This window comes from Eschscholzia californica, unplaced genomic scaffold (assembly GCF_041429995.1).
Source record: "Eschscholzia californica isolate CP2 unplaced genomic scaffold, dmEscCali1.0.p SCAF_1, whole genome shotgun sequence".
NCBI classification, from domain to species: domain Eukaryota; kingdom Viridiplantae; phylum Streptophyta; class Magnoliopsida; order Ranunculales; family Papaveraceae; genus Eschscholzia; species Eschscholzia californica.
The window spans coordinates 11,860,051-12,002,026 of NW_028238198.1; the positions used below are offsets into that span (position 1 = coordinate 11,860,051).

Here is a 141,976-nt window from a genome sequence, read left to right on the forward strand (position 1 = left end):
GTGGGAGAAGGGGAAGCTGATGCAAGGGCACCCGGAGTGGACGCTTTTTGCCGTGGCCTAACGGCCACGTAGGCCAATCGGCCATAATGATTAGATTTAGGAAAGTCCCAGTTTTAGTGTGATTCGTATTGAATCTAGGTTTAGGAAGTTACAGCATTTCAGTATTTCCATTATTCAGGAAAGTCTAGTTTGAGTATATCTATTTAGGAAGTTGCAGCATTTCAGTATTTCCATTATTCAGGAAAGTCCAGTTTGAGTCTAACTAGGAAAGTATGATATCCTATAAAAGGAGGTCTAGTCTGTCTTTTATTTTCATGTTGAAGAGAAAAACCAATTGAGTTTAATCAAGTTTATAGTTATTTATTCGTTCTTTTATCGTTTTTCGTTTACTTTTATTATCTTCTTTTAATTCCGCTGCGTTCTACATCACAATACCTTGGAACCACTTGGACTATCAACTGTTGACAGCATATTTATGTTGTCTTTGTGAATTTCTGACATTATCCTGGTTGAGATTTATGCTCTTGTAAAAATTGACTTGTTTGGTTCTCTTTCTTAACCATTTACATATAAGCTAATAACTTGATAATGGAATGTATTTAGGAAATCATCATTTTGATCAATAATGGATCATTTACAATTTCTCTTCCATAAAATTGAAGTTGGAAATATAAATTATTCATACACATAAACGATGTAGACTATTTCAACAAAAAAAAAAAAAATAAACGATGTAGACTATCACAACCAATTTAAATTTGGTAGAAGCATCTACTATATTTCTCGCTTCATTTAGCCCAAAGGAACAACACAATATAATATTCTAAAACAGTTACGTAAGAACATGGTAAAACTTTAACTATTTCCATCTTTTAAGAAAAACATTAAAAATCAAGACAATCAGTGAAGAAAATTGAACCTACTTCTTTAGAATATGGTTTTGAAGATCGGTTAAAATATGAAAATTTACAGAGAAACATCTGCTAATTAGAATGCGACACTTGGACACGATGTTCATAATAGGCCATGCTTTGTCTATCACGTGGCATATTTTGATATGGTACGACATGATCTACTTATGATACCGCATAAAAGATAAACAGGTATGTTCCTTGATAGGGACCCAGACTTATTAAAGACATGTCCCATATGGTCCTCAACGCAGGCCCCGACTAATTTTTTCTGAATGGCAGGATATGATCTTAACATCTGAAGAATTGAAAGTTATATGCACGAGAGATATCTCTAGAGACAGAGAGAGAGAGAGAAAGGACTAGAGGCAGAAAGGCCATTTCTTAAGTCCTTTGGAGTTTGATAGCAATGAAAGAGATATAATATGCCATGTGACTGGTTACCTACTACTTCCAACTAACCCCTCGTTAATTAATACAAAAATCCCTTTGGTAGGCTCACAGTGAAGATAGCAGAGAAGATGACAGGGAGATTTAGGATTTTGGGGGTTGTTGGTAAATCTAATAGGTAAGAAGGTCCTTTCTTGGAGTTGATATACAATTGGGGACCTCTTTTTAAAAAAAAGATTGTAAATAACAAAATGTATAGCACACTTTTGTAAATAGTGTGTAAATTGCTCCTAAGTTGTCAGTAAATTCCCGTGGCCAAATTATTTCCCCTAGTAATAAGTCGAAGTTCAACTTCCTTCACTAATTTTAGTAAATTTATTACGTTAAACAGAAAAGAAGTATGTTCTCACATTTTCTCTTAAAAAACATAATAGGAAAACCTAAATGTGTTCTTTTTACATCTTTAACAGATGTCCTCCCGGAGGGGATTTTCAATTCACGAGATTTAGTCTCTAATTTGGTTTTAATTTCAGTTTTTCTGTCTTTCTCCTTTTTAAGATCATGGAAACACCAAGTCAAGCCTTTCTAACCCAGTTTGCTAAACTTTCTACTGGGGAACAACCACCGGCAACAATAGAAGTAGAAGAAGATCAAACTCTTGAAATTTCGCTAAACACAAGTGGAGTAATATGGGTCCAAAGTTCGAAAAAAGTGGATCTCGGTCAATTAGTGATGCGATTAACTCGGGTTATTCATGGTCCGAACAAGTTCTTACTCACAGAGATTAAAGAAAACGTTTTTCTTATGAAATTCATGACGGCTACAGAAATGCAGATCGCTCTTGAGAGTTCACCGTGGGTCATACAAGAAGAACTTATCATCCTACAACCTTGTCGGCCAGATATCCCACAAGGAGAACAACTTTTTGAGACGGTTAATCTCTGGACACAATTTCATGGAATCCCAATGGGTCATCTCACTAGTTCAACAATAAATCGATTGGCAGGAGCTTTAGGAAATTTTCAACCAACTACTGCGAGTGATGCTATTAAATGGAGTCTTTTTGGAAGGGTTAAAATCGAATATCCTCTTAAGAAGCCTCTTCCACCAACTATTTACTTAAAACTATCTCCATCTAAATTAATTCTACTTGAAATTCGTATTGAAAAACTTCTTAGGTTCTGTGTTTCATGTGGATTACTAGGACATACTATAAAGTTTTGTCCGACTGTTCTGGCTTTTACTGACCTCCTCAAATATGATGTTTCTGAGGAACAACGTTCACGTGGGTTAAAGGCAATTGCACCCAAGTACTCGGATGCTTATAAGGTCCCTGTATCGGCTAGAATTCAGGGACGAGTATTGGGTTCGACTGGCCTAGAAAACCCCACCACCCTCTCCATTGGAGAACAGTCATCTGACTCAAATGTGGGGAACACTGATTTCAATGAGAAGAATTTTCTATCCGAACTAATTTTGGTGATATGTTGTCTAGCCTTGCACAGATCAAAAGAAGCAAAGTTCAAACCCAAACAGGGGTAACGGCAGTAAAGTACAGACCCATGGGACATATTCTGTATATATGGTCCCCCTAGAGTTCAAGACAGACCCCCTTTTTGGTCTGAATTACTGTCGACCATCCAGAATACGTTTAACCATTCTGTTGTATTGGAGATAAGAACGCTCTTTCCTCCCGATCAGAAAAATGGGGAGGATCTGATAATATCCCCTTCATGACTAATTTTCAAAACTTTATCTGTGAAGCAGGTTTAATGGATTTGGGATTCAACGGCCCTGGATATACGTGGACAAACAGTAAAGCAGCTCATCATTTAACGAGAGAAAGACTAGACAGAGTTTTATGCAATGCGAATTGGTTACTTAAATTTCCAGAAGCGGGAGTGTTTCATTTACCGAGATATAATAGCGATCACGTTCCATTACTAGTCAAGCTTTCTGTAGGAGGACAAGTTACAACTTTGCTCTCAAAATTTGAGATGTTCTGGACCAAGCATACAGAGTATCAAAACACTTTCCAATCAGCGTCGGAAAACAGTACAGGAGATTTCCAGGAAAAATTGGGGAAGACAAAATCATCCATTCAAATTTGGAGCAAAAGAGCTTTTGGAATTTTGAAAAATAGACTAGCCATTTTGAGGAAGAGACTAAACGACATACAATCAGTTCAACCAACAGAGGAATCATCAGCAATTGAGAGTAATATCGAGTAACAAATCCTCCATTTAGAGGAATTACATTGTACAAAGGCGGAACAACGTTCCAGGTCTAAATGGGCAAAGAACGGGGATAGAAACACCAAGGCTTTCCATTTGGCTATGACAATGAGAAGGAAAAAAACAGAGTGCATCAACTTCAACTAAATGACGGTCACACTATCAATACAGAGGAAGAAATCTCGCAAGAATTCATAACATATTTTCAGAATTTATTTAGGGTGGAACCAGTAACTCCACCCCCAACCGAGATACTAAATGCATACAAGGTGATATCAATCGAACAATTGGGCTACATCTCAAGGGTTCCTACAAATGAAGAAATAAAAGCGGTGGTTATGGATATGGGGCCTATGAAGAGTCCTGGACCGGACGGACTGCCCACCTTTTTCTTCCAACACAGTTGGGATACATATGATCTGAGCTTATTGAATACATAAAAGCAGCCTTCCAAACAGGTTTTCCTTCTCTAAATTCCACTACCATCACTTTAATTTCCAAAAAGAGGAACCTGAATATGGCCTCAGATTATAGGCCAATATCCCTTTGCAACTCGGTGTATAAATTCATCACAAAATTAATAGCGAATAGGATCAGACCTTACTTAGAGAATTGTATTATGTGGACCCAGAACGCCTTTGTCACCAACAGACAGATCATGGATAACATAGTTGTGACTGAAGAATTACTTCTCTCTATGGATAATTCTAGAGCTAAAAAAGGGGCTTTCTCTCTTAAGATGGATATGGCCAAAGCGTACGATCGTGTTAATTGGGACTTTCTCAAACCAGTCCTTATGGCCTCCGGCATTAGTGGTAACATTCTTAGTCTGATTATGTCCTGTGTTACTACAACCAGATTTAGTATCCAAATTAATGGGAAATTAGAGGGTGATTTCAAGGCCTCTAGAGGCCTTAGACAGGGATGTCCCCTATCACCTTACCTTTTTATCCTAACCTCTCAATCAGTCTCCCTCTTAATTTCTTATTATGAGCATAATAAAAACTTTCCAGGATACCAAATTAATCAGGTATGCCCTAGCGCTACACATCTTTTATTCGCGGACGACTTGATTATATTTGGGACAGCTAACATTCAAAACCTGGATTTAGTTTTACAAAATGATGGAACAATATTCTAATTTCTCTGGCCAGCAAGTCAATTTTGATAAATCTTCCTTGTACTTTAGCAAAGGTGACCTTCATAATATAATTACGCAATTCGTCAATCGTCTTAATGTTCCCCTTATGACAGATAATGCTAAGTACCTTGGAGCTCTTATTAGGAATCAGGAACTACCAATGGCTGCTAGAGAAATTTCAGAAGTCATTAGCAGGATGGAAACAGAAGCTCACCACTCAAGCTGGCAGAACAGTCTTGATAAAATCAACTCTGGGGCCGTACTGCATGAAGGAGTTGAAGGAGATGTCCTTCGACCAAGGTGACAATGCGAACAAATTGTCGGATAGGACAATTGATGTGGAAGATCATCAAGTCCGATTGATTTAGGGATCGTAGAGTTGTAGCTAGAGACCAACTACGATCGTCGAATTACGAAGTAATTCGCGGCTAACTTCGATCGGATCCTACAACGGGTTACACATAAGAGTGACAAATTGATCTAGGATATGACTAGTGGGAGTGAGATATAATCATGGGAGTGTCCCATAAACATATCTCATAGGCCTAAAAAGGAATTAGGCAAAGATAGTACAAAAAGGCCAAAAACAGGGTTTTTGGGCCTAGACCGGTTCGGGTACTTCTAGGACTCGGATTGGGCTGAATTTTGGAGGATTAGTTGCTGATATAATAAACATTATATCTGCCAATTTTCGTGGTGTTTGGGCACCTCCTCCTTAGGGAATTGAGAAAATACCAATAGTTGCTATTTTCGACTATTTCCCTAAATCTTATTCTAAAGGGTGTTTTAGGAAACCTAAAAGGAGGTGGATTCTTATTAGGGTTCTATATAAACACTCTTAGGGCAGAGAATAAGGTGTGGAATTTCTCTCTAAGCTTTCTTACTCTACCACATCAAGTAGAGAGGAGAAAGTGAGCTAATTCCCATTACTATCGATCTAGTCAAAGAAGAAGGTGTTCTTCTATCCAACCACCATTGGTGTGCTAGCTATACAACAAGGTGGGAGATCAAATTGATTGCTCGTGTCCCAAGTAGAGGAGCTACACTTGAAGCTCTTGGTCTTCTTCAATCAATTCAACTAGTTCGAGGGAAAAGCGATTAAGGTAATCTACTATCTCCATTAGATTAATTACTAGTTTTGCATGTGATCCTGGGAATACTAGTGTAGACATTAGATGTCATATTTCCGCTATAAACACTAGTAGAAGGGTATAAATCCCAACAGTGGCGTCAGAGCCTCTTGCCATTAACTAGTTTTTGCTAAGAATCGAACTAATTAATATGCTTAATAGTTTGAAAATTGAGTTTATAAAAGTATTTTAAAAGATGTTTTTTAAAGTATTTTAAACTCATAATTTGATGGGATTCAATAAATTTTCAAATTGAGAATCAAATTGATGATTAAAAGTGTTTTAAAAGACTCAATTTCATTGAATTTCAAACTAATCCATGCTTGATTATGTTGATAGTTATATTTAAAAAGGTTTTAAACATAAAATTTGATTAATTATGAATTGGATACAAAGATTTTTCAAATTGATTTCAAAATTGTTCTTTGAAAAATTTCAAAAACCTAGATTTTGATCCAAAATTGGGTTGATTAAGAGTTGTTTTTTAAATTTTGGAAACTTTTGAAAAACAAAGATTTGGAATTTTTAGAAGTGTTCTAAAAAGAGTAGTTTTGAGTTTGGGAAACTCTCAAAACAAATTTGGAAAAATTTAAAAAGTTTCTAAAAGTTTTGAAAAATTTTAGAAGTGTTCTAAAAGGAATTTCAAAAATTTAAGAAAAGTTTTAAAATTGGAAAATAGCAACTTAAAGTTGCATAAGGAAATTTTTTTTTTTTCTTTTTGGAAACTAGGGTTTTGAAAAACCCTAGTGTCCGGCCAGGAAGCTTCCTGGCCGGACCAGAAGCTCCTGGATGCGTCCTCTGGACGCGTCCAGAGCAGCTGCTGAGACGCGTCTTGAAGACGCGACCAGCAGCTGCGACAGAAGCTTCTGGACGCGTCTTGAAGACGCGTCCAGAGCAGCTACTAAGGACGCGCCCAGGTCGCGTCTTGAAGACGCGTCCAGGTCGCGTCTAAGACGCGACCAGCAGCTGCGAAGGAGCTCCTGGACGCGTCTGGGAGGTTCTGGGTGTCTCGGACTAGTCTGAGACACCTAGTGCTGGTCCGGTCTAGTACCAGACACGTCTAGGACGCGTCTGGTACATGGACTAGCGTCCTGGCTCCGGCCAGGACGAGACCAGGCCTTGATAGGCCTCGGCCAGGACATGCCGGTCCTATGGGCCGTGCTATGTCCGGACCTTGTCCGAGCCCTTTTTGGGCTTGGGCCGGGACTTGTCTAGGACTTGTCCCGGGCTTTTTCGAGGCTTTTCGGACCACGAAAAGGGATCATCATTCGAGTGGGAGTTTTTGCCAAAAAAAATTATTTTCCGATTCCAACCAAATAATTCCAAAATCAATCTGGGCCATCCAATAGCCCAAAACGGATTTCTCTTTAAATTGATTTATGAAATCATTAAGAATCGAACCAATATTTTTTCCGAAATTGACCCGGGCTTTCTCGAGCCCAAAAACGGAGTTTTTCTTAAAGATGATTTTAGAAATCATAAAAGATAAAACCGGAAAGCACCACTAGTAGAATTCTTCGAATTTAGACTTAAGGTCCGTAATGTGACATGTGATGTCAACAAAAGTATCTCCCAAGATAATCATGCATATATAATTCTTAGCCTTGATATATTATATGATTGCATGTGATGTGAATGCGGGAAACTAGTATGGCCATAGATTTATTTCTTTATTCTTGTTTTAAGCACGGATGGGTGCATGCTTTGTAATTAATTTTAATTTCAAGTTTATACGATCTGCGAATCGTTAGAGTCTTGTAATTAGAGTTTAGGGTCTATGAGTCCATTGAAGAAACTCGAGGATGAAATCCAAAGGCGAGTGGGAGAAATCAATGGAGGTTCAAAGATGGCGATCTAAGACGAACCAAAAGGCGAAACAAGAAGAAAACCAAGGGAGATTAGATCTTCTAGGTTAGGGGCCATACTAGGATCCATGTCTGCTTGATTTACTTTCTCGCGCGCATTTACTTACTTATTTACGCTTTATGTCGTGGATGTTAGTTAGGCTAAATAGTTCACTATAACAAACGCCAGACTAGCGTAAAAGTCCCCAAAAGTAATATTGAGTAATCGCCTATCCAGATTAAGACACTCGTTGCGCCCTTGTTCGAGGAAGGTGGGTCGGCCTTCGCAGAGAGTCTTGGATACTCGAGGCAAAAGGATAGATTAGTCATTCATTAATGAAATCTATCAACCAAGAGTCATAAGGTATGATCAGTGAAGTAGTTCACTCACCCGGAACGACGGAGTCAAAGGGTAGGGCCTTCGTCCGCTTTACTTCGAAGAACTGGGGTCTTGGAATCACTTATTCAATCGGGGACGATTTTTATTGAATAATGTGGGAAAACTAATGTTTTTCAAAACGATAACGAGTTTTAAAACTTTGCCATTTCTTTATGTAGTTTTAAGATGACACAAACGATTTCAACATTGAATCACACCTAAGGGAGATGCTGATCCACTTCCTAGAATGGAAGAATGAATCCGAGAATAATTCTCAGATTCAAAAGGAAGGTCACTAGAATACCCAATCCCAATGTTGACTCATACAAGAGAAGGTCAAAAGCCATTTGCAAGCAATCGTATAACATTATCTTTGGAAGAATAATGAATGCTAGCACAACCATTAAGACAAACTGAGGAAGAATTTCCCACAGAAGTCATAAATGGAGAGGTACGAGACCTCCAAGGCAATCTGAAAGTCATCCTAACGGAAGACAACAGAATACATCTATCACCCAATTCAATATTGATTGAACAAAGATAGAAAAGACCTTAGATGAGTCACTCAGGTTGTTACAAACAAACTGAGCAGAACATACGGGAATATCCAGTCTAAGAAAGGTTCTTGAGATTTGGTACAAAGAATCTAAGAAATAAATTCAAAAGGGCAAAAGGATCAGTCAAGTGAGACAAACATTTGATCAAAGAAAAGCAGCTACCGAGTACATGATCAAGAGTATTTCTCATTACTGTGAATGTTTCTGAACAATGGCTAGACCATTTAAAAGGAAACTACCTTTAGCACCTGGAGGACAAAAGGAATGGAATTATGAATTCCGATTCCGTATCCTTGTTAACAAAGTTAAAAACAAGTATCGTAAAATTCCTTCATCAGGTATTTAAGACCAGATGAGCGGCTCAGTGGGAGCTCAAGGAAATCACATACTTGACTAAAAGAAGTAAAGATCCAAGAGGGAGCAGAAGCAGTAATGCTAGGGATACTGAAAGGGATCGAAGTCTTCTTTTAGACACTGATCTAGCTTAGAACTTAATAGTGATTATTTTGTTCTTCTAGAAACGTCTGATGTTTTAAACCAGTGATAAAATTAACTGAAGGTTAACATTGATAATGGCTAAAATCAAGAGATTCAAACTCATTAAACTTCAGCATTGTCAATTGGGTCTTAAGGACTAATTGACAAAGTCACCCTTTTCAAAAGGCATAAAGACTAGTAATCTATTAGGACTCATACGGTGTTATGCAGACCTATAAGTTTACTTGCAGAAGCTAACGAGAGAAACTTCAAATACGTACTCTGACAACTTCATGAAGTATGGAAACGTACAAATCATAAAGTATAAGTCAGAATGTTTGAAAGGTTCAAACAAAGTACAAACCGAAGTAAAGAATCACTTTGACAAGATAGTGAAAACTTGAGTCAAACACTTGATAACCATCAAAGGAGTTGAGAAACAGTTTTCCAACTCTGCTCCATGGAACACATCCGACGGATGGTGGATTCAGTGGGAGCAATCGAACATTGCTATGCATAATTCGATCAAAGATGGGTTTAAGCCAGTCTTCCGAATATTTTGAGACATATTCTATAAACGATTGTTTTCACACTTACCAAAATTCCGTCTAAAGCTAAATTTGTAAAAGCATTACAAAACTAGCTAATATCTGACGCAATTTCTTTTTTAAAAAGAAATTTGGGCTTCTTCCATAACCAATCAAGAGAACAAAGTGTTTGTTGCTCATGATAGTATTCTTCTAATAATTAGCACACCTAGTAGTCTGGGAGAAAACACTAATTATTACAAGAATAAGTGGGAGAAAAGTACAAGTCGATTTAATTCGATCATGAGAAAAATCATGGAGGGTCATGAAGAACAATCATGAAACTTGTACAAGTCGATTAAATTCGACCAAGAGCAACAAACTGCGACTCCTTGGAAAAGGAAAGGTTAAAGATATAATCTTATAAACCCACCGCACAAAAGCGAATGTCATTCGCCGGAGAACTCTCAAAACAAGTGAAAGTGTCTCTAAAGGAATATCTCAAAGTAGTTGAGAAAATTCCAAATTGTTGTTCAAAAGCCCAAAAAGGTCAAATCTCAAAGACACAGAAAATAAAGGTTATTTCTGAAGAGATAAAAGACCTGCGCAGAAACGGAAACTGACTCTAGATTTTGGCTAGAAGCCAAAATCATCGTGGAATCCATATCTCGTCAAGACATGAAGCTTGATAATTTAAGTCAACAAAAGACCTAAATTGGTTTTCCAAAATAGAAAACTGAGAAGGATGGAAACATTCGTGTTTCCCGAAACGAGACAAGAAGAATAAAGATTCTTCCAATCAAGTTATGTCCACAAGCATGCTTCAGAAATCTATCGACAGATTAAAAGCACGCAAGAGTTAGAATCTTCGATTCAAAAGGCAATCAGAGAAATTTGATTCCTGGAGAATGAAGAAAATCTTGAATCACGAGTTTCAAGAAGGTAAGTGGGAGTAAACAAACCTTCCGGGTCCGTATGCAGAGTACATACAAAAGATTGAGTACGACATAAGGTGTTGTATAACAGTAACGAACTGACTCAATAAAAGACCACACACAAAAGGATAAAATGCCATTTTGGGCATCTGAAGATCTATAAGAATAGATCAAAAGGATGATAGGATTAGAGAGACTCAGTACGCTGAGATGCTTGAGATCCGAAACAGAAAATCTAAGACTCGAAAAGTCTAAAAGAATTTCGACCCAAAAACTCATGACAGAGGGCGTTGCAAAACTCGGAGTCTAAAAGACACCGATGAGCTAGCACGCATGAGAGAGACATTTATGTTCGAAAACATAAAGTCAATCATGTTGGACATGATTAGCATTTAAACATCCGAATTCGGATTGGAAAATCGAAACACTACTTAGTACATCCTAGAAGGCTAAAGGATGAAGTAGTACAAAATTGAACATGTCATCGTAGCAAACTTCCAGACATGGAAGGAAAGTAGGCTAAAAGTGTTTTAAGCCGGGAACTGTTGCAAATACTACACAAAGAATTAAAGGCCTTAACCCTAGTAAAGATTACTAGATATTATCAAGGTTGAAGATAGTAATCTTCAAATTAATTGATAATAAGCAAAGTTTAAAACCGACTACCACGGTAGTCAAACTAAACTGTCACCTTAGACATAGTATGAGATTCATACACAGTCTAAGGCATGAGGTATAATTTTAAACCTCGACAAGTAAAACTGAGTGGGTAAAAGGAGTTTTACGGAAGAGGCTCAGATTTACAACTCTCGTTATCAGAAATAATAAGAATTATTTCACCAGTCGTCTAAACTTGGTTTAGTGTTTAAACGACAGTCCATCGATAATAAAACGTTCCGAATAGGTTTGTCAGATACGTGATCTGATGAATGAAACCCTATTAAGTGAACTTGGAATAATTATTATCAAAAATCCCTGGTCCAGGTCATTGCATGGACAACAATGACTCACGAAGACTAGCACGGGAGTCGATGGGATAGCGCAGTTTCATGGGCTATATGAATAGTATATTCTATTCGACTACGTGGGTGTGTAAAAGGTTTATACACTGGATAACCCTCAAATGAGAAGTACATCATTCGTGATGAACGTCAATACTTCTCATAAAGACAATTGGAGAGATTCCTCAAAACATGAGTGCTCCACTCATCTTATGTAAGGAATGCCCGACTTTGGTTCCGTTAAACGCCGCGCTGTAAAAGGAGGTTATAAAGACGGATACTGGGAAGGACAGGATAGACATGAAGTTAAGTGGGAGCGCAACAATGGATTGTGTCACCCTAATCACATTAGGTACAAAGTGTCTCAAGGCCACTTGATGAGTAGCAACTGAAAATGCGTGGCCGCGCTCAAACGGATTAAAGTTAATCGTTTGTCTTTTACAGTTGTACTCGGATATCAAGAAAGTCTGAATGACGTGACGTATCAGATGGGATACTAAATTGACACGGGAATCGAGGCATTGCACTTGTTCTAAGTCCAAGTGGGAGTCTGAAGGAGTTGAAGGAGATGTCCTTCGACCAAGGTGACAATGCGAACAAATTGTCGGATAGGACAATTGATGTGGAAGATCATCAAGTCCGATTGATTTAGGGATCGTAGAGTTGTAGCTAGAGACCAACTACGATCGTCGAATTACGAAGTAATTCGCGGCTAACTTCGATCGGATCCTACAACGGGTTACACATAAGAGTGACAAATTGATCTAGTATATGACTAGTGGGAGTGAGATATAATCATGGGAGTGTCCCATAAACATATCTCATAGGCCTAAAAAGGAATTTGGCAAAGATAGTACAAAAAGGCCAAAAACAGGGTTTTTGGGCCTAGACCGGTTCGGGTACTTCTAGGACTCAGATTGGGCTGAATTTTGGAGGGTTAGTTTCTGATATAATAAACATTATATCTGCCAATTTTCGTGGTGTTTGGGCACCTCCTCTTTAGGGAATTGAGAAAATACCAATAGTTGTTATTTTCGACTATTTCCCTAAATCTTATTCTAAATGGTGTTTTAGGAAACCTAAAAGGAGGTGAATTCTTATTAGGGTTCTATATAAACACTCTTAGGGCAGAGAATAAGGTGTGGAATTTCTCTCTAAGCTTTCTTACTCTACCACATCAAGTAGAGAGGAGAAAGTGAGCTAATTCCCATTACTATCGATCTAGTCAAAGAAGAAGGTGTTCTTCTATCCAACCACCATTGGTGTGCTAGCTATACAACAAGGTGGGAGATAAAATTGATTGCTCGTGTCCCAAGTAGAGGAGCTACACTTGAAGCTCTTGGTCTTCTTCAATCAATTCAACTAGTTCGAGGGAAAAGCGATTAAGGTAATCTACTATCTCCATTAGATTAATTACTAGTTTTGCATGTGATCCTGGGAATACTAGTGTAGACATTAGATGTCATATTTCCGCTATAAACACTAGTAGAAGGGTATAAATCCCTACACTGCACCTATCCATTTAGCTACCAGTTGCTCCCAAAACAGGTTATTGATCAATTGGAGAAGGAGGAACGCAATTTTTAGTGGGGACACGATGCAAGGGAGAAAAAAATGCACTTAATTAGGTGGGACATTATTTGCAGTCCAAAAAATAAAAGAGGTTTAGGAATCAGATCTTTAAATCAGGTAAATGAGTCTTTAATAGCCAAGATGATATGGAGACTTTTTACTAACTCACAGGCGATTTGGGTTAAAATCATTAAGGCCAAGTACTTTAAAATGGATGACTTTTGGACTATGGATAGTCCCACAAACAAGTCACCTTTCTGGCAATCGATAACAAAGATCAAACCTATCATGAGACAAAATGTTATTTGGCGTATAGGTGACGGAACATCTATTAAAATCCAATTCGACCCATGGATCCCAAATACAATGGACCACTTACCTAGTTTGATTCAAAATCTTCCTTCTAATGTTTTTTGGGTCTCAGATCTAATCCAACCAGGAACAAATAGCTGGAACATGAACCTTCTTACTAACTATTTTGACTCTGATACGATTCAAGCCATCAGAAAGATAGTACTACCTCAAACAATTCAACAGGACACTCTCGTATGGAAGCCAAAAGAAGGAGGTAAGTTTAACACTAAATCGTATTATACACAGGTTAAAAATCTACCAATAGTATCACAGGAGCTAAATGAGTTTCCATGGAGTCAATTTTGGAAAAAAAAGACTTAAAACCAACTATCCAAAATTTTATATGGAAACTCTTACATAATGGCATTCCAACCCTGGATAATATAGGTAAGAGAGTTCATAATATACCTCAGATCTGTAGAATATGTAACACAGACGAGATTGAAACAGTTAACCACCTCTTTAGCGATTGTCCGAAATTTCAAGAGCTCCTAGTCATAACAGGAGAGACGGATTTCATCAACATGCAAAGAGACACAAACATTAGACTTGAGAACATTCTAAAAAATGAAGGTAATAATAGTGAAAAGTGGTATACTCATACTAACCTTATTTGGGAGTGGTGGAAGCTTAGAAAATGAAGTGATTTTCAGACAAACTCATGTAGATTTCCGGCGATGTTGGTGGAAAGTGAAAGAAAGCCTCAGGTATATATCCTGTACTCAAGAACCTTCATCTTCTGATCATTTTTTGAGTGCAGATAGTTGGAATCCTCCACCTCAAGCAAATATAAAGATAAACTATGATGGATCATATAAAGAGGACAGACCTACATGTTCAGCTGTAGCAAGATATTCAAACGGAGACATCATCGGCTCAAAAAAAAATAACTTTCAACCACTATCGGTGTTACACAGTGAGATGACGGGGTTCCAGACGGCGCTGGAGCTAGGAGATGAACTGAACATTGAAGGTTATATAGTATAGGGAGACTCTAGGGTTATGTGGGACTTAATCTCATCCGCAGATCCTATAATACCTTCGAGGCTTTATCATCAGATCTACGGTTTACGTGCTAGCACGAGGGAACGACACGTGACTCCGACGTTTTGCCCTAGAGGCAAACAGCCTGGCGCACAATCTGGCAGCAAATGTACTTCCCGTTTAACACGTGAAGTGATCTTCTCGAGGATAATTAGTATTACCTTTTAGTCCTTCTGTCTTTATTGCTTTTGTTTTCAAGGACTGATATTGTAATCTTGCTTTTATAATGTTATTTCTTTCTCCAAAAAAAAACAAATGTCCTCCCGAAACATGATAGGAAACCACAATTAACTCTTCTACTTAATGATATATTGAGATATCCTTGGTTGTTTTAATGAAAAATTGACATACTTTTGTGGTAAAATTTTTTTTTTTTTAATTGCGAGTGTGCCTCCGACCTTTGACCTCTAAAGTGGTAGACTAAACCTCTAACCACTCCAATCAAGGGTTGTTGGTAAACATTTGGAGAGTACCTTTGTGGTAAAAGCTTGGTTACATAAGATAGAGATCTATCGCCAGAAAAGATAAAGGGCAGTCTAAAAAGTCAAGTTCGGAGTGACCCAAAAGTCCATGTGTAAAAAGCGCAAAAGTCCATAGTTAACATTTAGTATTTTTGATTAGAAAAATAGGACTTTGGTCGACTTCGTATAATAGATTCTTAGAATTGATGTCTATATACAACAACTATGTCTTTTTCGTAGTGTAAAGGCACTCAAATTGTTCACTCGGTTTAATACCTCATTTTCACAGGTTTAATACCTCATTTTCATTTGGGGCTCATAATCGCAATATTTAGCTGTATTGTTTGGTTTGGTTAAGAATAAGATAAGTCGAGACTAACTTTGAGCACACATCCATCCTTCTTGAGCACATTTGTTCAGCAAGCGACCTTCAAGTCATCTTGGTCTGTAGAGTGTTATTCACTTTCATGCCTACTAGCTAAGGATGAACAAGCGTCACATCTCTAAGGATTAAGATCATGAACATATGCCGCTAACACATTATGGAGAGAAACCACCTCAGCGTCCGGTGTATATGTTCACGGGACATACTTGTGTGTATAAATAACGCCTATTCCGCTTAGCACATGAATGGAACTTGTCTATGCATCCGCGCATTTGCAAAAATGGAATCCATATATCAAGAAAATTTAACTGGCTTGGGTCAACGACAATGAAGTGATGGTGTGTTCGGATGACTCATGAATCCGCGGATTCATGAGTCCTTCGAATTCTGGATTCCACGATTCATGAATCCAAGTAATATTTTTTGGTTTGTTTGGCAACTAATAAGAATCCTATGATTTATTACTTCTTTAAAAAAACCTTGTTCTAGAAACTGGTTTCATTCGAGAACCCTCCATTTTCTTCAAAATTATTTTTGGGGAACCGTTTTTCAAAAAAATTCGTAAACAATTTTTTTTTTACAAAAATAGTTTTCCCGGAAAGCCGTTTTTTCCTTCAAAACAATATTCCTGAAAAAAAAATCCCCAAAATTATTTTTTTTCTAAAATCATTTTTTTCGATAATCGTGATTTCAAGAAACTTTTTTCACGAATTTTTTCCCGAAACATAATCCAGGAAAAACGGTCTCTATGAAGCAAAAAGGTGTTCAGGAAATTCAAGTCATCGAAAAAACGATTTTCGAGAAAGAAAAAATGTTTTTCGAGAAAAAAAAACCATTCTTCGATAAAAAAATGGATTTGGAGAACAAAAAAGTTTTCAAGGAAAAATTTGTTCTAGGAAAAAAAGTTATTTGGAGAAGAATCGGTTTTCGGGGGGACGGTTGTCGAAGAAATCGGGTTTTCGGGAAAAACGATTTTTGAAAAAAAAATTTGAAATAATTGTTTTCTAGAAAGAAATATATTTCTTTTTGTTGATTTTAAGTTTGAAATCTAGATTTATTAATCCAAAATCCTAACAAATCCTAAGATGTAGGGTGAGATTTAGGCGAATACAAATTTTGAAGTTAAGAATTCTTAAGATTCAAGAGTCCTAGGATTCTTGATAGCCAAATAGACAGGCTTCTTGATTCTTACAGAATCCCACTTTTAATAGGAATCCTACCTATTCCTCTCTCTCTCTCTCTCACCAAACCGTCTCTCTCTCTAAATTTTTCTCTGATCTGCGTTTTGTGGATCCGGCGAAGGGTCCTCCCTTCGCCGGATCGACCTTTTTCTTTCGTATGTAGTCAGTCTTCCTTCCTTTAATAGTTTCTAGGGTATTATTGCATCATTGGAGGATGTGAAACAATGGTTTCTTGCTACAGGAAAGAGATGAGAGATAGAGATTTTCTAGGCCTTTCCTTTGATTCATGGAGGATCTGATTTATTTCATTACAACCCGACTTTCTACCCACAAATCAGAACAATTATTCCTAGATACTCTTGTCATCTTCCTCTTTAAGCCAACATTTTCAAGTTGCATTGACGACGGTTCTCCTGTGGTGGTGGTTCTCCGGCGATGGGGGCGGTTCTCCGACGATGAAGACGGTTTTCCGGTGATGAAAACGGTTTTGCCGGTGACGACAACGACTTTCCGGTGTAGCCTACGGTGGTGATTTTAGTATTAGTATTTGTATTATTATTATTTCTTTTTGTCGACCTTTAGGGTCTTTTTATTCGCGACCTTCAGGGTTTTCTCATTCTCGACCTTTAGGGTCTTTTGTTTGAGTCAGTGTCTAGTCCAATTTCTTTCTCTTCATGAGGCACTTTGCATTTAAAGGTATGTAACTCTCATGAAGTTTTCAGAGAGAAAAATAAGAATGATGTATCATCCATGTAAACAATGTGATTTTATCACTTATTAATGGAAATGGTTCCCTTGGTTTCAAAAAAAATAAATAAATAAATAAATAAATAGGAATCCTGCCTGCAACCAAACACACAATGATATTGTATCTTGTGACCATGTTTTTAATTAAAAATGTAGAAAAAGGAATAAATTAGGAAAAACATCACTCTCAAGTAGAGTTGCTGCAAGATCACATGGAATATATGCTCCCGTCTAGTGATGCTTAAAAGGCCGGGCCGGGCCTAGCCAACCCGGGTTGAAAATTTCCCAGGCCGGGCTCAACCCGGGTTGGCTATACAAGGGCCCAGCCCGGGACTGGGTATAGACCCAGGCCTGGCCGGGCCGGGCCAGCCCGGATTTTCTATAATATATATATATATATATATTTTTTTTTTTGAAAAACCAAAATTTAAATTAAAAAAATACAAATCTATTGTTTATTTTGAATATAAAAAATTAAAACTTTAAAAAGGATTTTCTATAAATAATGACATGATTTAGAAATGACTTTTGGAAAGATTTTAGGAATAGTTATTAGTTAATAGGATATAATTTTCATAAATAAGTATAGAAAAGATTTTCAGAAAGAGTTTTTTGAATTGATTTATGAAATTACATTTTGGAAATAATAAATAGAGGGTGACTTACATAAATAAATTAATAAGTTTAGGAAAGATTGTATGAAAAGATTTTTGGGAAATGATTTTAGAAATTATATTTTGAAACTAATTAGTAGAGGATGATTTATATAAATAGAAAATGATTTACATAAATAGGTTAACAAGTTTAAGAAAGATTTTTGAAAAGATTTCGTGAAAGTGATTTTAGAAATTACGTTTTGGAAATAATATAGAGGATGATTTAAATAGATAAATTAACAAGTTAGGAAAGATTTTTCGAAAATATTTTATGGAAATGAATCTTTTAGGAACGATTTTGTTGGATAGATCTTTTCGAAAAGGAATGTTTTCAAATTATCTAAAATTTTAAAATAAGGTATGAAAAAAAAAAAAAAAAAAAAAAAAAAAAGGGGTTTGGCGGGCCGGGCCTGGCCCGTCGGGCCCAAACCATAGGCCCAGCCCGGGCCCGGAATAGAACCCGGGTTGGCCAGGCCCGTTTTCCGTACGGGCCAGGCCGGGCCGGGCCTGTACGGAACGGGCCGGTCCCGGGCCCAACCCGGGCCGGCCTGGCCTTTTTAACATCACTACTCCCGTCAGAGTGTCATGTAAAGAGAGGAGATTATTCATCACATTGGTTGACTCTTGGGTATATGAAAAAGTAATAGAAAGCAATTTCATAGTTACAAAACATTAAATTTTGTTAGTTTTCAGCTACAAAGATAGGTCTTTCAGAAAAAAAACAAGTACAAACTTAGGTGTGTCCAAAACGGAGACACAAAGGTTTGAGGAGCTACATGAGACTTTCCAAGGATGAACTTATTTGACCATAAGTTTATGTAACTCCAAAGCCTTATATATAACAATGTCTACGTAAACAGACGATATATATTGTACAAATCCACATGATGCGTTATTTTTTATTAGGTTGTGTCTCTTTTAAACCCTTGATTCTCAACAAATTGATCGATCCAAACATATATAGGCATTTTAATATCGAGATTTTCTAACGTGTTTATTTAATTATTGCATTGACGGTAACCTTTTAAGCATTCTATTTCTTTTACACTTGATAGAACGTAACTCTTTCTTGCCTACTTTGTTGTTAATTTACACCGTCAGTCTGAAAAAGTAAAGTGCACATACCCCCGTAACATTTAAAAATACTGTCCGCGCCATATGGGCACGGATTAAATCCTCGTATATATTGACATAGTGACGATCAATCTTAGGGCAATCCTGCTAAAAAATACGAGCACAGACAGATTTTGTCAAGGAGTGACATGGAAGAGAGATGTTTGTTTAGAAGGATGTATAATTAAAATTTAACAGAGATAAGACTTAAAAGATGATTGTTTAACAAACATGAAAGTTGTGGATCCCACATTAAAAAAAATTTCATTTATTCACACGTCACCTAAGATTAACAAAATTGAAGGCCCGCCAGGAATGTTGGCAAGATGTGTGTGGGAGAGAGAGATAATCAAAGGTAAGCTAGATCAACGGAGCTTTTCATTCACCAAAATATTCTTAGAGGTGTATTATATTTTTATTTTTTTTGTTGAACTTGTATTCATATATTAAATCAAAACGTTATTACAATATTTATTAACTAACATACATGGGATATTCTTCCAGCTTTTGCTTGCCTTTTTCTTTCTCGCCCATTTTGTTAGTTTGTCTGCACTTGAATTTAGGTCTCTTTTTACATACTTGAATTGCACTTCTTCAAAGTCTTTTCTTCTTTCTTTAATTTTGCGTGTATGGATTAACGATTGTCAGTTCACCACGTGCCTTTTCCGGTATAGATGTTTGATTAGATTGATATTATCGCTTTCTACTATTATCTTCTTATACTGATTCTCCTTCGCCCATTCGATACCAAGTAAGATAGCCATTGCTTCTCCTTCTTCACTGTTTCTCGCTCTCTTAGATGTTACTTGCGCTGCGATGAATTGTGATTCTGCATTATGAACTATCAAACTGATTCCCACATTGGATGTTACATTGGTATATGAAGCGTCTACATTTATCTTAATAAAATTTTCTGGCGGGGGTTGCCATTTTTCACTGTTATTCTGCCTGATTTTCTCAGATTTGGTGCTGGTTTTAGGAAAATTATCAATCATTCTGATAATTTTATTGAGATCATTTAATTCATATTGAAAGCAGTGGTCGCATCTCACTTTCCATATTATCCATAAGATGGTAGTAAAGTGAACATTATTACTAGTGTAGCATTGATTCTTTTGATTTTCCCAGGAGAAAATCCATTCAGATAAAGAAGTAATGTTCTCCGCGATGATGTTGTACTTAAACCAGATGTTTTTAGCTAATGGACAATGTAAAAGAGCATGTTCTATAGATTCAATGCTCGTGCAATTTGGACAAGTATTATCATTATTTATATATTTACCTATTCTGTCCTTCACAGGGAGTGCTTTGGTGCAGATTTTCCAGATGAACATCTTGATCCGTGGAATTGGTGGAATTGTTGGGAGAGACCAAATGAAGTTCCAGTTCTGGTTATTCGTGTTATTGATGTTAGTAGTATTACTAAGGTGCTGGTACATAGAGGCGACCGTAAATTTTCCCGTTTTAGTGAGTTTCCATCTGAGCTGATCTTTACCTTCGTTATTCAACGGGATAGACTGAATGATATTCTGAGTATGAATGTCAAAGTTCTCTCTTAAAACTTCAGTATTCCAGCTGTTGTGTGAGATCAATTGCGATACTTTAGTGAGATTAGAGTTATTTATGTTTGGAATTCTGCCATTGCTCTCTGGAGTCCAATTATCGGTCCATATATTTATATCTTCACCCGAATGCACTTCCCAAATCGCTAGATCATCAAGTAGGCTGTAGTTCTTCCTTATAGTCTTCCACGTCCAGGAGTGATGAGCTTTAGCGGGCCCAGGGGTATTAGATTTAGGAAAGTATTTGGCTTTGAGAATTTTAACCCAAGTAGCTTCAGAGTCAGTCTTGAGTCGCCACGCTAATTTAGCTAAGAGAGCCTTATTGTCCAAATCTGGCAGATGAAGCCCTAGGCCTCCTAGTTTTTTCGGAGTGCAGATATAAGACCAAGCTTTAGTGCAAATACCTTTAGACTTACCCCACCAGAAATTCCGTTGAACGGCCTTGATGCTTTTGCTAATTCCTTTAGGAATTGCGAAGCACTGTATCTGATATCGGGGTACGGCCGCCGCAATGGTTGAAATAACCACCGTGCGACCAGCTTGAGAAAGGAACGAGTGATTCCAGTTATTGAGGTTCTGATGCCACCATTACTTCAATATCAGAACATCTTCTGGAAAGTTTTAGATCCCAATTGTGAGAAGAAAAGTTGCCCGACTTCACTTTCTCGAGAGAGGCATCTTTGTCTTTGAGAATTTTCAAATAGTTTTGAATTCTTCTTTAGGTGGAATAGATCCTACCCAAGCATCCTCCCAATATGAGATTTTTGAGCCTCTGTTAATGATAACTAGGCAGCCTTCATTAACTTTCTTGGAGATGGTCTGAATTTGTTTTCATGCCACTTGCAGTAATCCCACATTCATAAATTCTTCAAATATGCAAGGTACACTAAGCGAGTATCACTTCTTGCATATTTTTTTTTTTTTTTTTGAAGTCTTCCAGCATATTATTTAGCCAATAACTTAAGGATAAAAGTACCGATATATATTCAATTGAAACTACATAAGATTTAGGGAAGACAAAACTCCACCCTCAAGACAATTGTTCTTGAGCCCAAGAAAAATGTTAGGGAACATAAAGGATGCTTAATCAACTCTATGAAGTGTATCTTTTAAAAAAAGAATACAATATAACAATTGAAACAACTAAATTGATTAATGGTAAGTCATGTGACGCCATCTTTTGTCTCACATGGCTTTATGGATTCTATCTTCTCTTCTAATCTTCAAAACTACTTTGTATTAAACACTTGTCCTTTCCTCCCTTAATACTGACTTCTAATAAGGTCACGAGATAAATATTATTTCTTTGTTTTGTTTCTAAACTTTAGTCAATCTTTGCCCAAAGTTACCTCTCTTCATATTATTAAGTCAAATGCCCAATATGATTCAGGCATCCTGTGGGGGGATTTATCAAAATCCATTAACAAGTGTAAAAGTGGCAAAAAAAAAAAAAGTGTTAGTGGCAGGCCTTTTTTTACATTGGAGCTCGAGATCAGTTATATATATTGTCATTCCTACATTATGGATTATAATATATAATACATCATGAATTGAATGAATATTATAACTGTCAATTAATATATTTTGAGCCGGCAAGACGATACAGAAACACTTACATCCTAGAAGCTTGAAAGTCCATTTATTTATATCTCTATTTTATTTATAGACTTAATTTCATTAGTTTTATCTTGATTATTATAAACTCTTCCGACTTAAATTTGATTTCAATACCATATAGATTGTCCAACTACTCCACCAAAAAATAGTGGACAATAGTGGCAAGATTAAAATTTATTTTTAGAGACCACCATATATGATTAGATTTTTTTAGTCACATATTGGACTTTTCTTTGGAGGGGAGCCAGGAGCTTTAAATTCTTTGCTTCAAAAAGCTAACTTCTAGAATATTTTAATTGTAAACCTTAATTTAAGTGGGGAATGACCGATAAACAAAGGAAGATTTAGATTTAATGTTCTTAAAAGCTGAACCATAACTTAAGAGGAAAAAGAAATTGTCAACAAAGAAAGAAGAAAGAGGGAAAAGAAAAAGAAAGAGAAGATAATTTTTGTGAGATTTTGATGCTGAAATTGGACTTTTACCGGTTTCATTCCCTTGGACAAGACGCACACATCATCTTCATGTGTCATATTTGTGGCTAGACGTGTGAATAGTAGATAATCGAGGCGAAGCCAGAAATTGATACAGGCCCGGACTGAAAAATTAAAGTCACCAAAAAGTTTTTTTTCATATTAAGAGGCCACGATAAATTTTCCAATCTTCATGTCTTATCATGTGAATTTTTAATTCATTTTATACAAATTCTTGTGCTAATTAGTATGATATAAATGAGAAATTTGTACACTAGGTCAAACAGTTTACAATCGCAGAATCTTGTTTATATTTAGAAATTACTTTCTAAGATAAAATTATCAGCGGCGAATCAATTGCTCCATTATCCCCATCTTTGTAATTCATGATCGGGCAATTGATAGTTTGATATGTTGTTTTTTATTGGTGTGAAAAGAGTTAAAGTGTAAGAGAAAAGAAATATATAATTTGAAGAATTGAGACTCTTTCTAGGAAATAAGAAACCAAACATGCCCAGATGTTGTTTTCTTTTTTTGCTTTTGGTGAAAGAGGCCCTTTTATGTTGTTGGTTCCAAAAAAAAAAAACAAAAAGACTAAGAAAAAGCAGTTGTTGGGACTCATCTTTTTTTTTTGTTGAGAGAGAAGATGCAACAAAGTTAAAGCGAGCTTGAACAAGAAATAAAGTCCGAGAAGGAGTGTCAAGTGCGCCTCTCATGGAGTTTCCTACCCCATTTTGTAAGAGAGTCTGCCTGCTTGTTATTCTGTTTTAGAGTGTAGGAAACACTGATGCTGGTAAACTGCTCTTTAAGATTAAGGATTGCTTCAGTGTGTTTGCCTGATTGTCATTGTATGGATTTGCTAAGATCGTGGAGATGCGTGATCACATTGAGATTATCGATTTCAATGTGGAGATGTTGTATTTGTAAGTCGAATGCCCAATGAGTAGCACATCGAATCGCCAAACTAAGACTTCATCTTGTGCCAATGAGGTGAGCACTTAGACCAACATACAATCTTACCTAAGGCATACATTTGATGAGATGATATCTTTAGTTTACTCTTTAGTAGGTTGACCAGGGTTGCAACCCGGGATAGCCTACTAACAGCTTCGCCCACGTTCGGGAATCCGAGACCTGGCCCGATCCGCCAAGAACGTTTAGACCTGCAAACCGGCTGCTACCCGAGCCGGGCATACGTTGCCCGATGGCTCGGGCTTATAGGAGGACTCGGACAGGGGCTCAAATCCGAGTCCCGCCCGGATAAATCCTCCTGATACCCGAGTCCGATGACCGCCCGCTACCCGAGCCTAGGGGTGGGAATCGGGCGGGTATGGGCACCCGCGGGTAATTCTGAGTCGGGCTCGGGCGGGTCGGGTAAGTTTCTCCTCTGTCCACTCGGGTTCTCGGGCGGATTCGGGCGGGCTTTTCTGAAATCTCCTATGATCAAAGCCCGCCCAAGCCCACTAAAGCATCGGGCAAGTCGGGCTTCAGGCAAATCGGGCATCGGGTTTCTTTATCTGATATTTTTCTACCATATCAGGAAACTCTAGAAATTTGATATTGTTCAAATAAGCTTCTCTAAATAAATTGATACCGAATCTTTACAAAACTTATAAATCAAGAATGAAAGAAATACTCAGATTTCGTATTATAAGAAATCAACAACTGATATAGATTTATATATGCAAACATGTGACTTGGTTGTCTTCCACTTTTTTTCTTATCTTTGTATGTTCCATTAGTTTTCTTTGTTCTTCCTTCACATCAAAATAATCTTAAATTTTGACCACTACATATAGATGGAAGATGATCTCAATAACTTATTTAATATAGAAGAAGGTTGGCACAAGAAGGTCTACTAAATAAGAGAGAAACGGCTAGAGAGACAACGTAGATTCTTTTTCTCTCTCTATGCTACCGAGTTTTTCAGATTCAATGTGGTAAACTATTAGGGTTGCTTCAATGTGTAGTTTATATATCTTGGTAGAAACCTTAAATCTACTTTGGGCTTTATAGTGAAGTATAATCGACACTCAAAGTGATTGGCATCTATAGGCACCCGTCGGGTGAGCATATCAGGCTCGGGTATGGGCGGGGTGGCGGGCAGAGCTTTCCTCCCGAGCCCGCCCACGAAAAATCATCGGGCTGGGCGGGTAGTACCCATCTTCGGGCGCGGGCGTCCATGGACATTGTCGGGCGCGGGTAAACGTGACAGGTATCGGGCTTTCGGGTAGAATTCCCACCCCTACCCGAGCCCGCGTGTGAGACCGGTACCCGACTATCCGATCCGCCCGGCTACCCTACTCGCTACCCAACTTAGGATCTGCGTGCAATAGTATAGATCCAACGACTGAGATAGGGCGTCTCTTCAAATTATATCTCAGTCGTTGGATCTAAACCACTTGGCTTTTTACCTCTTATAAAAGTGTCCACAAAACAAAAACCCTAAGACTAAACCTAACTCATCTCTCTCCTCTCTCTCCGCCTCCTTCTCTCTAACTCAAACAACAACCTTAAATCAACCATGAACTAACCCTAAATCCTTAAGTCCTTCAGACCATAAATCAATCGTGAACTAACCCTAAATACTTAAGACCTTAAGACCAAAAATCAACCATGAAGCAACCAAAAATCGACCATGTTCGTATAACTGTACAGGTCAAGCCTTCGAAATTTGAAATCAACTTTGAACGATGAGTTTGATTATATTTTGTTTGTACATTTTAGTTGTTACTGTTTTTTTTTATTTTGTGTATGATTTGTAATTTCTGAAGCAGATCTGAAATAGATAAAGAACTTTTTGACCTATTTCAGAAACAATAAAAATAATCACGTACTATGTTTTTCTTTTTCATTTTTGTGGTTGATTGTTAGTTTCTGAAACAGATATGAACTCATTTATGAGTCAGATCTATTTGATCAGACAGATCGAAATCTTACATCGATCTGTCTGGTCAAACAGATTTATGATTTGTTTCAGAAATATTGATGAAAATTGTATCTGATCTGGTGAGGTGTGATCATGATGTAAGAATGTAAGTGGATGATGATATAGTGGAATTTTTTTATTTTTTATATCTTTCCGAAACAGATCTTAATTTTGTTCAACAAAAATAATCATATATGAAATGTTACTTAAGTAACTATTTATTTTTATATGAAAAAAATGTTTTTTTTAAATACATTTTAACTCCATGCGAGCTAGGTTTGCTCTTGCCCGATCCGCCCGAGTCCGGTTATGTATTGCCTGAGTCCGTCCGAACCCGCCCGATTCCCACCCCTACCCACGGTAGATAAGGAATGCTCTTTGGCACGACAATAATGTGAAATTTGGGTGTATTTTTCTTCAGAACATTTGTCCTTGAACATTCGGTAGGTAATTTGGGTGTATTTTTTACCACGTACATACAGACGTCCAAGCCCCACCACATGGTTTGTTAGTATATAATCCTAACGGACAGACTGGTGTATGGGTCCTAATATTCTTATTCCCATATGATTCTTAAAATGCTGTCTTATTTACCCTTCTAAAATGTTCTTTTCCCCTACTTTGCTAACAATCATCCAAATGAGTTATCCAAAGAACCAAACTTCATATATACTTCACCAAGTGTGAAACATAACTCCAGAATGCTGGTTTCTTCGGAGTTAATTAGCTTCTAGCTATCTTAAATAAATAGCTTCTATTTCATGTAAATATGGAGACATTCAAGAGTGTAAGAATAGTCACACAATCAGGGGAGGAACCAGGATTTCCAGCTAGCCTGGGCAAGCTTAAAGTACTATAAATCAAACATGTAAATATTATGTACATGTGTACGATACGAATTTCACAAATTATTATGCATATATGTACAAATCTTGGTATTTTGTTATCTGAAACTAAGTAGATATTAATTTAAAGAAGGAGAGAAAGAGAAAAGATGGAGAATGAGGCTCGCCAACGGAGGACTAGTCCCTCTCTACAAAAAAAAATTCGTCTTCTCCAAGAGGAAGATGAAAAGAAGAGACATTGACCTTAAATATGAGGCGAAACCTTTATCTTCCATAATACTATTAAAAACTTTAAGGTAAAAGGATTAAGATAATACTTAATCACTAACAAAAGAGAAAAGATAATATATTTTTTTTCTTTAGGGGCTATTTTCGAAATTGGTAAAAATATAGGAATCATTTTTGAGAATTGAGACAAAACAAAGTTGGGTCAAAGAAGAAAATGAGCAAAAATTGGGCCAAGTTGCGTTTCCAGGGATTCAAACCCGTGACATTCACTGCATTAGTTAAGGAACCAACCACTAAGCTACTCCTTTATTTCTTTTCAATATTTACATCAAACAGTAGAAATCCGGAAAAGAGCCGTTCTTCATATCTGTTCAATCTTTACATCAGATTGTATAAATTCCAGACTGGACAGTCTTTACATCAAATTGTAGAAATTTCAGACTGGGCCACTGCACATGGGTCTGCCCCTGCATACAATCTCCAATTGAACTTACTTTGAGAATGAAAATTAGAGATGAAAAGAAACCAATTAGAATAAGAATAAACCAATTAGTATCAAATATCAAAAATATAAAGTGCCAAAGGTTTCATTTTATGTTTTAATTGTACAGGTTTGGGTTTCTAGGGTTTTTGACTAGAGAAGGGTGATTCAATCAATCATATCAATTGTAGTTACCGAGAGGGTTGGATTCTAGTAAGGCATGTTTATTAGCTACAGTGAAGGCATTAAATGAGGGGGAGTACTTTCAATAAAAATAAAATTATCATATTTTTAGATATTGATATAATCTAGACATAATATATCTAGGGTTTCGAAAATAATAGTCAATAGGATTTGGGACAAATTTGGAAGCCAAAATGTCTTTCAAAAAACAAGAGACATTTGAAGTCCATCGTGTGATCAAAAAACAATAATAATATTAAAATAATAAATGTCTATCAAATGTCCATCAATGTCCACAAATATTCACAGATGTTTACGAAAGTCGAAAAATATATTTTTGAAATGTTAGTATAAATATATTATTTCATGTGATTAAACAATAATAATAATATTAAAATAATAAATGTCTACCAAATGTCCATCAATGTCCACAAATATTCACAGATGTCTACGAAAGTCGAAAAATATATTTTTGAAATGTTAGTATAAACATATTATTTCATGTGATTAAACAATAATAATAATATTAAAATAGTAAATGTCTACCAAATGTCCATCAATGTCCACAATATTTACAGATGTCTACGAAAGTCGAAAAATATATTTTTAAAATGTTAGTATAAACATATTATTTCATGTGATGAAACAATAATAATAATATTAAAATAGTAAATGTCTACCAAATGTCCATCAATGTCCACAATATTTACAGATGTCTACGAAAGTCGAAAAATATATTTTTGAAATGTTAGTATAAACATATTATTTCATGTGATGAAACAATAATAATAATATTAAAATAGTAAATGTCTACCAAATGTCCATCAATGTCCACAATATTTACAGATGTCTACGAAAGTCGAAAAATATATTTTTGAAATGTTAGTATAAATATATTATTTCATGTAATTAAAAAATAATAATAATATTAAAATAATAAATATCTACCAAATGTCCATCAATGTCCACAAATATTCACAGATGTTTACGAAAGTCGAAAAATATATTTTTGAAATGTTAGTATTAATATATTATTTCATGTGATTAAATAATAATAATAATATTAAAATAATAAATGTCTACCAAATGTTCATCAATGTCCACAAATATTCACAAATGTCTACAAAAGTCGAAAAATATATTTTTGATTAGCACAAATATAATATGCATTACACATTTTGTCAATGGACTCAAGATCTTAAAATGTCCCCAGGACATTTTGTCTATGGATCAAATGTCTTGAAATGTCTATAAAGACATTTTGTCTACAAACTCTCAATGTCTTGAAAATGTCTATGAACACATGTTGTCTATAATAACTCATCCGAAATGTCTTGAAATGTCTACGGGACATTTTGTCTATGAAAGTCTGTGAAAGTCCCGCTCCACTACCCCCCTTAGGGTTTTATATATAGTCATAAATAAAGATATGAGAAAAATGAGGAATCAACCCACAAGATAAAACTCTTGTTATTTCATCAAAAAAAAAAAAAGATAAAACTCTTGTGAAATCAGTCCATTGGAACCAAAAAGTCATTTTAGGTGGTTAAAATTAAATTTGAGTGTGAAAATGTTGTATCTTGAGAGCAGAAGATAAAAATCTGTTAGTATATATTGATTTATTAATGTTAGGTTCACATGGTTGAGGTTAGATGCACAGTTTTATGATTCAACATATTTCGAAAGATGCCGTCTACAAACTCTTTTGTTTTTCTATACAAGGACATTTGTATGTACATGGGATTTTATACGTAACCTTCAAATTTTGACAAAGAAAATGTAAAAAAAGGTCAATCAAAATTTTGCCACTGAACAGTACAATCGTATATAGTGAGATGTATAACGCATATAACATTATGTGATATACAAATGAGAAATTTGTTGCATAGAATGAATTTATATTACATAGAACAAGATTTCTCCATCAAAGCGGAAAACTTTCGCTACGTAGAATATATTGAAGCGTGAGCTTTTGGGCACTCATAAAATGACTTATGGACCTAGTACTAATTTATTTGACCGACTTCTTGTTAACCCAGATTTTTTCGACATTCAACCAACCCTTAAAAATAGGAAAGCGAACCAAGTATCTACGGTTAAATTTGTAGTCTTCCAACTCAGAACCAATTGCAATGAGTAGAGATGGCTTATATCCTTGCTTGCTAAATCTCCCTTCTCCCATGTAGGACTATTCTCACATACACGCACCCTCATGTGTTGTGTTCTTTGAGCCTAACACGTATTTTTTTTGGGTTAAGCGGAGCACGTGTTACTTTAAGCCTATCAAGTGTAAGCCTAGCTCTGATACCTTTGTGACCATCTAACTCAAAACATAATTGATGATACAACTACTGTGAATCTAGGGTTTTTACAGAGAAGAAGAGAGGAGTCGAAATGAGAATTAGGGCAAAACTTTGCCTTTTATATCTAGGTCATATTCTGACCAAGACCATAGTCAAAGTCAAGTCAAGAGAAGACCAATGCCAAGTCAAGTGAAGACCAAGAAACTCTCTGGTCAAACCGAGTCAAGCAAAGACCTCTGACCAGTCAACCTGCAACAAGAATAAACAAACTAAAGTTAGTTACAACTAATTATGGTTTAGTTGTCTAACTAACTTTCTAATCTTTCTTTTCTCTTCTCTTTTTCTTTTCCATTAGTATAAATAAACTTGTAATAAACTTGAAAATCATTGATTGGAAATAAGATAGAGTTCTTAGAATTTCTTACATGGTATCAGAGCTTCTAGGTTTTGATTTTGTTGATGTTGATATTGTTGTTGATTTTGCTTTTCTTCACTTGAAGAAAAGTTGGCACCATTGCCAGGTATTGACAATTACTAACCATTGTCCGGTTTTGGAGATCTTCCTACCTTGGTTTTTAATAGCCCTTACACATGATTATTACTCCACCATCATCAATGCAATTCAAGTTTTTGATCTACTTGATTTTATGTGTTGTTGAACATAAACACTAGCAATCATTCGATCTTGACCTTCCCACTTCTATTCTTCATTTATACTCTTTCTCATGTCTCCTCTTCTTTTGATCTTATAGAAAATATAATGGAACCAAGTAGCATACTAAAGTAACAAACATTTGAGAGTTCTCATCTTGGATATAAGAAGTATGAGCAAATCAATTGAAGAGAATTAACTCTTTTGCCATAAAGGAACCCACAAACATGTTTTCAACAACATCAAAAGAAAACCATCTTTGAGAATAAGCATGATTTCTTTGATACATTCTATCAAACACTTCATGTGCATCTATTGTAAATCAAGATTTTGAAGAATTATAAGTATAGTTTCAAGATAAACATGGGGTATATAACTATTCTAACAAAGAAATCCATGAATTCTTTTCCCCCTCTCTAATAGTTTTCCAATTTCTCTCAAAATATAACTTCATGGACCATGGATACACATAGATTTGATGTTGTGGAGGACTTGACATTTGAAATGCTTGAGATCATTGAAGAGTATATCGTGTGATTTCTTCAACAAATCACTCTTCTTTGGATCTTTCATCTTCTTGTTAATCTTCATCATCTTCAAATACTATTGAGAAAAGTATTGAAGAATGATTAGATCTCAACACTAGAAGAGAACTACACTTATTTGAAAGAAAGAAAAAAAAAAACACTAAACTTGAACTAAAAACCGATAAAAGTCCGGCGGACGGTAGTCATTAATGGGACTACCGCCGCCGGCAAGCGGAAGACTCTATTGACTAACCCAAGAAAAAAAACCTAGAAGCTCTGATACCATGAAAGAAAAGAGAATTGTAGTGATTTGTATTGATTTTCATAGGTATTACATAAGATCATTATAAGGAGTAGTACAAGAGAAAAGTTTAAGCAATTGAACAATGTGGGACTATATTGGACTATATTTCTAACATGTAAGAAAAGTTTAAGAAATTTTGTTGATGAGAATTAGGGCAAAACTTTGCCTTTTATATCTAGGTCATATTCTGACCAAGACCATAGTCAAAGTCAAGTCAAGAGAAGACCAATGCCAAGTCAAGTGAAGACCAAGAAACTCTCTGGTCAAACCGAGTCAAGCAAAGACCTCTTACCAGTCAACCTGCAACAAGAATAAACAAACTAAAGTTAGTTACAACTAATTATGGTTTAGTTGTCTAACTAACTTTCTAATCTTTCTTTTCTCTTCTCTTTTTGTTTTCCATTAGTATAAATAAACTTGTAATAAACTTGAAAATCATTGATTGGAAATAAGATAGAGTTCTTAGAATTTCTTACAACTACTATGTAAACATAATTGATGATTATTCAAAATTTTGTTGCGTATTACCTATCTCTCTTAATCTGATTTTCGTCATGTATTTTAAGATTTTAAAACAAGAATTGAATATCTTCTTGGTCAGTTAATAAAAATCTTTAGAACATATGGATGTGGAGAGTTTATTCACAAAGAACTCACCTCTCTATTAACATCATCATGATCATTCACCAATTCACATGTCCACATACCCCCAGAACAAAATAGGTGGCTGAATAAAAACGCTGTCATCTTCTTGATATCACTCATGTTCTTGATCCAAGCTAATCTTCTTCCATCATTTTGGTTAGATTACCTTCTAAACCTATTACCTGCTCGAGCTATTGGTATTCTCATCCCATGGGAACGAATTTTTAACAACAAACTTGACTATAACGCTGCTATACCATGTTAAGTTTGTGTTCATCAAACTACTCAAAATTAATTGGCAGTAAGTGGAGATGACCTAAGCATTATATTCTTGGTTGCTAGATTGTCCTTCTCCCATTTGAGACTATTCTTACCTTTTAACAGACTATTCTTACCTCTAAATGGGGAGAACGGGTCACTTAGGTTAATGGGACTCGGGCTAATGTACTTCTTTATATCAAGGGAAGTATCCCTCAAAATAACTTAGCTTAGAATTTTCTTTTCTTTTTTGGAGAGAGAATGTAAAGAGATGACTAAAAATGAAGTAAAGAGAAGCGTAGAGGGTGGGGGAAAAAGGAATCAAAACTAAAGACCTATCTTTATTTTTAACCCGTCGTCTCCGGAGAAGGAACTCACTGAAATGCTTCATTTTTTTTGCTGCTTTTGCGTGTTTTAACCACACAAGAACAAAAAAAGGTAGAGAGAGAAAGAGAGAGGACTAGCTATCTAGCTAGTGTCATTTTCTAAGATATACTCTCTCTAAGAAACACATACCCAAATCATCATCTCCTTTCTTCTTATACCTTTCTGATTTTTCTATTATTTAGTGTATTGCTTAACAATCAACATACATATTGATCCTTACCCTTTTCTCTCTCTCCCTCTCCCTCTCTCTCTCTCTCTCTCTCTCTCTCTAACTCTCTATCTCATGACTCTAGCTATCCCTAATAAGGTGTTCATTTCATAGTTCTATTCACTTTGTACTCATCTAAGTTTAAGCTCCAATCACATGAAATTACCCACTTAGTTTGTTGTCAAGGAAGTGAAGTGGTAAGTGTTTCAAGGAGGTTTATAATTGTTAGGAGTTAAAATCAACAAAAGAAAAGTGGGTATTTAAGGGATGTTCACTCAGACATCTTCCATGGCTACTCCTGATCTTTCATTACATATAAGCCCACCTAATGTTGCTCCATCCTCTTTCGTCGATGAAAAGTCGGACGACCAACATCGAGAAGCTTTTGGGTTTAACAACAACAATACCTTAACTAATGTTGCTGATACTGAACTCTCACTTGCAAACCCAACTAATAGTAATATCGGTTTAGAAGTCGAGAATCGGTGGAGAAGAAATTTCATGAGGGATACTGAGGAAGTAGATCATGATGGTTTAAGTAGGCAATCGATGAACAATCATCTTCACCGACTAAGTCATCATCACGGGGTTTCGTTGGACGGGTTGATAAGGCCAATAAAAGGGATTCCAGTCTATAATAACCGTTTGTTTCCTTTCACATCTTGGCAAAACTCATCAAAAGAGAAGGATGCTAAGATGGGATTCTACCAAATGCCCTATCCTTCATCAACATGGCCTTCTTCACCATCACCATCTTCTTCCTCTTCTTCTTCTTCTTGTTCTTTCTCACCTTCAAATCTCTCTTATGATATGCCATTTATAGGAGAAGGGTCTTCTTTAGAACCCATGTCTATTTTGCACTCAACAAGATCCAACTTACCTTCCTCTCAAAACCCTTATCAGATGACAGCAACCCCAAGGTTAAATAATGGGTATTTGTCAATAGATTCACTCAAATCTCATTACAACCATAATCCATTCGGAATCGGGCCTTCCGAAGGAATGATTAGATCAAGATTCATGCCTAAACTTCCGAGTAAACGGAGCATGAGGGCACCCCGGATGCGATGGACAAGCACTCTTCACGCACGTTTCGTCCATGCCGTAGAACTCCTCGGCGGTCATGAAAGTAATTAAGAAAACTAATCGCTCGATATCTCTTGATCAAATCTCCCCTCAATCAATGAAATAATCTAGATCCGTATATGTTTAACATTCTAATATTTTATAGTGTGCTAATGATTTGTAGGGGCAACTCCAAAATCAGTTCTTGAGCTTATGGATGTAAAAGATCTAACTTTAGCTCATGTCAAGAGCCATTTACAGGTATGCATAATTGTTAGTTTTCTGATAATCTAATTTAAAATCAATTGACGATAAGTAGAGAAGATCTAAACATTATATTCTTAATTGTTGGAATACTAGTTCAATGTGGGACTATTCTTACACTAACCAAACTTAGAATATGTCTCATTCTAGGGCTAATTAACCTTGTTTGGTTAGTGGTCTCATAAGTCATAACTCTGGCACAGAAGTCGATAAAGGCAGGTAGTGATTGAATGAATGAATGAATGAATGAATGAATAGTGCAGTGTCTGATCTTCTATAACAAGGGACAGCTTCGTTTCTAGAGAGAGGAGAGAGAGAGAGGAGAGAGGAGAGAGAGAGGAGAGAGAGAGAGGAGAGAGGAGAGAGAGAGGAGAGAGAGAGAGGAGAGAGGAGAGAGAGAGAGTATGTCTGTATGTGTTTGAACAAGATTACAAGAATGATGATAGAAAAAAGTAAGCCATCATTTCTCAATAATACAATCAATTACTGACCTAGGCCAAACATCAACCTCGTGGTTAATGAAGTAGTAATACCCAGAAACAAAGATCCCTAACCCTAACTATTCTAGTATAGAGAGAAAATGATACAACTCTTATCCCTAGAAAACGTCCTTCTATCTGTATTTAGGTCAGAAGGATCTACTATTCATTCATTCCTCGAGATCCATGTTGTCTCTATTATCCTTAATGACCGTTGACAGTAGCACCCTTTGATTTTATTTTTCATCATAATTTATTACATCTTGGGAATCTCTGTTTTTTTTTTTCCAAAAGATTTTGTTTGATTTTCATTCCTTCTAATAAAAATTTATTACTTTGTCTTTTGCCTCTTCTCTCTACAGATGTATAGAACTGTTAAAACAACTGACAGACCTTCACCTTCCTCAGGTAACCTAACCCTAGTTTTAGTTTTTTTTTTACTTTACATGTTTTTTTTTATTAATTAACTCTAGTTTACTAAAATATCTCTTCTTTGATTAAATTATTATAAGGACAATCTGATGGTTCAGGAGAAGAAGATATCTCAACCTTAGATGGTGGTATTAATGATTTAAATCTAAGGAGAGAATTGAATGATCAAAGAGTAGTAATGTCTTCATCATCAGATGGATCTATTAATTTGCAACAAGACAATAATATGGATTATCCTTCTACTAGTACTACCCTTTGGAGCAATACTTCTTCCTCAAGGTACATAATACTTTTTCTCTCTAAATCACTTATCTGTCTAGCCGTAATTCGTGTTTTCGATGATTCTGATCCACTAAGGCGTAAATCACAACAAGCCACATAAAATTTTCTGTCCAAAATCTGCCCTAGCTAGTTTTTCTTGTTCTCTAGCATTACTCTTACTTTTTGGTATAGGATTCTCACTCAGAAAATAAACTGCAAATAAACATGGGTTCCTAGTGAAATTGAGCTTTTGCTTTTTTCAGTTGGTGGTTCTTCCTTCTTTCTCTTTAAGATTTCATTTAGAGATTTCATATTTTTAGCTCCTAAAATAGCTTTAAAAAGGCAAGTTTGAAAATGATACAAGATTGAGTTGTTTGATAGAGAAAGATAAAGTAAGACTCTGTTTTCTTTTCTCTCTTTTTCTTCTTCTTCTTTTGTTGTCTTTTCAAATATTATTATTAAATTTTTTGTACTTGAATAGAACTCCACACTCTCTTCAAGAAGAGATTGAATTTCTTTTCTTAGTGTATATGACAAAAAAGACTAGTAATATTATTAGAGCTCCTTGACTTTCAGTTCTCTTTGCCCTTTTCAAATGTTATTTTATATTAAAACTCTACTCTCTCTCTCTCGCTCTCTCTCTCTCTCTCTCTCTCTCTCTCTCTCTCTCTCTCTCTCTCTCTCTCTCTCTCTCTCTCTCTCTCTCTCTCTCTCTCTCTCTCTCTCTCTAAATACAATGTTGATGGTGAGTTTCTAGCTACATAGCTTTTCCTTACTTTCTCCACTTTTTTACTCATACTTTCCTTTACTAAAATCTTTCTTTTGGTTTTATTCTCACACTTGGCAAGATTTAGATTTTCTTTTGTTTGATTGATTAAATAGGTACTTTATCATGTTTTATACATAACATAAAAGTTTCTTATTGATCATGGATTGTTTCTATAGTTAGGGTAATGTTGGAAACAACAATTTGAACTATGGGTCATTATGTGTTTGAGTTATACAATGTCAAGTGAACATTTTCTAAGATTCAAAAAAATCGAAGAGTTAAATACTAACCGAACAAATATTTGGCAAATTAGTTGTGCATCTACTTCTAAAACTTAGAGGTCACAGATCCGATCCATGGTGGATAAACGATCCATCTTCTATTGACTTGTTTAAAAAGTATGGAGTATAATAAAGTAAAGGTAGGGAAAAGCTTAATTTCATGTCCCTAGGATAGCTTAAGTGTCTCTCTATGTCCTTCGATGAACAAGATGTCTTTAATGGTGGTAGTTGTAGATATTCAATGGACATATTTATTCATAACATACCCATGAATATAATGACTCTCAGAGTCCAATGTCAAAAAATGGAAGAATAAGAGTCAAACTATAAATGTGCTAGGAATACGAAGTGTCGTGTAAATAAACCATGTCCGTACGTTCTATAGATAAGTATAATTGAATGTAAGTTTAAGTAAAAGATAAAAGAACGAAGCTTGAAAAAGTAAGTGTGTTAGTATCTTAAGAGCTCTTTCTATATGGACTTCTAGCCCGTACAACTCCCTGCCAATGATAGTTTTATATTTTGTAGTATTTCGAGTTCATAGTATGTTCATATGTCCTCTCTCTGTGAGAGTTCTTCCGAAATTTTTCCAACAAAGTGGTATATCACAACCAAAGGTTCATTCCCGAATCCTATAAAGTATCATTCTTTTGATTATTGGAGGAAAAGAAATGTTTTCGTGCATTAGAACGCCAAAAATAAGTTGAAGACAAATGTTATGTATAAACAAAGGGTTAGGAGGTGAGAAGAAAATGTGATTGAATCTCCAACATTCTTTAGGAAAGGAGAAATTGAAGTGTTTGGAGACATGACACCAACATGAATGTGGCTGAACCTACTAGATGGATTTAGTGAAACTAAAAAATCACAATGGTAATAGAGAATGATAGAAGAAAAATAGTCGTTCTCGTGAGTAACTAAAGAATGATGATGAAAAGAGACATTCTCATGAGAAACTAGAGAATGATGATGAAAATATTAATGCTCCTAGAGTAACTCAACAATTGATGTAGTGGGAAATTGATGAAATTATAGGACGTTCTCAAGAGTATGTCAGGTGTGGATTGTTGATTTCATGTAGTCCTGCATACCATGCTAATTTGTGCTATATATACATAACACATAGTAAGCTAATGTCCAGGGAAGATGACATAGTTGATGTCAATGCATGAGACTGTTTCTGGTGCAAGGTGAGAGGCTCAATTTCAGTTGTTCCAAGAGGCGCAACACATAAAGGGACAAGGAAGATTGTCCATTAAATGAGACAATACTCTGAGGTGTGTAACATGCAATGGTGTATGAGAGTCAATGTCCGTATAGAGTATAGTCTTGTGAGAATAGTCCCACATGAGAAAAGGACGACCTAGCAACCTAAAATATAATGTGTAGGTCTCCACTCATTGCCAATTGGTTTTGAGTTGGACGACCATAAACTTATCATGCTATCAGATTTAAGCCCACACATGATGGGCTTAAAAGTTACACGTGCTCTACGTCACTCATTGCGACGATGTTGTCGATGAAAAAGAAATAACCAACAGATCGAGAAAAGCTTCCCAAACAGGATCTCTAGTTATCGAAGCAAATGTAGAACGAAGAAAAGCAAGTTAAATAGTTAAAAAAATTGAAAGGTTGCGAACTGGAGATCTCTCAACGAGGTTCACCTTAAACAAAGAGTAAAGGGAATAAGTTAATAAGCTTATGATATCAACATTTGATATGTTTTGAAGTTGAGTTCGAAGATTGCTGCAACTGGTCAGAAAAGTAGCGAAAAAATTTATTATCGAAAAAATTTGATGAGACAAGTAATTTAGTACTTAGATGAATGAGGTGAGAATGGATATTGAAATAAAGTAAAAGGAAAATATTTGGCCAGAGATTTGGAGAAGAGTAATGGAAAAGCTATTTATAAAACTTATCCTACAATCATAATCTAATTATGTTTCCAAGATGATTATGATGAAACCAAATAACAAACATAAGCATATAGCCATAAACCCTATTAGATTTAAAGAGATTATAGAGAATGGAAGCAAAAGTGTACCTTTTGATCCATAGCCTCATGTAAGTGACTTGATTGGAATTATGTGATCTTCCATTTGTTTTTTCTTCTGCTTGGAATCTCTCTTGTGATGAAGGGGTGTCGTATTCAAACCAAATATTGGAGAGATTGAGAATAAACCCAAATGTAGATCGTGACCTCTATAAATGGTTGAACTATTTCTTATATTTCTAATTTGGTTCCTTATCAAATTAGAAATTACCTAATAGTCTCTACTCCATGATACTTTCATATCTCAGGTCAATAGTAAATCGTATTACATCACCATACGAATTGACCATACTTAAGGATAGCCATACACATACTTTTATATATGTGAGAATATTCCAACAAAGCTATGAACGAGATTAAAAAGAGGAACGAATATGATGTAGTGTTGGAGAAAGAGTTGTTAAAGGAGGAAAGGATCTCGAGAAAAAACTGGGCGTGGTTGCGGAAGCATGTAAGTTTTCTCACTAGAGACATAAGGTGTGGACAAAAGTGAACTTGAGAATATTCTTCGTGAGAAACAATTTTGCGAAAAGAGTCTCCATTTTTTTATAAGGGAATTAGGAATGGGAAATGCTAAGTGTATAAAGGATTTTTGACAACATCCTCGTCTCGATGAGTCACACGAGTAAAAGAACGGTTTAGATCAAATATTCAAGAAAAAAAGAGTGAAAGACTTTCTGCAGTAGGAAAGAAAAATTAAAGGACAATCAAATCTTTCGTAAAGTATAGACATTGTCAAAAAGAATTTTAAAGAACATAGGACTAATCAAATGACGAAGATAGATGAATTTGAAAGAAAATAGTTAAAGAGCTTCATGCAAACCATATTTGCAATGCGAACGAAGGAAGAAGGAGTAAAGTCAAAAGCCTCTAGGATGAGAAGAGTTTTACCTTAAGCCTAAATAAACATGAATTGTAACGAATTTAGATGTTATAGCATGGAGAAAAGAGAGAAAAATGGAAAAATTAGTATGGTGCAAACGAATTTAGGGTTATTTATGTTATGTCAAGCTTGGTGTGAAGAAAATGATGAAGAGAACTTGGCACAGCGGGAAAATACAATGAAAATTCAAAATGTCGGCTAGAGATTTGAATTGATAAAAAATTTCAACTTCAAATAAAACTTATGAAGTAATGTAGAAAATTTTCATACGAAAGAGAATCTATTGATGTAATATCAGATTTATATAATTTCTCGACTTCCGTAAGAACAACTTTAACGACCTAGATAGTTTTCTCATCTAAAATCTAGATAGTTTTTCGAAAACATAAAATTACTACATATGATATTTTTTTACTACCATAAAATAATAAACTAACAAAGTTAATAAATCCTAATTTATCCAAATTCTTTTAAAAATCTCCCTGCTTCAGAATTCGAGAAACATTAGTTGGTTGCTTCATCACCAAATATAGGCTTGTTGGCCTAGGTGGTGTGAGAGGCAGAGCCTTCGAATCCAAATGTGATCGTGCATTCATGCTCAGTGTGTTGTTGAAGAGCCTCCAAATCATACATGATCAAGCTTATAGTTACATTGGAATCTGAAAAACAAGAACTTGAAATTGTATATATCAACATAAAGAAATTTTATTAAAAGCCTTCATATGTGCTTCAAAAGAGTAGGCATCCAAGGATGACCCATCTCCTGAAATTTTAGGGCTCTTTTATCTTTGTTTGCTTCTAGTTCATTAGCTTCTAATCACTACTCTTGCCTTTCTACAAAAGTTTTAGTCTATGGTCTACTCCTCCAGCCCTTGTTTTCCAGCCCTTGTTTTTTCGGAAAGAGTAAGACTGCATTAGGATATTATAAGTCCTGAAAAAGAAAGATGACCCAATATATAGTAGCTCTTTGTTAGTTTCTTCCAAGTATGTCGTTTCCGATTGATTGGCGACTATCTAATTTATTTGCTTCATAAAACCAAATTCATGAGCACACTAATGTTTAGAAAATCTTAAGATGAATTATAATTTAGCTATAACATGATGTTTCAGTAGAGGAGGAGCATGGGTGCAGAATAGCTCAGGTGATGTTTACGCGCATAGACCGACAAACTTCTCATCATCTCAACAAGAACAACGAGTGGCGGTACTAACTCTCAATTTAAGTAGTTTTTATCACGAGTAATGCTACGGAACCAAAAAAATTATGCAGACTGTGGACAGAAATCCTATGTGGCTGGCCGTGATTTGTGGTTCAATGGATCTAAATCATTGGAAGCGCGAACCACAGCGAGCTACATAAGATTGTTGTACAGAGTCTGCCTAGTTTTTCTTGTTCCCTACCGTTTCTCTTTTATATTATTATATGAAAGAACATCTACATTAGTCAAACAAACATAATAAAACTTCAACATTGCACTGAACAAATTTCTAAATCATTACAGGAATGCAACTTAATTGCCTCAAAAAGGTTTTTAGGATCTCAACTTGAAAGCAAGAACCCTAGCTTGGAATTCACATTAGGAAGACCAGACTGGCATGACAAAGAGCAAGGTTGAGTTCTTACAATTCTCATATTCTTAATTGGTAGTATATGTCCTCTCAAGGGGTTATATTCATGTGATCATAGTCTAGCTAGCTAGTCATATTCTTGGGTGCAAATAGTTTTACTTGTATTAATAAATCAGACCATTTTTTTTAAATTGAGGTAGCATTAATGTAACTTGGTAAGTAGCAAAATTTACAATTTCTTGTCATATTGATCATTGCATGTTTACCCATTTCATGGAATTTGAGAAGAAAAGAGGAAGAAAAAAAATCAGGGCTTTGGTGGTAACCAATCTTTACCGTCTTTCCTGCTATTAATTTTTGAGCTTGCATATTTAAAAAAGCTTGATTTTTCATATGATTGCCTTAAATTGAGATGGTGGGAATAGTAACCATGGACAAAGGAAAGTTTCTTTGCCAAGAATGATATAATGCATATGACCTTTCTACTCATAGTAGTATCTCAGATGTGCTCTTTGTTGTTTACAAAAGCCCATAATATTGTCCCCGTTTTAGACTCCCAGAGACATGTCTAACAGATACGGGGTCAACGAGTCCACCTAGAGAGCCTCGATGCTTACTTTTTTTGGAAATCAAACTTCATATAAAGGTCAATAGGCTAATGAGAATTACAACATGAAGTTTAAACAACAAAGACACATCCATAACCGGACAAACAAGACAAGTTATGCTCACTTGGGGTGCCTCTAGAGCTGTCTGATCTAACTGGTGGTTGCTTCTGGTGCTGTCGTCACTAACCATCTGAGGGTAGTTTTATAACTGATGCTTCTTTCATCTTCTTCTCTTCTCGCCGTCAACTGTTGGAGTGCAGAACTCCGATTTGCGCCTCTGATTCTGGTACATCGGTAGAGAGAGTTGTAAGTTGATGAAGAAACTCCCAATGGTGGTCCGTTATCAAAACACTCGGTCCTGAATAGAAAACGAAAATAACAAAAAGGTCCTAAAGACCAACAAAACATGCCCTAAAGACCAACAGAGAAACATAACCTTTATTGTACTAAGCATAAAGAAAACTAATAATTCTCTCTTCTCCCTTGCTCCACATCACTAACTGGATCGATCTTAGAATTCGATACAACTTCTATGATATCTAAATTTGAGGAGTCGACAATATTGAAAGATATTATCACTGCATGCTTGGCTAATTGTAGAATTTGTAATTTTGAGGCGTTAATGGTGAGGATTTGCATATCGCCTGAGTAGACATAAATCAGAGTATAAAACAGAATCAAACCACTCATCATCTTCTCTAATTTCATTCTTCTGAAATGGGTTTCTACCAGTCTCCCATTTAAACTTCTCCTGAACAAAAATTTCAATATCAGAATCGAATAATACATCCAAATCCGGCTCCAATTTCTAACCACCACCCAATCTTTCACCAAACCCTTACCACCATTACCCATTTTATAAACAGAATCCATTCTAATTTGTTGATTGGAATTCAAACTTAGAATTTCCCTTTTTTTGACCCATTTGACAGATTTTGGATGAAGACCTTCAATAACCATTTCTTGATTTACTTCTCTTAAATGAGAGAATCACCAAAATGGAAGAACTTGAGAAAAAACAGTCATCTATTCTGATCTAGGATCCCATAGTCAGCCTAACACCCTAACCACTGTCTCCATCTCTTCCTCTCATACTACTCTATAATGCTAAGTTTGAAGAGAAAAGAAAAACTAGTCGACAAAAAAGAGAAAAGAAATACATAGAAGAGGAAATTCCGGTGAAGGGAGTCCCTTCGCCAGATACTAGATCTCGATCTCTTTCTCTCTCTAGGGTTAAGCAGAGAGGTTACTTTTATAAATTTCGTCTTGCCTCGATGCTTACTAAGTTTGTGCTTGCACTAATATCCCAGGTTCTGGATGCTCTCCCAAACAAAGTGGGCTACCACATCTCCTGACCCTTGGAGACTAGTTGCCATCGACTCGAACACCCGTTGTGAAGACCCAAGTTGTCGTAGTAGGATATTATCCTTGTTGTCGCAAATTTATTACTCTAGCCATTTTGTTTTTAATAGTAACATGTGAACCTTAGTCTCTCTAGTCGAAACACATAATTGGAGTTGGATTTCCTCTTATGATAGTAGTTAATTTTCGAGAGGAGTTGAAGGTGAATTTGGCTTGTTTTTTTTGGTAAATGTGATATTGTATTTTATAAGGAGAAAGATTGTGTTTGGGTAGTATGGTCAACCAAAAAAACTTACTCAATCAAAACAAGACATATAAAGCAATGCTTCCAATAAAACAAACAAATTACGATATCTTACATTAAAGGCCAAATGTCATATGTGCCCATAAATATATAAAAACATTTGATTGGTATATAGTCATACTGTAAACCCACTGCCATCTCATGTCTTCAATTTTTTTTGTTACAAACGAAAAAAAGTATAGTATTTGTTCTCATAAAATGCTCCAAATTAATAATGGCTGCTTAAACAAGAGGAAACCCTTCCTTTGCTTTGCTAGCTGGTTTAGAAGAGAAGCCATAGAGAATATGGTTGATGGGCCTGGGCTCTGTAAGTGTGGGTCCATTACATTTGGGTTGTTAAAAGCTTCCCCTATGTTCATTAAAAATCGACTTTTCCTTTTCATACTCTTCTCTAAAATTTGCGTTGAGGGAGGGTTTTTAACACTTTCCATTTCCTTTAGAATTTCTTCTACGAAATTTTATACACGCTCACAAAATTGTTACACACACCCAAAGTTATCATATCAAACTCTCCAGAGTCAAGCGAAAAGTGGTTTTACGTGACGCTTATATTGTAAAAATGTCATTTTGACAACATAATAGGTAAGTAAAAGCTCTTAATTCTATTCAATATTAAAAAATTTAAACATGTGGTTATTATATTTATAGAAGTTAGTTGTCAACTAAATAACTGAATTAGATAATTCTAAGAAATAGCAAATGACAACCAGAAGAAGGAATTCTTATTCCTACGATATATATTTCATGGAAAATTTTCTAGGAATTTTTTTTATTTCTATAAACTTATTTCTCTAATATCAAACACAACCTTGGTGAATGCTCTAAAGGCGCTTATTTTCCACATACACCCCATAAAGTTTTCACTTATAACTAAAGGACCCGACTATTTATTAGTTAAGGGAAAATTTTATATACACTCACCGTTTTCACTCGCCACACTAACATTAGGGTTGACTTGGTCGATTTTCCTTGACCGCGTCAAATTTCACTCACACTCACGAAGTCAATATTAGTCAAGTTCATTAAAAAAAACCTAAAATCTTCAATAACTTCCAAAGCCTAGGAGTTCCTCCATTAATTCTTTCATTAACAACATCTAGTACCCCACCACTTTAAGTTTTTTTGTCAGAAGAAACTAAAGAATGAAATGTCGACATATTTTGGCCATTTTGGCCGAAATATGTCGGTATTTCATTCTACCGCCAGGAAAAATTGGATACATATTTTTCGTGTCAGATTTTGACCGAAATGTAACACGAAATTTCGAAAAAGTGAGAAATCTCGAAATTTCAGTGCAAAGATTCGAAACCCTAATGGGTTCCTGATGATTTCTTTTTCAAAAGCAGAAATAATTGAGTTGAACAGTAAGATTCGGTATGGTCCTTCAATCATTTTCTTCTCTGTTAGGATTCTTCAATCTTTCTTCCAATTTTCCTGATCAAATTTCTTCATTTTTCTTCATCTTTCTTCTCTATCTATCATCTTCCTTTCAGGTTAGTCTTCTTCAAGAATTAATCAGCTAGTTTATAAAGAAATTTTAGAGAGAGAGAGAGAGATTGGACGATGAGGAGTTGGGATATTCTTCCTGTTCGAAGAGATTGGGTTGATTTTGATTTGTGGGAGATTTGGGAACATAAGGAGTGGTTTTGTTTTGATACTAAGCAGGTACATCAAAATTTATGTGTTTTTCATTTTAAGTCCTCAATATTTTCATATTAGCCCCCTAATTTAACTGTTGTGATTGATTTTAGACCCCTGCCTTTATTGTAGAGTTTGATTTTAACCCATAAACTGACAAACTTTATTTCATATTAGCCCTTTAATGGACAATTTATTTTAGATTAGCATATTAGCCCCCTGATTTAACTGTTCTGATTGATTTTAGACCCCTGCCTTTACTGTAGAGTTTGATTTTAACCCCTAAACTAACAAACTTTGTTTTATATTAGCCCTCTAATGGACAATTTATTGTAGATTAGCATATTAGCCCTCTGATTTAACTATTTTGATTGACTTTAGACTCCATGTCTTTACTGTAGAGTTTGATAGGACTTCAAAAGTCAAAAAAAGTTCTATTCTCTCGTAAATACCCGTAGAGGCCAAAATGGAACTAAGCCTAATTTTTTCGAAACATCTATTTCCACCTCAGCTCTCCTCTCTAATTTCATCACTTCTCACTTCCCCATCATCTCTCCCTCATGCCACCTCACCCTTCATCTCCAACAAGTAGTCGCCGGTCAGAGCGACAAACTCCGACCGGCGGCCTTCAACTCAAATTAGACATAAATTCTTCTTTTTCCTCCTCAAAAGATTAAAACGAAACTGAATACCTGAATGTTTGGACTTATATTTTCTATTTCATTCCCATAGCGCATGCTTAAATGTTTCAAACACGTCCAAACTGGGCAATCGGAATGATTGATTGGTTAACGACAAATGTTCTCTTCAACTTATCTTCCCCCTAACATGCAAAAGCACCAAGGGCAAATAATTCCACCCCTCCTTATATATAAGCAGTATTATTTTAATAAAAGTAATAGTACTTTTATTTGTGTCAAGTTCTCAACCAATCAAATTTATTTTATGTTTTATACTTTATATATGGAATTTTACACTCTATACTTAATTATAAGTCGTCTTACAATTACTAAAAATCAACTAAAAATCGATGATAAATACATTTCAAGATTTGACACTTTAATAAAATTTCAAACACTAGACTAAAAAGATAAACCCATAAAAGAGTTAAGGGGTTTAACACAAAAAAAATCTAAGATGAAGATATTGGAAGAATCCCAACAAAAATGAAAGGAGAATAGTAAGTGGTTGATTGCATCATGGACTAACCCCCATCTTTAAACTATAGAGTGGCATGGACCATTTATATATTGAGTGACTTCCATTTAGAGGTATTATATTATATTTATTCATCCATAAGAAAAAAGTGAAGCCGAACTAGATCAAAATATAAAATCATCAAAAAGTTGAACTCAAAAAACAAATCGAGAAAATAAAAAAGGATCAAAAATAGAAAGTTAAGAACCGACCAACAATAGGATAGGATAGGAGTAAATCAACTCCCATGTGGTTTGGGCGATCCCTTCCACAAGAGAGGAATCCTCCAGCTTCCAACCCACCTCCTCTATTATTGGAGGCATGTTACAAAAATCCATATACTATTATAATTCTCATGTGTTTAAGAAAAACAAACAGAAAAAACTCACGGGATAATAATAATAATAATAATAATAATAATAATAATAATAATCAATTGTGTTACATGTTCTGTGTTAAGGAGGCTAATCATCTTTGCCACACTTGGGATGGGTGAGTGAATATGTAGAATTTCATACACTAACATGTTTTTTACATTTGTCCTTGTCAGTGGCGTGGCTGAGAAAAACGGGGCCCGTGCGAAGTTTTATTTGGGGCCCTTCGATAATATAAGACGAAAAAATTTCTTATACGTATCATAGTTAACCAAAAAAATTTACTTTGGTTACTAAATTCATTTTTCATATATTTTAGATGAATGTGAATGAATATAACAATTGAATATGTTTGATGCTTCAAACTATTTAAGACAATTAAAAAAAATATTTATGACAAAATAACTTGCCAACCATTTATTTTTTTCAAGATAAAAAAACATTAATTTTAATTTTATACAAATTTTCAAGAATCATTTTTGAAAAAAAAAAGGACGAACACAATACATATTAAACTTCCTTTGAATCATTAGTCTAGAAGCATATATTTGTAATTGATATTTAAAAAAGAAAAAAAATGAAGGTAGAGAGATTTGAACTCTTGACCTCTTGTTTGTAAAACAAGGAGGTTACCAAATGAGCTACAACTAAGTTATGATAAAGGTTTAGTCCTTTAAATATTTATACCGAAATAAGTTATTCGAGGGGGCCCCAATTTCTTCGATTTTTCTTGTGTGTGAGAGGGGCCCGGTGCCGTCGCACCTATGGCACCCCCTCTTCCACGCCCCTGGTCCTTGTGAAGGTGTGACTACACAAGTAGAATTCCACACTCTAACATGTGTTTTCAACCAATTTTTCTTTTATTCACTTCATCCTAGCCGTAGCAATTTCGCAACATTAAATTACAGAGATATACCAGTCTAATTAATGAATTTAGTAAGAAATGTATAATTTACAATCTAAAACATGAGTAATGTTAGAGAACAAGAAAAGTTACACAAACTTTGGGTAGAAAGAGTACGTGATTTGTTGTCATTCGCGGTTCAATGAATTAGAATCCTGAGAAACACAAATTACGATAAATTACATAAGATTCTTGCATAGAGTTTGATTAATTTTTATTGTTACCCAATATCTTTTCTAAAATCTAATGTAAATATGTTGTAATTTTTTTGTGAAAAGTCGACTACGGTCTACATTAGTCGTAGGCATTGATAAATCATTAAGATGTGACAAGCTCGATAACGGGCCTAAATTAAACTAATAATTAAAGAGATCTAAAACCCGAAAACAAATAGCATAAAGTCCAAGATCTATTTTATTCAGTGCGTAAATTACATGGGATAAATCTTGGTGATAAGTTGCTTTCACTGAGTTATTCAGTCCGTAAATTACATGGGATAACTCTTGGTGATAAACTGCTTTCACTGAGACTCGATCCGAAGATCTCATAGGCTTAAGAAGGATGTCTTACCAGAACATAAAAAAATGGTGGACATGTAAATATGTTGTCAAAGCTATATTTATGAGAGATTTTTTGTTGCAACAACTTTACGAGTTTGATTGTAATAGTTTACAACTTTAGACTGTCACACGTGTACAACCATATATGATAGGAAATTAGACTCACTCCCCACCAATCCCACGGGTAAGTATAAAAGATTGAACGATGCAACCAATATACAACACGTTATGAGGATGAGATATTCAGTCATTAATTTGATTGGTTTTTCTTTGTTGCAATAATTTAATGGGGTTGGACCCACAATCAATTGCTATATCCAATTTTAAGGGGCACTCATGATCTTGTCGGATTGGTCTTCTTTTATACTTACCCTCCTTTATGTTCCATCACCATTTTATCTATCTTGTGAGTTGTATGAATTATTACATTATTTTTTTAGGGTTATATCAGCTTTCTGCCGTCTCTAATTTTATCAAAAATTTTCAGATGACTTCTTTTTCAGTTACCGTTAAAACACCGTTAACCAGTCATCAACTCTCTCTCCTACATCTCATCACCTCTCTCTGCCACCTCATCTTCTTCTCCGGCGAAGGTCGCCGACCGACCAATTTTCCGGCCGACGACCCTCAAATATTAAAAATTTCTCTCTCTCTAAAAAAAATATTTTATATTTTCTCTCATCTCTCTCTCTAAATACTCCGACGAAGGGGTTTCCCTTCGCCGGAGCTAGGTTTGTTCGCTGAACAGACTTAGGTCTGCTCACGAACAAACCTTGAAGGTCTGTTCGTGAACAGAACAGCAAGGCTTGTTCGTGAGCTGAACAGATCTGTTCACGAACAAACCTTGAAGGTATGTTCCTGAGCAGACCTAGGTCTGTTTAGCGAACAGACCTAGCTTCGGCGAAGGGAAAGAGTATTTAGAGAGAGAGAGAGAGATGAAAGAAAATAAAAAAAAATAGAGAGAGAAAAAAATTTAATTTGAAAGTCGTCGGCCGGAAAATTGGTCGGCCGGCGAACTTCGCCGGATAAGACGATGAGGTGGCGAGAAGATGAGGTGACAAAAAGAGGTGATGAGATGTAGGGTAGAGAGTTGAAGAATGGTTAACGGTGTTCTAACGATAACTGAAAAAAAGGTCAACTGAAAATTCTTGATAAAATTAAGGGCTAGACAAGAAGCTGATCACAAACTTATGGGCTATTTGAGAAGCAAACCCTTTTTTTAAGACTAGACAGGAAGCAACAAAGGATGGCGAGAGGATAATAACTTGATAGGTTAAATATTGTAGTTTTGAGTGTATAATTAAGTTGGATGTCACTATACACTACTCTAATTTTACTTAAAAACAATTATTATACACAAATAATTAAATAAAATTAATTAAAATAGTGTCCTAAATTGTTAACTAACACCAAAAACAACAATCAAGTGCGTATTTCTGCTCCATGCTATATACACACTATTTTACTCAAAAAAACTATTCGACAAAAATAACTAAATAAAATTAATTAAATATTTTCTTAATTGCTAAACCAACATAACAAGTAATAATCAAATATAGCTGAATCTTTTTTCCAAAAATCTCGGGGTTCAAATTTTTATTACCATAATTAATTGTTTATAAGTAAAATTTAATTGAACATTAAGCTAAAAAGTTAACCAAATTTTAATAAATAACCAAAAAATATTAGTATATTCCAATCAGAGCATCCTATGTTGTAATTCTAGGTCGAACTTACTAGACTATAAGGACCGTGGTGGATCGAGATCCGAAGATATCAAATATCAACCGTCCAAGATATTATCTCCACAATAATGGGATTGATTGGTTACAACTCGATGAACTCGAAGACTCAATGCAACTCAATGTTGACCTTACTTTTGACTCAATCTTTGACCCGCTCTAGTTTCCTCATCCGGACTCCGATTTGACTTCCGCTTTCGCCTTTGAATTCGTCATGAACTCTATTTTCATCATGGTATCAACATTGACCAAAATTTCCAGACCATCCACATCACCCCAAATGACCAGAATGCCCCAATTTGTTTCTTTCTCCCGTTTTTATCTATTTTTCGCGCTCAATTCCGTAGAAGACACCTGGACAAGAGAAACAAACAATTCATCAGAGTAACTGCTCGAAATGAACTAACTAGCCCAAGTTAAGAGATTCAGATGGAACATTTTCATGTCTCATCAGTCGGCTAGAGGAAACCAGCCATGTTACGCCCTCGACATGACCAGGTCTGTCCTGGGGTCTCTAAAAGAATGAGGGGGGTCCGCGTAGGTTCGGTCGATGCCTTACGCCCAGAACTGCGAAGGCAGAAGTGCACTGACCTACCTACTTAATCCCGAAATATCTTTAAAGATCTTAGTCAGTTACAAATCTGGAAGTGTTTAAGCAACTTGGACTTCAAGAGTCTTAAGGGAGGAAATATCTCCTTGAAAATCTATCACCTCGGCGGGATATCTACGAAATATCCTTGAACTTAGGATATTTCTATTTATCTTAGATACAAGATAACTACGAAGGGAAACCCTAATTCGGCATATAAAAGGGTCTCATATCACCTTCTTCAGGATAAGTTAAACAAGTCTAACAGACTCCACTTCTGGAAGGATCAATCACTACTCATTATTTTACTGTAAAGAGCAACCTGACTGGCTTGAGCGTCGGAGCGGTTTTCTTTCTTTTTGCAAGTTTTCTCCCCAGGTTTCTAAAAGAAGGGGCGGGAATCGAAGGAATATCGATCATCTAGACGGAATATTAGATCATAACGGAGGTTGTCATGCATCAACTCCCAATTCATGTTGATATAACGAAAGGTCATTTTTGACATCAACAGCACCTACAAACATACCATCAGCCATTTTGTTCTTCAATCTAGAGTTATGCTCACAAGTGTGGGTATTGTCAAGTTATTTCAAAACAATTGAGCCTTTGTCCTTCACACTCTTCCTTGCATAGAAGAACCAAGGACAACCACTGCCTGCATTGACACATTTGGCTCTTAACCTGTATTCCTCATTTTTGATGTATTTGAAGTCAAACCTTTGGTCCACAGCATATCTTCTCAAGAACTTCCTTGCTTCAAGTATATTATCCCACATAAGGCCTAATGTTAGCACATCCTTAGCAAGCTCAGGCCTTTGGTGCTCTAAAGACTCTTCATTGGTGTAAATGTTGGTTGACCCTTGCACAAATTCATTAAACTCTTCAATTCTTGGTCTATAACCATTTTCATCTAAATCTACGTCTGGTTCTTGTTTAATCTGTTCACTGTCCTTACTTGGGAGATCATCATTACTGGATGAATTATAACTAAGATAACTGTCTTCTACAGGGAGATCATCCAACTCATCTGGCACACCCTTAGTCTGAGGGTCTTGAGGGATTTGAGGTTCAAAAGTCACATTAGTTTCATTTGTAAAGTTTGATTCTGGAATGGACTCTATAACCATGGGATCAATACCATTCAAGTTGGGCATATCATCTAACTCCTCTTCAATAAGAACAACAAACTCTGAGTTGACATCATAAACTTCCTTCTTTCCCTAATCATTCCTTCCACTATCTGCCACATCTTCACTATCTTTCTTGCTCTGTTCTTCAACCCTACATACTTTACTGACCTCAGTCTTATCATTGTTGGGACTTGATACTTCATCAATTTCTTCCTAACAACACTAGAATTCAATAAGCAAGGGGTTATTTTCTTCACTGTTTTTATACCCTGTCCAACTGGAGTTGAGTTTAGTGATGGATTGTGGTCAAGAAACAACTGTGCTCTTCCTCTTGAGTCAAGGTCCCCTTCAGTCCACCATGTTATCAAATCTGCCTCTTTAACAACTTTACACATACTACCCTTTTTCAAGTACAAAAAATCATGTTATGCCTAACTAGATCTTTGTCCCTACTTACCATCCTTTGAACCAAGTCAATTATATTAATCTCATCACCATCAACCTCTGGAAGTAAGGCTATTTTGCCACATATAGTCCTCACACCTCCGGTAATATTTTCTAGGAAAAATATAACTCTTCCAATGACCATCATAATTTACTACAAGCATTTTCTTTGCCAAGTTCTCTGCTCGGCCTAAACATGAACAAATGATAGCATGTAATCATAAAAATCAACAAGAACATGACACACAATAATATGAATATCCATATGATAATAAAAAAACACTTGTATGGTAGGTAATTTCAGAGCATATAATCATAAAAACCCTAGTATGGTAGGTAATCATCCATATCATGTACATCTAAAAGAAACAAAGGCTATTTGTATGAACATTGAAACATTCTACCTATTTCACCAATGACAATCATAATATACATGTTAAATAACCTTAGAGTTAGGTTGATGATTACTTACAAAGAACTGCTAGACCCTGGTCTTCTCCCCATCGATGGTAGTTCAAACTTAGGGTTAGAGAGAGAAAGCTATTTCTTCAATCAAAATGATCTGCAAAAGGAAGAATCAAATGAGGAAAAGACTTTAGAAGTGACCAGGAAGAAAGCCCTAACGATTTCGAGAAGAATCTTAGTGATCGATCACAAAAAAAATTAGGGTTTACCTGTACTCACTCGAAGGAAAGGAAGCTGAGGAACTCAATCGTTTCTCGCGGGTAATGAAGAAGGAAACAGTTGAAAGATTTGATTTGATACATTAAAAAGTTCTAGTTATTTCTAGACCGCTGACCACGAGATGAAATGGTCACCGTTAGATTAGATGGAGGATTATATGAGGGGTAGGTTCGTCATGAATCAGGCGTGTGATTCACACGCGAACCATTTAACGTGAAAATGACGGAAAAAAGGGGAATTGGGGGTTAACGCCCGAACACTTTTGAATTTGGGGGTGAAGTCCTAATATCACTAAATAAAGAGGGGTCTATGTGAATTTAACCCATAACTAAATAATATCTCCTTCAACTTGCTATTTTTTCGCAAAATACAAATACTAAAGCTGCATTTAGCGCAAGAGAAGTAAAATAATTAGTTAAATAATTTATGGACAAAATAAGCCTCTAAGAACTATATTCTTGTCTAAAACACTAAAATAGGGTATTACAATTACTAAAGGGGATTTAGCAGTACCCCCTCAGTACCAATGTCCAATTAGGGATAGCCCTATTTTAATCGGAAAATTAAGGAAACCTCAGTCTTTGCCCCTAAGTACGAAAATTGACTTATTCTTATTGTTTTTTCTATCTTTTTTTCTTTGATCTCTCGTATCCCTTCGTTGTTACGGTACCATCACCGATGTTCTGTTGATGAATCTTCATTTCTCATACTTTTCATTTTTCTCTCTTATCTCTTTTTTTCTACTTTACCAACAACATCCATCTAACATTTAAAATTAATAAACCATAATAATTCGAAATAAAAATCGTAAAATTCTAAGTAAAAATTTTAACTTTCAATTATTCTTTGTTTTAGGCTAAAATTATTGTTTCAAAGTGTAACGGATTTCGAAGAAGACCTTTTGATCTCTTTTGTTCTTTTTATTACTTATAAGTTGTACACATCCAAAGAATGCAAACTGAAAAGATGAACAGAACGAAAAATTAAAAAGATATAAGAGAAATTATTAATTGAACTTAAAAATTAGACAAGAATTCATGGAAACATCGAAGTTACAGTGTTATGTCGGCAAAAGGGATACGAGAGAGAAAAGAAGAAAATATAACAAGAGTGAGGCTATTTTCGTACTTTTAGGTGCAAAAAATAGGGTTTCACTCATTTCCAATTAAAAGAGGGGGTATCCCTAATCGTACGTTAGCAGTGAATAGTGCTAAATTCCCCTTGCTAAAATCACAATACCATATCGTTATTCTTGGTAGTCATATTTATTTTTCGGACGTCAAACATTGTCTTAATGTTCTTGATAAAAATAGTAAATCCAAGTGGAATATATATTAAAACTAAGATCTGAATTGGTGCAAGTAGGAACTGAAATCTGTCTTAAAATCTTAACGGGAGCGTCCACATGCGGCTCTCCTCTTCTTCGTCTATTCTTCTCTCTCTTCAAAGATCTTGCAAGAAAAATCAAGAGAGTTGACCAGACCCGTGTATAGGCCAGTGTGGGTTGGGCGGCCGCACTGGCAACCCAACTACACGGGGACCACAAATTTCTTAAATTTACCTATGGAAAGTCACAGTTTTATAGGGTGAGTAATTAATTGTACAGGAATCTTCTCTCACTACATTCCTTTGCCAGCCCATGTAGAAAAATCTTCTCTCTACTTTCCTTACCATGTGTTGTACGACCCTCCAAAATTTCCAATTTTTATGTTTGTTAAATCTTTTATAACTGCTTTCTCATTGAATGTGTATGCATCACTCTCTTTTTTGGAAATCAAACTTCATTGAAAGACCAAAAGGCTAATGAGAATTACATCATGAAGTTTAAAATAACAAAGACATATCTAAAACCGGACAAACAAGACAAGTTATGCCCATTTGGGTTGCCTCTGGAGCTGCCTGATCTAACTGGTGGGCTACTTCTGGTGCAGCCGCCACTAACCATCTAAGGGTAGTTATATAACCGATGCTTCTTTCACCTTCTTCTCTTCTCGCCGTCAACCGTGGCGTGCAGATCTTCGGTTAGCGCCTCTGATTCCGGTACATCGGTAGAGAGAGTTGTAAGTTGATGAAGAAACTCCCAATAGTGGTCTATGATCTAAACACTCTGTCCTGATTAAAAATGAAAACAACAAAAGGTCCTAAAGACCAACAAAACATGAATGTATCACTCTCAAATCTCCCTTCATTTTTTCTCTTTTGATATATCTAACTAATTCTCTTTTTAAATCTATATTATATCTTTCTCCCTAAATTTCTAATTGTTCCTTCTAAGATTAATTAAGAAAAACAAAAAAAAATCTATAATTCTATAGAAAGATATTTTTTCTTCTACTAATTATCTTTTTTCTCTCGGTATTTCTATAATTTCATGTAAAAATATTTTTTTGTCAACTGTTGGTCTTTTATGGCACCAAAAAAACACAAATCTGAAAATTTGAAGAGATATAGAAAAAAAAGAAGCAAAATTGGTTCAATCACGAAATACACGTAAAAAAAAGGAAAATTCACTTAAAAAAATGCAGAGAAGAAAATTTCAAGTGAAAATTGTAATTTCAAATGCTTACATTTTGATTTAATTAATAAACAATTTGTTATCTTTTTATGTTTTATTTCGACTTTGTTTGTTACTTTGTTTTTAAAAAAGAAAATTTACATTTGATTATTAAAGGACCCCAACTAAAATTTGGCACCGGGCCCCTAAATTTTCAGGCACGACCCTGGGGTTGACCTAGAGAAATCCGAAGAGAAAAAAAGGGTATAACCTTGATAGAATTTGAGAGAAAAGATAATTCTTATTCCATTACTCATGGTTGATTACAACCAAAATATATATAGAGTCTTAGAGTCACTCTATTAGGTAAGAAGACTAACTAAGATATATTCTTACAGATACAATAGAGAATAATATATTTGAAAGATATATAAATAACGTAATGTAAAATTTTCATCATCTAATGGTAGATGTGGTTCATGTCTTCACGATCCAATGGTAGATGTTAATCTCACTTACATCCCCCCTCAAGCTAAGCTGGTCGTTAGACTTGTTTAGCTTGCCATATAAATTACACTTTTTGCAATTTGTCGAGTCTTCTTCAAAGTTTGATTCCTGTCTTTGAACTTTTTTTTTTTGAAATAATGGATGCCGATTTCTTTGTATACCCATGACAGAAGAAGTGGAGAACCAGATCTAGATCAACTTCTCTTTTTTTTAGCACAATTTTTTTTGCAAGAAAGCAATGAGGTCCTTGAAAACCCCACGAGAGAGATAAAGTTATATGGATTAGTCAAACTCTTTTTTTTTTTTAAAGAAAATGAGAAAGAAAGAGGATTTCAGCAAGAAAGTAGTCAGGTCGTTGAAAACCCCACGTAAGAGACAAAGCTATATGGATTAATAAAAGAGAGAATATTAAGATCCAAGAAAATTGTAACTGTAGAATAGAAGCCAGTTACTGTAATGAGATTGAAAAGAAAGAAAAATTTGGAAGAATTTGATTTAATTTACCTCGATTAAGATCTAATCATTGAAAATTGAATTCACATGTCCTCTAAAGAGCATGAAGGTAAATTAAAAAGTGAGAGATTTGAGAAACGAAAGATAAAAGGTAGTTAGGCAAGGTTTTGATGTTTATATTTGATGAACTTAGTTGACAGATGAGATTAAATTGTTGACACTTGCAAGGAAGGAGTATCTTTGTAATGTAAGACATCTAAAACTCGTTCTCTCTTTATCTCCATTAGATCTTAAACATTCTTCTACTATGGAAAAAGTAGGAACAATTCTAGATCAAGAAGTTTATTATTCTTTTTCTAAACAAATTGATTGAAAAAAACACAAATTTAGAAATCAGTAAAAAAATAATAATTAATAGACAATACTCCGGCGGGCGGTAATCATTGATATTGGCTACCGCCTCTGGTTTTGCGGAAGCTCACTAGGATCTAATTCAATACTCGTTAGAGTTTTTAGGCTCTAGATACCATGATAGAATTTGAGAGAAGAGATAATTCTTATTCCATTACTCATTGTTGATTACAACCAAAATATATATAGAGTCTTAGAGTCACTCTATTAGGTAAGAAGACTAACTAAGATATATTCTTAATATTACAATATATCTTTCACAGATACAATAGAGAATAATATATTTGAAAGATATAGAAATAATATAATGTAAAATCTTCACGAAACTCTACCTCTCTTAATCTCCAAGTTCTTAGATTGACATACGTTTCTGGTTCGATGTCAGTCGATATCTTAGAGGTTTGCAGGCGACAGAGAGCTTGAAGGGTCACTCAGACAGAGTCGTCCGAGACCTCAAGAAAAGGTATCGAGCTGCCTCGGACTGGTCAATCCAAATGGAGGGCATAGATGTCGAGAATTGACTACGGTCAAGCACTTGGGGGAGCTTGGGAGGCGCACGTTCGGATTCTTAATTGATTGAAGCTAGATTTTAAACTTTTTATATTTGTCCGGGTATTGATGTATGATTAATCTAAACAGCTGGGTAAATTTTATTTTAGGTTTATTTAATTTAAACTATTCAAACACCTAGAGTCAATTTAGATAATGACAAAACATTACCGAAGACAATATTCCTTGCAGATGATTTAAGTGGTATTACTGTTATAAGTGTTTTACAGTTTTCTACTCCACCAATAACAAGATTTCCTTTTATATCAATATCCAACCTAATGTCCTAAATATTTTATACTCCACCATATATAATATACCCCTCTGTTCTGTCTCTATATATACTTATAAAGGATCTACTCAGAAAGAACACTAGTTCTTATTTTGATCTCTCTAGAAATTAACTTCTCTCTTCCTCTCTTTCTCTCTAGAAAGGAATTAAGGGGAGCCATGGGTTTTGTTTCAAATACACTTTCCTTGGCTCTACCATGCCTTTTAGTCCTTCTATGTTTGTTAATGAGAACAAGTTTTGGAGAGCTAGAGAGATTTGAACACCAAACAAGAAGAGAAGATGGTTCACTTAATTTCTTGGTGGTTGGAGATTGGGGAAGGAAAGGTTTATACAACCAATCTAATGTTGCTTTTCAGGTCATCATCCTTCCATTAACTCTTCCTCTCTTTTCTTTTCTTTTCTTTCTTTGTTTCATTCTACTTGCTAATTTATTAATTAGGGCCTTAATTAATTTTCTAGGAAAAGTAAAGAATACGGAGTAATTTTATTTTATTTTTTGAATTACTGGTTTATGTTTTTAAATTGATCAAACACAATTTAAGTAAGTTGGATTTTTTTTTTCATCTTTGGAAAACCTTTTTAGAATAAAAGTTAAAAAAATATTAAGAGAAAAGATTCTATTATATGCAATTTTGTAGGTTGGTGTGTCAATGGGTAATTAGCAAAATCAGGTCATGTTAGTTAATAGGTCGATTTCAAGCCTAACCCAATTTTGATTGTTAACCAAACCTGATGAAGTGATATTCCTGTCATCCCAAAATCACCTATAATTAAATACAGGAAATTGGGCCTTCCCGAATTAAATATAGTTACTTGATAATAGTTATATACAAAGGTATAATCCGTGTCTGATAGAGATTAAGATCAGAAATTAAAGTTAAACAAATAAAATTTTAATTACAACATATTTTTATCTATTGGCTCTAAAATCAAGTAATTAGATTTAGTTTATTACTTCACCTTAAACACAACTAATTTCTTCAAGAAAAGGATAAATTTTTTATGTCTTAAACAACTAAACTTTTAATTTTATCATCAACTAAATAACATGTTGGGGTGTGGGTTAGGTCAAGTATAGGATAATCACTAACACCACATGGGTTTGTGTCCCCATTATTGTTTATCACCTCCAAAACAAAGAAGTCTTGAGTTGGAGTTTTGAGTGTCATTGTTTACTTTCTTAGATGATTTGCCCTCTATAATTTATATAAAAAAAATGCTACTTAGCTAGACAAAAAATGGTTTGATCAACTAAAAATTGAAATTGAATGCTGACGTCTTGTTCAATTTCGTCTTGTCGAGTCATGTTTGTCGTATGAAGTAACATTGCCGATAATTTATGAATCTATTATATAAAACAGAATGAAGAGTGTTGACTGGGACAAACATAAAGTTGAAAAATGCTGACTGGGACAAACAATGAGATAAATCTAACCGTCTATTCCAGATCAGCACTAATACGAGCCTTTGGATTCTTTGACTGAAATATATTAACGTTGAAAACTCATTAATTACGTCATTTAAAGAGCGGTTGAGATTTCATCTTTCAAACTCTTTTCCGTTAAAGATCATGACCGTCCATGTGGGTTCAGTTCCAATTGTAGCTTTTAGATCCTTCTAATTTCTAATCAAATCCTAACACTAATGACGTGAATTAATGTGGTGATTTATTGCTCATAAAATTCTATTCAAATTATATTAATTAATATCAATAACCCCCTAACTCCTTTTTATCTCTTATGTACGTGTCATTATCCTCTTTTCAAAATCCTAACGTCTTCACCTTTGATCTTTCTCCATCTTAATTACACCCACTAATCTTAATACTAATTAAAATATAATTGCTCTTCAGTTTGTAGATATTAGGTCTTGCATATTAGCCAACCCAGTGAGATCAATAGGTTCTAAAAACCTTTCAGTTTAAACCTTAGAAGTTTCAGATGGTATCCAACCTGTCTGTTTTATTCTCCTTCATAAACAAATCCTTTTACTCATTGAAGGGTTCAGCCGGCAACATTTCTTCATCATTTTGGCATGGTAATTGTTTATTTTGACCAGTTATTTTGGCAAGGTAATCGTTTTCTTTTTTATTTCGTCAATGTAGGAAATTGCTCACGGTTTTTGTTTATTCAAGTAGCTACGAGTATAATATGATTCCACTTTTTAAGGTTTTTTTTGCTGCTTAAGTATGTTTGATGTTCATTCGTTGGCCAGGATTCTTAATATTTTTTATACAAATTTTGGTCTTGAGTTAAATTATTTTCAGTAGAAGAATTAGTGGACATAACAATGGGAGTGGTGGTAAAAAAGACAGAGTTGTTGGTGCTTCGACTTATCTTATGGAAATTTTGTTCCATGAGATAAGTAGTATAAACCCTTTGTCAGGTTTGTTTCTTTTGTAGTTTTGGCATTTCAGATTTATTACTTTGTTCTCAATTTAACTTTTCACTTACTATTGTAAAAAAACTTTAGTGTTTGGCGGGATTTGTATAGTAATTATTCGGAGAAATGCGTGAGAGGCTAAAGAGACGTACACTCCGAGTATAATTCTATCGTCTTAAACATGTTTGATTTTTTTTTGTTATATTGGTCTCATCATTTTTTTGTTCTACATTTAAGAAAAATCTTGCAATGTTAAAAGAATTACAAAGAAAAAATTTCAAAGAAGGTAATGAAGAGTATATAATAATGATTTTGTTACAAATAGTGTAGTTTTTGTTTTTGAAAATAGGAAATGCTAAATGTACAATAGATAAGACTTAATCTATGACTTAATGACTCACCCAGGTAAAAGAATGGTTTAGATCGTAGTCAAACTTTGATTTTTTTTTTTTTTTTTTTTTTTTTTTTTATCATTTTTATCATTTAGTGAAGGTGAGTCATTAAGTCATAAATTAAATCAATTTTCTTTTGTCATTGTAGCACTCCCCGATGGAAATTCTATAATGACGGCAACCAATTCTAATTTTTTAGTAGAAGTTCATTTGTGTGTATTATGTTATTTATTTTTAGATTTACATTCTCAAATATTTAGTTTGGTTTGCTTTTGTTAAGAGGAAATTCACGAATTGTGATAATAGAAGACTTACTTTATCCAAATTGAAAGTCAGCCCTTTTCATAACAAGAGGTCCACTATTTTATATTGCGTAGAACATTTAACGCGAGCGTCCGTGCCGAAGGCACGGGTTATACCTAGTATATATACGTAATAGAAAACGTAAGGTACTTTTGTATGGTTTTTGAAATCCATTTTTACAGTCATCATAGAGTAGTTAATAACTTAATATTTTAAAGTTTTTCCAATGACAGTTTATGAGTGATCAAAAAAGAATGTGCTATTTGGATATCTCGAATATCCTTTTGATCCTTTTAAAATTTCTACTGAGGTAGGTTGAGGTTTCTTTTTTTGTTGAAAGAGGTATTCAGGTTCAACTAGTTAGATTTCCAACTAATTGTTTATTTTCTACCACCATTTTATTTCTTGTTTTGTAGTTTTCTAAGCCATCACGAAAAAGATAATTTAAAACTACAATCATTCACTTCTATAGTGTTCCGTTGAGTGTACGCCTTGTTTTTCTATTTTTTTAAATAGTCTAATAATTTATTATAATTTATATCGAATATCCAGCACTGATGACCACGGGTGAATGAGTAATAACTGGACTATTTGTACTATATTTGGTCTCTAAATCTAAAATTGTATATTCTTATCACAAATTATAGATGGGAAGAGTTGGGGAGAAATTAGATATAGATTTTGTCATCTCCACGGGTGATAACTTCTACGACGATGGATTAACTGGAATATATGATCCTGCATTTGACAATTCATTCAGAAACATATATACTGCCGAAAGCTTGCAAAAACCATGGTATACTGGTATGTCTTTTCATTTATTTTTATTTTTTAGAAAATAGAAGAAGTTTATTTCTTTGGTTAAGGCATAAATTTCAACCACACCATTTTAGATTAGTTTGTAGTTTGGAAATTGAAAGTTTCTAATACAAAATTGTTATCAAACTTTCTAGCTTTCTTATTATTTTCGAAATATTTTGCAGTATTGGGCAACCATGACTACAGGGGAGATGTAGAAGCACAATTAAGCCCCATGCTTAAGAAGTTCGATGATAGATGGTTTTGTTTGCGATCATTTTTGCTTGATGCAGGTTAATTAATTTAATTATCATTTGAAATGTTTTATTCTTCTATCATTTCAAATATTAAAATATTGGAAACTAATATAATGTATTTACATTTATTTAGAGTTTGTGGAATTTTTCTTCGTCGATACAACTCCTTTTGTAGAAAAGTATTTTACCGAACCAAAGGATCATACATATGATTGGAGAGGCATAACTCCTCGAAACAAATATATCGCAAACCTTCTTGAGGTATTAACTTGAAAAACTTTGTAATTAACTTCTCTTAATTGCATTTTATTAATAAAACAAATTATGTGTATTAATTTTGTGATTGTATAGGATGTTGAGGTGGCATTGAGAGAATCAACTGCCAAGTGGAAAATTGTAGTTGGTCATCATACAATTAGAACTGCAGGACACCATGGTGATACTGAAGAAGTTGTAGAAAAACTTCTCCCAATTCTTGAGGTAATTAAAAATTATACAAGTGTAATGATGGTGTTAATTAAGTTTAACATTATCATTTATGTATAACTTTTTCAACCTAATCTAATTTGTCGCATAAATATTTAAATTGCAGAAATATAATGTGGATTTTTATGTGAACGGGCACGATCATTGCTTAGAGCACATTAGTCCTGATACAAGGTGAGACAATAATTTCTTCTTACTTAGATTGGAACCCTAGGTTTTGATTTATTCATATCATACTATTGTATGAAACTCTAATTTTATTTCCAATGGTAATGCAGTGGGGTAAAATTTTTAACAAGTGGAGGAGGTTCAAAAGCATGGAGAGGAGACTATATAAAAGAGAAAGATGGACTGAAATTTTTCCATGATGGACAAGGGTTTATGTCTATGCAAATGACAGAGTGTGAAGCCAAGATTGTCTTCTATGATGTCTTTGGGAATGAGTTGCATCATTTCAATGTCTACAAAAGTCCACAACTCTACCAATCCAAATAGACAAATATTTATTGGAGAAATCTTACGTCTTATTTTCTCATCTTACGCTTTATTTCATTGGAGAAGATTGTAAAAATATATTCCTATTTTTATTTTATCTTCTCCTATTAAAGGAAGCTTCCTAGTTTATCCTTTTATTAGTTTTGTCTCTTTTCTTTCTTGACAGCCTTGTTCACAGCATATCTTGGATCCTATATGAAGTAGGGATGTCAGATGATCTTCTCTTTTTGGTTGTGAGCCTAGTCAAGAAATAATACAACCAAACCAAAAAGAAATTTTGTGGTTGGCTACTCAAGGACTAATACCACTATAGTTACCATAGACAAGTAACCCAACTCCAATTGGCCCTTTAGGATATTGTTCTAGAACCAAGTAGTTGAGGTGGGTTCTCAACAAAAAAAAAGTAGTTGAGGTGGGTCAATCTACAAGAATAATTTGTGGGTCTGATCAGAATCGGGAGTAGACTGAGCCAATCCTGTCTTTAACTAGTTAATCTTAGAAACCCTATTATAAAATGGCCAGCGCTTTGGGGAAAGCTAAATAGTTTTCGGAGTGTGAAATTTTAAAGGGAATATGTAGAATTTTAGAAATTTTCCGGGGAAATAAATTTTAAGGAGAAATAAAAAAAAAACACTCCACCTCACCTCACTCTCTTTCCACCTCATCTCACTCTCTCTCCACCTCACCTCTTTGTCTTCTCCGATTAGATCGCCGGCGGGAAAAAATTTCGGCCGGTGACCATGAAAAAAAAAAATTTCACTGTCTCTCTCTCTAGAAACTCCGACGAAGGGGTTTCCCTTCGCCGGAGTTCCGTTTTGTTGAAGAACAGACCGGAACTGGTCTATTGAAGAACAGACCAGATCGGGTCTGTTGAAGAACAGACCAGATCGGTCTGTTGAAGAACAGGCCAGATCCGGTCTGTTGAAGAACATGCCAGATCCGGTCTGTTCTTCACAGACCGGAACTCCGGCGAAGGGAAACCCCTTCGCCGGAGTTTCTAGAGAGAGAGAGAAAATATTTTTTTTTTTTTTTTGTCGCCGGTCGGCGACCTAATCGGAGAAGATAATGAGGTGGAGTGAGGTAAAGTGGAGAGAGTGAGGTGGAGAGAGAGTGAGGTGGAGTGAGGTGAGGTGGAGAGAGAGTGAGGTGAGGTGGAGAGAGAGTGAGGTGGGGTGGAGAGAGAGTGAGGTGAGGTGGAGAGAGAGTGAGGTGAGGTGAGAGAGTGAGGTGAGGTGGAGAAGTATTTTGCTTTCCCCCTAAATAAAATTGTCAAACAAAATTGACCAATTTTTGACCAAGTCTTCACACCCCGGAAACTATTTAGCATTCCCCAAAGCGCTGGCCTATAAGATAGTTTATTGTAATATTTGCATAAGAATGCAATTTCATGGGTCCGTGGGTATATGGCCCAAAATAATGTTCAAAAAGGGTTTAGGGTCCAATCTTCCCCAAAAATGGATTTTTAGTCCTTTTGCTCTTGGGACTAAAAACCCTTAATATATATTACATAATTCCTTCCATGTCCCAGTCGTTTTTCACGGGATTTTAATGTGTGGGGCCGCACAAAAATTTCAAACGGTTTAATGTACCTTGATTTTAGGATAAATTTAGGAAAAAACGATTAGATTCTCACGAAATTTCTCTCTCTTCTATAATCTGTTTAGAAACAAAATCTAAACTTTCCCAAATCAATTTTCTCTCTCTTCTTTACAGATTTAATATGGAGATTTATTAGCCAAAAATATGGAGATTTATTAGAAAAAAAAAAGATAGAAACAAATCATAATTTCTCTCTCCTCTAAACAGATTTGGAAATCAAATTTTCTCTTTCCTATTATCTGAATCAATCTAGGATCAATTTAGCGTGATTTGGGGGTTAATATACAAAACATATATATCACTTTCTCTCACTTAACTTTCAGTTTTGGAAATAGTATATTTTTCTGGGAACATTAAAGCAGCATTTGTTTTCGTTTTTACTCATACATAAATACAAATCGAATACAAATTATGAAACAAATACGTAAATTATGTATTATTTATGACGAATAAACCATCATTAGTCAAGTATACAACGTAATTTATCAAATGTATTTGGGTCTTGTTCAGTAAATTACACATAATTTCTATTACATAACACATAATTTCTTTTACATTACACATCGTTTACATTCTGTTACCAAAAAATCGTTTACACTATATTGTCGAAGAGCATATGTAGTCTTGAGCAGGACAAACAACATTTACACTATATTGTCGAAGAACATATCCAAATGATTTTGCACCACCAGGAAACAAATGACCAACTTCAGTAGCAAATTCCATAAGTAACAAGAAAACTGCAAAAAAAAAACATATACATTTGTTAACAAAACAAACAATTTACTAGAAACGACATGTATAATGGAATAAATTATGCATACTGTTTGTTAAACTTCATAATGTGTTAGGAGACAAACATAACGTTAGTTCGAATCACAAGGTCACTGTTATGTGAAAAAATATGTATAATGTGCAATAAATTACATATAATTTTTGGAACATTTATTGTACTATAAACGGCAACTGTTTTGTGAAAAAAGTACGCGTAATGTTGAATAAATTATATTTAATTTATGCAGATTTATAAGATGTTTTTGATATTATTTATAAAGTATGTATAATTTGTAACAAAATACATATATTTTACATTCTGTTATAAAAACATCGTACAAAAGACATCTGCGTTATGTATGTGTTATGTTCAGTAAACATCATGTAATGTCGTGTAAATTATATATCGTTTACATTCTGTTACAACCAAATCGTACTAGATCTACTCTGGATAAAAAATGATATGTAATTTATTGTAAACGATCCGTAATTTATGTTAAATTATATATCGTTTGCATTCAGTTATAACAAATCTTACGAGATCTTCTCTGCATCAAAAATTGTACGGAAACCTTGATGAAGATTTGAAGAAATGATCTAAAAATCTGTAACCTAAAACTACTAAAAAGTAACAAAATACATAGATACAAACACTTCTTAATCGCATTATCTTCAGTAAAGACGGATTTAACATTAACATAATAAAATCGGTTATGAATCTTAGAGAGAGAAAATCCTGAATAATGATGAAGATTTGATTAGATGATACAGAGAGAAATTCGATACTGAATATGTAAGAATCAGTCATGAAGGATTGTCTCATCAAAATATATATCATTCAATAAATTTTTAGAGAGAGAAAGACAAGAATTTCATATTCATTTGAAACAGAATCATTTAGGAAGATGATTGTTAACCTGTTTAACAATATTAAGAAACTGTTTTTGAATATCTCTAATGAATATTAAACACAAATTTCTTTGCTTTAATGGAAGATTTTCAGTAGATTAAGGTGTAGAGAGATAATCAATTATCATAAAATAAAACAAAATCACAAAAACTAATAACTTGATTAATGTTTTACCTGATTAACAATGGTGATTTGATTTCAGCAAATCAAAAGAATATGAATCAAGGTGTCTGATTTAATGGAGGATTTACTTTCGAATCAGATGAAGAGAGAGAGAGAGAGAGAGAGAGAGAGAGAGTGCAGAGACAATAAGGTTTCGGTTAGAAAACTTACTGATTATGAGAAGATCACGGTTTCTTAATATAAAAACGTGATTGGAGAGAGAAACAGGGAGATAAAAATGGAAAATATATTTGATGATTTTGATCTTATAACTGTTTTTATATTTAAGAAAGGTTAGTATAGGTATTAATATTTAATAGTTATTCTCGGGATTTGTGTTTTCTCTCTAGATTGAACCAAATGGACCAGATATCTATTTGTAATATTATTTTGGTTTTTATACCCTTTATGGGATTAGAGAGGAATAAAAGTCCTATTTTTTGGGCCATACACCAAAAAATTCTTTCATTTATTCACCTTTAGTATGATCTTATACAAAGAAACAAGTAAATAACGTCACAAGTCAATCAAGTATTGGGGTATCAAGATCTACTCCGTCCGTTTAATATCCTACTTGGTACTACTCTACTAGAAAAAAGCCGATCTTAACAATTTCCGTATAAAACGGAATGGTTATATGAATTATGATTGAATAGTACCATGCCGTCCACGAAATATTATGAACCAAAATTCATCATAAGGTTCAAATTGCGGGGTTTTCATTTAATTTCAACTCACTCTAAGCATTGACTTGATTCTACGTTTCATATATGATCGATCAAGATATCATTATATCGCAACTTAATTTCAATTTACCATGTGATTCAATTCGATATTGATACAAACATATGAATCGAAACATTTAAATCCACGACTTCGTCTTTCAACAGAATAAATAAATGTAATCTAACAATTGCACAACTTTAAACATTGGGGTATGCAAAGACGAAAAGCCAAAACATTTTCTTTCATAAAAAACCTAATGTGGTTGTGTGCGTGTATATATATATATATATATATATATATATATATATATCTTTTAATCAAATACCTAGTTGAAGATCGAGTCCGGCACAAGGAAGATAGATCCGTGATTTTTCCAGTGCGGTAAGCTTGTAATGAGTTCTCTGCGCAACCGACGGGTGTAAACTTCCCATGCAGCAAGTGCAGCATAGAATTTGTCCCAACTAAAGGAAGGTTGCATCTCTTGATCAGCCGAGCCATAGTCGAAAACTGTATTTACGAGTTGTTGATCACCTTGAATGATTAATTTGAGGCCGTTCGATTCATTAGAACAAAATGTAGATACCTCTGCCTCATGTCCCGACTCTTTATTGACATTTATCCCTTGTAACTCTGTGGATCTCCAAGTATAAAACTGCACTACCTGTTGAAATGAAAGCAAATTACAGGTTACTCTTCGCAGTTATTATAATCTATTGAAATGGTTTTTCCGCTTATCGTTTCAAATCATCATTCAATCAATAAAAACTAAGTTGTCGTCATTCATAAACTTTATTTTTGAACAATTAACAGATTGTGCAATCTCCAGTTAAACAACGAAGTACAAATAACTTCTGGATCTTCTAGGCTGACTCAAAACATCAAATTTAGCTCGATATTGAAATATGAGCGTGAGCGCCCTTATATATGATAAAGATACCTTCTAGAATAGATCATCAATAAATTGATAGATTGAAGTTCAATAAGGTAATTATCAACTTCACTAAATATAGTTAAAGGCGACACAAGCGACAAGTAGTATTTAAGGATTAAGGTTAAGAATGCAGTTGAAAGATACCTGCAGGGCGTGCAAACCATTGATGAATTCCTTGTTTAATACCGTATTTTCTCTAGCTAACAATAATGGCTGCATAAGTAACTCTGAGACACCAAATGATGAATCTGATGTCAAATCATAGTTACTGTTATCACGAATATATAAAGTATATCCAAGAAGAGATATCCTTGCCCAACGAATATCATATCCTGATTGGTGTTCAGAACCTTCCTTTTGAGAAAACCAATACATGTTACTTGGCGCTGGCAATGGAAGGAAAGAAAGAAGTTTTTCATCCACGCTTTTTGACAAGAATCTTTCGGAGAGAAGGGAAATGAGTTTGGCGTCCTCATCATAGGCACTGTCACGGGTGAACCACAAAGTCAATGTCAGTCTTTCGCCATCAATTATCTGTTAATGGAAAGAGAAAGAATAATAAGAACAACAAAGTAAACAAGAACCATGAGGATTATTTTAATTCTTCATTCTCTATGAACATATTTTGTCCCTTTTCTGTTGATCATGTGTTTCAGTAACTTGCATTTACAAAGTTTTTATACGTATGGAAGCTTAAGAAAAATCTAACTAATAACTAAAATTGAACAAGAAACAAACAAAATATAAAGAAGATTAGCAACCAAAGGAGTTTATTAGTAATTGGATGAATAAAAGAATGCATGAGGCCCCTTTTATATAAGCTTACGCAAGCCTTCTTATAACTGTACAATATACTAATTAGATCTCACTTTAGATATTCTGCTAAGACCAAATTCTAGCAAATACTTCTAATTCGTGTGTCATTTTCTTGGTTGATTATACTACTGATATCACCAAAACAACAGTAAATATAAGGCGCACTGCCCTTACTAATGTAGCTGCAGCTAGATTCGCCGCCCCTACTTGATTCAAGTAATTCTGGACCTTAGGTTGAGTAGCGTACTAGAATCTGTCTCAGTCGCCCCATTAGTAACTGGCAACAATGTAATTATCTTCTTGTTCCAAATGAAACTAAAATGTGTTATCACAGCACAAGTAGAGAGCATCAATATCGAGCTGTCGAGGATGGTCCAAGATGACGAGTGAGGCGTTCAAATCCATAACATTGCTAGTGACCGTATCATAGCATCCCTGAAAAATAGATCGGAAACCTGACTATTGAAACCAACCACAGGTAGCGGAGCCTTTCTTCATCAATGAAGTACCGGGAATGAGATTAACAACCGACGCGGAGGTAAGGTCCGTAAGGATTTCAACACTGTAATCGTGAACTGTAATAGTGTAGACACTGCTGTTTCGGTATCCCTCTCAAGACAAACAAATTCTTCTGGCTATGGATCTTGTAGCGTGGGAACATAAGAAAAAAAATCAATTGACTATACAAACCCTGTCGTCCTCATCCGGCTCATTCAAAACATGAGGCAACTTTGTGATTGAGAATACCCTTAACCCTTAAACTTTCTATTGTCAAATTACTAGGTCAGGGATCAAGCTATGAAGATCCAGGATCTTGAGCCAGAGCAAGAATAATCAAGAAATGTGATACATCCATAAACTGAAAGTGCACCATCTCAGTGCCTTGTGTGTTGAGAGCTAAGACCATCGTTATTGTCCCGTCTTTCATTTTCTTGATAATTCTAATGATAACCTTTGCCACCAGACCAGGATGATACATATAGAAACAGTCTCCTGCCAGAAAACCTGTAAATACTACAAAACCAGATGGCATGCCGCTAACGTCAACTCAAATGTCGTCTAGAAATACCTGAGCTCACATTATTGTAAAGCTTCAGATCTAGTCATATCCCAAGTAGGTATTCCTGGTTTGAGTTCGAGGATCAATTCGTTGATACACTAATAGTAAATAAATTGGTTTATCCCGTCCTCTAGGAAAAAAGAAGGGGACAAAATAAAATAGAATAACATGTTACAAAGGACGAATGCCTCCTTGTAGAGATGAAGTTTATGCTACAGGATAGGGCATAAATTGGTAACTTAGGTCTTCAGACCGCATCTAAGCAGTCAACTAATTCGTGATATGCAAGAGTAGAGTAAATACCAACCTCGTCTACAGAATGGATATTACAACTGTCAGCAGTGTACATAACAACATCCTGAAATACGCATACCAAAAGCAAATAATTTATGTTTCAGCATTATACTAAGTTTTGTGTGTCTTATATTAATATAATTTAGTCTATAATGCCCTTACACCAGCCATAGGAACGACAGTAGACGGCACTCCATCCTGGAAGCGGAATAGTCCACCACTGAAATCCTTCCCATAACTATTTAAATAGCAAACTACCTGTGAACATGAAATGAAAAGAACTTTGTTAGCGGCAATAGGCATAATTTCATAAGAATATATCCTCATTCATGAATCACCAAAAACAGGTACCTTCTGAGATAATATGCAAAAGGTGGTTCAAACAATGTCGGAAGAGGAGTTGATGTTGCTGACTAACCATGTTATCCAAAAACAATCAAGTGGCTCTAAATACCACTTAATAAGCACAAAAGTAGAACTTTTGAACTAAGAACAACCAATCAAAGTAAACTAGAAGCCAATAAACTAAGGGAAAGATAAAATGTAATGCAACCAAGGTTGGATTATAATCCTAGGAATGAATATAAACAAAAGAGAAAGGATCCCTATATATAGGATGGTTGCCTTATGGGCTTCCTAGGTTGTATCAAACACTACATCCGAATACTTTTTTTTTTTTTTGAAACTTAGAATGAATATAACTACATTCCGAATATTAATTACTTTCTATCCTAATTCTTCTAAATAATAAAAGATATTTCCAAATCTTGGTTGCTAAATAATAAAATCACTTAAAAAGATAAGGGTGCCCATATATGTCCCCCAAAGCCGACGACTACGTCAGCCTCTATCTTGTCCTTTCAGAGTATGATATCCATTGGTCATAAGACTTTGTAGGTAGATTGTAAGTGTACGTGGACCCTGCTTGCATAGCTTATTGTGAGTTGCATACGCACCGCAAAATGTCGTTGCTTCAAGTAGGGTCTATTATCATCACTATGCCATCCTATACTTGCTCCCTTTGTCCAACTGCTCATAAACATAAGCACACACAAGTAAGAATCTATCTAAGTGTTATCTATGGAATTACAATTAAATGAAACTCTCAACATAATCTGTCACTGATAACCATTCGTATAGGTCCAAAACTCAAAAATCTTACAATGAAAATACCGTGGTTTTCCTTTTTTCCCCCCTCATAAGCGGGGATATTATAACTAATTACCATGATTCAGTAGCTCATCAACATCAAAGTATCAAACTTCACTTTGATGGAATGGCGTCGATCGTCCAACATAACAGGAAGTAGGACACGTTCTATCTGTTAGAATGTGAAGAGAATAATCGAGAAGAGAGATTAACAAATGAGCATATCTAACACCATACAAACTGGATTCTTTGATCTGGACTCTAGAATTCTATCTTGGGGCTCTCATGGAGGTGAACCAAGAGCTGATTTCATCCGTTGTTGAAAATCTGTTAAGCCCATAATCCAATGATTGGTGAGCAATAAATTGACTCGTCCAATAAATGATTTGCGATAAGAGAATATCAAGTTCATAAGTCTTAGACTGAGCTGATTTCGGGAGAAATGATCTACATAAATAAGGTCACACACCATCAAAATTGACCTTAGATCATGTCAAAGTAAGTCTTTGGGACCATTTCAAAAAGATGATGTAAGTACGAGAGTCAAGAAGATCATCTCCTTGCAAGCTAATATAGAATGCAGAGACACCTTAAGCCCAAAACCAGAACAGTTCCTTTGATAAAGACCATAGTAATACATCTAATGTTGATTACATACATCAAGCATGCCCCTCAAGTCAAGCACATAAACGACATGATCAAACATGTGCAGAATGTGTTAGCATTGAAACATCAATGACTTGTGCAATTTGTGCTTATATATTCACTTGAAGGTCTAGAAATCAAAATGGATGTAATAATTTCTTATATGAACTGGCAATCAACTTATGAATCTTTCATGTGAGTTCTGAGAAATGCTTATCGAGTAATATAGGTTCTTGTGTATCACCATATACTGAAATACTAATAGTGATAATTAAAGAAGCATCCAAATCCAAACTCTAAAGTGTCATATATCAGGATATTAGAGAAGAAACTTGCATATAACGCAAGCCATGAACCTGAAATCATGCTCAAATATGAGCAGGCAATTACTGACAATTTCTAGCTTTCCCACAGGAAGAAAACTCTGAAAACAGACATACACTCAAAAATATTTGAGCGAAAAGGATCACGGGTACATTTCTCTTTAGAATTTTGAAGCATTTTCCAAATTTTCCATTTTGTTTTTAAGTTTTTGTTTCAAACTTGTTATTATGGATTCCCCATTTTCAATTATAATCTTGTACTCCCTTTTCTAGGGTTTTGAAATTTGAAAAATAGCACATGAAGATAGATTAAATTGAACCTGATCAAGCCAGTGAATTCAATGAAAAGCTCAAATTCGCAACCAAAGAATTCTTCAACTTTATCCTTCAGTCTCTCTGCCATTGATTAATATTAGAAAACATCATGAAAGAGGATTTTGAAGTAATCAAATAGGAATTAGATATACTAGTTAGATTTAAAACCTCTGATAGAGACAAAAGGAAGGAGGAGATGAGAACAGTTAGTGGCGATGAGATGAGAGAGAGTAGTGGAGAAAACATTAGGTCTGTATCCAACTGTGGAGCAACTCTTATGTATAAACTCAAGCTCCTGCGCCATGATTTCTCAATATAATCATCTTCAAAGAGAGAGAGAGGGAGTTTAGAGAGAGAGAGTTTAGAGAGAGAGGGTTTAGGTAATATACCTTGCAGAGATGGTGGGGAAGGAAATCATGGAGAATGAGACGAAGAGGACGTTCCGTATCCGCCATATTTTGTTTGTCTATTGTGTTGTTTCTTCCCAGTCCTTTCTAGCGTCCCAAGCACAAGGACTCGCTCTATGTGTGCGGGAGATATGTACCGTGCCAGCCATGTTTTGGACCGAGGGCACATAAAACTAACATACGAGGGTATAAGTGTATAACCCGCGCCTGGTGTATACACACAATTTTATAATCTCAACCCTTTCAGATAAGTTTGGAAAGTGTTACATAGTTATTGAACAAAAGGGTATATTTTACAAAAGATAGGCCTACTCATTGTATAGATACCATGTATAAAAATGTGATTGTTAGGGTCATGGATGGTCAGGGGTCTCGCTATTGATTCATACAGTTGTGACCGTGCATTTTTTATATATTTTAAGGAGAAGAAAATATTTAACGATCATTCATTCTTTTTGAAACATAAAAAAGAAATTCATGAACACCTCTCTACATCTCTATCTTCATCTTCTTCACCATCACCACTATAACCACCACCATCGTTACCATCATCTCACTTCCACTCTCTAATCTCTCTTTTTTTTCGGTCACTCTCATCTCTCACCCCTTTCTTTATCGACGAAAGAACCTCTTTGCTCTCGGTATCCTCTTTGTCATGGACAAAATAGCACTATATGGACCGTCAAAATAGACAGTTTTTTAACAAAATAGAGTTAGTCTGGTCAAAGTAGATTGATAAGATGTCGAGTTCAAGTATTTATACCTATAAATATATGATTTTGATAAAATGTTTTATTATCTTTAATGGAACTAGGTTTCCGCCACGTTCTATAGACGCGACAAATCCCTCTTTGCTAACACCGGAGATGACCTTTAGATCAAAATACCTAAGAAGAACCCTATGGAGATGTAAAAAATATAAAACAATTAGGGTATGTTTGATACGTGTGAAAATGTGAGTAAGAAAGTCGTTTTCTCAGGAAAATCAGTTTTTCGATGTTTGGTTGGCCACTTTGGGTAAGAAAATCGATTTCCTAAAAACAAAAAGTGTGCAAATAGTTTTTTTTCCCACCTTTTAGATGAGAAAGTTGATTTCTCACTCTCTCTCCTTACTCCCATAACTCTCTCCTCCCGTAACTTTCTCTCTCTATTTCTCTCTTACCGTAACTCTCTCTATTCATCTCTGTCCAATTAATAAATAAAACCGAATTAATAAATAAATTGAAATTTTAAAGGCACCTTCCTTAAATTCTAAAGGCATTCTTTAAATGCTTAACATTTTATATTGGTTAAAGGCCCAATTAATAAATAAAACCTAATTAATAAATATTTGTCTAAAGGCAGTCCCTTAAATTCTAAAGACACTCCTTAAATTCCTGACATATATATATATATATATATTGGTTAAAGCCTCAATTAATAAATAAAACCTAATTAATAAACATGTGTCTAAAGGCACTCTTGTTTCACCTTCTTATCAAACATCTAAAATTTTACTTTGATGTAAGACATCCCCTTTCTTTTTAATGGGAAAGAAAACCGTTTTCTTACCCGTATATTTTCTCGCGTATCGAACGGGCCCTTAGTAATAAAGATGATGTCGATTTTAGAAAGAAAATAAAGAAGATAGGGGAGAATAAACAGGGAAAGGATATTAACTACCTCATAAATAAGTTGTAAATGGTGAAAGAAAACCGTGGGTAAGGAGAAAAATACTTGGGTAGTAGTTATTGTAGGGATATCCTAACCGATTTTGGTCGATTTACGCTAATAACTTTCTATTTTAATTTAATTCACCCGAATATGATTTTATACCAGCCGTCGGATGTGATCTTTATCAAAATCTCAATAAAAATTAACGGTCAGACTTATACCTCCCATAACCGACTGAATTGTTTTAATATATAGGATAGAAGTACCTTTTCAGTTTATGCTAGAGGTTTTTCCGTGGTTGGTTTAGTTTACCTTACCATTATCACGTACAAAATACTTTCACTACCTCTACCTTGGTATATTGGATTTTGTCCTTGCTCTGACCCTAGGGCCATGTTTGGCACGCGGGAATCGCGTGGGAATGGAATGTGATTCCTGGGAATCACATTCCCGACTATTGTTTGGCTCGCGGGAATGCAGGGGGAATCCTATTCCTGGAGGAATGGGATTCCCCCGAAATGGGGTAATAGCAAACCCAGGGAGGGGGGTGGGTTTGTGATTCCCATTCCCGGGAATGATTTCATTTAATATTTTTGGACAAAATAATCCTTGATAAAATATTAGAATTCTCATAATATTTTTACTAAAAAAAATTTTAAAATCTAGGGTTTCAACTACCACCATACCAACACCCTCTCTCTCCCCCCCCTCTCTCGCTCAAACGTAAGTCTCTCTCCATATCTCTAGTTTTTTTTTCTTCTCTCTTTCTCTTTGTTCGTTAAAAATTGATTTCATAACGTTTAAAAAAATTAGTCGAGACCTTATTTATTTTAAGTAAATTTTTAAATACAACTTAAATTAGTGTATTACGTTATTATTTCATATCTATAAATTTGAATAGACAAAACTATTTAAAATATATATAACAAAGTTGACCTATAATTTATGTAGTTTGAGTAAAAGGATATAACAGGACTTTCGTAAAATTTACATTCCTATTCCTACACAAACCAAACAACAAGTTAGGAATCCATCGGGAATGGAATTCCTATTCCTGGTTGAACCAAACATTAAACCAAAATAATCTAATTCCCAGGCATCGCATTACGGGAATGTGATTCCCGGGAATGACATTCCATTCCCGCGCGCCAAACATGGCCTAGAAGTCTAACCACCAGTCCTATACATACTCTTTGTCCGTTGGCACATAAGGAGGGCTAGGTATATTGTTTTATACTTTTATTCGAAGTTTTATTAGACTACTCCCAAAACTAGTATGGGTACTAACCCAGCTTCATTGGACAAGTACAACCCAAGAAGTACTCCAAAAAGTGTTGACCTGCTGAAATCTTTTGAGTTTTACTCTTTATCTAGATATATTAAGGGTTAATTCCGTTTTGGCCCCCATATTGTGACCAACTCACCGTTTTGGCCCCCAATTGTGTCCGGCAGTTCGTTTTGGCCCCAATTTCCTATTTGGCCCCACCATATTTTTGTAAGCTTCTCCATTATACCCTTATGGCAAATTCGTAATTTAAATGTGTTTTCTTTCTCTTTGTCCACCTCACCAAGCAATTTTCACGTCACATTTGTCCACATAAGGTCGCCGGAAAATGTCGCCGGAAAATGTCGCCGGCGACATCATTTCCGGCGACCACCATTTTTTTTTTTTTTTTTTTTTAACTTCTTCTTCTCCAACCATCTCCTTCCTTCTTCTTCTCTCTCTCTCTCCTTCTTCTTCTCTCTCTCCTTCTTCTTCTCTCTCTCCTTCTTCTTCTCTCTCTCTTCCCCTCTTCTCTCTCTCTCCCTCTTCTCTCTCTGTTAGGTTTCCGGCGAAGGGTTTCCCTTCGCCGGAAACCTAACAGAGAGAGAAGAGGGGGAGAGAGAGAGAAGAGGGGAAGAGAGAGAGAAGAAGAAGGAGAGAGAGAAGAAGAAGGAGAAAGAGAGAGAAGAAGAAGGAAGGAGATGGTTGGAGAAGAAGAAGGAGATGGTTGGAGAAGAAGAAGTTAAAAAAAAAAAAAAAAAAAAAAATAGTGGTCGCCGGAAATGATGTCGCCGGCGACATTTTCCGGCGACATATTCCGGCGATCTTATGTGGACAAATGTGACGTGGAAATTGCTTGGTGAGGTGGACAAAGAGAAAGAAAACACATTTAAATTACGAATTTGCCATAAGGGTATAATGGAGAAGCTTACAAAAATATGGTGGGGCCAAATAGGAAATTGGGGCCAAAACGAACTGCCGGACACAATTGGGGGCCAAAACGGTGAGTTGGTCACAATATGGGGGCCAAAACGGAATTAACCCATATATTAATGGTACTTCACTTATTTAATCTAGTAAGGCGTAGGGGGTGGGAAAAAACCCCGAGAGCCCGATATCCGATCCGGAACGCCCGAGTCCGATGAGCCCGTGGGTGCCCGACGCCCGAAGGTGGGTATTACCCGCCCGCCCGCTAGAATTTAGTGGGCGGACATGGGTGGAAAGGCCTGCCCGACAGTCAGCCCGAGCCCGGGCCCGTATGGAGATGCCCGACGGGTTACCCGAGTTACCCGCTTATTACCCCATTTAAACCTACCTATACGGCTCCTATTGTATGCAAGGTCTTTCAATATAGGCCAATGGATGAAGAATATCCAACACATTCTTCATCCCTTGAACCGTCAGATTTAGGTTATGCACTAGTGGGGACGTTTTTCATAAACCCATAGTCCATTCCCTCATTACTCTTCTCCATTTACACATGATAGAGAGAGACAGCACGAGGAAGAACAAGAGCAAAATTTTGGGGAGACACATTCTCATCTCTTCAGTTATTTCATAAACCCAAAGGCCACCTCAGCTTCTTCTTATTCTTCTTGTTCTTGTTCTTCATCTTCTTATTCTTTTTCGTTTTAAGATTGTGGTATAAAGATAAGAAATAGATGTAATAAGAAGATGAAGTTGAATAAAGAAATTGACACGAGATGTTGTCATTTGTAAATGTGTTTATTGAGATACTCCTCGACCTCTCTATCTATTTCGTTTTCATTTTTTTCATTCGGTTTTTCACTCATATAAGTCTGATCTGTAGAAAGAAACTTAAAACTTGTATGATCTACAAATTTAGTGTAGATCTGTTCTAGAAAATAATAGCAAATTTTAGATCTGAAAAAAACTTCATTTGCTCTTTTTTTCTTTTCTTAATGTGTTACCCGCTGCCCGATGTGCCCGAAACCCGACTGGCCCGACCCCTTTCGTGGGCTTGGGCGGGCTTTGGACAGTGAAAATTTATGAAAAGCCCGCCCGAGTCCGCCCGATACCCGAATGGCCATAGAGGAAACTTACCCGACCCGCCCGAGCCCGACTTATCACTACCCGTGGGTACCCGTACCCGCCCGATTCCCACCCCTAGACTAAGGCGCATGTACTGTTAACATTATGTTACCTAAATGAGAGACAACTATGGTGGTGTACTTAGGTACTTTTCATGCAAGGAGCCAGTAAATAAGATTTATAGAGGGGGACAAGGGTGAAAAAAAAAAACACCCAAACCCAAAGCGCACAACGATGAGGGTGCCCTCCCTGTTTCTGGTTCAACCCAACCCGGCAACCCTCCCTCGTGTAAGCGGCGTAAATATAGACAGGTCCTCGTCTCTACATGTAGAATCCCTCACCTCTTATTAGCAAATAAAAAAACGAAAAAAAATGGCGGTCACTTGAATGAAAGAAAAAAATGATGCCATAATAGTACCATGATATGAGATAAATCCTTTGTTAAGTTGTTCAAAAATGATAAATAAACTTACCTGTCAACTCCATGTTACACTTCGTTATTTAGGTGGCTAATAAGGCAAGGGGAATTTCACCTGTCAACTCCAAACAGCAAGTCAATTATAAGAAATGGGGTCCAAACAACAAATATCTCCCATCTTTTCACACGGTAAAAAGACTAAAATACCCTTGTCCTATTAGACGGAGTACACTAGAGAGTGTAGTCCCACTATCAGGTTTGTAAGTTGTTTTTGTTCTCACCACCATAAGCGTTCTCTGTGATTTATGTTCAAAAAAACTTGAGAGTATAGTTTCTCATTTGCTTAATTTTATTTCACCTCTATTAATTAACAAAAGTATTCATCACGTAGATAAAACTTCACTTTCAAGTATTTGTTTTCCCCTCATCTTCTTTAACTTCTAGAACTTCTTCAACTTTCAAGTATTTGAGAGTTTATTTAGAGAATAATATCACTTGTTCAAGAGTACTTATCTTTTTCTTTGTCACTTTCCTTATCCTAAGTTCCAAAAATTATTGTGGCGAATAGACCTTTCAAGCTTTAAAATTTTTGTGGTATTCGACTTTTGTATCATGTGATGTTAATTTATCAGTATAGTATCCACATAGTTGAATGGTAATCTTTGATAATAATCTCCATGGGCGGCGGCACAATATAGTAGCTATCATGCCAACTAATCTGTTATCATCATCTTTGAGAGAAGACTCAAACTTTTGCGGATTGAAATGGAAATCATCATAATGGGTTTGGACAAATATCGAATTTTGATGGATGCCAGTTGTGGGTAGTACCACAACAAGTCGTTGCAGCCCCACGGACCCACGGGCCCGTCGCGACTGTTCGGGTCTACAACAAGCTATCATCCGGTTATATATCTTTTTTTTCTTTTTCGGGTGGTGGATTAGCTGTTAAATGGCTTTGTGGCCCAAAGAAGAGTCTGATTTTATCTGTCATGGTCCTTCTTACCCTCCTAGACCAGTCCTACCAGGCTCGAAAGGCGTCCGAAGCCTTTATATTGTTCTACTAATGAAAAGAAAAGTTTCAACTTGTATGAGTCCTTTAGCTTTCCATTTTGTATACCTTTTGGGTTTGAGTATAGGACTTAAACAGAACAAATACAGAATTTCAACTCAAGAGTATTTGAGATTCCATACAACTTTTGTATAGGAAGTTTGAAATCTCTTTCATATGTGTCATATCTTGGATTCTAGTTCCTTGTGGATCTTCATTTACCACAAACTCCACCATGTGACCTTTCTATAACAAAATATCATTCTTAACCTATTATTCCCTTTACCCTTTGTTGGAATCAAAAGATACCACAAGCCAACAAATTGCATTAAGTTTTACCTCAGTTGGTAGGTTATTTTGGATGTGATAGTTGTTAATTCATCTTGTGTTCAAATTCTATGCATTTTACTTTTACTCATTTTGATCTTTTTTAATGAATACCCAAAGATTGGAATTTGTTGTTTTTACATTTTTTGGCCTTCAAATTCAAGATAAGAGCCACTGAAATTTCAAACTTTTGGACCAGGAAATGGTCCCTAAACACTTCTATTCCAGCTCATAAAGCATTTGACAAAACTACATACCAAAGAAAACTACATATCTAACATATATATATATATATATATATATATATATATATATATATATATAGAGAGAGAGAGAGAGAGAGAGAGAGAGAGAGAGAGAGAGATCTACAAATCTAGATGGAGAGTGAAATCTTGAGAGAAATGTATAAATATATGATTCCAAGAAAGTCATGGACTTGCTACAAAAATGAAACCCCACTTTCCACTTACTACTAGTGTAATTATCCATACATGCCATTATTCCAAATACCAACAATCTTTTATTAATAATACCAAGGAGAACAAAAACAAAGAGAGTACAAAAATCAATCTTAAAACAAGAATAAAAATAAAAATAACACATGAGGGAGAGTATCTATAAGGCTATAACAAATATAAATCTTAGGCCACACCCCACATGCCATCAACAAGGTTTTTTCTTTATCAACCACTACCCCCATTTCTTACCACAATCCCCAAATAATAGTCCCTTACTTTTTATATGCACAAGAGTGAAGAACCAAATTCCCCAAAAAGCCCATATGAAGAAATAGAATTACAGCCACACCAAATATCAAATGGTGATCAAGGACCCGGTTCTACTCGAACGGTTTCGACCGTGCCTCCTACCACGGCGAGTTGGAGGCCCACTACCGAATGTTACCGGGTCAAACCGTCGGAGATGCTCAGCTTCACGTTTGTCAAATGTACATTCTGTCGGAGGAGATGAGTATCTGGTGCGATCGTAGCAGTATGAATACATCATATACTTACTTCTGAAATTTGTCATTTCTGATCTTTGTTCGCGCGATAGGGTTTTCAAATTTTCAGAAGAAAGGGTATCAAGATCATCATTGGTGTTCTCACATTTGGGTAATTGTTCAATTGGGTCCACAGTGCAACCATGAAGGATAAGATCGGAAAATTCGGCAACATAAGGGGCATATTTGTAATTTACTCTGTATTTACCACCATTAGTAGCCCAATTAGAACCATCCCATATTGTAGCATACAAAGACATTGGCTTAGAAGGGAAATCTCCTCCCATTGATTCACTCCTTTGAATCTCTCTAATTGGTACATTGTCAATGTAAAATCTGATATATCCAACAACAACAACAACAACAACAACAACAAAAATAATTAGGGTTTAAGAGAAAAAAGTCTTTTAAATCAAACTTTACCTAGAAAATGAAAAGGATAAAAGATTAAAACAAAGAAAAAAAAATGAACACAAAAAATATATGAAAAGTCCTAAAATTTGAACTTTTCTTTTATCTTCTAAATTTTTGAAGAAAAATGTGAACTGTAAAGCAAAGGTGGGTGATAACTTTTTGAATTTCAAATTGAATGATAGAGAATTGAAGTTTAAACTAAATGATAGAGAATCAATAAGTGGGTTTTAATAAAATCTATCATAGAAGAGAGAGAGAGAGAGAGAGAGAGAGAGAGCTCTGTTTCTACTTTTGTGAAAAAATTCTAGATAGAGAAAACATGTCCTTAACCTGTTATGAGAAGAAATGTCACATTAAACAACTAAAACTAGAAGAATCTTTACTCCAATGGAAATAGATTATTGAAAACAAATATGGTAAAAAAGAAAGGACTAAATTAGAAATTAAGATTAAAGAAAAACAGAGAACAGAAGTAGTAATAGTACTAGTTGTGATTGATGATGAAGAAGAAGGGTTTAGATATCTTACATAATCTGATTTTCAGTCCAGAGTATACTATATTGATGAAAATCTTCAGAAGGATCAAACCATAAACCATATCTTTCTTCTCTTCCAACACTTGTGCTTCCATTTCCATATATATTTGTTTGAATCCTCCAATCTTTTCCTCTAATATTACCCAAAAACTCAAAATCTAATTCATCATGATTCCTTTCAAACATATCCCCATTTGACATCTGAAAATAGGAAAAACCCCAAACAATTTTTAGTGATTCTGATTTTGATTTTCTTTTCCCACAACAAGAAGTGAAAAAATAAAATAAAAAATTGACATTAGTCACTTACATAAAAAGCAACAACAACCCCAGCAGTGTAATCAGCTGGTAACTTTATTGAAGCACTGAAGAATCCATGGAGGTAAAGGTCTTGAGAGACAAATCCTGAACCTGGGTATATTCCAAAAAAGTAAAATACCCTAGCTAGGTTAGATAGAAGAGGATAGAGAAAGATACAGAGGAAGAATCAAGAAGAGAATACCTGTTCTTTTGTCAAGAGAGATGTGAACTGTTTTACCATCTTTAAGTGTCATAAGATTATTATCCCCAAAGAGATGATTATACCCTTCATCAAATGACAAGATGGGTAAATTTTTTCTGATATTGAAATTTGATGAAGATGGTGGTGATGCAAGAACTATAGAAATAGATAAAGCAAGCAAGAAAATCAAATAAAAATCCTTCATTTTTTTTTATCCTTTGAAGAAACCCTTGTTCCCTTGTCACAAAACTCTGTTTGTGTTTCTTCTTTTGTGTATTTCTCAATGTATTATGATGAAAGAGTATTTCCTTCACTTCTTTTGAAGGTGCTCGAATCTCTACGGAGAGAGAGGAAGGGGGAGAGAGAGAGAGGAAAAGCTCCTCTTTTTCTAGTGGGGATTGTGGACTGGGGATTGAAAATGGTTCAGTTTTCAGAGTGAGAGAGAGAGAGTGAGATTAGAAAGTGTTATCTATTTGTGATTTTATTTTATTTGTTTTAGTTCTAGAGATTGAGTGTGGGAGAAGTATGTTTATGTTAAAAAGAGATTGTATACAATAACATCCCCACACCGCCTCCATAGTCCATACACAAGAATAAGAGGGGGTCCCCAAATGTCTGGCGTGAAAATACACCTTGTAAATAAAATTGCGAGTGTCTGGGGTATTCAGTTACAGACATTTCAAAATTTGTGAATGTCAGTGATTTTTGTAAATTCATGGATTTTGGTGGGTTAGACTTCTATTAACATTTTGATCGATTCTAGTACAAAAAGAGAGTCTAATTTGTTAATTAAAAAGTGATTGATTTTCTTTGACATTTTTGTAGAATTTAACATGTCAAAGAGAGTGTACACAATACACCCTACACGACCTCAATACCCAAAAGAATAAGGGTTAATTCCCATGTCACCTAATTAATGACTAGCTTTCTGCATGACCTCTTATCTTTTGTAATATATGATTTCCGCTATTTTGTTTCACTATCTTTTTCTATTGATGAAGAAAAGAACGGTATAACTTCTTCACGAAATATGAGATGATGTCCATATTCAAACTTTGATTTCATCTTGATCCCCATATATTTGAGTAGACGATCAAGATAAGAGAAATCATGGAGTTTGAAAAGAGTATAGCAATTAAATTTTTCCTTTTGTTTTTCTTATAGCAATTAAATTGTAAAGGATAATATATAGAACAAGAACACTTTTGGGGAACTTTAAGAAAAAAAAGGTTGAACTGGCATTTTCCCAAAATTAGGAGTTAAATGTGAAGATGATCATAAACTAGGACGCTGTTTGGAAATTAACCCCAAGGAATTAGAATTGGATTTTTGAGGGAGAGGACCAAAATTAGCCCGGTAAATTAGCTTCCGCCCCAGCCCATGTCCGAATTGCGGGAGAGGTCCAAAATGTCAGATCCATCTGACAATTCCTGTTTCTAAGGGTTATTCCCTTCCCGTTTTGCCCTGCCTGGTTCTCCCTTACCTGCCTTAATGGGCGATTGACATGGCAATTAATGAGCCGAAATTGTCAAATCCGGAGCATTAAATGAGGAGAAAATATCTCCAATTTTATTTCCTTCCCTCTCTAATCTGATTTCCTTCCCTTATCTCCCCGCCCAAATCTCTCCTTTATTTTCTTCTTTCTCTCTCTATCCTCTGTTCTCTCTCCTGTAATGGCGCCATTTTTTCATCCAAATTTTTGGGTTGAAATTTTCTGTCCCGCTCAAAATCTATCAATTGTTTCTAGCTCTATTTATAGACAGAAGCTCATCATCTTTTGAAAGACCAACTGTTACTGTTCTTCCACATCAGGTTAGTGATTTTAATGTTCATCATCTTCCTGGCTTGAAGGGAACTCTAGTGTTTTGCCTCACTCATCTTCTGCCATGAATACTCCTTAGACCCAAACAAAAACAAAAATAAAAACAAAAACAAAAACAAAAACAAAAGCATTTAAACTCATCTTCTAGCCTTGAATGGTATCATTTAATGTTATCATTTTAATGTTCTTAAATCTCATCTTTTAGCCTTCAATGTTATCATTTAATGTTTCTTTTGGTCCACTGCTCTTTAAAGACAAACAGTTAGACACTACATTTCATTCATATTTGTTTTGCTTGACTGTCCCTTTCATGTTTATGCCCTGAATACTCCTTAAACAAGAACAAAAACATTTAAACTCATCTACTTGCATTGAATGAAGTAATTTCAAGTTGATGGATGTACTTCCAACAGAGGTCACCAAAATGATGAATATTAGGATCCTTTGAACAACTCCTTCGAAACTAATGATTTACTGTAACACTAGTTCATTGCCCACCAATCAAGTACTTCAAGACACCACCCTTAATGAATTTGTATATTTACTAGTCAGTATACAGTTTCCTTTTTGTTTTATAGTTGATTGTACATTTTGTAGTTTCTACTTAGTTATATAGTGTTTGTTCTTGGTCAGTTTTCTGTACATGTTTATATACAGTGGCCAAGTTTACCGTACATTGTTCAGTTCCCGTTTTGCAATATGTCTGTACTTTCGTTTAGTTAACTTTTGCAGGTCGGATTGCATATCTCTAATCTTAACACGTCAACTTTGAATCGGTATATTTTCATTCCTTATACTGTCGTTTTTATTGTTCAACTATACCGTACATTTTCCCGTTCCTTATCCGTTACCCCGTTTCCTCTTCGTTGGATAGTTTACAGAACATTCTAAAGTTCCCGACTTTCTCTTATGCAGATTGAACAGAGAAGAAATGTCGTCCCAGTCAAATGAAGAGTCCATTCGTGAACCAGAACGTCAATTCTTCAGTCTCCACCCATCAAGTATCTCAAGATCACCACCCTTAATGAATCGGTATATTTTCATTCCTTATACTTTCGTTTTTATTGTTCAACTATACCGTACATTTTTACGTTTCTTATCCGTTAGCCCGTTCCCTCGTCTTTGGATAGTTTACGGAACATTCTAAAGTTCCCGACATTCTCTTGTGCAGAATGAACAGAGAAGAAATGTCGTCCCAGTGTAATGAAGAGTCCATTCGTGAACCAGAACGTCAATTCTTCAGTCTCCACCCATCAAGTATCTCAAGATCACCACCCATAATGAATCGGTATATTTTCATTCCTTATACTTTCGTTTTTATTGTTCAACTGTAGTGTACATTATTACGTTCCATGTCCGTTATTTAGTTCCCTCGTGGTTTGATAGTTTACAGAACATTCTAAAGTTCCCGACCTTCTCTTATGCAGAATGAGCAGAGAAGAAATGGCGTCCCAGTCAAATGAAGATTCCATTCGTGAAGCAGATCGTGAATTCTGCAGTCCCTACCCATCAAGTACTTCAAGATCACCACCCTTAATGAATAGGTATATTTATTAGTCAGTATGTAATTCCAGTTGTGCTTTATAGTTGGTTGTACATGTTGTAGTTCCCACGTAGTTATACAAGGTGTGTTGTACTTGGTCAGTTTTCTGTACATGTGTCCTTCACCTCTGTACATGTTCCTTCACTCACCTCTTCACCTTATTCCTGTAATTATTCAGGTTTGAACTTGAATTCTTCCCTTCGAATGCTTCAAATTTGTCAAGATCATCACCCTCAATGAGTACAGAAGCAATGAATCGGTACATTTTCATTCCTTATACTTTCAATTATATTGGTCAAGTATTTTGTACAAATTTAAGTTCCTGATCCGTTCGCCTGTTTCCTTGTCGTTTGATAGTTGACGGTACATTATTCAGTTCCCTTTTCCTATATATCTATATATTTCGTTAACTTATGCAGGTTGGAATGTGGTTTTGTCATGCCTAATTCTTCAATTGTGCCTCGATCATACACTTCAATGATTCCACAAGAGTTGAATCGGTACGGTACTTGGTGTGTTATACCTTTTTTTGACTGGGAGTTGTAAAAAGTCTGGTTCCCAATTAAATGTAAGGTTAGTTTTTCCGTTCCTGGTTTTAAACTTTGTGTATTTTTGTAGGTCGCCCAGTGATTTCTTCTTACCCCCGCCTTCTAACCATGGTGATGGTTCCACTGCTCTTGTCAGAAGAGAACCTCTCCGGTCTGAGAGTTGGCCTGAAGTATTCACCCATGAGGGTCAAGAATTTCCTGGCGGTGTGATTGCATTTCGCCAGGCTCTCAGTCGATACTCAATCAAACACGGTTACAATTATGTGTTTGTGAAGAATGACCGCGATCGTGTCACCTGTGTTTGCAAAAGTACAAAGTGCAAGTGGAAAATACACGCGGTTGCTCCTCTTAAGTCGAGATCTATGTTTATCCTGAAAGCCTACAACCCCGTTCACACCTGTGAAGACTTCATCACTGGTGTACGGAAACCTCGACTATCGACTGAAGCTGTTAGTTTATTGATTGCAGAAGACATTAGAGAAAACCCTACCAAGAGCACGAAGGATATTGTTAGTTCCTTCAAAAAAGATTATGGTATTAAACTGAGTTACTACTACTCATATCATGCTCGAAATGCGGCAATTTGTATAGGATTTGGTGATGAAGCTGATTCCTATGCAAAACTCTCCTGGTATGTTGATGCTCTGTCACGATCTAATCCTAACAGTCATATCGATCTGGAAGTTGATGAAGAGTCGCATCGTTTTGTAAGAATTTTCATTGCTCTTGGAGCATGCATAGAAGGTTACAAGCATTGTAGACCTCTGATATTTGTTGATGGTACGTTTGCTAAAACAAAGTATAATGGATGTATTCTTGCTGCAGTTGCGAAGAATGGAAACGACGGTAATTATTCTATTTCTCTTGAAACTGTTCCCTGTACATTGTGTAATTGTCAGAAAACCATATAGTTGTCTGTTCATTAGTTAGTTCCCGAGACATGCTTACATTTACAAGAAACAGTAATGTATATACTCAATCATTGTGTTGTACGCAGGTTTTTTCATTCTTGCCTATGCTGTTGTTGATGTAGAAAACGATCACAACTGGCTCTGGTTTTTTGGGAACTTGAAGAAGTGTATAGATATTGGTGAATCACTTACTTTTATGTCTGATAGGCATAACGGTATATTAAATGGTGTTCGGAATGTATTCCCATCGGCCAACCACTCCTACTGCGTGTGGCATTTGCGGAACAACTTGAATTTACGAGTTAGAAATGGTGCCAAGAAGTCAGATTATTTTCAGTCATTGATGTTCAAAGCGGCTCGTGCACTTACTGCCTCGGACTTTAGCAAATACACTGGGGAGATTTGTGTAATGGGTGGGGCTGGAGCTGAAGCTTTTTTGAACTCAGTCGACCCTGTTCATTGGGCAGATGCCTTCTTTCCAGGGAAAAGGTACGGTTTAATTTGCTCTTCCTTGTCTGAGTCCTTCAATTCATGGATCCGAGACGAGAGAGTTATGCCAGTAACAGTCATGCTCGATATGCTGCGAATGAAGATCATGAATATGATGAACGAGAGGCGAGTGGAGTCATCTAGTTGGTCTACTTTCTTATGCCCGAAGGTAGATAAAGAAATGCAACTGCGTTACAAAGTGGCTTGTAGTTGGACGTGCGTCCAGTCCGGTGAAGCTCAATACGAGGTATTGTCTATGCCCTCCCATTCAGTTGATTTGGCGCTACGGACCTGCACTTGTCGCAAGTGGCAAGTAGAAGGCATACCATGTGAGCATGCGATTCTGTGTATAAAAATGAACGGTGGCGATGCCTCTTCATTTTTTGATTCCAATTTCACTACCGAAGCCTATTGTAAGACGTACAGTCATCCCGTTAAGCCTGTACCTACGTTTGATGAGCCTAAATCATATGACCCAGACACGATGATTCTTCCTCCTCTCACAAAGCGACGTCCGGGTAGACCTCGTACCACTCGAATTGAAAGTGCCGGGTATTTTCCCAAAAGACAGAGGGTGTGTGGCAGATGTAATCAACTGACGACCCATAATCGTGCATCTTGTAACGAACCAATATAGTGATGGGTTAGCACTCATGTGGATGATTTTGTTTAGCACTTCTTCAAGTGTCCAGTATTTTGTTAGCACTTCCTTTTGAAATGTAAGTTTCTTTTTGTTGTCTACTGTTGTATGTAGAATACATTTCAAAAAGTTTGATGTCCACCACCAAACGGGCAGTACATTGTAAAACTGACTGTACATTGTAAAACGGGAAGTAGATTATGTAATGCCTTGTACCTGTAATGTAAGTTGTATGTGCATTTGATATTTTCTAAGCATTGAGTACCTTTCACATCTTGTGTCCTTTGGTCGAAATTGTACATAATGAATGAGTCTAAGTTGTACAAGTTTTTACCCTTCAAAAAGTTTGATGTCCACCACCAAACGGCAGTACATTATAAAACTGCCTGTACATTAGATAACTGGCAGTAGATTATGTAATGCCTAGAACCTGTAATGTAAGTTGTATGTGCATTTGATATTTTCTAAGCATTGAGTACCTTTCACATCTTGTGTCCTTTGGTCGAAATTGTACATAATGAATGAGTCTAAGTTGTACAAGTTTTACCCTTCAAAAAGTTTGATGTCCACCACCAAACGGCCAGTACATTATAAAACTGACTGTACATTATAAAACTGGCAGTAGATTATGTAATGCCTTGTACCTGTGATGTAAGTTGTATGTGCATTTGATATTTTCTAAGCACATACAGTACCTTTCACATCTTGTGTCCTTTGGTCGAAATTGTACATAATGAATGAGTCTAAGTTGTACAAGTTTTTACCCTTCAAAAAGTTTGATGTCCACCACCAAACGGGGAGTACATTATAAAACTGACTGTACATTAGTAAACTGGCAGTAGATTATGTAATGCCTTGTACCTGTGATGTAAGTTGAATGTGCATTTGAACAGAAACATTGACAGTAAAGTATAAAACTGACAATACATTATCTAACTAAAATACCTTTGGTCGAAGTTTTTGAAATTAAAAACCTTAACTTAGTTATCCGCTCTGGCATAATACAAAACATAATACAAAACAGAAGTATTTTTCAGTACAACAGTAGTTAATAACATTTGTACAACATTTTTTACAATTATCAGCTGTCCTTTTACATCATCTTACTCCAAGCCTTTTGTGACTCCCTTAAAATTTTGTACGTCACCTCCGTTCTCATTCTTCTAGCTCTGTCGGTAAATTGTTCGGGCTGCGTGCAACTGTCTGGCATGCGAAAGTCTTGACTGTGTATGAATATTCTTTCCAGATGCAGCATTACGAAAAGACCGCAGTCCGGTCTGCAGGATAAGAACAAATTTTTCATTATACCAAGTTGTAGCCATTAGAAGAAGTAAAGAAGAGAACAACTCAATGTCTAGAGTACGGTAAGTTATAAAACTGCTAGTGCATTATGTAATGTCTACTGGACAGTAAGTTATGCTTTGTGTGTTTTGGAACAAATCAATTTACAGTAAACTATAAAATTGACAGTGCATTCTGTAATGTCTAGTGTACAGTAAGGTATGCTTTGACTGTTTTGGAACAAATCATATTATAGTAAACTCTATAACTGACAGTAAACTAGAAAACGGACATTATAAAACGGAAAGTGAATGGGACTTACTCTTTCCCTTGCTGTGGACATTCTTCTTCCCTTAAAAATGGGATCTTTTTCTTCAGTCGTTTTCGTCCGCAGTTCAATTCATTTAACACACCTGCAAGGACTATTGCAAACTCCCTTGCATTCTTGTTGCACGTTTGAGCGAGCTGTCGATCATTGATTAGTGAATTATAGTGTATCCAATCATTTTCATGGAACCTATACACCAGAAGCGTCCAGTGGTAACCATAGTATGCATCATTGGTGTATGGTGTGTTAATTGGAACACACAACACTGAGGTATGGCCTTTGATAAACTGCGCCTTAATTCTGGTCTGCAAATTTGCAGTTATTGTATCGGGGTGCCGTTTCTGGTTGATCAACGTCTGCAAATTACCAATAATACATTTTAAGAAATATTTGACAGTAACACAATACAAAAAGTTCGAAGCAATCTTACGTAGATCAAGGCTGACAAGAATATGATCTCTTTGCTTTTGTTATCTGGCCTGCTGTGGAGGTGGTCTGCAAACCAATCGATGATTTGAGAGTCGCACTCCCTATACATCATTAGATCATCTAACTCTTTTCCAGTTAGACGGTGTTCATTATCTTTCTTCCACACCTCCAGTCTGTACCGTACATTTCAAAATGTACAAGACATTCAATAATGTACGTGACACATTCAAATGTGTAATAAATTAAAATATTTACAAGAAACTTACTTTTTCCAGCCTTTCTGGCAGAACTCTAGCAGTAGAGGTCTTTCTTTCTGAAGCACATAAGGCCAAAGCCCACCTATTTTCCAGTTCCCTAAGCTCTCTTTGTCTTCTTTGTTCAAATTCATGGGTTCCACAGCCACAATTTCCTTTCCCTTATCTGCCTTGAAAGTCGCTTTCCGCACACGTGGGTTTTGCTTCACCCTTCTTATAAGAGAGTTCTGAAGAGGCTTTGACCCTGATTCTCCTTTGCTTGCCACCCTCTTTGGAGGGGAAATAGTTTTCTTTAGCACTTCCTGGACTGACTCTTTGCCCATTTTGATTATATCTGCAAAATCAGAATTAGGTGGTGTCTGCAGAATATCGGAAGTATTATGTTTGCTGATCCCCTCTTCTGGTGGTGTCCAAACCACTATTTGTGTGCAGTCAATTCCCAGATCAAAGCTTGGTGGCGTAAGTTGGTTGTTGCTGATTGTACTGCCCTTCTCTTCACTTGCTACATCTATTTAATACAATGTTAGAGCTTAGGTTTGTTAAATATTTTATAATCACTATAATAACATAAACTTCATCTATTTGAAACAAAAATATGCGAATCTTACCTTTTAACAATTGATCTTTTTGTTGTAGTTTGAGTGTTTCCTCTCTTTTATGAATTCTCTGAAGCCAGGAGTCATCGTCGCTCGATAGATTAACGTCCCTGCCCCCAAGGTCATCTCTCTCATCCTCTCCGTCCTCTTTGTATTTCTCTGTTTTTATGTAATCGGGAATTAATATATGTCATTGTTATCCTCAAATTTACTGGTAAAAAAAAAACTGAGGATGCATGGCAAAGTTCCCGATAAGTTTTCTCAATCCCGGTACCCGTTTAGTAACATTTAGTTAAACGATATGCAGAATAACATGAATTAAAGTTCTGTTAAAGTAAACATAAGCTCATAAAAACCTTGACGAAAAGGGAACCACCTAATATGTCATAAAGTACCTTTGTTCAAGCCATTTTAATACGATAACCACTAACACTAAACATGTCATGAAACATCCTATCCTTAACTACTCTTTAGTACTATTTAACTTTGATTGAAATGAGTTTGACTGTAATCGGAAATTAGAGATTGCCTTTTCCTTTGCCGGCATGCTTTTGCTTCTTTGCATGATCCTCTGACTCGGACGATTCATCATCATCATCTGTTTCACTGTCACTGTTTTCTGCTTCACCGTCTTTCACTGTTTCTTCTTCACTTTCAGTCTTGTCTTCATCACTTTCACTACTTTCTTCTCCATTTTTTCCTTTTATTTCAGTTTCCTTCTTACCCTCATCTATCTGCATCTGTTCTTCTTCACTACTATCACTGTCTGTCTGACTCTCACTTTTCTGAATTTTTCCTGCCTTATTAATCTCTTTTTTCTCCACTACTCTCACTGTCTCTTCTTCTTCACTACTCTCACTGTCACTTTCCTTCTTACCCTCATCTATCTGCATCTGTTCTTCTTCACTACTCTCACTGTCGGTGTCACTCTCACTTATCTGACTTTTTCCGGCCTTAGTAATTTCACTTTTCTCCACTACTCTCACTGTCTCTTCTTCTTCACTACTCTCACTTTCACTTTTCTCCACTACTCTCACTGTCTCTTCTTCTTCACTACTCTCACTGTCACTCTCACTTATCTGACTTTCCCCTGCCTTATTAACCTCTTTTTTCTCTACTCCTCTCACTGCCTCTTCTTCTTCACTACGTTCACTTTCACTATCACTCTTACCTTCCTGGTTCCCCTCATTTTTCTCTATCTCCTCTTCTTCTTCTTCTCCACTCTCACTTTCAGTTTCACTTCCTTCTTTATTCCTCTCCTCATCCTTTCCTGTCTCACTTTTATCCTGACCCTCTTCTTGTTTATCAGTTTCACCACTTTCAGTTGCACTTCTTTCTTGTTCCTTCTCCACTTCTAGATTTTCCTGTCCTTTATCCTGCTCTTCCCTCCCATCACTCTCACTTACATTTTCTTCTCGTTCTTCCTCCCTTGCTGCTTGCCCAGTTTGTTCCCCCTCAGGTTCTAGCTGTTCTTGACTTGGACCCCCTTCATATGTTGCTGTTTCCATTCTATCTTGTGATTGCAGCACATCTGAATAAGCTTTTAAAGCTGAGTCTCTTTCCTCGCATGCTTTTGCCAGCTCCTGTCTCAAAAGAAAGATTTCTCTTTCTTGGTTCTCTATTCTCTTCAACAAATTGGTTAAGCTCTTTGGATTTTCTCCTTCTGACAAAATTCTACTTTCAACATCATTTTCTGGCCAGATTCTTCTTTCATATACCTGCAAGATTTTAAAAAATACATCAGAAAGTAACACAACTTACTGAAAATTAGACAACTGACAAGACATTAGAAAACTGACGCTTTATTACCACACTGACAGCACATTATAAACCTGTTGATACATTAAAACACAGACTGTAAATTTGTTACTACAGTTTATATGTTTCAACTATTAGATGCAGAATTATACCTGGTCCTCAATAAGATTTTGAAGTTTGTCGTCGAATGTCTTATCAATTTCTTGCAGAGACCATCTCACCAATCGAGGCACTTCATCCTTCACCTTGCTTATTCTATCGTAGCATAGAGTATGCTCGCAGAACCAGATCTACTCAGAGATAAAAACAATTACATAACCAATAAAATGTCACTGAATATACCAAGTGTCGTGAAGAAAATAATACTTACAGGAAGGACAATTAGGCATCCAGAAGCTTTGATTGGATCGTGTGGGTGCCAACTGATCCTGTCCATCATGTACGCGTGCACTGCTCTTGCCCACGATACTTTTTTTATTGTTTCCATTGATTCCAAGCAGTTGAGGAAGATCGGGGGAATGGAGTAACCAGTACTCGAAGCAAAGAGTAGATTAGCAGATAGGGATAAGATTACCAGCTTAACAATGTCCATATCATCCACATCTACATCGTCTACGGCTTTGTTTAGAGCCTCGGATACCGAGTGACATGTCACATAACCAGGTATTTCTCCGAAATATTTCATACAGAAGTCAATCTGTGGTTGCCTTAATACCTTGGTTTTGGGTATCACATCTTCCATTTCCCCCTCCATTGGCAAGCCCAGGATGAGGGCCACATCCTCTGCTGTCAGTTGAATCTCTTTGCCTGCAAGTGTGAATCTTTCAGTCTTTGTATTGTAAAGGCTGAGGATTTCGAAGATAGCTTTGTTGGGTCGAACTGGATTTGCCATATCGAGCTTGTTTTCATTGAAGGCTCTCAACAGGTATTTGAAAGGAGTCTCATCCAACAACTCCTTCTGTCTGTCACTCAACTTAAAATAAGTGGTCTTCATTTGGTCCCAAATTTTACGAAGGGACCACTTGTATGCCTTTGAGAGTTTGCTATTCAGTTTGTCGGGTCGATTTTTCATCTCTTTTCCCCCCTGTTCACTTCCCTCTCCTTGAGGTTTTGTTGGCTTCTTTTGTTTCCGTTGAGGACCCTCCGGTTCTTGGGATGCTTTCCTCTTTCCTTTTGTATTCTTCACAATTTTTGGTTCAGCTTCCTGCGGGAACAAAGGAGTTTACAGTAAATTTAAAAACCGACAGTAAACTATAAAACTGACAGTGCATTATGTAATGTATGGTGTACAGTATCATATGCTTTGTGAGTGTTGGAAGAAATCAATTGTCAGTAAACTATAAAACTGACATTGCTTACTGTAATGTATTGTTTATCATATGCTATGCTTTGTGTTTTTTGGAAGAAATCAATTTACACTAAATTATAAAACTTTCAGTGCATTATGTAATGTATAGTGTACAGTATGCCATGCTTTGCTTGTTTTGAAACATATCAGTTTACAGTAAACTATAAAACTGACAGTGCATTATGTAATGTCTACTGTACAGTAAGGTATGCTTTGTCTTTTTTGGAACAAATAAACTTAGAGTAAACTATAAAACTGACAGTAAACTATCTATTAAGAGTAAACTACAAAACGGACGTTATAAAACTGACAGTGATCTTGACCAAAGCTTTGTGCATGGGAACTAAAAAGTTTCTAGACATCTGGATCATGTACATGAAACTAAAAAAAGGTAGGATGAAGTCAGTGATTTGTGAAATCTGCAGGTTAATGGGGTGTGAAAACAGAGAAATGAAGTAAGATGCATCAAATCTTTGTCTGAATTTCTCTGTTTTCACACCCCATTTACCTGCAGATTTGACAATTCACTGACTTCATCCACCATGGTTACTGTTTCGACCAAAGGACAGTAAAATATTTCAAAGCTTTGTGAAAAAGTAAAACGAAATTGTGCATGGAAACTAAAAAGTTTCTAGATCACTGGATCGTGTACATGAAATTAAAAAGAGTGTGCACTTTTGTACCTTCGTCTTCCCCCTCGGACTACTCCTGGTTGGTTGTTTTTCTTTCATCTTATTTTGTTTCACGGATCTCGACCTTGTGGTTGCTGGCTCTGTAGCGATTTTTTTTGGTGAGGTTGTTTTTGTGATTTTCTTCACCATCTGCAAACAGTAAGGATCCAAGTTAATTTTGTAACAGATTTCGAAGGAATATTTAGGGTTTTTCGTCAGATTTAGGGTTTTTCTTTAGATTTAGGGTTTTTCCCTCAAAAATCCTTTTTCTTTTTGTTAAAGAAAACTTACCTTTTATGAAGAACAGCTTCAGAGTGTTTCGAAGGAATGAAGAACAGCTTCAGATTTCGAAGGAATGAAGAACAGCTTGAGTTTTTGAACTGGTTTTTAGAGAGAGAGAGTGAGCGGTTTCTTTTGGGTAATGGACGAAGAATGAGGAATAATCAGGAGTAATGGAGAGAGAGAGATTGAGCGGTTTCCAAAACTGAAAGGCGTGGGCTCGAGGTAATGACGAAGTGACGTTGGGGCGGAGGAGTCATTCGAAACCTGACTTGACGTCAGACAATTTCGCGCTTTTTTTTGAATGGCAGATCCGTAATATCAATGAAATCGAAGGTTTTTTAGTTTTCCACTTTCAAGGGGCTGACAATTTGGACCTGATCCATAATTCCGGACTGCCTTGGGCCCGGTCCTCATTCTTCCCATGATTTTGGGCCGTTTGCCCAAGGCCTCAATTAGAATTAGAATAAAAGGTGTTATCCAAGAAAAAGACAAATTTGCCCTAAACAAATGAATTATTCCATGGACAAGAACAATAGCTGATATTTCTTGTCACAGAGAGGATCAACTTGTTCTTTGTCATATCAGGATTCCAACATTTTCTTTCCACACACTTTTTTAATCATGAATTTATTTTTGTAACATTTTCCAAAAAAAAAAAGTTTTCCCAACCAACATCCACTAGCAATTATAATTTCCAATATAAATTAAAATTATATATATTCCTAACAAATGGTCAGACAATTTCTCATCAAAAACAAAACTCTACTTTTGTTTGTTTAGAAAAAAGTATTACCACTAATTATAATGACCGGCTAGCACTGTTCGAAAAAATACACATTTTCAAGTGGTGAAAAAGAGTCGATTGTACTATAGATAAGACAGTTGAGGGCACTAAAATAAAATTGAGTGTGGTACGTTTTCACTTGAAAGTACTACAATAAAATCAAGTGTTGTACTCTAAATACCCTTCTCGTGATATAATATAAGAACATTAATTAAATAATGAACGTTAATATTGTAATTTATATGTCGTAACAACAACAGTGTACCATTTAAATAGATATAGATACTTAGGGAACACGCTTATATGAAGTTTTTGTAGAATTCACCATTCATATAACATATAGAAGTTAAGGGGGAATGTAATATAATCATTACACACTTCTTTCCTGACTAGAATTTGCATAAAGATAGGATTATCAAATAATTTTAATTGTAAGTGACTATAATTGATTATTTTTTATATCCCTTCGCACTCTTTTTGGTAATTGAATTTGTATTAGTTCCTTTTTATAGATGTGCACAACAAGGTCAACTTTGCCGAAGGAGAAAAATTTTCTGAGGCATGAACTTTAAATGACAATCACAGATTTTTTTCAATGTTCTTAGTACAAACTTTTACATAAAAATTGTAGATTTTGTCAAATTTTTTGAGGCAACACAACTTGTGTTTTCATTCTCATTTCTGACCACCAACACAACCTCCGACCAACATCACCTCCAACCCCCCCCCCCCCCCCCCACCACCACCACGATTTATTTCCTTCTCTCTCACTTTCTACTTCTTAATTTCTTCCTTTCTCTATCTCCCTCTCTCTCACTGTCTATATCTTTCTTTCCCTCCCACAGTTCTGGCGAAAAGTGTTCCCTTCGCTGGAACTAGACCTCGATGCCTCGATGAGGGTTGATGAAAAAATCCTTCTCGAGGGTTTCGTGGTCAACCAACTACGAACTTTTCGCGATTCCGCCTAAAATACAACCAGGTCAGCTCTGAGGTTTCCAAAAAGTAGGGGGGTCCACGACTATTTTCTTCAAAATGCATTTGGATCCATCTATAGTTTTCATCTATCTACTAGTAAATTATCTTGCATTTTGTTCGATTTCTTGGAATTTTTTGTTGTTCGAAAGACCTACAATCAAATTTCGCACGGGGCCACGAAATTCTCAGGCACGACCCTGCTATCGAAGAGTAATCTCAATCCCGAACGGTGGATCAAAATCACTTCATCTACGCCGTCTATCACATTCAGCCCAAAGTAGCCTATAAAAGGGCATCGCATCACCCTCACCAATGTAAACTCATTACGTTCCCCAAGGATCAATCAATACTCAATTCTTTAACTGCAAATGGCAATCTGACTATCTTGAACGTTAGAGAGGTTTTCGAACTCAATGCAAGTTTTCCCAAGATTTTTAGGAACGAGAAGCGAGAATTAGGAGAAGCAATATCGTTCATCCAGACGGAATCTCAATCAGATAGACGATCCAACATAAAGGTCTATATTTCCTGATTGATAACAGAGATAGCCATTTTTTTACATTAGCATGACAAAGAGAGAAAATGTATGAGAGGTAATCTGCAATGGAAGTTTGCTGATAAAGAGTCGACATAGAAAAAAGTTGTAGTATAATTAAGAAAAACAAACAAGTCAAAACTTAAAATTTTTGTATTCCGAAAAATATTAGTATTATTTTATGGACGAAGTGGCATCACAACATTACCCACTCTACTTAAACAAACTAATTAATTGTAAATCCCAAACTTTATGTTCTTTCTGGCTTTAGTTTTTTTTTTTTTTTGGTTGAAATTTCTGGCTTTAGTTCTGTGTCCCACATATACAGAGGCAAAATGGTCCAATGGCCAAAATCTAAAAAACTTAGGAAAAGGAAAGAATTAAGGTGGGTCATCAATAGATGGAGGTTGAGTTGTGTTTGCTGATAAGGGCAACCGCCCCTGTTCCAAGAGCCGCTACTTTTTGTTTACTGATTTTAGTGCGGTAGTCGGTTTCTTATTTAAACACCCACCAAGCCGTCCCACTTTATTTTTTGGTCAGAAGCCATCCCCCATAGTAACCCACCCCCAGTTACATTATATCTCAGCAAAAAAAGTTAAGTTATATCTTATCTCAACAACAAAAAAAAAGGTTAGGTTACATCTCACTTAAAAAATTGCTATTGACACTTAAACGACCGAAGAATTTTTGTAAGTGTAAAACATGTAAGTTTAACATATGAAGTTAGTTTCCAAAAGAAAAAAAAAAAAAATTCTTGTCCCACCAAGAAATCTACCGTTGGCCAACGTTTATTTATGATGGCACCGTTGGTACTTTTTTTTTTTTTCGATGAACTGGCACCGTTGGTACTTGGTATAATATAAATGGCAAATATGAGAGCGTCTGATAAATATGGTGGGTATACTGTAACACCTAAAACATTCAATTCCACTTAGGCGTGCATGTTGATGTGACATCTATTCTCCATGTCAGCACAAGTAGCCGTTAATCAATGGCCCACACTAATTACAGCGAAGCACAACCTTCAGTTTCAATAAAGTCAGTGTAATGTTAATAAAAAATAATAATAATAATAATAAGAGTTATTTCCTGGCCCCTAACTTTGTGACCAGCTTCCCGCCTGGCCCCCTACTTTACCAGAAATACTCAAAGTCCACGAAATTAATGGCCTAATGTCCGACAAAATTAAATTGTCTAAAACTCACAAAAAATAATTTATTTATGCCAAAACTCAATATTTCTGATTTTACACTACCATGGATCGAACATGATATCTCACGCATTGCAGAGTAGATGTACTTACTAATTGGGTTACCAGTTGTAGTCGGCCTTTGTGTTAGTTAAAACGTGGGATGCTCCAAACACTAATTTTTAAATTCAAATGCTCGTACCACAAGTTTTACAATTTTTTGAGAAATATCCAAAATAAATAAAATCATTTATTTACATTCATTAACCATATCCACACGAAGCTCCACACTCACATAAATCCATAAACCTCGTGCAAGAACCTACATATCACATAAAGTGAGACCACAAAATTTTATCGTATACATTCATTCACACAAAAATTGATCTAAAAATTAATACATCCACAAATATGCATTTGTTCATAAATATTAAAGTAGTTTAGTGTTGTTCAAAAAGATCAAAAGATGTTAAATTTACGACAATGGAGAGAGAGGGAGATGGTAGTGGTGGTCAGCGGAGAGAAACGTTGAGTATCTAGATTTATATAAATATATTTTATGGATGTATTTAGGATTTATTTTTATTTTGATTATCTCTCAAAAATATTTGTAAGAAAACAATTATATTGATCAAAAACCGCTCTCTCTCTCTCTCTCTCTAAAAAATCGCCTCTGGTTCTCTCCGTTCTAGATCTGTGGCTCCCCTGCGAAGGGTATTCCCTTCGTTGGAACCTTTTTCCTTTTTGTTAGTAGTTTGTATAGTTATCCTTCTCTCTCCCATAAGAAACTTTTCACGAACTCTCATCTCCACAGATTTTACTCTGTCAAGTTGAAATTAAGATTTGGTCGTGGTGGTGTGGGTTGGATCTACTGTTGCTAAGAGTTTGTTAGTGGTGGTGGTGCCGTGGTGGTGTTGCGTATGGGGGTTATGGCAAGATCGGGTGGTGTTTAGTGATGGTGATGTGGTTTCTGTGGTGGTGTTTAGTGAGAGTGAGTGTATGATGATGGTGGTGGTGCGATGGTAGTGCAACTGGTTGTTAGGGCAAGATCTGCCGACTTCTCATGAAGGTGCTGTGGTAGGGTTAGTGATGGAGGTAGTGTGGTGGTGGTGGTGGTGTTGTGGCGAAGAAGAGGGTTGTGAATCTATGGATCAGACTCTTTAATCACAGTTTGGATGAAGATTCAATGGAGCAAACTCTGAACTTTGACTCTGCTTTAAATTCAACGATTTCAATGGGTCAAATTCTTCTATCAATCCTACTTATAGTATTGGAATGAGAGAATTAATTGGAAGATTAGGAAGTATTGGTAATTCTGAGATTAACACCAAATAAAAATATGATAATCCAAGCAGTTCATGTTTGATCTAGACAAAGAAATTCTCCGGTGAATTTGAGTTAATCGTGGAAGAAAAAGAAGAAAAAGATGTGAATTTGGGGGAATCTGATTCAGTCGACTCAGCCAAGTGAAGTTAGACATCATATAAGTTGGATTGGAACCTAAAATCGATCCAGTTAGTGATGTGGAGCAAGGGAGAAGAGAGAATTACTAGTTTTCTTTTGTACTTAGTACAATAAAGGTTATGTTTCTTTGTTAGTCTTTAGGGCCTCTTTTGTTGGTCTTTAAGACCCTTTCGTTTTTCGTTTTTATTCAGGTTCAAGTGCTTTGATCATAGACCACTATTAAGAGTTTCTTCATCAACTTACAACTCTCTCTACCGATGTACCGGATTCAGAGGCGCAAAGCGGAGATCTGCACGCCGACGGTTGACGGCGAGAAGAGAAGAAGGTGAAAGAAACATCAGTTATAAAACTACCCTTAGACGGTTAGCGGCGACTGCACCAGAAGTAGTCCATTAGTTAGATCGGGCAACTCTGAAGGCACCCCAAGTGGGCATAACTTTGTATTGTTTGTCCGATTTTGGTTGTGTCTTTGTTATTTTAAACTTCATGATGTAATTCTCATTAGCCTTTTGGCCTTTAAATGAAGTTTGATTTCGAAAAAAAAAAATTTGTAACAATAGTATGAGGGACACTTGAATTTTGAAAAATTAGTGTTTGGAGCATCAAACGTCAAGTAAAATTGGTGTTTGGGGTATCTCACTTTCTTGACTAAAAAGATAGTTAACTAACGTTAATTGTTGTTTGACACTGTTACTTTTTTTTATGGTAAAGTTAGTCAATGTTGATTCACACTGCAAACTCAAAAAAATAACATTTTCATGCTCCAAACTCATCAATGAGTACTTATGTCTGCCCCTTTCGTAAAAATAACTCTTTTTTAAAAAAGTTTTCACTTTACCACCTAATTTAATTATTAAGTTCATTTACCCCCTCAATAATTAATAATTGACTTTCCTACCTTACACACGAGGTTTGGTAAGATTAGTATCTATGTGGGACACACAAGCCTCAATGTTAGTAGTTAGTCACTTAATTGTCGTTTTGCTTTCGTTCTTCTTCATATCTTTCTTCCTTTGATAAATGTTAGGATCAAAAAGTAAAATAATGATAGGAATAAAAGAGATGAAGGTGGTTGAAGATTTTGCCCTGTGGAGTCGTGATTGCTAAGGCTTTAGATACTACAATAAATAAAAAAAGATTAGTATGGAGGTGAAGATTTAAATGAGAAACAATATAAGAGGGAGGATGATATGGGTGAGTGGTAGTTTTATCATGAAGTTTTGAAGGTGATTTCCAATTGTGTTATTGTTGTCTCTCGCTCTCTAATTCGAACCTCTTATATATTCTAGAAGATGGTTAAAATTGTCCCTTCCATACACAGGCACTCCTATTTCTTTTCAGACTTTAAAATCGATAGACTCTAGCATATTTGACTACAAAATCGGCTCAACTAACAGATTTCAATTACATTGAGCACTTTCTTATTTTGTTGTTATTCTATTTTTTCGTTTCTTTATCGTTCAAACTCGAAAATCACAGACGCATTTTTTTTTCCTCAAAGTTCGTTTCTTTGAATAATAAACCCTCTGAAGTTAGAGATAATCCAAATTTGATAATCTCGCTAGTTTATTAATTAGGTTTTGCGTTGAAAGGAGCTGATATAATCTGAAGAAGCGTTAGGTAGTAGGAGATAAAGGTACCCCCTTACGCGTTTTATAAGCGCAAGTCCAATGTGGGGATCGGGCTCCCAAATCAAAATAATATACATGTGCGAAGTACGTGTGCGAAATTTTGATTTTAAATTTCGACTATGAATTATTAGATTTCGACTATGAATTAAAATATGACATTATTCGAGAGAGATAATTTCAAAAAAGATAAACACAAAAAAATAAAAAAATTAGAGAAAAATAATTAAAAAAGAGCATTTAAAATAATAAGAAGATTAAGGTGTCGTTTGGCAACACTAAAATAAGTTACTTTTTTGCTTATTTAAGTAGAAAAGTCAAAAAGTTAGTTTGGTAAGCAAAAATTATCGACTTCATTTAAGTTAAAATTCGACTTTCTCTTGAAGTTAAAATTTTTAGCTTTTGACTTCAAAGTAAAGTAACTTTATTTTTAGTCATGCATGAATTTTTCTTGACGAATTTTTCTTGTCCATCTCCGCTCCACTACCACAACTAAACTTCTACCATACCAACCCTCGCCACCACCACAACAAGCATTGCACCTCCCCCACCACCCTACCTCAACTACCACCACCACCTTTGTACCACCACCACCACCACACACTACCACACCTCGGCAACAACCACCTCGTAGCTCCACCACCACTACCATTATCGTACCTTCACCACCACCACCGTTCCGCCACCACCACCACCGCACCTTCACCGCCACCGCCACCACCACCACCACCGTACCTTCACCGCCACCACGGTACCTTCACCACCACGGTACCTCCATCATTACCACCATACCTCCACCATTACCACCTACATATCTTATCCACCACCTTTACCACCATCACCATACCACCACCACCATAAACTCCGTCAATATCACTCACATACCTTATCCACCACCACCAACGTATTTCCACCATCACCACCACCGTACTTCCACCACCGTACTTCCACCACCGCCATACTTCCACCACCATCGTCACCATCATACCTCCACCACCATCGCTGCCACCATCATAACTCTCTACCACCACTACCATCAAACATCAACCACCATCACACCCCATAACCATACCTTCATGGCACCACCACTACTACCAATATCACCACTACTTCGTATACAAGAGTAATCGTGGAAATCATAAATAAATTCAAATAAAAATCAAGTATTTCTATGAGAAAGAAAAAAAAAAATTATCAAAAGTAAATTGAGTTACCAAACTAACTTTTTTTCTTTTTTACTTATAAGTAACATTTTTGCCAAATATACTTTTAAAATTTTTTTACTTTTTTAAAGCAAAAGAACTTCTACTACAAGCAAAAGTACTTCTACTTTTGGTTGCCAAACGACACCTAAAAAAACCAGTTAAAAAAAATTTAAAAAAAAATAAAATAAAGTGGTGTGGATCTCCTACCCGGGAGCATGGGACTCCCCCCCGTATACATTGAACTTGCCCTAAGATTAGACACATAGGTTGACATGGAGTAAAGGTACACGTCAGCAAAAGTAGCCGTTAACCACCGGTCACAACTCAATAACAGTAAAGAAGAACATCCCATCCCAGCTAACTGACACAAGAAAACAAACGTCCAACATGTAAAAGAACTGATCAAGAAGAAATTAGAGAGAGAGAGAGAAACTGAATTTAATCAGTGTCAGCGTAATTGGTGGCCCTGATCAGATATTTACTGCACTATTAACGCCGTTATTTATGCCGTTAAGTTTACCTTTTTATTTCAGGATTGCGTTCAATGCACCTTAACGTCCGTCGAGAACGCCGTCAGTTTGCTAGATTTCACGGGTTCGTGTACAGAATCAACAAAAAGATGTGAAATTTTGCTTCTAATTCCAAAACTTTCTTTTTGGGTAGAAACAAATCTACTTTACCCCACACTTTTTTACTTTTTCTTTTTTTTATTACTCCTATTTTACTCTCTCGTGGACAGTAGTGGTAGCAAGCAAATTGATTTTTCTTTTTAAATAAGAAAGGCATGCAAGTTGGTACGTTGTAGGATATTTTAATCTCCATTTCTGACGTCTGAATCGTTGTGTCTGTCGAGAGATACTAATTTGCGTGGACGGAGTTATATGGAGATTATTCACGGCTGCAGTTAAGGATAAATTTTACAAAATTTTGTAAAAATAGAACAACACACGAACATCTGAGTCGTGTTTGTCAAAAGAGTGGATTTAGAGATATCACTGTGGGAAGGGTGACAGGAATGTAGGGCAAGGAGTCTGCTAGACAACAGATGACCATTTTTGGGTTACAACTCTAGCCTTAGATTTGCTATCCATTAATTTCATTCATCAATGCACTTTGACAAAGGACAAGCTAAATGGGATTATTTTTCTTTTTGTTAAATGCTAACCGGATTAGATATAACACCATAACTTCCTCTTTTGTAGTCTTTTTTATAAACAGAAAGTCTTTCTCTGAACCAGATAAGTTACACATTGATGGTACTAAATCTGACATGAAGAGAGGAAAAAGAAAGTATCCAATCCCAAGAAGAGATAACAGGCGCATGGGGACTGGAACTATTAGGGCATCAGTGGGTTCCACAAATGAAAATGTATAATGGTAATGATGAATCTTCAAGGGTCCATTCCCAGATGACCCAAAACATTGTGAGCAACTTGTGTGGACTACCATTTTTTTTTTTGTTGAAACTGTGGACTACCATTTTTTTTTTTTTTTTTGTTGAGGGGAAAAGCAAGAAAAGAAAGAAAATTACAACTCCAAATCATAGTTCATGCTAGCCTTCGAGTACCACTTCCGATTGACCTCGTGTTGTCTACCCCACTTAGCTAGAGAGTCGGCTAGAATATTGGTCTTTCTCGGACTACAGTGGAATTGAATAATCACGAAGTTATTGCAGAGAGCCTTGATATGTGTCAGATGCCGCTGAGATTGCCAGTTGATGGTTGTGGTGCTGTCGTGGATGTGATTGATCAGATTGTTATTGTCACTTTCCACTATTAGGCGGGTGATAGCCAGCTCCTTAGCCCATTGTACTGCCCTCAGTAGTGCTATACTCTCGCATTCCTCTGCCGTTTGACCTCTGACGGTTTCTGCCATAGCGCTAATGAAGTCTCCTTTCGGGTCATGAATAATGCATCCTATTCCTGCCGGGTCTGTGTATGTTTTGAAAGAGGCGTCGACGTTCAGTTTGAGGAAATCTTGTGGAGGTGGTTGCCATATCTGCTGAGAAGCCTTCTGTTTAGTAGTATGAATAGCTTGGATGCTAGTAACATAGGTTTGAATCTTTCTTATCACTAGTGCCGGTGTGCTGTCCGTTCGACCGAAGCACTTGTCACATCTTGCTTTCCAAAGGAACCACATAATTTTTCCGAATAGCGACATGGAGTTATCTTCAAGGGAAGGCCAACATTTTATCCAATCCAGAACCGACGGAATTTCATCAGTTCTCACATGGAAATGGAACCAGACTGCTCTGGCTAAATTGCAATGCAGAAGGGCATGTGCCATAGTTTCTCGTTCCTCACAGAAAACGCAGTTGTAGTTGTTGCCGATGTATTTTCCGATTTTGTCTTTAACTGGGAGACTATTAGTGCAGCACTTCCAAAGGAAGATTTTTATTCTGGGGATAGTTCCGATGTTCCAAATAAAAGACCAGTCTATAGTTGCTGCGTCCCTGTGCTCATAGATAAGATAGTTGTACATAGACTTAGTAGTAAATTTACCTGAATTGGTCAGCGTCCAAATCCTAGTATCCTCAGAAGTTTGATGGAGATACATACCTAAGATTTCTAGTTCGATTATCACAATAAATTTATTAAATTATTTCAAAAAAAAAAAAAAAATTTATTAAATTATTTTAAAAAAAAAAAAAAAATTATTAAATTTGAGTAACTAATACAATATCAGGAATAAATAGATTCTTATGTTTTATAATGTTGTAAATGGAGTTTTAAAGGCATTCCTTCTAAGTGTTAGAGGCGCCTTTTCAAGGTAAAATTGAAGGAAAGCTTGACGGAATGAGTTGCCTATAACACTTATAAAGGGCGCTTTAAAACTTTTCAAGATGTAATGACTCGAGTCCATATTAAAAAAAATAAATTTTTCTAATCGAATTCAATATTATCCAATGTCCTGACTTAACTTTCTTTTTATTGGAAAAGTTGGTTTTTCATTGAACACTTTAAATTCTCATTGTTAAGTTTGACCATTTTTTCCATTTTGTTTCAAATTTTTCTATCCAATTATTTCTCTCTCACCTTTATCCTCATCTCCATATTCTCTCACGTTTTCTTACATCTTTTTTATGTTTCAATGAGATGTAATGAGTTTTTATCCTGTCCATATTGATAGAAGTTCTTGAAATTACCTTATATGACCAGTGATTGGGGTTCTCCTAACCAAATTCACAATAACACGAAAAATAATAGAAAAAACTACAAAAATAGACTTACTGCCTTAATAGGAATCAACCTTCCATTGAGAGTAAAAAAAGTCCATCAAGAGAGAGAGAGAGAGAGAGGGAGGGAGGGAGGGAGGGAGGGAGGGAGGGAGGGAGGGAGGGAGAGAGAGAGAGAGAGAGAGAGAGAGAGAGAGAGAGAGAGAGAGAGAGAGAGAGAGAGAGAGAGAGAGAGAGAGAGTTTACTTGAAAATAAGGATGATTGATTTCGTGTAGGTCTAGAGTATACTTTGACTTTTAGTCTCTTTTCATATTACTCTTAAGGTTATTAGTCCTTGATTGATTAAACATAAATTCAATTCAAAGGTGATCAAAATTCAATCAATTCAAACTTACCTGTCTGTAACACCTCGGGGATGTGTTGCAGATCCATACTTAGCCGTCACCCTGGAAGGAACAGTGAATCTTCAAAAGTGTTTATGTCCTTGTATTAAAAATTAGAGAGAAACTGATGAAAATTTAACAAGTCTATCGTAAGAAGCAAACGTAACAGAAATAAGAGACTTATTTGGAACTATAGATAATATTGAGGGCCAACTAAGCACATTGATAATGTTATGGGGGCTAATTGAGATTTTAACACACCATGAAACTATGAGCTAACCATTTTTTTTTTGTTGTTGAAAATGAGCTAACCATTTCTGATGATGTTGTTTCAACTAAACAAAGATTCTCGCATTCTTTGTATTTGACCTTACCATCATCGTTACATTCATTTTTGTTCAAAGAGAATAGCACACACAAGGGGTAGCCTCACATTTCTAATTAAGGCTGAAGGCTCGCATAGTCTTATTTATAAGAGAGAAATGAAATCGGGAAAGAAATGTAGTTGAAGTCTAATTTTTTAGGGGGATTTGGACATTGACCCTCACTTTTATATCAATATTAGGACTATACTCCCGTTTTTTTTTTAACTTTTGATTTACACCCCCCCCACGTGGATGAATACCGTCACCTCCGAGGTAAGTTTCAAGTGAGTGAACTGCACACGTGGAATAGGACACAAATACCCTTCATTACATTTAAATTTCCACTTAAAGACTATCTTCTTCTTATGATCTTTGTATCTAATACCTGGTTCTTCCTTTCCAATCCTTGATCTTCCTTCTGCAAGTTAAGAATTTCAGAGTTTTGAGAGACAATCATCATCCGATCTAAATCAAAGAAGAACTATCCGTTCCTAAAAACCTAGATTCCACGTCGCAGTTATTGTTTATGGCTTGCCAAGGAGATGTGAAAGGAGTTGAAGAATTGTTGAAAGAAGGTATTGATGTTAATATCATTGATTTAGATGGAAGCATATTTCTGCTTGTGACGGTCATGTTGATGTTGTCGAAAGGCTAACATAGATGCTCGTGATTGTTGAGGGAGCACAGTGTTCTCTTTATAACTTTCTTTCTCTCTCTCTAACTTTCAAAACAGCAAATAAGGGAATGATTTTCATGGGGTCTATTAGGGCTTCAATGGGTTGGGGATGGATTTTATGGTCACTACATTCAGTATCTTCAACGCCATCACTACTACCATCATTAGAATCATTTTTGTTGCTTATGGGTTGGTAATGGTGATTAGGGTTTTCACTTGAGAAAATAGAAACCCAACAGATCTGAACTTGCAAACTTTAGCAAATCTACTAACAATGTCAGCGATATTGGAAGAAGGTTTAGACATTTAATAGTAGTTGCGGAATCCATGAAACAAACCCTAAATGAAGCACCTTTAGATATATTAAAGTTCTAAAAACTCAAAATCAGATTGAAATTGCATAAAAAATGCAGATTTTTGAGATTTAAAAGAAGATGAAGATGATGGTGGTGGTTCTCGGTGAAGGTGGAGTGGTTGCCGTTGTAATCGGAGAAGGTGATTAATGGTGGAGCAAGAAGATGGTCTATAGGTGGAAATTGAAATGTAATGAGGGGTATTTTAGTCTTATTTCACGTGTGCAGTTCACACACTTGAAACTTAACTCCGAGTTGACGGTTTCCATCTACGTGGGGGTGTAAATCTAAAGTTTCAAAAAAAACGGGGGTATAATCCTAATATTGATATAAAAATGGGGGTCAATGTCAAAATCTCTCATTTTTTTTTACTTAATAGGGCGATACTCACACTCTAGAGACAAGAAAATTACACTCTTAGAGACAAGAAAATTAGGATATATCCTATCCCCTAATTGAGTCCTGATCCGGTGCAATAGTTGAATAACCAAACTAAGAAGTAATAGACTTCATGGGATTCACATCGTATGTCTTTTCTTCTTTGTTAATCTTATTTTTTGTTTCAAAAATAAAATATTTTGAAGACATGGTTGTATAAGAATTACTGATTAATTTCACTAATACAAAAGAACTGCAAAGAAAACATAATAGAAAACCATGAAAGTACATCATTTGTCTTCTGTTGATGTATGTAAAAAAGAGAAACAACACAAAACACTTGGAAAATATTAATGCCTCACTTATAATTTCGTAGACATCTTTTGTGACTCGAATTAATTTTTTGCCACAATTATTATTGATCCTTCATTTAAGAGTATACTTCAAATTTTGAATCAAAGTTTGAGGTGGTAAGAAATTTTGACTCAATTTTTCCTCAATGAGCCCCACACAAATATTTTCATGATAGTTTTTAGATTCTTCTTGTTATTATTTATTTATGGTTTCATGGGATAAAAAATTGAAAGAAAAAAAGTCATTACTATATGGACAGTGTCATGAGTAGAAAAATAAAATAAAATATTCATTATTGGTTAGGTACTAGTGTGATGAGTAAAAATTTGAAATGAAAACAGAAAGAAAAAACATAATTTGTTAGGCAGTAGTCATGAGATAGAATAGACGATGAAGTCAACAGTAATAATAACATAAGGGTCCGTTTGATACGTTAGCAAGTCTGAGTAAGAAAATCAATTTTTTTCGGATGGGAAAGAAAAGGTAGTTTTTCTTACGAAAAGATCACCTTTCCAGTGTTTGGTATCGTGTTGGAAAGCTTGAGAAGAAATTCTAGACGCGCTCTTCATTATTAGTGTTGGCGCCATTTTTACATGTAAAAGAGGGTGCTAATAGCATATTACATAGGGTGCCTTCAGAAATTCTAATTAAATTCTAAATATTCGATGGGTAGATAGAGCAACAGTGAGGCAATGGCATTTTTGGATGAGTTACAGTCCTTCAGTGTCACCTTTGGCTTCTCCCAAATACCCTAATCTTCGTAAATAGATTCAATAGGATGATGACAAAGTAGTGATTCTATATGATGAGAAAGAAGGAATGTGATGGGGTGTGTTAAGTGCAAGAAGGATTGAAGGATTATGATGGTGTTAGCAAGAAGAAATGTGAATCAAGAGAGAGAATCATTGAGCAACCAGTTCATTAATTTCAAAGCAATACAACTGCATTAGAGAACATGATTAGTTCACATTTCTCCACCACAGAAGAAACCCTAATTTACATTTTTTTTTTACATAACCCCCAAATTTAAAAAAAATTCCAACTACAAAAACAGAAACCCTAACCCCCAAATCCATAGAGGGTCCTTCCTTGTCTCTTAAGTGCTTAAACAACATCCATGGCAGTTACAGTTTTCCTGCAAGCGTGTTCGGTGTAAGTAACAACATCTCTGATGACATTTTCAAGGAAGATTTTAAGAACACTTCTTGTTTCTTCATAAATCAAACCACTTATTCTTTTCACTCCACCAAGTCTTGCTAAAAGTATAATTGCTGGTTTTGTAATACCTTGAATGATAAAGTGATCTCAGATCATCAAAACGAGATGAAACCCTATAAAATGATCTCCTTTTTTGCTGTGAATCAAAAGAGGGAAAGAGTTTTTTTGAGATAGAGAGGGAGTGAGTTTTAGATCGAGAAAAAATGACGGCCAGAAAAAAAAGAAAGAATGAAATGGGAAAGTTACATAACTGCCCTTCCACAGAGGAGAGAGAGCGCGCAACAGTGAGAATTGAGTTTTCCCATCTAAAAGGTGGTAAAATATTTGGGCCAATTTTCAAACTTTTTTTTCTTACGAAAATTGATTTTCTTACTCAATGTGTCCAACCAAACAACGGAAATTTGAATTTCTTACGAAAATCCGTTTTCTAACCCCATTTTCACACGTATCAAACAGACCCTAATTTCTTATCCCATATTTGCCAAATAAAATATTTGAGAAGAGATGAAAGTATTTTTTAGCACAACAAAAATTGGAAGAATTCACATAGACCTAGTTAGTTCTATGAGCCATAAGGAAAAGTTCATCCATAGTCAATATTTTTGTAACCTAGGATCTTAGCATAGTGAAGATAATTTTGACCCAAAATAATTATAAGAAATTCACATTTTTTTTAATTAATCAGATATTTACTAAAAAATCAACCAAATCCTTATTATTCTTTTTAGGGCGATTAAATGGTTGCTAAAATCAATATACTGGTACACTTTGATAAAAAGTCTTTCAAAATATTAATCTCTCAATTGAAAGAGTTCTCTATCAAGCCAAATGGATGATAGCACAAATGATAAAAAGGAAACCTATAGAGAGTTCAACTTTGAATTCACACCCTTCGGAATATCAATTGTTCGATATATGTATAAAGTTTGATGCATCTTTTAAACCGACTACTGAAGATGCTGGAATTGCCTTTGTTGTATTTGATAATACAGGTAAAAGCATTGCTGGAGAATCAAAAGCCATTCGATGTCGATCAATAGATGAAGGAGAGTCGATGGCACTTTTGTGGGCAGTTCGATGGGCCATCGATAAGGGACAACGAAGTGTGCTTTTTTATGGAGACTCCAAGAATGTTATTAGCACGTTGAACCAAAACGATCGAAGAACATATCACTTATACTGGACAGCGGTTCATGTTTTGGATAAAATTAGGAGTCTTACTACTTCTTTTGTTAATGTAAAGTTTATGTATGTTAATCGATCCGTTAATATAAAAGCGGACAAACTTGCTAAATGGTCGAGAACGCATAAAACGTCTAGATCATGGTTGTTCAAGCAAGTCTCTTCCAGCTGCAACAATCTGATATGTAACTTAAGTAATGTTTAATGATATTGCAGTTTCCACAAAAAAAAATATATTGGTACACTTTTAGTGTTCCCTAACAAAGATAAGGCTTACCTTGGTCACTTAGTGTTTGTATGTAACAAATACTTTTAGGTTTTTTTTGGCCACCGTTGTGGGGAAAGAAATTTTTTTTTCAAGGAAGACGGTGGAAAACTAAAAAAATCCAAACCAAACGCACATTTAAGTTGCTGGAAGAAAGTCGCCGGCGACGACCGGCATCTTCTCTCTCCCCTTTCTCTCTTTCTCTTCTCTCTCTTGACTCCCTCTCTATCTGCTATCTCTCTCTTCTGTCTCCTGACTCTCTCTATTGGCTCTCTCTCTCTGTCTCCGGTGAAAGGAGGAACCCCTTCGCCGTAGCTCGTCAGATTTGCAACCAGATGGGAAAGGTTTCTCAACCAGCGGGGATCTGGTTTACAACCAGACGAGCTCCGACAAAGGGGCTCTTCCCTTCGCCGGAGACAAAGAGAAAGAACAGTTAGAGAAAGAAGAAGGAGAAACAAAAGAGAGAGAGAGAGAGAGAGAGGTAGAGAGGCAGAAGATAGAGAGAGAGAAGGAGAGGAAAAAAAAAGATCTCGCCGGAAATGGTGGAAGTCGCCGGAGATGGTGGTGATAGGTGAAATGAAGAAGAAGATGAAAAGTGGAGTATACGATTTGGTTGTTTGGGAGAAACAAAAAATTAGTAATTTTTTTTGTTTCCACCCAAAACTTCACACCCCGGAAAATTTCTTTATTTCCCCATAACACCATTTTTTTTTTGAGAACCGATTACATTGTCGTTACAATTGGCATTGAATACATCAAAGATGTGATAAGCTTGCTAACCGCCCACTCAAACTCTAACATGACCTGGCCTATAGCCCAACTAGATAATGGCCTAAAGTCCAACTACACCACATTATTTATACCTTAATAATCTCAATTCAAATAACCAAAGATTCCACCTTCTCTGGGATTCGAATCTGGGACCTCTAGGGATTTCTGGAGTTTATGTCAACACCTTAGAACCACTTGGGCTACCAAACAAATACTTTTAGGGTTAATGATCAAGCTAAGAAGATTTCTTTTTTGGATATTTACTTTGACCGTCATTACAAAGGCATTGATACATCAATACAATGTGATATTCACAATAATTGTTGAATCTAAAATTTACAAAATTACTGGCCTAAAGCCCATCTAACTATTTTCTTTATATCCAAGTTCGATAATATGGATTTGCACTTCCACTGGATCGAATCTGGGACATTCGTATTGCGGAATAGATGCACAATCAACTGGGCAACCAGTTGTTGGCATCAAGCCAAGAGGATTAGGGCCTTAGGGGTGGGAGATGGTTAAAGTGGAGGTCCCTTTATAAATTCTTTTCAAATACTAGGCTGACAGCATGGATGGGATTCAGATTGAATTTTTTATAGGCACCACCATTTGACTATTTGGTCTAAACCATAAAATAAATTTATATCATAGGGTGTGTAATATATTTTTTGATCTAAGTTTATATTATTGTTCATAAAAATAAACAAATCTGAGTTTATTTTATAATTGACCTGCTTTTGCCAAACACGCTAATTCCAAACGGTTTCTTAAACTGTTGGTAAAGAGTTTGTATGCTTGTTTCATCCCTTCTGTTAAATGGGTTGCCGAAACCTACCTATTCAAACTAAAATGAAGCGAATTTCAGACTAATAAATCTAAATTGATCAATCCTACATCGCTTTGTTCTCTTGTTGTGATAGCAGTGTAACCTAGGACAATCGCAAGCGCATACCAATCTTCTGACAAGAGGTGGACAAAAATCTTCCGCGTTGTACTGCCACATCCACTAGTTTCGGTCATATTAATAAGATTTATATTTAAAGAAGAATGAAATCAAACAAAATTTGAGCAAATTGTCAGAAGGTGGACATGGGTTCATGGGTATCCGATAACCATGGAGTCCGGCTAGATTGAGCCCACATTATTCAAGAGCCATTTACTGATTTACAAATGGCAGGTCCTTATTGGTCCAGATTTACCTAGCCCTAAATAGTCCACTCCTTTTATCTTGTACTATATCCACAACACTAAATTGAAGTTGCAAAATTTTTATAACAGTTCTTCAACTTGCTGATAAAAAATTCAATAGAGAAAAATATGGGTAAGAATGAGCCTATAAGGTTTGGCATCATCGGATGCGCCCAAATCGCCAGGAAGGTGTCAAGAGCCATAGGTCTAGCCGCTAATTCGACCCTCTATGCAATTGGTAGTCGTTCGATCGAGAAAGCAAAGAAATTCGCAGAAGAAAACAGGTTACCCGATTCTGTAAAGATCTATGGGAGCTATGAAGAAGTTTTAGATGACCCATTTGTGGATGCTGTGTATATGCCGCTTCCAATGAGCTTACATGTGCAATGGGCGGTCTTAGCTGCGAAAAAGAAGAAGCATTTGCTTTTAGAGAAACCGACGGCTCTAGATGTGGTTGATCTTGATCAAATACTGGAGGCATGTAAGTCGAACGGTGTACAATTTATGGACGGTACGATGTGGTTCCATCATCCAAGGACTTCTAAGATTAAGGAGATGATTTCAAACCCTCAATTATTTGGAAAGCTATCATCGGTAAATAATTTCTTCAGACAATCATTTGTTTACCCTCTAGAGAAGTAGTAGATAGTAGTTCTAACTCAAATGAATTGACATATATCAAATGCTTTTAGGATACGAAAATACTATTGGCTCGGCTGATTTTCCCGACCCAGCGCCCATAACTAATGTGGCGTCAGGAACTCAGTCGTAGTGTATTTAGATGTAGTTGCCACACTCTGGAGATTAATAAGGCAAGATGAGAGCTAATTTTCTTTTCTGTGACACAATTTTGTGCATGATATAGAAAAAGCATTTTAGGGTAAAATTGGAGCAAATAGTCCCAAACAGTCTGAGGGTACTCAGACTAGTCTAAGTTTGTGCTCTTCAAGCGTACCACGGATTAGACCCAGTCTGAGTGCTCTCGGACTGCCCAGTCCGCGTGCTCTCGGACTGCCCAGTCCGCGGGGGTCCTAAGAGTGGGGCGGGCCTAGACCAATTTAGCGAAGTGCCTATAGGCCACCAAATTGTACATGTACTAATATTTTCTTCACTCAATAGTGTATCGCAACAAGAATGAGAACAAGAGTAATAGATTTCAATAAAACAAAATCTGTAACTTGATTGATTATTCCGAAATAAAAAGCTTCAATTGGAATGACTTCAAAAATTTAAGTAATTCCATTATAAGTAATTCCATTATAAGATATAATTCCATTATAAGATATAATATTTAATCCTGTCAGGTTTGGGGCTAATGAGTTTGTCAGAAAAAGGACCGAACTGGACCTAAAGACCAACTCAATAAAAAACAATCAACCATTCTAAATCATGATCTTTCCAATAGAAAAAACGTAATAACTATTGATTCTTGTTTTTTCATTATTTGTCGAATCAGCTATACACTACATCAACTTATAATCCAACCGAAGATTTTCTAGAGAACAACATTAGGGTTAAGCCAGAGTTAGACGCCCTCGGAGCCCTTGGAGATGTAGGTTGGTACTGTATTGGTGCCATTTTATGGGCAACCAACTACAAACTACCAACCACAGTAACAGCTCTACCATCACTCTCCCACAATAAATCTGGTGTCATTTTAGCCTGTGGCTGCTCCTTCAACTGGCTCGACGAAGACATCGTTGCTACTTTCTATTGTTCTTTCCTCGCCAATGTGTCAATGGATTTGGCTATTTACGGCACCGAAGGAACCATTCATGTTAAAGATTTCATCATCCCCTATCAAGAAAATATCGCTTCGTTTAACTTCACAACTGGTGCAAAGTTCATCGATCTTCATCTAGGGTGGAATGTGAAGCCAGAGAAAGTTGAAGTTGTTGCTGAAGTTCCTCAGGAGAGTTTGATGGTGCAAGAATTTTCAAGATTGGTTGAGAATATTAAGAACCATGGGAGTTGTCCTGATGATAAATGGCCTGAGATTAGTAGAAATGTCCAGCTACTAATGGATGCAGTTAATAAGTCTATTAGATCTGGTTTTCAACCTGTATATATGTGATCATTTTACATTTCGATACCTGAATAAATGTGTATATGACCCAGATAAGTTGTATCTAAAACCTACATTCGGGTAACCCGAAAAAAAAAATCGATAACAATATGCATCTAATTTTCATGGACCCTTAGTTGGAAGCTTTTCAACATCTTTTTTCCACCTAAAGCACTAATTTTCTTCTTTATATCTTTAGTAATTTTTCTATGGTGCCTTAGTTCGGAATTCGGCAGGTTTAGTATTGAGTGCGGCTACAGCACAGGTCCAATGGGATACCATATTCATTCACGAACTGCAAGCAGTGGAACTGGGTTTTAATTTAGCATTGAACTCTGGCCTTCAAGATGTTGATATCGGGCTCGACTCTATGAATATTAAGCTCTTCCTGTCTAAACGGAACCAGAAACTACCGTGGAAGGCGAGACGTATTTGGGAAAGAGTTAAAAAACTCCGCGACCAGTTTCGAAGTGTTCGTGTATCACATGTATACAGAGAAGCTAACCAAGCAACCGACTATCTTTCTAAAATGCGGATTGGCCCAGGGATAGCTTATATGGATGTTTGCAACTTGCCAAATGAATTAGTCGATATAGTTAACTCAGATTCCAGAGGGACAGTGAAAATGAGAAAAGAGTGTGGCTTATGTCATAACCGGAGGGTATTTAAGTTCTTTTGATGTCTTTTAACTTTCTTGCATCGATTCGGGCTCTATCCCGCTTACCAATTTCAAACAACTTTTGATGTCTTTTGACTTTCTTGTATCGATACGGGCTCTATCTTGCTTTCCAATTTCAAACAAAAAAAAAAATACTATGGTGCAAAGTTAATAGCGGCACTGAATATGTTGAAAAAACGTGGTTTAAATCCGTCACGGATGTTAGGCCAGAGATTAATGCTGACTGAGTCAGATTCAGACAACGAGAGAAAAGACAATCACCACCCTGGTAGCCAGGTTTACCTTAACTCAGAATACGTACTCATAATCTCAAATTACACCCATTCGAATAACTAACATCTACAGAATATGTATAGGCCAAAAAGATGTAAAAACTATCAGAGGAAACAATCGAGTACCATATCAGCAGAGAACGGAAACAATTTATGTATCGACAACAAAAGGGCGTTTAAATGCAGGAAGCATGCTATAAGAACAAGATAACCTGAATCAGAAGAGTTTAATCGCAATTCTCAAATACATTAATCTTGCTCAAGTATAAACATCCCATCTCTAACTACTAAGTAGTTCTCCAATCACATAAATACAAAGTGCAGCTCAGTTCCATGAACACACTACAGTTACTTAGTAACTTAAGCATTTACAAATATTCCATTTAACCGTTAGTTTTGCCTACTACTAAGTACGGTATCCATTTCGAACGAGTATGTAAAAGAAGGAAAATAACTAATTCGTTACAAAGTGGTACCTTGAATCCACATAGCTTTCGACGTCCCAAAGAAAAGAGCCAAAAGTGACAGCCTCCAATACAAGCCTTTTCAGTCCACCAAAACTTATCGAGATTAGTTCATCTTTTGAAGAATCAAAAGTACCCTGAGGTGTGATCACCATCTCAGGCCTCCCAAACAAAGCGTCTGTGTGTTTTTCAATGATGCTAATAGCTTCCTTTGACCTTATAGTAGCATAACTCTGCAGTGTTTCGGCATCGAATGACATCACATAGTTTCGTAATCGAGAGGGTTTGATGGCACTTGCGAATCCTCCCTGGCCAAAGTTACCAGACCAAGAAGATACCTCTGGATGAGATTTGGGTTGCTCATCATTATCCGATTGTTCCACCCTATCAGTTGTCATAGGATGCACAATTTCACTCTCTTCATCATCAAATCCACTTGGGAGCATTTTCATTGTTTTCTCAAGTTGAAAGCGCTGATCGACACGTTTTAGAAAATACCCATACATAATAGACGCAGCATACACTTGCCCAACTCTGAGTTTACTAATCTGTGCCACTGAATTTGAGTCGTCTAAACGGTTTCCAAGTATGAGAGAAAGATGGTTCTTGATCATCTCAAGAGCTTCAGTAGAATGGAGCTGCTCAAGCTTATCTTCTTGTCTAGGCCAACTATCAACTCGACCGGAAGGATCAGACGACGAGCGTGATACAGTTGGTATTAAAGAAACATTAGCATCCATGAATTTCTCAACTACTAAAGCATACAAGATCTCCTCAAGAGCCTTTCTTCTATCATTAGCCTTCACCTCGGCAATTCTCCTACAAAAGTCAACCACAAAGTTTAGATGAGTGGGGTGACTCCGATCATGTTCCGACCCTCTTAATAACATGATACACATTCTAGCACCTTTAACCGATAGTATTAAACTTTCAAAACAATTCGACATTAAAATGTTAATGAATTACAACATAAGGACTACAAAATACCAAGGAGCACTTCAAAAATACTATTCAACCCACTTAGTTATGCAATCTCTAGGGCCATGTTCTTCGTACTACACATGCATGGGCTTAACAACAACAACAATCCCGTAATGAACTACGTAATGGTGTCTAGCTTTCGAAACAATTCAACATTAACATGGTAATAAACTACAATATGAGAAGTACAGAATATCAAAGAACTGATAAAGAATACTACTCAAATCCACCTAAGTTATGCAATATCTAACTAATAGCTTGAGCTTTAAGATCAATTGTTAGATATACAAGAATTCTAGCTATAAAGAGATTTCTATTGTTCTCAATTCAAATCAAGATTTAAAATTTAATGAATTGTTACTTAGGGTTTTTTTTACCTGTATAAAACTAGGTCTGTGCCTGAAGTTGGAGGGTCTACTTTTTGTTCCTCAGCATCACGGTCAGTTTGCAATTGTTCAAGTTGTTGGTCAACGGCAGCAGGTAGAAGATGAGGATGACTTTTCAAGATCTGAGATAAAAATACCCCAACTGAAGATTCTAATTGAAGAGGAGCAATTGGGGAATCAGAAGAAGAAGAAGAAGAAGAAGAAGAAGAAGAAGATGCCCTAATAACACTACTTCTTCTTCCACCAAGAGCCAATCTCCTCTGAGCTTGTTTTGGGGAAAAAGTTAAGGGACGATGCTGTATTTACAAAAAAAAACATATATATTAGTAAATGAATCAAGATAGAATTCATGAAACTAAACAAAGAAAAAAAAACCCTAAATTTACAATATGACAAAGAAGAGATTTATGGGTAAAGAGTTAGCTTTACCGAAATCAATCCATTTGGGGAGCGAAATCTAGTAGAAACACAAAGAAATTCAGGTTGATTTGATGAGAGAAGGCATGATTTGGAAACAAAATTTGAAGAAGATTTAGGAATTAGAGTAGAAGATCGAAGAACAGCAGTTGCTTCCATTATAGCACAGAAATGAGGAGAGGGTAAACCCTAATATAGGTGAAGATAGTCTTCTCCTGTAGAGGGTGTGAAGAGAGAGGGAGAGAGAGATTGTGGTTAGGGTTTGAGAAAGGAGCTGAAATCAATCGTTGATCGTCTTTGGTGCGGGGGGTTAACTGATCCAAACTAAATAATTGAAAATTTTCTTTAATAGGAGATTGGTTGGTGGAATAGTCCTCAATATTCTTGTAATTACGGATTACCCCAATATATTTTCTAAATAAAAGAAAAAAGCTAGACACTAAATATATACGAAAAAAACGACAATTGAATGAGGTGGGTGCTACCGTGCTACGGCCAAAGAAGTTTTACCAAAGGCACCAAAGACTTTTGCTAGAAACATGAGAACACGTGAGAAATACATCGTCATGTAAAAATCATATTTAAGTTAATGTGTCGTTGAATATCATAAACATAGATGAAGAGTTGTGCCCTAATAAAAAGCCATTAATCATCATCTAATATTTATCGCGTGTCTTATAATATGTCAGCTAAATAATAGTTAATATTTTGAGGAACAATAAGTTCACGTATTAAGCAAAATCAACTTATTATTGATCTCTCAACGAAAATAACCCCTCGTGTCACTAGATTCTTCTGTTTCAAACAAGGGCTACGGTTAACGTAAAAGGCTGACCCCAAAAAACACTGTAACATCTTTAATATGCATGACAACTCAAATTATTTAACCCAACTATTATCAACTCTTTTTTTTTTTTTTTTTTACTTTAAGGGTTATTAAAATTTATGTTTGTAAAGGAAAAGAAGTAGAAAAAAATGAATAATATAGTACAATATTAATTATTAATTAATTATCTTAAAGAATCATCTATTGGATAAATGTAAGGTTAGTTTGGTAATTGTCAATATTATGAGCCAAAAGTTGTCCTTTCCTTGGTCAAATAAAGATTCAAGTACACATGAAAACTAATGGTTTAAACTTGACCACATAGATGAGCTCAAGAGTAGGTAAAGCCACACACTCGGCTCGACGATTCCGTGTCCCAAAACTTTAACTGGACCACTCCTTTTAGAAGGACCTGGAAACCTCTGAGCCTTGGACTAGTAGATCTTTTGTTTGAGAAGAATCATAGCTTTCACTATCATTATTACTTATTTTTGAGATACATGTTTTTGTACTTCAGAATAGATAAATCCTTTTTTTATGGTGATTGAAAAAAGTGATTTCATCTTAGATAGATCTACCAGGCATTTTCTCACTTTATGATTTTGAGTGGACTAATTCAAATGAATTCCAAATCAATTCGTTAAGACGAATCGAACATCACGAATTAGACAATAATGAACCATCTAAAATCTGAATCAAGTAAGTTAAGACCCGGAGTAAGCTATATTTGTCTAATCCTAATTAATAGGATACGTTACATAAGACGGATCGAAAATAGGAGATCCGGCGGTCAAAGATAAGTTGCAGAAATAATATACGTGTGTAACACGTGTATGTACGTGACAGGTCGAGAAGACGAGATCCGACGATCAAGAAGAATTCAGAATATTGAAGATATTTGAAGATATGTGAAGATTTAGTTTCTTATATTCAGAATATCTCTTGTAACTATCTAATGGTAATATTAGATAAATTTTGTATTATTTCCTAGTTTAGTAACCAGAAACTAGGAAACCCTAAATCCTAAGTCATCTATAAATAGGAGAGGGTTCTAGGATTCAAAATCATCGAGTTATGTCTGACCAATGTAACCCATCAAACCCACATACAATTGTATGTGGTGAATTATTAATAAAGAGTTATTTCTCCGTGGATGTAGGTCTTGAGTAATCGACCGAACCACGTTAAATTATCGTGTCATTAATTTAATGTATTTCCCCGATTATTACATAATCGTGAATTTAACAAATCCATCCGTAACTTTTACTAAATATTATACTTATGAATATATATACTATCAAAATAGAAAAAAGGTTAAAAGCGTTAAAATTATTCTTACATATAACCGTGTCACTTGTTAAGTTTGTGGTAATCCAATTTCCATGTGAGACTATTCTCACACGCCCCCTCTAAAAAAAACACGTGTTAGGCTAACTATGTCACATGTGAGAGGACGTGTGAGAATAATCCCACGTGAAAGAAAGACTATCTAGCAATTAACCAAGAATATAATATGTCCTCTCGACTCATTGTCAATTGATTTTGAGTTGGATGACCACAAACTTAACACCAGCGTTATTTTTTGTATAAGAAAAAAAATCTGCATGAGAAATGGTTAATTACTTTTCTTTCTGTCATAGAAGTATTATCTAAGCCACTAATAAAGGTTGTAAATAACAATTTACACAAGTTAATAGGTGGTTGTTCTTGGCATCAACTCATAATAGAATATGAAAAGTACACATTTTCCTCAACAGAATGACATCCTTTATTTCCACACAAATCATTTGGGAGAAGGTGGAAGGAAGTTGGGAAATTGAAGAACACCATTGACGAGGTCCAGCCCGACTCTGAGATGTCGAAGGCCCGAAACAAGTTTAAAGAATGTGGCCTATATGTGTTTCACAACAAAAAAATTTGTATATCGGAACTCTAAACTCTACCTTTTCCTCACACATTATTCCACTATAGTTTAATTTTTTACGAAATAAGAAGTTGATAAGCCCCATTTTGTGTCTTATTTCACTCTATAGCGTTTTTCTTTTTCTTTTTTTGAAACCACTCTATAGCGTTACCATTTGCAATTTGGTGGACTACTTAGAGGGGGCGGAGTTACTAGACTTTCGCGGCATAGAGGCCAGTGTTACTCAAAGTATTCACTATTTCAGGTACCCGGTTTTGTTATGGGACTATACCCTTGTTTCAGTAATTTGAGTGGAGATACATTTCAGTTGTTGTAACTGGGAATCTCTTTTTTTTTTTGGAAATCAAACTTCATTTAAAGGCCAAAAAGCTAATGAGAATTACATCATGAAGTATAAAATAACAAAGACACAACCAAATTCGGACAAACAAGACAAGTTATGCCCACTTGGGGTGCCTTAAGAGCTGCCTGATCTAGCTGGTGGGTTTCATCTGGTACTACCACCACTAACCATCTAAGGGTAGTTTTATAACCAATGCTTCTTTCACCTTCTTCTCTCTCGCCGTCAACCGTGGCGTGCAGATCTACGGTTAGCGCCTCTGATTCCGGTTAGTTTTATAACAAAAGGTCCTAAAGACCAACAAAACAGACCCTAAAGACCAACATAACAGGCCCTAACGACCAACAAAGAAACATAACCTTTATTATACTAAGTAAATAGACAACTAGAAACTCTTTCTTCTCCGCATCACTCACTGGATCGATCTTTGATTCCTTAATACCACCATATGAATGAACCAGCTATTACCCTGTAATTAAGAACAACTTTCACCAAGAACACCACCGACGCCACCAATAGAATCCGACGATCGCCCAAAAATCAACGCCACCCACTGGAGATGATCATATGATGAAAAATGATTATTTGGTCAAAACGACCATAACAGGGTGTTACCCAATTTTGGAGAGACCTTGCAAACAAATCTTTCCAATATCTAATTCAATTAAAGGAAATTCAATTCCTTGCTCATGACTCGAATTTGTAAGTCTTAATTCTTGAGTTCTAGAGGGATAAGCTTGAGATCCAGAATTCTTAACACTATAGTAGTAGATCAGACGATTTTTCAATTACCACAACCGAATGGCTCTTCTGACCCAATTGAACTGTGCTATTGATAAACCGAATTAAGTTTTGTGCCATTCTCCAACAATCAAATTAAACATCTATTGCCAAAAGTACTTACCCGCAAGTGATGAATAGTAAGGGCTATTGGTGGGAGTATTAAGCATTAATAATGGTGAAGAACACATCTGTAATGGTGAAGCACACATTAGCCATGTAAAGAAATCTCCACAACTTTTCCCCTTCTGAAAATATAGGTATATCTAAATCAATTGACTTGATCCTATTCTGCCCAAATAATGGTGAAGAACACATCAACACATCTATAATTTAGAGAATGAAAACAAAAGAGAGAAAAGAGATGGGAGAGAAATAGGAAAGAGAGAATCCTAGAGACTATTCATGGAGGAAAAACTAAAAAAAGGAAGAAAAAAGGGGATCCGGCGAAGGGGGAGCCCTTTCCCGGAAGAACAAACACAGATCTGGTTGAAGAGAGAGAGACTGTTATGGAGGGAGAAGGGGGTATACAACAAGTACTGTAACTGGGAATCTCTTGTAATCTTCAATTACTCTATAGGGCAGTATATATGGTTGCAACCTATCAACGTGAAGTACCTTAACTCACTGGCTCGAATGTTACACAGTTGATGATGCCTTGCGATAGTTGGAGGTTTCTTCACTTCAAAAAGTTATTCCCAAATACCAAAACCAAAATATAAATAAAGAAACCATTTGAAAGAATATATTATATCTTAAGTCTTTCTTTCACTTCCAAGTTCCAGCTAGACATGCATATATGGAGAGAAACCAGAAACAATCACAATCAGATTAACCTAGCTACTGTGATTTATACTTAGTATATCAATAAATTGATTAGAGCTCAATCGTTCTTTCATTCGATCGCCCACCATGAATGCTACATGGACAGTATGGTGCACTCTCGGAGCGCAAACATTCGGCACAACAGCGATCATACTCATGCTTACTTGGTTGTGCTATTTCCGAGACGGTATGAATATCAATTCAACTCGTGGTGAGAGAATTACCGATATAACTAGTGCCACGATGTATGCCGTTCGTGCGGAGAAAATTTTCAATGTAAGTATATCTTGTACATTACTGATATTCGTACTTAGAATTCAAGCTAATCCTGAAATCCATGTAATTACGAAGTTCTTTTTTCTATTTCTTTGTTTTAAAATTTTATACAGGTTCACGCATTTCTCATGTCTTTTGGATTCATATTTATGTTTGGACAAGGTATATCTCTCAAATTTTTCTTTAAGAGTATTTTTTTAGAATATACCTTTTTCTTTAATGACTATGATTACACCTCCTAAATTTATATTCAAATGTGGAGATTACACCTCCTAAACTTATCTCTAATAGTTGAATTTATAGAACTGGTTTTACTTACAGGACACGAATTATACACTCATTTTCATATATTTGAAGTTTTGAGGAAGAACCAAAATCTGATTCCATTTATTACTTTGTACTGTGAGCAGCACTGATGGCATATAAGACAGTGAGGGTAGGGAAAAAAGTAGGGAAATTCGTTCACGGAACACTACACCTTATATCTATAGGTCTTGGGATCATCGGTATCTGCGCCATATTCGAATTTCACCGAGAAATACATGCACCAGATTTGTATAACTATCCCGTATACAGATGTCACCGAGGCGTACATGCACCAGATATGTATAGTTTGCACTCTGATGAGACATGAAAATGTCTCATCTGAATCTCTTAACTCGGGTTAGTTAGTCCATTTCGAGCAGTTACTCTGATGAATTACTTGTTTTTCTTTCTCAGGTGTCTTTACAGGGTTCAGTATGAAAAACGCATAAAACCGGGAGAAAGAGACAAAAAGGTTATTTTGGTCATTTAGAGATTCTGGTAATTCTGACCAATGTTATACTCTATTAAGAAGTAGATTCTAAGACGAACCCAACGGCGAAAACGGAAAGCAAATCGGAGTCCGGGTGCTAAATATATCGCAAGTCGAAATTTCAGTCAAAATCAAACCTTTCGGAACACGTGGCACGAATCTAGAACGTCAATCTGAAATATACGGTACATCTTGGACAGATTCGGGATAGGGCTGAAAAAAAGATCAAGAGAAAGAAAAAGAAGAAGAGATGCAAAGAAAAATAGAGAGAAAAAGCGAGAAATAAGATGAGAGGGAAAGTGAGAGAAAAAAGAAAGAGGGTGAGCGTGTGTGCGTGTACATGTGTGTGTGTGCGCTCATGTGTGTGACTTGCAAGTAGATGATCGACTGAAACTTATCTCCGAGTGAGTCATTTTCAGACATAAAAATGGTTTAAAGTAGAAAGAAAGGATATGAAAGAAAATAGTTAAAAAAGAATTAGTAAAATCGAAAAATGAAACCGGAAGCTAAAGTTAGCCATTGGAATTAGGATTTTTGGACCAAATTTAATAGGTAGATAAAAATGAGGGTCAAAATTTACAATAAGTCAACAATTAGAGGTTAAATCAATATTAAACCTCTTACATAAGATTTGTAAAAAAAAAAAAATAGGAAGTAGGGATATTATGGCCTATGGGGCGGAGGTTTTAACGGCCCACTTTAATAGTCTGGTAATCTGGTTTCTTTACCGGGCACCCCCAACTTTAAAGGTCAATGAGGCCCCAATGTTTGGTGGCCTAAAATGAAGCTTTGCTCGCTTTGGCCATGTCCGACCCCTGTTGTGAGTGAACTCTCTGCAGCTTCATCTGGTAAAATAAATTTAGGATCTTCGTGACTAACTTCATCTATCCAAGATGAAAAGTTTATATCACTTCTCTGCATTTCCAAAGACAAGCTTTTTTCGTTTCTATCATGTTAACCTTATCCATTAGAATTAATAGCATTTTTTTTGTTGCATCGATTAATAGCATTTGAAAGTTCAAGATTTCATAGTCCCTTCAAATATATACAAACAAAAATTCAGTATGGGTATAGCATCTGATTCCAAGTCTAGATTGACTCAGAGTCGAATTTCTGAATGTGTGTTTTTGTCTGGTTCTTCTGAGATGCTGATATGGGTAAATTTTGAGTTCATTTGAATCAGACAATTCATATTTAGACTCAGACGAGTCAAATGAATGAAAGCCTGGAAATGGGAAAAAAATATGTAAACAGAAAAGCTTAATTAGCATACCTGAAAGTAAAAAAGAGTAATCTACCTGTTGAGATACGTGCGTAAACATGTAATATATGTGGAAGATCGAGATGATGAGATCCGACAGTGAAGAATGTTCTAAGATGCTTGAAAATATTCTAAAATATTGGAGTCTGATTGAATATGAAAAAAAATCCAAAAGATAAGTACTCTTTATTTATTCACATCATCACATGTATTAGATGTTGAGTTTGTAAAGATCCAACTACAATTATATAGCTTTCAACAAACAAAAAAAGCTACAATTATATAGAGTTGAGTGGAAAGAATCTTGATATATATCATAATCCTATTTATTAGAGTACCCTTTACCTAAGTGAGACCTTAAACCCTTCTTTTTTTTTGTTGAAATAAGACCTCAAACCCTTTTGAATGCTATTTCCATCTTTATGGCGCCTTGCCCTTACAAAAGAATTCATCAGTGGCATATATGATGGAGACCCATGAAACATCGTTCAACTGGAACTACGACTTTTCTTGCCCTCTGTCGTACACAGAGGCGCCTTTACTCGTCGAATTAATTATTTGGTAAAATCAGAGATAGTCATTTGTTCTCTTAAGAAATGGACTCTCGACCAGTGTGACATGAAGATGCTAAGAAAGGGTATTCCATAAGCTCAACTTATAATCTTAGTGAAGGTGAACCAATGGTTAATAAATGTTTCTTATGTAAGACCGTGGAGCCGTGGAGGAATGGACATAGCATATCTTAGTGAACTACTTATCGTTGAAAGCTTTATGAAATTGCTTTGCCTCGTTCTACTCGGATTAGCCATCCCATTATTCCTCTACACCTTAACTTTAACTAAATTACCATTTGCAATCTAGTGGACAATGGGAGGGAGATAATTAACTAGACTTTCGTGGCATAGAGGCGAGTCTTACTCGGAGTATTTACTGGGTCAAGTACCTACTTTTCATTTTAGGGCTCTTCCCTTTCCTTGTTCTTCAATTTCTCCCTTCAACCCTGTCTTTGTAACGGTGCCTTTTGATCAATATATTATCAATTTCAAAAAAAAAAACCCAACTTAAACTATTCTCGCATTAGAAAACATATATGTACGTGTGTCTCTAGTGGCACTGATAATCTGAATAATCTACGCCAGGGTGAATCATTCTAACACGACTAGCTTCAATTTCTAATGTACTAGTCTAGCGGTTTCACATTCATCTTGCCTCTTGAACAAAAAGTTATTAGTAAAATCACCAAAGCCAAACCTTTAGTCTTCTGCCCTAAAGGTCAAGAGTTCAAGGCACGCTGACAATTAAAAAAAAGCATAATTGGGCTAGGCACATATATGATTGCAACCTATCAACGTGAAGTACGCTAACTCAACTAATCAAATTGTACACTGATGATGCCTTGCTAAAGTTCGAGGTTTCTTCATTCTAGAAAGTTATTCCCAAATACCAAAACCAAAATATCAATAAAGTAAACATATTAAGGAATATAATGTATATCTTTAAGTCTCTCTTTCACTTCCAAATAGACATGTATATATATATATAGGGAAAACTAGAAACAATCACTATCAGATTAACCTGCTGTGGTTTATACTTGGTATATCAATAAATTGATCGAAGCTCGACCGATCTTTAATTATATTTCCCACCATGTATGCTACATGGACCGCATGGTGCATTCTTGGAGCACACATATTTGGCGCGACAGCCATTGTCCTCATGCTTACTTGGTTGTACCATTTTCGTGGTGGTATGAATATTAATTCAACTCTTGCCGACAAAATTTTCAATGTAAGTATATATCTTGTACACTTGTATACACATTTAACATACATCCTAGTCCATTTAATTACGGAGTTTTTCTTTATACAGGTTCACCCGTTTCTTATGTTTTTCGGATTCATATTTATGTCTGGACAAGGTACGTATACATAAGAACCAATCATATATTTTATGTTTGTTATATACAAATAATATCATGTTGTCGAATTCAATTCAAACTACTAATACTTTTTTTGAACTTTGAGCAGCAATGATGGCATATAAGACAGTGATGGCAGAGAGGAAAGTAAGGAAATTTGTTCATGGAACAATACACCTTATATCTATAGCTCTTGGGATCATCGGTATCTATGCTGTGTTCAAATATCACCGACAAATAAAAGTACCAGATATGTATAGCTTGCACTCATGGATCGGTCTAGGTACTTTCATCTTATACGGTTTCCAGGTAAGTAGTAAGTGCCCCCAACATTTTCTTTCATCATAAATGTACAGTGAACTAAGGATCTTACGTCGACGATATATGTGTGTGTGGATGTACACAGTGGTTTATAGGGTTGTTTACGTTCGGATACCCCGGAGCGCCACAAGCAACGAGGGCCCGGGTAGTGCGATGGCATGCTGTGGCTGGTAGGATACTTTTGTGTATGTCAATAGTAACGGCTGAAACAGGACTAATGCAGAAAGCTACATACTTGCAACTTCGGCATGGAAAAGAATCTCGACTCATAAACTTCACTGGACTTTTCATTCTCTTCTTTGGCATTGCTGTTGATTTCTCACTTGCTTTTCGAGTCTTTGAAAACTAATTATTCTTCTTATCCTATAAAACAAAAAGCTTTTTATCTATTCCCATTTGTGAATTTCACTATTGTACAATGTTTTGAGTATTGTTACTTTTTGCTTTGTGAAGGGTTTTGGTTTGATAAATAATAACATTTTATTGTAATTAAGTATACAAATTTGATACAACTATGTAATCCAATCACAAAAGATATAAAAATTGTTTCTTGAATCCCATTGTAAAGAGAGGAGAAAGGGAGAAGTAATCTTCTTTTTTGTGTAATTTGATGAAGTTATTTCATCGACGAAGGCGAGGACGAAGATCATATTTTCGTGAAAATGATAAGGTTGCAAGTGAATTCTCTGCAACTTCTTCTGGTAAAACAAAATCAGGATCTTCATGACTAACAACTTCATCTTCTGATATATCTTCATCTATCCAAGATGAAAAATTTATATCACTACTCTCCATTTCCAAAGACATAAGCTTTTTCCTTTCCATCATGTTAACTTTATCCATTAGAGTTAATAGCATTTGATGGTTCAAGATTTCATAGTCCCTGCAAATATAGATTCATACAAAAGAATTCATTATGAGGATCTAGAATCTGACTCCATGTCTAGATTGACTCAGGGTCAGAATGTTTGTTTTTGTCTGACTCGTATGAGATTCTGATTTGGGTTGATTTTGAGTTTATTTGAGTCACCCGATTCACATTCAAACGAGTCAAATCAGGATAATGGAAAAAAATAAAATGTAAACAGAAAAGCTTAATTAGCATACCTGAAAGTAAAAATGGAATATAGAATTTGAATGGAGGCGACAACCAAAAACGATGACCTAACCAATAATACTTTAGATGCTATCCAAGTTTGTTGATCAAGGTCTTGCCCGAACCGACAAATTATAAATTCAGTCAAGAAAGTTGCACATAAACCTGTACGAATCAAGAATGCTTCATAATAAGTAATTATCTTAATCTAAAATTTGAAAGACATATATGTAGAAAGATGAGAAATTACCTAGATAAAGACGTGCCCTGACAGAATATGTTTGCTTGGCGCTGGTAAGCATGTAGACGACAAAGATAGCGAAAGAGTAAAAGAAGAACGCTTTTATCGAACGAGATTCTAGCAATATAGCATTGTGTAAGGTGAAAAGCTTATCTAGAGCTATAAACATGCTTGCTTGTTTGGCTTCGAAAGCTTCCTACATGAATAAACATAGTTGGAAAACTCAAAGTAAGTTCACATTATTCAAAACAAGTGAAATTCATCCAAAGTGGTTTAAAAGTGAACAAACCTGAGCTGCTAATATCGATTTTGAATTTTCGATTAGATGATCATGTGCTTGTTGAAGTTGTTCTTGCCTTTGCAGAAGTTCTTCTTGTTGCTTATGACCAAACTCAACCAACTTTTGCAAAGTAGCCCTGCAAGTATTCAAGGAGAATTAGGCCCAATGGATTCTAGCATGTTTCTATTGCCTTGGTTATGTGGGATAATGCAAATAATAGTGCTAGCCGAAAAAAGGAGTTAGCTTAAATTCTCATTCATCGTTGAAGTTTTCGTACCTGCTTTCTTCAAGTGCTTGAGACTGAAACTTGGTTAGAAAATCAAGTCCTTCAAGTGCTGTGGATTGCCCATCTAAGAGTTGTTTTTGTTTATCTAAAGATAAACCAGCAACATTTCCTATATCGTCTGCTTTATTTTGAAGGGTTTTCATCTTCAATGACATTGAATTACTAACTTCATTTATCTCTCTTTCTATTTCAACAGCTTCTTTTCTTACTTTTTCGATGTCTTCACTCAAGTTATTATATGATTCATGAAGCATTTCCATCCCTGACTCTATATTTCTTCTCATCTCTGTCTGACCTTCTTGAAGTTCTGTTTGAGATGCTGTGATTTCCTTTGATTTCTCCAAAATCATACTTGAATGTTTTAGTGAAATGTCGATTCGATCTTTAACTATCTCTGAAGTTTGTGCTACTTGTTGGGTTCGAAGATCAATAGTACTTATGGATTTTTCGATTTGATCTGAGTTTTGGATAAGTTGGTCTGATTTTTCTTCAATGATTACTAGTTTTTCTTCGGCGAATTGAGCTGATTTCTTCAAATCATTTACTAGTCTCTCTGTTTCATGTTTGAACGCACTAGCCCTGTTATCACACAAATAACATCACACTTAATAAGATGAAAAATCACCTACGAATGAATTATATCTCAAGATTTCAAGAACGATCACTTACTGTAATTGGTGGCAGATTGCATTAGTTTGAAGATAGAATTCGAGATACGTTTCGTGCTCCGATTCATCTAACTTTTTACGACATTTCATCATAGAAGAACGTGTATCACAAGAAGGAAAAGAAGGCCTACCCGAATCTTTTCGAAAGCAATCACTAAGTAGCCATGCAAGTCTAGATTTTTTCTCTTCGTCGATAAGAATAACATTGCAGGAAGCAAAGAGATTTCTATAAGCATTTTGCCAACAAGAATTCGGACCGACTAGTTTTTGTCTTGCATTTTCAACCAATTCTATCCCTTTTGGATCACTAGGAGGTTCAATTACAAATTGAGCAACCCCATTTGAAGACTTGGAAGAAGAATATTTATGATCATTATAAGGATCAGATTCATGGGTTGAAGAAGAAGAAGACCACCATCCAAAAGAGTATACCAAGTTTCCTTGTGTGAGATATATTAGTGCTAATGAGAAGATAATTAGAGATATATTACTCATTTATTATTTGTTCTTCTTTTTGCCACCAAAATTCAAACACCTGCAAAAAATACAAATGATAAATATAATTAATTCTTGTAAAACCTATTGGGCCTCCAAGTTTTGGGCCTAAATAAAAATTTGACAGGGCCGTCGCGATGAAAAAACCCACCAATAGGTAAATAGCAGGAGTTTTACTCCCACCCCAAGAAAATTAACACTTTCAATGAAAATGGGGGCACTTCTAATGGGAAAAACCGTGTTAAATGACCCGATTTCAAAGCCAGACACGACCTGAAAGGTGACATAATCGGCCCCCACTGTTCTGACTGTTTCTAACTCCTCATACCAGGAATCCATGATTAATTGAGGTTGGCCACGTCACTTTGAGGTTGTTGTTGGCTTCATAAGTCGGACCATTTAGCGTTTTTCAACGAGAAAATGAAGAGTTAGCCATAAGAAATATTTGTATAGTGGTAAAAGGGAACACTAACATAACACAACTTATAACTTTGTTGGTAAGGCATGTACTCCTAAATTCTTGGAGGTCCCAGACCGATTCCCAACAAAAGTGAAATTTATAGTTTATTGAACTGAAATTATTAAAGTATAAACAATGTAGTTAATTGCAGTTTAGACCACTAAATATATTTGGGCTTTAGGCCAGTATTATAATGGGAAAAGGCGGCCCATAAAACCATGTTTTTTAGGGTGAAATTGTTTTTTTTTTTTTGTTGAACTAAATTGAAATTGTTATTTTTATTTTTATTTTTATTTTTATTTTTTATTTTTTTTTTATTTTTTTTTTTTTTTTTTGAGGAATTGAAATTGTTATTGTTGGTAGACAACAAAATCTGTTTTATTTCATCAAAAAAAAAAAATCTGTTTTACTAGTTTATTTGACACTCTGTATTTCTACTAAATATAGACAGAGACAGAAAAGAGGGAGATCAAAGTTGAATATGGAGGATTGAGTCCTCCTCTAACCCAATTTACCAAATTTAAAAACCCTTGGAGATGCAATTCATAATGGGATATGCCACGATTAATCAAAATTAACGTTTCAAAGTGGAGAGAGAGAAAGAGAGTTTACCTTATACTAGTTTCAATTAGAATTCCTCTCTCTAGTTTCAATTGTGTTCTTTGAATTGCCTTATAGTTTCTCCTTTAACCCTTTGCCCCTACCACCAGTACTCAATCTAGAGAGAGAAAGAAAGAGACAATGGGGGGGGGGGGGGGGTTTTAGGGTTGCGATTTTATAAGGAGAAGCGTGAGAAAGAAGGAAGAGATGTTGAACCGAACAGACGCATACCTGAAAACAACTACTCCTAGTTAATTATAGTAATAAATATATATATTCTAAGGATTAAGAAACTTTAGAGCTTTAACTTTCATAATCCTTTTTTTTAGAAGGTTTCCCTTTTCCTTAATTTCCTTTATTCAACACTTCTTTATCTGAGAAGAAAAGAAAGACTAAAAAAAGAGAGAATTGAATTAGGGAAGAAACGAAGAGATGCTATTGAAAGGGCACGATTGAATGGAGGGGATACGATACCAAATTGGTTGGAGAAAGTTCATTGAATCAAACAGCTCAAAACGATACAGAAAACCACGTACGTATTGGTTCTGTTCGTTCATTCAATTAATTACACCATGATACTAATAAATTTATAGTAGATGAGGGAATATCTCCGAGCAAAGTTTCTATTTTTAATTGGGGAGATTTTAATGGCAACACTCTTTGTTGTTTTGTTTGAGAAATCGACTACGATCTACATTATTTATACCTTTAAATTCAATATCCATGGAATTCACCTTCTCGATTCGAACTTAAGACCTCCAGGATTTTGGAGTTTATGTCAACGCCATCTACCACTTGGATAATCAAGTGTTGATTTAAAGGCAATGTATTTAGCAAGTTTGACTTGGTCGATACGTTCCGACCAAATTTAGTTCCAAATTTAGTTAAATGCAATGCTAGTTGTGAAGGTTATTTTCACCTTCACGGCAAAAAATGTCGTAGGTCTACTATTTCCAGTCGGTGACCTTAACTAAATAAAAGAAGAAAATCAACATTATGGTAGTATTTTATTATGCATCAATTCATGATGGTCGTATTTACTTTTTCTGAGTAAATGCTCTGTGTGAATATCTACGAGCTCATTTACTCTTTGTGAGTAGTTCATAATGCATGATACACACCAATACTTGACTCCTTTTTCTCACTCTCTGTCCTTGTTCTCTCATTTTGAATACTTTAATTTTCTGGATGGCTTTAAAGATGACTCTTTGAGAATAATTAAGGATATTGAGAGAAGCAGTGCACATTGCCAGGTATATCGATACTAAATTTAGCATTTGATAAGCTCACAGTGAATTACATTTGTCTTTCAGTCTTATCAAGCTGCTATCTCTTTTTCAAGGTCTTATCTTTTACTAAATCGATGGTTAGCAGCTACTAGTTAGAACATATTCACGAAGTTTACTCTAGCTTATTAGTCATTTAGAGCTTATTGTTCTTGTTTTACCTTTTCCTAAAGGTCTTGGCCACGATATGTTATCTGGAAATTCGAATTCTGAAATAGTAGCTTGGTGGCCCATAACATTTCGAAATGAAAGCAATGCACTACACTTGGGGTTCTTTTGTTCCCGCTTGGTTTAGCGCAGCCGAGCCGGTTAGATGACATCTTCGTATCATCGGATGGATGTAGTTTTGAACTCTTTAATATTCGTGTAAATGTTTTTCTTTTATTTTTTTGTATTTTGAAATTGTCTGCGTGCCTCGAACCCTTGACCTGTAGGGTGGAAGACTAAACCTCTTACCGCTCCAACTAAGTTGTTGGCAATATTCGTATAAATGTTTCAGTCCATTAAACTCTTGCACTAGGATTCTAGAAAACATATATGTTCAGTATCCGAGTCAATAAGCCCAAAATTTTCTAATCTAAATGCACCGAACGTCTGCTTGACAATGTTAATTGTTATTGTAGCTCATGCATGCTGGACAAATTTGTCGTATTATTCTAGGTTATGACTATCATTTTACTAAGGTTAAGATATTTTCTAACTGTTATCGCCTACCAACAGGTGCTTTTGTTTTCTGCTACTTTTGATGAGGCTGTGAAAAATTTCGTATCAAGGGTGGTTAAAGGAGGAAATCAACTGTTTATTAAGAAAGAAGAACTCTCACTAGATGTAGTCAAACAATATAAGGTTGAATTGTCCAGATGAACTTGCAAAGATACATGTCATTAAGGACAAGATTTTCGAGTTAGGAGAAAAATTGGGGCAGACTATTATATTTGTCAATAGTAAGAAGAGTGCGGGCGCGCTTCATAGATCATTGGTGGATTATGGTTGGCAATGTACCACAATTCATAGTGTTGTTGAGAACAGGGATAAGATAGTGAAGGAGTTCAAAGATGGATTAACAAAAGTTCTCATATCAACTGATCTCCTTGCACGAGGTTTTGATCAATCACAGGTGCATAATCAGTTCTGTTTCTTTAATTACGAGTTCTCTCTTCTGTGTACGTCATCCTCAGATCTAACTTTGTTTCATTTTGAAAGGTTAATGTGGTTGTGAACTATGATCTTCCGAACAAGTACAATTATCCATCAGAACCTCATTATGAGGTCTACTTGCATAGGTGTGGTAGAGCGGGACGTTTCGGTCGCAAGGGTAAGTTCTAACTTATGGCCTTTTAGGGGTCTCTCGATCTTCCATTTCCTTTTCGGGTTAATGTAGTCAAATGCTTTAATATCACATATAACTTTGATGAAACTTGGGAATGTACCAAGTCTTTCTTTGATCCATTGAGGTTTAAGTTATAAACTTGCTCATGAAAATTCAATATTAGAATAGTTGAATATAGTAGGTTGTAGTTATAAACTTATGACCATATTTTGAGACTTCTAATGTTCAGAATCTTCAGATTATTATATTTTGTTCATATCATAAACCCCACAATATGGGATTGTGAATATTTAGAAGTTCACAGAACCTATCAGAGCCCAAGTATCTCCGTTGAAAGTTCCTTGAATATGGGTCAATGTCTAACCCTGTTCGTGAACCAAAAAACCGTTTTAAGGCAATGGTTCCCGCGGCCTGAAATTTGGCCCAACCCATTCACTTATGTTTCCCCTAATCTTATAAGGGGTTGATATCAATGTAAAGGGTGTATCATAAAGTCCGTTTTGAGGAGAGAGTTAGAGGCGGCTGAGCATTACGGTTCGAGTTATATTCAAATACTAAAACTCTTGAGTGAGCTTTGTAATCTTGTTTCTCCTTTCATAGTGAAAATCATCTCGCTATTGTTCGCCATGGAGTAGGTTTCACCAACCGAACCACGTAAATCTCTTGTGTTTTTGCGATTGCTTACTTCCATGATTGCTTTTCTTGGTTTACTTGTCCTTCGTCATAACAATCTCACATGGTGGGAGTAATAGAAATATCTTAATGCTTTGTCATAATTTCTATCCGAACACAATATCTTCCAAATAGTTATAATTAAACGATATAAAGTCCTATAGTTTCTATGTATTGCTACTCTATACTTGTACATCAAATGTGTGGTCTCTTTATTTTGCAGGGGCTGTCTTCAATTTATTATGCACAGATATGGACCATATGTTGATGGAGAAAGTTGAGAAACATTTTGGGAATCGCATAGTCGAGGTAATGTTAGGGTTTATCTCATATCTCGGAAACAGTATAAGTTCATTTCGAAGAATCTTTCAGTGTGAGGGACTAAATTCTTTCTTGTGTTCCTTTTCTTGGAATGCAGATACCAGATTGGCAGAGCAACAATGATTTTGAAGCTGCTCTTAAAGCAGCTGGCTTGATATGAGCTCCAGTTTGTATCAATCTCTCGTTGAAATATCAAGCTTCCAAACGAACGGTAGATAAAAAAAATCATAGATTGTTCAGTTAAGGGTTACATGAAAATATTTCTAGTTAATTTTGTTTTAAATTGCAGAATATTTTGCAACAACACCTCTACAGGGCCTAGGGTATAGTTTTTGGTCCTTTCTTTTGCTTGGTTTTTGTATTTAGGGTTCCCGAATTCAACATCTTTTTGTGCTTCTAAGTACATATAGTTTTGGCATCTTCTAAATTCTATCATTGTCTATTTCTTTTCAATGCCTTGCAACTATGGTACTAAGCCATATGCCCAAAATCTTGATGACAGAGTATTCTATTATGGTGATAGCAAGAACGCTCGATATTTCGACCTGCCATTCAATGGTTTTCAGGTATTGATCGTATCGCCTCAAAGTGGTTATTGTAATATCCTGACCCTAGGATGAAAGCTCATAACTTCTTAACCTGCAAGTGCAAAGAAATACTATAAACCTAGAGATGAAAAGAGATATAACAGTGAGGATATCAGCAGAACAAGTTAGAAATCATCAATAACTGCACATTTCTCATCAGTCAGAAACATTTATATCACAACAGGAAACAAGAACAAAATCACTCAACAACTTCTTGTTCTAAATTTTACTTCAAATACATAATAATGCTTCAGCCGTGGATCATATATAATCTCTATACATATCAGAAGCAATTTATATACTACCTCAGATCCGCAACAACTTCTTAAAGTCTCAGTGTAAGATCCGGTGTGGATGATGAATCTATCTCTGCCGCCGGAGCCGTTGTTACAAAATTCAAATTTGAAGTCCCTATCAAACTGAATCCTAGACTATTATTACCACCATCCCTGTCAGAACTACCACCGCCTCCTCCCTCGGGAACTTGTCGAAAACTCCCAGGCCAATATAACTCAGCTTGATCATCCTCCATGAAAATGGGAAGGCCAAGGTAGTCATGATCCAATCGTGCACCATTTCTTATATCAATAGACCTCTCTGATAAAAACATCCCTTGATGAACTGATGAGTGAGTTGTGATTCCTAGGGATCGACATGCTGAACCATTTAACGGTAAAGAAGCCAAACTTGCATACCTCTCGGAAAAAATTCCCATCCTCATTGCTCGTTTCGCCAGTGTTCTCTCCCGTTTATGAGCATTCTGATGACCACCCAAAGCTTGAGAACTAAAGAACTTACGCTGACAGAAGTTGCAAGAGAAAACCCTTGGAACACGTGTTGTAGCTTCGTTGCTACTCTCACTTGTGCTCAACAATGGAAGTCCCATTGATTCTTTTCTCTCTCCTAATTTCCCTTCACAAGAGTTGAAGTTGAGAGTTAAGTCAAGGGACATTGAATCTGGATTTGTTTGTAGGTTTATGAGATCGGTAAGGCAGGAGGAAGTACGAGTAGTGTTCTTCGAAGGATCTGTGGTTTCTTGGGTTGATATATTCGAAGCAACTTGGCTGACTACATCTGATTCGGTTTCGGAAAAGGCATCTGCTTCAAGGTCAGGGATTTGGGGTTTCATGGTTGCTTACTCTAGCAAGAATTGAGTTCAGATATCAAGAAGGGTTTATCCAACCCGAAAAATCTAAGTATTGCTCCTCACCTGCAATTTTATGAAACAAATCGAGTAAACGAACTTAGCAAGGGGTAACGGAGTTCATTAGTACTTGTAAAGTCTACTTACTATGCAGAAAAGAGTCTCCTAATAATTCCACCATCATACAAGTCAAAAACACATTTAAACACACATTTTTAACCATATCTTTTCCTATATTATCTTGTTGACAAGTAACTGTCACAAATTCATATTCTTCGAAACCAACTAACTCATTATTGATGTCTCTGTTACATAGATTACTTATCTGAGATAAAACAAGTCTAAAGTTGGAATAAACACCAAATTTTAGAAAATAATCTCACGAAAAAAACAGGCTTCAATGATCTTAACTCCGAAAGCCATAAAACTCTATAGAAACAGATGGGGTTAAAAGAAATGTCTTAAAAATGGATTGGCGATTTAGTTCATCTTATGGATATAAGCCATGAAAGGGTGATCCTAAATACTCATAGAGACATAGATGGATCAAATAGACTTGAAATCACAGGCAATTTAAGACTCGAACATTGGTCTCCAAAGTGGAGAGAAAATGAGCTTTATATCTAATCTTGGTTCTTGTAAGCAAATTTTTCGGCCAAAAATAGTCAAGACTATTTATTAGGATAGGATTAACAAGAACTAGTTTCAAGATGAATGGAGCAAATTCTTTAGATCTATGATATGTATATAGTACTGATTCGTTAACATGGTAGAGTAACGCGTATCAGTATCCGTACCCATACCACGTACCAGAGCGATCCGAGTTCCAGTAAACATAAGAGCAAACCATTTAAAGAAAAACATCAAAAAAAACTTTAGGACCCAAAAGCAACTTTTGTTTACAGAAGTAGATGGATCTGTACCTGATTCAATATAAACATGGTACCTAGATAAGAGTAGCAGTCTAGTTAACCTAATATCTCCTTAGGGTTAGTAGATTTAAGACCTCTAATGGAGGAATTACTAGATTAAAGTGGGGTTTTATAGAGAAAAACTAGATCAAATATTTGAATTTAAACCAATTAAACACATAATAAATACAAAGAATTCATTTATAGAAGTAGTTAAAGTACACATGAAGAGATGGCACATCAAAGACCTAATTTTAGAACAACAATCAAAAGTAGTAAACTAAAATTACATTTTCATCATACTAAAAACCCAAACTTAATTAAGCAAAAAAAAAAAAAATCACATATATGAACCCAACCCAAGTTTCTATTTAGTTAAAAAAGAACATAATCAAATTTAGAAATTCAAAAGCATCATCATCATCTTATCAAAATAAAGTCAAGAATTGAAACATATATGGGGGGAAGTTAGTACATACTTTCTTGAATTCATTTAGTTGTGAGAGAGAGAGATCATTTATGGATGAAACAAGCTTGTGGGTTTTCTCTATTTCAAAGAGAGAGAGAGAGAGAGAGAGAGAGAGGTGGGAAGAATGAAAAGAAAGTAGAAAAAAGAGATTAAGTAGAGAGAGAGAAGAAAGTGGGGAGAGGAAGTGTTGTTTAATTATGGGAAAGCAAAGGTTGAAAGGGTACAAGAGGGGGAAAAGATGGTGGGATGTCAGAGAAGATGGAGTAAAAAAGAAAGACTAAATGGATAAATAAAAAAAAAAGTGGATGAAATTTGTACTGATGAGCTTTTTGTTAATAGAAAACGTCAAAACAACTCACGATAAAACATGAACATCGTACAGGAATCAAGAGAGAGAGAGGAGTATAACTAAACAATACCAGTAGTTTCGTTTATAATAGGAAGTACCAACTCTTGTAAATCCACACTTGGCCGCCCCTAATATTTACAAAGCTCTTAATAGCCCTTATTTAAAGAGCACAACACATTATAATTGATCACTTTGAGTATTTACCAACATAAACAAACTCTTCCACAACCTAAAATTTCAGCTATTCGACTATTTTTGCTACCAAACCTAAGTCATCCCTTTCCCTATTATCTCTTTGTTTCTATTTATTTAGGAAATTCACTTTTTATCAATGCTACCAAACCTAAGTCAACTTGCTACTTTGGTGAGGACTGAGGAGTTATCTTTTTCAAATAAGAAAAACGAGGGACATGGTATAGAAACGTGTCACAGAAAAGGTGACCTGCGCCCATATCTAGACAAATAAGAAGGGATGGAGATTCAGGATTTCTAATTAAATTTCATTTCTCATCTTTAATTTGATCTCCCGATAGTAAAACAAAATGCAACAACAAAACTTGCTTAGATCTGTAAATAGAATAAGTAGCTCTGTAAATACCAACCAACTTCACTTTTGTTTCTCTGACCTTTCGGTTGTCATAGCATTTAAAGGGCGAAGTTGATGATAACTATGCCCTGCTGAGGGAGAAAAATATACCCATCTTTGTCCCCTGAAACTCCTTCAATCCTCCCATCCATATTTTGTTTTGTTCTTTGCATATTTTTTAAGTATTTGTTTATATCATGTCACGTCAGGTAAAGGCAGAGTATTGATTCAATTATTGGGCTTCCTAGCCTAGTGTTACAAACCCTTTGAACAATTTCACATAATCCAAAATGCTTGTAGTCTCAGGTTCAATTTATTTAAGAGGTGGAGTTCTTGGTTACTGAATTTAAGTTATTAAGGTAAAATAAGATAGTTGAGATTTAAGCTCTTCAGTATGTTGTTGGACTCTAAGCCCCTTTGGTTGGTGATTTAATTCAGACGGTTATCGTGTTTATCACATCTTGATAATATCAATGTCATATAATGACTATCGTAGTCTATTTTCAAAAAAAGAAAAGATTGGCATAATCCTCCCGACTACACAGGTTGAAGTAGGAAATTGATGTTCTCACAGGTTGTAGTCCATTTCTAAAAGAAAAAAAATGGCATAATCCTCCCCACTGCGATGGTTGAAGTGAGGAAATTGATGTTCTAGCCATGCAGCAATATGAACTACTTTTTAGTATATAGTATATCTTCTCGAATATCTCAATTCTACTTGTGACCTCCAAGTCATGTCTCACCAATAATGTGGAACGATACCTCTGTCTCCCAACATACGAGTAACAGTCGTGTCTCCTATATGACGCTTCATTGAGTCATAGACTCCGCCAATCGTAAAGGGTATTGACCGTAACGTAAACACATCAAGTCACACATGAAATCTTGTCATCCAGTCTCAAGCTTTTGTCACATAAACATCTCAGCTACCTTCTGCACATGTGGGGTAGGAGCATTTCATCTTACATACGTTATCTTAGTTCCCATATGCCCAACTCAAATACATAAAGGTGTGGTAACTTGAGTAGCCCAATCCTTCCATATACCGCGACCCAACCAAGGCACGAGAATATGAAACCGCTTCCAATGGGAGGCCACATTTACACTATCGCTATGTATTGTTCCAATACCCTTTGGCATATGTTAGGTCAGTTGTGAGGGTTGCGTCCTAAAGTATTCCTCATTTTCGTGCCCACTAGCAACGTCCCACCCACGAGGTCATTAACATAAGCACAAGACACATGTTAGACCCCCCCCCCCCCCCCCCCCCCCCCCCCGCACCCCACCACCACCCCCTGGGTTTTTAGTGCTCCACAAGGCACATATGCAGAAGGCCCACTCGGTTGGATTTTTACTGCTCCACGCACTCTGGTACCCCATCTTCACCACAAGTTAGCATCTTGATTGTCACATTCGCGCCAGCTTTGATCGTGATCAATCATGTCATGCGCATCACAGTACAAGTACCGCGAGATAACTCATCCTACTCCATAAAATTTATTTCCTTCACCCTGAGTTAGTATCCCGACGCTACCTTAAGCGACAAGTCTTACTATAGTAGGTGTATGGGCCAAAATACGTCACTAGGATGCCCCGAGAAATTCATGATTACTGGGCTTACTTGGTGATTAAATCCATGAACTAAGGGCTAATGGGCCCGACACATTTACTAATTTAAGCAAAGGAAACAAAAGAAAAGAATATCAAAAAATTAGGATATCTAGAATATAGCAATATTAAATATGAAAAGTCGGATCCAGAATTTCGTCATACTTGATTAATACAACTGTCTGTGCCCTGAGGCACGAAATATAATCTAGTATCAATAATAAAACAATGAATATGACAAATAATAAATAAGTAATTGATACTGGCCATTGTGGATTGAAGAAAAAACAAGAAGAAAATAATAACTTAAAATCCCTCAAGTTCTAATACCATACAGAATTATGAGATAGAATAGCACAAAAATTGATTGAGCAAAGGTAATCGGTAATCCATTAAAGTGATAATTACAAGTATATGATTACAGCTCTAAAATCCTAAATCTAATTTTGTATCATACAGTACTAGTCAGATGTTGGCTGATGTGGATATGTCGGTGCCCTTATCCACGGGCACCTCGTGTACGCTTTAGGTGTCGTTTGGCAACACTAAAATAAGTAATTTTTTTTCTTATTTAAGTAAAAAAGTAAAAAAGTTAGTTTGTTAATGTAAAATTTCTGACTTCACTTAAGTTAAAATTTGACTTTTTTTTTAAGTTAAAATTTTTAGCTTTTGACTTTAATGTAAAGAAACTTATGTACAACACATATATAAATTTTACTTGACCAAATTTTTTTCTTCGTCTACCTCCGCTCCACCACCACAACTAAACTTCTACCATTCCATTGTACCTCCACCACCACCTCAACAACAATTTTACCTCCCCAACCACCATACCTCAACCACCACCACCACACCTTAACCACCACCTTCGCACCTCCACCTCCACCTCCACCACCATACCTCCATCACTAACACCACTACCATACACCTCAACTACAACCACCTTCGTACGTCCACCACCACCCTACCTTCACCACCACCACCACCACCACCGTACCTTCACCACCACCATACCTCCATCACTACCACCCACATATTTTATCCACCATCACCACCACTATACCGCCACCACCACCAAATCTCCATCATTACCACCTACATATCTTATTCACCATCGTACCTCCGTCACTACCAGTCACATACCTTATCCGCCACCACCACCATACGTTCACCATCGCCACCACCACCGTATCTCAACCACCACCACCATACTTCCACCACCACCGTACTTCCACACCATCATCATCATCATACCTCCACCACTACCATCACCATAGCTCCACCACCACCACCGCCACTATCATCATTATTCCTCTAGGACCACCATCATACCTCGACCACCACCAAACCCCATAATCATATCTTCAAGGCACCGCCGCCACCACCACTACCACTAATATCACCACCACTTTGTATACAAGAGTAATCGTGTAAATCATAAATAAGTTCGTTAAAATCAAATATCTCTATAAGTAAAAGAAAAATAAAGTTATCAAAAGCAAATTGGATTACCAAACTAATTTTTTGATTATTTTAATTATAAGTAACATTTTTGCCAAATATACTTTTGAAATTTTTTACTTCTTAAAGCAAAAGAAATTCTACTATAAGCAAAAGTACTTATACTTTTGGTTGCCAAACGACACCTTAGTATTTTCTCATATACTTTAAAATCATGTTTGGATG

At 35.8% G+C, this 141,976-nt stretch overlaps 13 protein-coding genes and 1 pseudogene across 20 annotated transcripts; 7 read left to right on the forward strand and 7 right to left on the reverse strand.

Moving 5' to 3' along the window:
- The first annotated feature begins 32,188 nt into the window (after nucleotides 1–32,188).
- On the forward strand, nucleotides 32,189–41,024 carry KAN (Homeodomain-like superfamily protein). Of its 2 annotated transcripts, none has more exons than XM_086643832.1 (6): nucleotides 32,189–33,768; nucleotides 33,889–33,965; nucleotides 34,810–34,855; nucleotides 34,960–35,158; nucleotides 40,237–40,330; nucleotides 40,629–41,024. In XM_086643832.1, exons 1-6 carry the CDS (start codon nucleotides 32,907–32,909, stop codon nucleotides 40,740–40,742), a joined length of 1,392 nt encoding a protein of 463 aa, XP_086499958.1. In that variant the 5' UTR covers nucleotides 32,189–32,906; the 3' UTR covers nucleotides 40,743–41,024. The 2 variants fall into 2 exon arrangements, with proteins under 2 accessions (XP_086499958.1, XP_086499966.1); XM_086643840.1 differs by having other exon boundaries at nucleotides 32,262–33,768; nucleotides 40,240–40,330.
- A 15,847-nt stretch (nucleotides 41,025–56,871) lies between these two features.
- LOC147564147 (purple acid phosphatase 3-like) lies at nucleotides 56,872–62,190 on the forward strand. Of its 3 annotated transcripts, none has more exons than XM_086643856.1 (8): nucleotides 56,987–57,293; nucleotides 59,204–59,322; nucleotides 60,662–60,818; nucleotides 60,998–61,105; nucleotides 61,203–61,330; nucleotides 61,421–61,549; nucleotides 61,662–61,729; nucleotides 61,834–62,190. In XM_086643856.1, the coding sequence occupies exons 3-8, from the start codon at nucleotides 60,662–60,664 to the stop codon at nucleotides 62,048–62,050; spliced, it is 807 nt and encodes a 268-aa protein (XP_086499982.1). In that variant the 5' UTR covers nucleotides 56,987–57,293; nucleotides 59,204–59,322; the 3' UTR covers nucleotides 62,051–62,190. The 3 variants fall into 3 exon arrangements, with proteins under 3 accessions (XP_086499976.1, XP_086499982.1, XP_086499990.1); XM_086643864.1 differs by having other exon boundaries at nucleotides 57,015–57,293; nucleotides 58,938–59,322; XM_086643850.1 differs by lacking the exon at nucleotides 59,204–59,322 and having other exon boundaries at nucleotides 56,872–57,293.
- A 4,253-nt stretch (nucleotides 62,191–66,443) lies between these two features.
- Nucleotides 66,444–72,720, reverse strand: LOC147564148 (2-oxoglutarate (2OG) and Fe(II)-dependent oxygenase superfamily protein). 2 transcript variants are annotated; one of them, XM_086643876.1, is made up of 8 exons: nucleotides 72,144–72,720; nucleotides 71,923–72,049; nucleotides 71,760–71,835; nucleotides 70,279–70,351; nucleotides 69,485–69,580; nucleotides 69,336–69,386; nucleotides 67,297–67,686; nucleotides 66,444–66,882 (listed from the first exon to the last, which is right to left on the reverse strand). In XM_086643876.1, exons 1-8 carry the CDS (start codon nucleotides 72,207–72,209, stop codon nucleotides 66,547–66,549), a joined length of 1,215 nt encoding a protein of 404 aa, XP_086500002.1. In that variant the 5' UTR covers nucleotides 72,210–72,720; the 3' UTR covers nucleotides 66,444–66,546. The 2 variants fall into 2 exon arrangements, with proteins under 2 accessions (XP_086500002.1, XP_086500009.1); XM_086643883.1 differs by having other exon boundaries at nucleotides 71,923–72,077; nucleotides 72,144–72,207.
- A 6,703-nt stretch (nucleotides 72,721–79,423) lies between these two features.
- Nucleotides 79,424–81,987, reverse strand: XTH28 (xyloglucan endotransglucosylase/hydrolase 28). Its single transcript, XM_086643948.1, has 4 exons — nucleotides 81,379–81,987; nucleotides 81,187–81,287; nucleotides 80,869–81,077; nucleotides 79,424–80,262 (listed from the first exon to the last, which is right to left on the reverse strand). Exons 1-4 carry the CDS (start codon nucleotides 81,581–81,583, stop codon nucleotides 79,740–79,742), a joined length of 1,038 nt encoding a protein of 345 aa, XP_086500074.1. The 5' UTR covers nucleotides 81,584–81,987; the 3' UTR covers nucleotides 79,424–79,739.
- A 2,144-nt stretch (nucleotides 81,988–84,131) lies between these two features.
- On the forward strand, nucleotides 84,132–85,837 carry LOC147564150 (uncharacterized). Its single transcript, XM_086665941.1, has 6 exons — nucleotides 84,132–84,232; nucleotides 84,628–84,744; nucleotides 84,922–85,002; nucleotides 85,163–85,243; nucleotides 85,362–85,590; nucleotides 85,760–85,837. The coding sequence occupies exons 1-6, from the start codon at nucleotides 84,132–84,134 to the stop codon at nucleotides 85,835–85,837; spliced, it is 687 nt and encodes a 228-aa protein (XP_086522067.1).
- A 774-nt stretch (nucleotides 85,838–86,611) lies between these two features.
- On the forward strand, nucleotides 86,612–87,328 carry LOC147564151 (uncharacterized). Its single transcript, XM_086666034.1, has one exon. The coding sequence runs from the start codon at nucleotides 86,612–86,614 to the stop codon at nucleotides 87,326–87,328; it is 717 nt and encodes a 238-aa protein (XP_086522160.1).
- Nucleotides 87,329–90,737: 3,409 nt separating this feature from the next.
- LOC147564152 (uncharacterized) lies at nucleotides 90,738–93,869 on the reverse strand. The gene is made up of 6 exons (XM_086666137.1): nucleotides 93,834–93,869; nucleotides 92,348–93,181; nucleotides 92,130–92,267; nucleotides 91,323–91,937; nucleotides 90,944–91,157; nucleotides 90,738–90,862 (listed from the first exon to the last, which is right to left on the reverse strand). The coding sequence occupies exons 1-6, from the start codon at nucleotides 93,867–93,869 to the stop codon at nucleotides 90,738–90,740; spliced, it is 1,962 nt and encodes a 653-aa protein (XP_086522263.1).
- A 9,716-nt stretch (nucleotides 93,870–103,585) lies between these two features.
- LOC147564153 (uncharacterized) lies at nucleotides 103,586–104,344 on the reverse strand. The gene has a single exon (XM_086666243.1). The coding sequence runs from the start codon at nucleotides 104,342–104,344 to the stop codon at nucleotides 103,586–103,588; it is 759 nt and encodes a 252-aa protein (XP_086522369.1).
- An 8,013-nt stretch (nucleotides 104,345–112,357) lies between these two features.
- LOC147564154 (putative oxidoreductase At4g09670) lies at nucleotides 112,358–114,606 on the forward strand. Its single transcript, XM_086643921.1, has 2 exons — nucleotides 112,358–112,964; nucleotides 113,827–114,606. Exons 1-2 carry the CDS (start codon nucleotides 112,500–112,502, stop codon nucleotides 114,442–114,444), a joined length of 1,083 nt encoding a protein of 360 aa, XP_086500047.1. The 5' UTR covers nucleotides 112,358–112,499; the 3' UTR covers nucleotides 114,445–114,606.
- A 1,006-nt stretch (nucleotides 114,607–115,612) lies between these two features.
- On the reverse strand, nucleotides 115,613–118,072 carry LOC147564155 (UV-B-induced protein At3g17800, chloroplastic-like). The gene is made up of 3 exons (XM_086643909.1): nucleotides 117,647–118,072; nucleotides 117,209–117,513; nucleotides 115,613–116,669 (listed from the first exon to the last, which is right to left on the reverse strand). Exons 1-3 carry the CDS (start codon nucleotides 117,791–117,793, stop codon nucleotides 115,841–115,843), a joined length of 1,281 nt encoding a protein of 426 aa, XP_086500035.1. The 5' UTR covers nucleotides 117,794–118,072; the 3' UTR covers nucleotides 115,613–115,840.
- An 8,111-nt stretch (nucleotides 118,073–126,183) lies between these two features.
- On the forward strand, nucleotides 126,184–127,456 carry LOC147564156 (Cytochrome b561/ferric reductase transmembrane protein family). Its single transcript, XM_086643976.1, has 4 exons — nucleotides 126,184–126,450; nucleotides 126,532–126,580; nucleotides 126,690–126,889; nucleotides 126,987–127,456. Exons 1-4 carry the CDS (start codon nucleotides 126,310–126,312, stop codon nucleotides 127,248–127,250), a joined length of 654 nt encoding a protein of 217 aa, XP_086500102.1. The 5' UTR covers nucleotides 126,184–126,309; the 3' UTR covers nucleotides 127,251–127,456.
- GEX1 (gamete expressed protein 1) lies at nucleotides 127,363–131,582 on the reverse strand. Of its 2 annotated transcripts, XM_086643966.1 has the most exons (8): nucleotides 131,259–131,530; nucleotides 131,040–131,145; nucleotides 129,474–130,007; nucleotides 128,796–129,383; nucleotides 128,528–128,654; nucleotides 128,248–128,434; nucleotides 128,009–128,162; nucleotides 127,363–127,784 (listed from the first exon to the last, which is right to left on the reverse strand). In XM_086643966.1, the coding sequence occupies exons 3-8, from the start codon at nucleotides 129,965–129,967 to the stop codon at nucleotides 127,523–127,525; spliced, it is 1,812 nt and encodes a 603-aa protein (XP_086500092.1). In that variant the 5' UTR covers nucleotides 129,968–130,007; nucleotides 131,040–131,145; nucleotides 131,259–131,530; the 3' UTR covers nucleotides 127,363–127,522. The 2 variants fall into 2 exon arrangements, with proteins under 2 accessions (XP_086500092.1, XP_086500084.1); XM_086643958.1 differs by having other exon boundaries at nucleotides 131,040–131,582.
- Nucleotides 131,583–132,133: 551 nt separating this feature from the next.
- Nucleotides 132,134–135,243, forward strand: LOC147564158 (DEAD-box ATP-dependent RNA helicase 38-like; annotated as a pseudogene). The gene is made up of 5 exons (XR_015236995.1): nucleotides 132,134–132,280; nucleotides 133,034–133,430; nucleotides 133,517–133,628; nucleotides 134,539–134,624; nucleotides 134,734–135,243. The product of XR_015236995.1 is annotated as a DEAD-box ATP-dependent RNA helicase 38-like (transcript).
- A 105-nt stretch (nucleotides 135,244–135,348) lies between these two features.
- On the reverse strand, nucleotides 135,349–138,084 carry LOC147564159 (zinc finger protein 4-like). 2 transcript variants are annotated; one of them, XM_086643939.1, is made up of 2 exons: nucleotides 136,567–138,084; nucleotides 135,349–136,513 (listed from the first exon to the last, which is right to left on the reverse strand). In XM_086643939.1, the coding sequence occupies exon 2, from the start codon at nucleotides 136,350–136,352 to the stop codon at nucleotides 135,549–135,551; it is 804 nt and encodes a 267-aa protein (XP_086500065.1). In that variant the 5' UTR covers nucleotides 136,353–136,513; nucleotides 136,567–138,084; the 3' UTR covers nucleotides 135,349–135,548. The 2 variants fall into 2 exon arrangements, with proteins under 2 accessions (XP_086500065.1, XP_086500056.1); XM_086643930.1 differs by having other exon boundaries at nucleotides 135,349–136,433; nucleotides 137,758–138,034.
- Between the last annotated feature and the right edge of the window lie 3,892 nt (nucleotides 138,085–141,976).

What these genes read in the sequence shown, in the direction of transcription:
- LOC147564148 (XM_086643876.1), bottom strand. Translation starts at nt 72,209, where the DNA reads ATGGCGGATACGGAACGTCCTCTTCGTCTCATTCTCCATGATTTCCTT. An exon ending in CTGTCGTTCCTATGGCTGGT is followed by an intron (nt 69,387 to 69,484) that starts GTAAGGGCATTA and finishes TGCGTATTTCAG; the next exon opens with GATGTTGTTATGTACACTGC. An exon ending in ATGGTTTGCACGCCCTGCAG is followed by an intron (nt 66,883 to 67,296) that starts GTATCTTTCAAC and finishes TCATTTCAACAG; the next exon opens with GTAGTGCAGTTTTATACTTG.
- GEX1 (XM_086643958.1), bottom strand. Translation starts at nt 129,967, where the DNA reads ATGAGTAATATATCTCTAATTATCTTCTCATTAGCACTAATATATCTC. An exon ending in CAAGCACTTGAAGAAAGCAG is followed by an intron (nt 128,655 to 128,795) that starts GTACGAAAACTT and finishes GAATACTTGCAG; the next exon opens with GGCTACTTTGCAAAAGTTGG. An exon ending in TATTCCATTTTTACTTTCAG is followed by an intron (nt 127,785 to 128,008) that starts GTATGCTAATTA and finishes CTATATTTGCAG; the next exon opens with GGACTATGAAATCTTGAACC.
- LOC147564152 (XM_086666137.1), bottom strand. Translation starts at nt 93,869, where the DNA reads ATGGTGGATGAAGTCAGTGAATTGTCAAATCTGCAG. An exon ending in GAGGAGTAGAGAAAAAAGAG is followed by an intron (nt 91,158 to 91,322) that starts GTTAATAAGGCA and finishes GGAAAAAGTCAG; the next exon opens with ATAAGTGAGAGTGACACCGA. An exon ending in ACAGATGCAGATAGATGAGG is followed by an intron (nt 90,863 to 90,943) that starts GTAAGAAGGAAA and finishes AAAGTGAAGAAG; the next exon opens with AAACAGTGAAAGACGGTGAA.
- XTH28 (XM_086643948.1), bottom strand. Translation starts at nt 81,583, where the DNA reads ATGAAGGATTTTTATTTGATTTTCTTGCTTGCTTTATCTATTTCTATA. An exon ending in CTCTCTTGACAAAAGAACAG is followed by an intron (nt 81,288 to 81,378) that starts GTATTCTCTTCT and finishes GAATATACCCAG; the next exon opens with GTTCAGGATTTGTCTCTCAA. An exon ending in TGGACTGAAAATCAGATTAT is followed by an intron (nt 80,263 to 80,868) that starts GTAAGATATCTA and finishes TGGATATATCAG; the next exon opens with ATTTTACATTGACAATGTAC.
- LOC147564150 (XM_086665941.1), top strand. Translation starts at nt 84,132, where the DNA reads ATGTCGTCCCAGTCAAATGAAGAGTCCATTCGTGAACCAGAACGTCAA. An exon ending in TCACCACCCTTAATGAATCG is followed by an intron (nt 84,233 to 84,627) that starts GTATATTTTCAT and finishes TCTCTTATGCAG; the next exon opens with AATGAGCAGAGAAGAAATGG. An exon ending in ATTCCACAAGAGTTGAATCG is followed by an intron (nt 85,244 to 85,361) that starts GTACGGTACTTG and finishes GTATTTTTGTAG; the next exon opens with GTCGCCCAGTGATTTCTTCT.
- KAN (XM_086643832.1), top strand. Translation starts at nt 32,907, where the DNA reads ATGTTCACTCAGACATCTTCCATGGCTACTCCTGATCTTTCATTACAT. An exon ending in ATGTCAAGAGCCATTTACAG is followed by an intron (nt 33,966 to 34,809) that starts GTATGCATAATT and finishes TTCTCTCTACAG; the next exon opens with ATGTATAGAACTGTTAAAAC. An exon ending in CAGACCTTCACCTTCCTCAG is followed by an intron (nt 34,856 to 34,959) that starts GTAACCTAACCC and finishes AATTATTATAAG; the next exon opens with GACAATCTGATGGTTCAGGA.
- LOC147564151 (XM_086666034.1), top strand. Translation starts at nt 86,612, where the DNA reads ATGGGTGGGGCTGGAGCTGAAGCTTTTTTGAACTCAGTCGACCCTGTT.
- LOC147564147 (XM_086643850.1), top strand. Translation starts at nt 57,096, where the DNA reads ATGGGTTTTGTTTCAAATACACTTTCCTTGGCTCTACCATGCCTTTTA. An exon ending in AATCTAATGTTGCTTTTCAG is followed by an intron (nt 57,294 to 60,661) that starts GTCATCATCCTT and finishes CACAAATTATAG; the next exon opens with ATGGGAAGAGTTGGGGAGAA. An exon ending in ATATCGCAAACCTTCTTGAG is followed by an intron (nt 61,331 to 61,420) that starts GTATTAACTTGA and finishes GTGATTGTATAG; the next exon opens with GATGTTGAGGTGGCATTGAG.
- LOC147564154 (XM_086643921.1), top strand. Translation starts at nt 112,500, where the DNA reads ATGGGTAAGAATGAGCCTATAAGGTTTGGCATCATCGGATGCGCCCAA. An exon ending in TATTTGGAAAGCTATCATCG is followed by an intron (nt 112,965 to 113,826) that starts GTAAATAATTTC and finishes TTGTCGAATCAG; the next exon opens with CTATACACTACATCAACTTA.
- LOC147564155 (XM_086643909.1), bottom strand. Translation starts at nt 117,793, where the DNA reads ATGGAAGCAACTGCTGTTCTTCGATCTTCTACTCTAATTCCTAAATCT. An exon ending in CCCCAAATGGATTGATTTCG is followed by an intron (nt 117,514 to 117,646) that starts GTAAAGCTAACT and finishes TTGTAAATACAG; the next exon opens with CATCGTCCCTTAACTTTTTC. An exon ending in ACAGACCTAGTTTTATACAG is followed by an intron (nt 116,670 to 117,208) that starts GTAAAAAAAACC and finishes TGACTTTTGTAG; the next exon opens with GAGAATTGCCGAGGTGAAGG.
- LOC147564159 (XM_086643939.1), bottom strand. Translation starts at nt 136,352, where the DNA reads ATGAAACCCCAAATCCCTGACCTTGAAGCAGATGCCTTTTCCGAAACC.
- LOC147564156 (XM_086643976.1), top strand. Translation starts at nt 126,310, where the DNA reads ATGTATGCTACATGGACCGCATGGTGCATTCTTGGAGCACACATATTT. An exon ending in CATATTTATGTCTGGACAAG is followed by an intron (nt 126,581 to 126,689) that starts GTACGTATACAT and finishes AACTTTGAGCAG; the next exon opens with CAATGATGGCATATAAGACA. An exon ending in TCATCTTATACGGTTTCCAG is followed by an intron (nt 126,890 to 126,986) that starts GTAAGTAGTAAG and finishes GGATGTACACAG; the next exon opens with TGGTTTATAGGGTTGTTTAC.
- LOC147564153 (XM_086666243.1), bottom strand. Translation starts at nt 104,344, where the DNA reads ATGGCACATGCCCTTCTGCATTGCAATTTAGCCAGAGCAGTCTGGTTC.